We start from the raw sequence: 144,179 nt of genomic DNA, 5'->3' as shown, positions 1-144,179 counted from the left end.
AGGTATTCATGGTTGGGTAATGTATGAGAACACTGTATTATGTTATATATATTTGTTTGTAAGTTCACAACTATTCCTCTACACTTATTGTTCATGTATCTTATGTATGAGTAATATACTTCAGGAATTTTTTAAAAAGCCCAAAAATTTCTGCACAAATTAGGTATATTTCCACAATATTGCTGTAGCAGTTTGATATGGTTATAAATTCCAAAAATAGATATTGAATTATGTTTGTAATCTGATCTGTATCTGGGCATGATTGAGTTATGATTAAGGTCTTGGCAAAGATAAAAGGCATGGCAAAGGACAGAGTTGAGTGTTTTTAATGTTGAAGCTTCAATGCTGAGTTTGATGCTGAAGCCTTAAGCTGGAACCCCAGGAAGAGAGGAACCCTGAACCCAGAGAGAAGCAAGAACCCAAAAAAGGAGGAACCCAGTAAACCTGAACCCTCACAGCCACTGGCAGCCATCTTGCTCCAACATGTGAAAATAGACTTTCCTGAGGAAAGTAACTTATGCTTTATGTCCTGTTATCTTTAAGCTCCTATCCCAAATAAATACCCTTTATAAAAACCATAAACAACAACAACAACAAAAACCATAATCCAATATCTAATTTTGGAATTCATAACTATATCAAACTACTATACTCCACCCTCTGAATTCCAAAAAGACATTACAATATTCAAAAAAACCTTAAATCAGTGAAAACACAAGTACCTAATTATATCACAATCAATTTACAAAATACAGTTTCATCTTGGGACATCATCCTGTCTCATATAGACCTCTGAAACTTACAAAATAATTTTGTGTTTCCAAAATACAAATGGACAAAGGATAAACATTTTCATTACAATAAGGAGCATTTGGAAGGGAAACATGAGTCTCAGGTCCTCTAATTTTCACTAAACCTGCAGGGCATTCTCCATTTGATTTCTGTCTGTAAGTCATTCTTAAAATGATGATTTCTTCTCCTTGGTGCCTTATGGGAACCCCCCCTTTCCACATGCTTGCCCAATTGCCATTTTCTTGGTTCCACCCTCATCAAGCATCTGACTATAAACCAAGCTCCAGCCCTAACCCTCTAAGAGTGTTGAGGTGATTAACACATCTTACCCAATCTTTGGGTAAGACTCAACCTCCCAAGTACAGTGACATGAAGACAACATTCCCCCTAACATTAGGCAAACAGGCTCAACCCAGTCAGTGGAACAATTTGACCATCTGGCCTTCCCTAACCTTTAGCATGTGGGCTCAACCCTCTCAGAGAAATGAGTTGACCAACTGGCCTTCCTTAATCTATGGGGGCAGCTCAACAACTCTCAGACCTGTGGGGTGTTGAATTTAATTGCCATAAACATTGAGGAATGTGATCCACCCTGTCTGTACCCTGGGGTGGCAAAACTCTCTGAGAACATTGGGCAGGAACATACACCCTCTTCAACTGCTGGGGTAAATTCACCTGTCTGTACATTTGGGTAGGGTTCTTCTCTTGGCCCAAGGTGATATCCTAATTCCAGATCTCAGCTTCCATGGTTTTCCTCTTGACATCCTTTCCCCTTCACTCACTCCTTTCCATGTCCCTTTTATTCCAGGCTGACAGTGGTTTTGCTCATATAGCTCTCTCAAAAAGTCTGTTGGTTTAGGATGCAGGAAGCAGGTATCCAAGCCATCAGACAGTAAGACTTTCCACAAGTCTTTCTGACATAACTGCATCTTCCATCCTGATTTACAAGTTTGGAGTTTAGTTAAGTCCTCCAATGGTGCACTTTAATCAGGGAGCTTGTTTTCTAGAGGCTTGGAATTTCTGGAATCAGATTCTGGTTTCTTCGTGCCCAACAGTCCAGTCCTAATGAATGGATACAGAGAGCAGACAATGGGGGGAATGTCGTGGGGAGGGGGGTTGGGGAAGAAATCAATAAAATAAATCTTTAAAAAAAGAAGTACTGAGGGTCAGGAATGCTAAATAATCTTCCCTAGGTGGTGCAGCTGCCATCTTGTCAAGCTAGGATTCAATATGATGTCTCCTTGCTTACAAAGATCTTTAGAAAACAACTACGTGGCACCACTTCCAGGTTCTCTAAAACAAGAATAGTAATGTGCATAGATTATCCAACCTCTCTTCAGCTCTGATGGATGAAAAAGAGTGAGGGTGGCAATTGGTAACAAAATGAGAGGTTGTAAAAATAGAAAAGATAGAAAGGCTGCTATGGGGGCTAATCAGTCCTCTGCTGGTAAATGTTTAACCAAGAGCTTTTGGGAGAAAAAAAATCCTGATGCGCAGTGTTTACCAATTTCTGTGGTATAAATACTCCCATTGGCTTGCCTCAAGCTATTGTGATGCCACTGAACATGGAGTTGGAAAGAGCACATCATTATGTAGTATTTCCAGCACATAGCTACAAAAGACAGAACAACTTCAAGAACACTGATTAGGGGTTGGCAAACGATGGTCCATGGGCTGAATCTCTCTCTCCACATGCTTTTGCACAACCCATGAAGTAAGAGTAGTTTGAAAAGATCACATTTAAAACCTTGAATAAAAGGGGGAAATTGTAAGGCAAATGAGTTTATATGGCTAAGAGACTTCAAAATGAGTCAGGAGCTCAACAGATGGGTCGTACTTACGCACATCTCAGCAGCCCCCCAGAGATAGCCAAAATAGATACAACCCCATGTAGTGGTGACCCTAAGGCCTACAGAGACACACAGGTTCTGCAGTTCAGGGCCTTGCTAGTGGGCCCTACTTTGGAATTTGTGCCCCTGACTGGGAAGGAGTTGAACTCAGATGTGACCTTTGTACACATGCCTCTTCTGTCACTTTTACTAAACCTGTGTTTGGCCCTGGGGTTGGTATAAACTCACAGAAGACTTGAATCTCTGGACTGTCCATGTGCCAGCTGGGCCCTGAGCCTCAGCAGAGTTGCAGAACCTACTGTCCAGTTTGTTGAACTTACCCAGGTCAGCTAACAATGAGGTGAGGATTATCAACAACCACACCAAGGAACTGAGAGAGTCTACCACTGTAAGCAGGAGAATCCCATCCATCAGCCACATGAGATCTAAGCCCCCTTAGAATTTAGAGGTGGAATGGATATCATCATCCCGGGGTCCTCAGGATGGAGGAATAAAACATGGCTTAGAGTGGACTTACTGGTATAGAATTCTGCTATAGAATTATTGTGACTCTAGCATTGGGAGAAATGATGTCATTTGTGTGGAGACAGTGGCCACGGACATTGCTGAAGGCAGGGAGAGGGAAAAAGAAGTGTGTGTGGAATGGATGGAAACAAGGTAAATATGGGGGCAAGAGAGGAGTTTTGTGAGAGTACATGAAGATGAATATAAAACATGTAATATTACTCCAAAAACATATAGGGGATGGCAGACTAATAATGTAAACCATAAGGCAAAACATAGGATAACTAAAAAATTTAGAAAACTGTACAACCTAAAGTATGGACAACATAGTAAAGGCAGATGTCATCTTGCTTGAAAGCTATTGTCTTGGAATCTGTACATCAGTTTCAGGAAATATGATATGAACAAGTTAAGAGATTATCGCTGTGGAAGGGAAAAGGCTTTATGGTGAATCTGGGGAAGTACTGTATATTGTATATATGAATTTCGGTGATCTAAGACTCTTGTGAAGCTGATATTATGCTGGGATTGACTTTACAGGAAGTTTTGGATCACAGAGTGGTTCAACAACGGCAGCGGAGGAATACTGATATAGGATGTTATTGACAGGATATATATGGCTGACAGGGAGTTATACAGGGCATATGCCCAGGGTATATAGTAATGTCTAGAAATACTCATAGTGGAAACAATTAAAAACAATAGCTGGGGGGGGGGGTACTGGGCCCCTGACCGGGGGGTCACTGTCGTGGACCCTGGGGGAGCAGCGGCAGTCCCCCAGGTGCAACGGCAAGAACCAGGAAGGAAGGAGGGCCCAACAGTGGGCTCCTGATACTTATGGCTATGCTTTTGAGCCTATACACCTCCAATAAGAATAAGGCCTAGAGTAGCAATGTGCCTGGGAGGTTCCTCCTGACAGCCTTCATGTTACTCAAAAGTGGCCACTCTCACAGCCAAACTCAGCATGTAAATGCAGTGCAGTCCCCCCAGCGTGGGACATGACATCCGGGGATGAGCCTCCCTGGCACCGAGGGATCACTACCACATATCAGCTGAAGATGCAAATAGAAAAGGACCTTGAATTAAAAGTTCAACACGGATCAGCAGAATATCCCTGTCTACATATAATAACATGACTTCAAAATGCTGTTTGACCTAATGTAAGGGGGAAATGGAAAGGAGAAATGAGAATATAAGGCTATGAGTCTCTAAAAAAGAGTCTGGAGGTTGTCAGAAGGAATGCCCTTATGCACAAATGAGCAGAGTCTGAGAGACAGATAAAGTAGATACAACCCCAGGTATCGGTTCTTTTGAGGGATAAAGAGACCCACGGGTTCTATGATCATGGCAGATGGGGTTCACTACCATGGCAGATGGCCCTTCTTTGGAGCTGGTGTTTCTGCATGATGGAATTGGACTCCAAGGGGATCTCTTTTCACAAGACTTGCATGCTACTTTAATGGAATTGTAGTTGGTGCTGGGGTTTTAGATATATTTAGGGGATTTGAATCTCTGGACTGATAATATGACACCCAGGCCCAGAGCCTCGACAGACTTCAGCTCCTACACTTTGATTTATTGGACTTACCCCACTCAGCTAACATCGAGTTGAAGAAGGTCAACCACCACAACATGGAGCCTAGAGTGTCTACAATTGAAAGCAGGAGGAGTGCATCCAGTATCCATGTGGAATCTAAGCCCCCACTTGACATAGATGTGCAATGGACACAACCAACCCAATGTTCACAGAGAAAATGTGGAACGGGTGTGGGAAGGGTAGCCATGGTGGCTGCTGGGTTTGGGGAATGGGAGGAAGAGATGAGATGTGGAGGCGTTTTCGGGACGAGGAGATGTCCTGGGCGGTGCTTCATGGACAATTACGGGGCATTGTAGATCCCCTCAGGGCCCACTGGATGGAACGTGGGAGAGTGTGGGCTATGATGTGGACCACTGACTAGGGGTGCAGTGATACTCAGAGATGTACTTACCAGGTGCAATGGATGAGTCACAAGGATAGGAGAGAGTGTTGCTGTGGGGGGAGTGGGGGGTGGGGGCGGTGGGGTTGAATGGGACTTCATATTTTTTGAATGTAATTTTTAAAAATAAATAATCTATTAAAAAAAAAAAAAGAAGTGTGATATAGGGGCATTTTCAGGACTGGGAGTTGTCCTGAATGATATTGCAGGGACAGATGCCGGACATTATACATCCTGCCATAACCCACTGAAGGGACTGGGGGAGAGTGTAAACTGTAATGTAAACTATAATCCATGCTATGTAGCAGTGCTCCAAAATGTATTCATCAAATGTAATGAATGTACCACACTAGTGAAAGAAGATGTTGATGTGGGAGGAGTGGGGGGTATGGGGAATGGGATATATGGGAACCTCTTATACTTTTTATATAAAAAATAAATTTATTTATCAATGAAAGAAAATGAGAAACAAGGTATTGAGGCAGGTCAGAATGCGGAGCTGGACAAGGAAAAAGGAAGAGCACTAAGCATTTCATCTCAGGGACAACAGAAAGCACTGTAAGTAGCCAGACCTGAGCTATTGTGGGCATCCAGACCTGAGCTATTGCATACAAAACTCAGAAAATAAGTGATAACATCATATTCTGCCCAACCAGAGAAGACAGAACACACTGGCCCTAACCCCTTCCCTACCAACTGAAGCCACCAGGCAAGAAGACACTCCCATTTCATCCCTACTTAAACCTGGGCCCCACGGCACCGGGGTGCTTCTTTGCTAGTAAGAGCACCCACAGGCATGTCTCGTGTGTACTTTCACTTCTTTCACTTTGCAATAAACTCTTTTTCCTTAAAAAAAAAAAAAAAAAGGACAAGCCCAACATCAGATGATGGGAAAGTGAAAATGGAGAGGAAGAAATATTTGAAGAAATAATGGAGATAAATTTCATAGGACTAGAAAGGAAAAATTCTCTTAAGACCTGAAAAAGTGAGAGGTTGGAAGTTGACTTGAAGACAGACCCCTGGCTCCTGGAGATCTGAATGCCTTGCGATGAATTAAATTGAATAGTAACATTCATTAAGGTCTAAATTTGCCCCTCTCAACCATCTACCCAAAATTCACTAGAAGATGGCAATTTGACAGAAGAAACGTGTGGAAACATAAATCAGGCAGCGGATGCCTAACTCGACTAACATGACTTGGGACTTTTGTAAGGAATATGTGCTACTCCTTAGGAGGTGCTAGAAGGCTCCATGTCAGTGCCACCTCTATGCCCAATACTTATCGATCAGCTTGAAAAGGTCCAGGGCTAACAACCAGAATACCACAGGCTCTTGAAACTGCACCAGTGACTGGAGGTAGTGGGAGCAATTAGCCTAGAATAGTGGGTTTGTTTAAATGTGAATACTGAGTAAGGCAAGTGCAGTATAAAAGAAAAAGAAAACAGAGAGAACTTGGAGACAGTTGCTTTGTATACAAGTCTTGCCCCAGTATGAGAGTCAAAAGAGAGTTGTCATCACTGGGATAATATCAAAGAGAAAGAAAATAAGGGCCGTGCATGGCTCTCAGAGAAATCATTCATTCATCTATTCAGGAAAATTTCCAAAACAATAATAATGATGCAGAGTCAGGTGCTAGGGACTCAGTGGTGCATAAAGCAGATTCGGTTACTCTGTCGCCAACTTCCATGTCCAGAGGGAGAGATTGTTATCATGAAATGGTATTTTGTGATTAAGTTAACATGGGACTGCCATGGGAGGGTTCTCAAGGGGGTGCTGTGTGTTTAACACAAATGCTCACATTCAACTCACGTGAAGACAGGCGCTTCAGAGCAGAGGGGGAAGAACAAACTTCAAGGCACATGGAGCAGAATATGCAAAAGGCCTGAGTCAGGAAGAATTTGCCTTTGGAGATTCTGAAGGAGATAAACTCAAGGCAGCTAATATAACTTGCAGAGAGGAGTCAGGAGGGCCTGGGCCAGACTATTTAGGGCTTATGGACTGTTAAGTGTTCAGAAGCTTGCTGAGTGTAATGAAGGATTTCAGCAGAAGAGTGGCAGACTCAATTTGCATGCTAATTATTTTAATGGTCAATCAACAAGTAAAGGATCAGAACAGAGGCCAATATTGCCGATCATTTGCTTTTTTTTTTTTTTCTCAAAGTGATTTTTAATGTTTTTTGAAACAAAATTTCACCTTTAACCTACTACTTGCAAGTTTATTTATTTCTCATGTCTTTTCATTATTATCAGGAATGAAGATTTTCAAAATAATAAAAATAAAATCAGAATATTAATGCAATTTTTGAGTCCATATTTACTTGTATAATATTATAAATTTCAACAATTGTACTTACTGTATGTAGAACTCTCTTGATGCTATGTTCCAGCAACTTGAAACTGTACCCTACAGACTGTGGAACCTGAAAAGCCTGGACCTTAATAAATTTGCCACTGTGAGTGATTCCTTGACAACAACCTGCCCATGGTCACCTCACTTCTCCTCTCTGTGCGGAACAGTCCATTCAGGGCATCCAGTGCTTTCTTGCCCAGTCCAGAAGTGATGTGCCCTATAGAATCACACTTCCTACTGAGTTATTGCCCAATCAAAGCCTTAATCATTATTTAATCAAGTAAAAGTGAAACCTCTGAATCCAATATAATCTCATATGCCTGGAGGTACAGACCAGTTTACAAGCATTATCCAGTATCTATTTTTGGAATTCTTAAACTATACCAAACTGCCCAGTCAGGTACAGCTGTAACCCCAGCCTTTTCTGCAGAGCAATGGGAGGGATGTGCTTGTTGAGTAGGTGCCAATAGAAGATGCACACAGAGCCTCCGACAGCATCAGCCATGAGGGAGTCACTCAGGAAATGGTGGGTGTAAGGAAAGGCATCAGTCGTAAGGCATGTGGTGCCAGGTGCCTCTGAGTGGAATATAGCAGGTGGTTAGACAGGCTCAGGAGCCAGTGTAAATCCAGTTCTAACTCTTAACAGCCATGGAAGCTTGAACAAGCTCCCATGACACTGTGAGCCTCAAGTTCTTCATTGTAAATTGACTGATGGGGTCGAAGTGTGGATAAAAGGTAATTGAAGGTGAACCCCTTAGAACTGAGACTTCCACAAAGAAATGCTAATGTAGAAGAACCTTTGATACATAAAACAATATTTAAGATAAACTGCAAAGTGAAAAAATTATACATTATAAAATAATATCTCTGATATGCTTCCTTTTTAGTAAACATTTTATAATATGATTTATGAACACAGAAGAGATTAGAAGGAAATAGTCCACAATCATAGATTCACTTATCCCTGGCTGGTTGGAATGGTAAGGTTAGTCTTCTCTGAACTTTTCTAGATGTGATCTAAATGATCTAAATGATCACTTCTTGAGATTATATCATCTATCTATGTATCATCTCTCTTTCTTCTACCTATCTAAAGCTCAGTCTCTGTATCTATCTCTATAGAGAGGAGAGTGAGAGAAGAATATGTGCATTGTTCTATGTGCTTTACACATATAAACACATTTAGTCCTTTCAACAACCCTTTGAGATGAGAAATACCATTATCCCAAGCCTATAGATGAAGAAACAGAGGTACAAAGTGATTAAGTAACTTGCTCAGGGCACGTGGGTAGTAAATGTCCGAAGCAAGTATAAATATATTTGGAAGAGAATGCACTAAAAAATGTGAGCAAAACTATGTGTTTTTATTATTAGTTTGTTTTGTCATTTTTCTGAAATTACCAAATTGTCTAGGACAAAGTCCGCAAATTGCTTCTTCAAAGGACCAGACAAGATATTTTTGGTCTGAGGCCATATGTCCTCTGGTACAACCACTCAACTCTGTCACTGTGGGGTGAGGCTACTACACATCATACTGAAACAAGAGGGTACAACTGTGTTCTGATCAAGAAACTTAATTTGTGGATGCTGGAATCTGAATTTCATTTAATTTTCATTCATCGTAACATATCCTTTTCTTTTTTTTTTTTTTTAAAGATTTATTTTTATTTATTTAATTCCCCTCCCCTCCCCCGGTTGTCTGTTTTCTGTGTCTTTTGCTGCGTCTTGTTTCTTTGTCCGCTTCTGTTGTCGTCAGTGGCATGGGAAGTGTGGGCGGCGCCATTCCTCGGCAGGCTGCTCCCTCCTTCGCGCTGGGCGGCTCTCCTTATGGGTGCACTCCTTGCGAGTGGGGCTCCCCTACACGGGGGACACCCCTGTGTAGCACGGCACTCCTTGCACGCATCAGCACTGCGCATGGGCCAGCTCCACACGGGTCAAGGAGGCCCGGGGCTTGAACCGCGGACCTCCCATGTGGTAGACGGACGCCGTAACCACTGGGCCAAATCCGTTTCCCTCCTTCTCTTGATTCTACACCAACATCGACCCTGCCCAAGCATTTTAAAATGTAGAAAACACTCAACTCATGGTTGCTACAGAAAGAGGAGGTAGGTTGGATTTGGCTGGTGGGCCATAGCTTGAATCTTGATATAGGATGACAAGCATCATGCTCAGTGTGTAACTGTTGTGGAATATTCCTTTAAAGTCGAAAAGTAGGAGTCAGTGGGAAAGAAGCTTTATTCTGTTCACAGGTGGCGTGGGTTCAGCCTGGTCTCCTGCTGTCCCAGGGAGGCTGCAGGGCATGCATGGGCAGCCAGTCCTGCCACGGGCCTGGACAGATGGTGGGAAAACAGAATCCTGCTTGTCCTTGATGGAGAGCATCCTGCCCCAGCCCGGCCCTGCAATGCTGGGGCCAGAGCCTTTCCTGAAGATGTCCCTGCTGATTCTGCTTTTCCTGGGCCTGGCAGAGGCCTGCATTCCCTGAGAAGGTAGATCTCCACCCCTGCTCTCCCCTGCTTTTCTTGGATGGGGAGGCCCCTAAGGCTTGGCTCCAGACGGGACCTCCTGCAGTCTAAGGAGACTCCCTGGCTCCAGGTCTAGACATTCCCAGTTCCCTTTTGCATTGGGGGTGAAGATGGATAAGTCCTGGGGACCGAGGCTCTGCCCTTGGAGACAGACTGGTGCCCCCACCTTGGTTTTGTTGCAGATGCTCTGTTTTGGGGGTTGACAATGCCTCTGTTAGCCTTGCTGCCCTATCAGCACTGTGGGGATTGGAAGAATCCCAGTGCCGAAGGATTTGCTGTGTTGTCAGTGAGGCTGCATCTCTGCCATGGCCATGCATTAGCGGGTTCTGGTGGGTTTTGGATGTTTACCATGGAAGAGTACTGGAAAGAACACATGAATGAATGTCCCATTCAGTCCACAGGCAGTCCACAAGGACTACTGAGTCCCTGGTTTGTCCCATGTGCTTCATGCTGGGAATCCAGGGTTGGAAAAGACAGGCATTGTCCCTTCTTCATGGAATTCTCATGTTCAACAAGCACACACATCCTAGCTTGGGGGTTCAGAGAAGGGCCCTCTGGATAAGTGATATTTAAGGAGAGCCTTCAGAGGTGAGCAGGAGTTAGCCAGGTAAAGAGTCAGGGTGGGGAACTGATCCAGGCAGAGGGGACCATTTGTGCAAAGGTCCTGGGGCTGAAAGTTACTGAGCCTCTGCAAGGATATGAGAGGAACCGACATGTCCAGACCGTGGTGGATGGGTGCTGGGGATGGGAGGTGGGGATTGTAGGAGTAAGAACAGAGAGGAGCAGGAGCAGAAGAGACCATCCCTTGTTGGTGCCATTAAGAATTCTGGACGTTATCATAGCGTAAAAGGAAACTAGGAAACCGTTAAAGGTTTTCAGAAAGGACATGACATTTTAGAGGTGTGGGAGTGTGTGGTCAAACACTTAGTCTTGCCTCTGGTGAAGAATGACTAGGTAAGAGACAGAGAGGAAACCTTGCAGCCATCGAGGAGGTGGGTGACAGTGGGAGAAAGGGATATGTGGGACGGTGTGAAACATTAGGGCAAGAGTCGACAGGACTGAGAGATGGATGGGCGGTTAGGGAAGGACAGAAAGGAAGAAAAAAAACCATTCATTTTAAATCTGAGCACCTGACTGATTGCAACTGTCACCTTAACTGAAATGGGAAACTTAGTAGAGCAATTGATTTTTTTTTTTAGGAGGTACCAGGGATTGAACCCAGGACCTCATGTACAGGAATCAGACACTCAACCACTGAGCCACATCTGCTCCCCAAGTGATTTTTTTAAAACCTTTAAAAAAATACTTTTAGACTTACAGGAAAGTTGCAAACTTAGAGTTCCCAAATAGCCTTCACTTTCCCCTTATATCAACCTTTTACATATCCAGATAACTATCTGTCAAAACCAAGATAGTAACACCAGCATGAAACAATGAGCTAAGCTACAGACTTATTTTGATTTCCCATTTTTACACTGATGTTATTTTCCATTCCAGACTCCAACTCAGGGTCCCACATCTCCCTGAGCTGTCACAGTCTTCTCCAATCTGTGATAGGTCTGTTCTTTCCTTACCTTCAAGAATTTGGCATAAAGAGCACTGGTCAATTATTTTGCAGAAGGTTCTCAATTTGGGTTGGTCTGATGTTCTCTCATGATGAGTGCGAGGTCGTGCATTTTGTCAAGAATCCCACAGAAGTGGTGTCATGCCTTTCTCAGCCCATCGTATCAGGGATTATATAATACCAATATGTCTTATTTGTCACCATGACTGTCTTGATCACTCAGTTAAGGTGATATTCACCAGGTCTCTCCACTGTAAAGTTAATATTTCCCTCTGTCATTAATAAACATCCTGGAGGAGATACTTTCAGACTATGCAAATATCCTGCTTCTTTTTTAAAAATTTGCCCAATTATTTCTGCATCTATCTGTGGATCTTGACTGCAGAAAGTATCGTGGTACTGTTGGCCCAGTGGTGATTTCCCATTTCCTTTATTCTTTCTACATGTATTAATTGGAACTTTTCTGTAAGGAAGAGCTGATCTTTCTCCCAATTTCTTTATTCAATTATTTACATCAATGTGAATGCATAGATCTTTGTTTTATTGCCAGACTGTTTTTTCTTAAGAGAGTGATGACTTAATATTCTTTTTGGGGTATGTTTGAAGTGACTGTACCTCCAACACCAAGCACAGGCCAGTGTCCAGTTTGTGGACCAAGCAAATGTTGACTAGATGGATGGAAGGATGAATGGATGGATGGATGGATGGATGGATGGATGGATGGATGGATGGGTGGGTGGATGAATGAATGGATGGGTGGATGGACAGACAGATGGAAGGGTGGATGGACTTGAGCGGCTTTATCAGTGGGCTGAGAAGCTGGTCTTTAATGGTGTTTGGCTCTGGTTTCCTTGATGATTTTGGTGACTTGAGTCTAATGCTGATTCTCTGATTGTCCCCCCACTCCTGTTGGAACCTGGATGGCTGATGTCTCCAGTTGCACTTGAAGAAAAAAGTAAGAGCTGCAGATACCCCAAGTTTGATTTCCTATAACTAGCTCCTCTCAGTTCCCTTTGGATCTAGGAGTTCTGGGGAAGGGTGGGGGCCCAATCTGGGACACAGGCTGTGGCCTGGGGACAAGGCATGACTAGGACAAGTAACCCACCACCATCCTTGTTGTATGTCCACACTCACAACCAAAAGGACTTCCCTCCTTTGTTGGGAGAGGGGCAGGGCTCTTGTGAGGAAGAAAGAATGATGGCAAGACCTCCACCAGAGTGACACCCTGACTCACACATGCTCTGGCTCACAGTTCTCAAACTTTATGTTTTCAGGGACCCTTCCCACTCTCAAAATAGAGTATCTCAATGAGTTGTGTTTTTTTTTTTCTTCAAGGAGTTACCGGGGGTTAAACTTGGGACCTCGAACATGGGAAACAGGTGCTCAACCACTGAGCTATACCCACTCTCTGTTTATTTTTATTTTTTCTAATGTGGTTTATCTCTATTGATATTTACCTTTCTAGAATTTTAAAAAAATAAACTTAAATATATTTACTCATACAAATAGTCAATAAGAATATGAAAAGATGCTCAGCATCATTAACCATCAAATCAAAGTCATAATTAGATACCCAAGAGAAGCGAAAACTTATGTCCACACAGAAACTTTTATAGGAATGTTCATAGTACCATCATTCATACTAGCCAAAATGTGAAAATAATCCAAATGCCAATCAACTGATGAATGGATAAATAAAATGTAGCATGTCCATACAATGCTGTATTATTTGGCAATGAAAAAAAAAATAAAGTATTTTTTCTACTACAATAATGTGAACCTGGAAAACATGATGCCGAGTGAAAGAAGCCAGTCACAAAACACAACAAATTATATGATTCGATTTGGATGAAACGTCAAAAGTCAGCAGATCCATGGAATATAGACTAGAGGTTGCCCAGGGCTGGTGGGTGGGTGGGAGATTTGGGGGATGATGGTTAAGGGGTATGGGGTTTCTTCTGGAGGTGATGAAATGTTCTAAAATTGATTGTGGTGACTATTGCATAACTCTGCAAATATATTAAAAACCATTGCACTGAACACTTTAAATTAGGGAAGTATATGGCATGCAAATTACATCTCAATAAGACTGTTATAAAATATTAATTTGTTTAAAAATGACAGCAAGAAACATGTTACACATTAACATAAACACAGTATTTCAAAGAATGACTACACTTTCCAAACTAAAATAATTATTGTTTCATATTTTTGCAAATCTCTTAAATGTTTGGTTTAATGGAAGATGACTGTGTTCTCATTTCTGCTTCTGCATCAATCTGCTGTGGTTGCTGTTTGGTTGATGGGCGGGATGAAATCCCAGTCTTACAGGGAATTGCACAAAGCAGGAGTATGCTGACCCCTGAGAGGATCTCTGGGATCCCCAGGGGTCCAAACACTGGAATGTTATTCCAGGTCCCATGAGATGGGAAAGGGTCTCTCTTTCCCAGCTCTACTGAACCTGAAGAAACAAGAAGACAGGGATTGTATTTTATTCAGATGCTTCTTCCCAGAGCCCAGGAAAAACCTTTTGGTATGCAGAGACCTAAAGAAAGCAGAAGGGCTTTGTGAAATGTAAAGCACTTGCAAATATAGTTTAATGTTATTGTTTCAGATGGAAAAGAGAGGAAAGGAGCCAATATCAATGAAGCACCTACTGTGTCTTGGGACCTGAGGCATAATGCCAGGTTAAAGCGTTCCCAACACCCTTGCCAACAAGTGTTATCAAGTGGTTTGATCTTTGTCAAATTATACGTGGCAAACTACATAAAAACAGTCTTTCATGAAATCCCTCCCCGTATCACAGTAGACAGGTAGATGCTCCATGAAGGAATAAAGAGATGCATGTGGAAATGAACTGAGATGGATACTGCTCATTCTAATCTTCTCTTCCTTATTTTGTTTTCCTCGTGGACTCACTGACTGCTCCTTCCAGTCAAACGTAAGTCGCGTCTCCTTCTCACTCACAAGTGGGTAGAACTTCAACCCAGAGGAGGTAGGGGGCAAAAGGGAGCGCGAACCTGCTGACCCCCACGTTTAACCTGGGAGAGAGTCAGAGAGACTCAATTCAAACACTCACTCTTTAACTAGAACTTGAAGACTCTTAAATAGACTTCAGGAATTCGATGAATACTGTGATCACGTGGAAAATGGGGTGTGGGGGAGAGAGGAAGTGAGACCCTGTGTGCTCTTCCGGGAATATAGAGTCCTGTGCTTTGGTCAGATTTTCAGCAAGACCAGAGACCCAACACGAGTTAGGAAACTGCTCCAGAACGTACAACTGGGTTGGAGCTGGTATATTTGAGGGTGGATTTTAGATGAGAAAAGTAGGATGCAGAGTGGATAAACTGTCCTCTTTTTCAAAAATTAGCTGATCTGGTCTATGAATGAGAAATGGAGGTGACAATTGGTTGTTATGGAAACCCTCCTTCTGTTAATATTCCCAAACTTGGATGGACGGGGGGGTTTGGTTTCCCCAAACAACTGGCACCCCTGGGGTTTCAGTCTTATGGGAAAAAATGTGTCTGCAGAGGGCCCCTTAGACTGGGTCACAGCTTCACATCCAAGTTCTAGCCTATCCCAGGCCCTATGGGATGCAATTGGGGTACAGAGATGACTCCATTTGTTTCCTGTTCTCTCTGGACCTTTGATGGGAAAATGATCCCCACTGGCACCACCAATCCCCACCCTCCTGCTGTCTGCACACCAACAGTACTGAAAGGTAAGGTCCTTGTTCCTGCTCTCCCATTTGGTCCTGATTGTCCTACAGGGATAACTTCTGCTGACTTCAACCGACCTTTCTCCTCCTAACTGTCCCTGCCCACCAGCTTCTAGTCTAGGAACTAGAAAAATTGAGTATGAGAAAATCTCTGTTGATGGAAACAAAAAACCTTCCCCCACCTCAAAAGTCATTTTCCAGAAATCATCACTTCTTGGTAGCCCAAGAAGATCCTTTGAAGGCTAGAGGAAAGCCATGACATCAGATGGCTAACTTCAGACCTACTTGAGATCCAGTAGTTGACAGGCACATTGACGTCCCACTCTGCTTTCTGAGGTCAGGCAGGAAAAGCCACCTTTGGCGCTGTTCCAAAATCCCTATAGATGGCCATGTGGAGCAAGTTCAGTGGAATGAGACTTTTGCTTTAGAATTTAGTTTGCAAGAAGAGGCAGGAGGCTGAATCAGGAGGTGAGGTGATGATCTGCAGAAACGGGCACACATCTGTCTTCAGAGTCGATCCTGCCCCTTGCTAGCTGGACAAATTCGGAAAAGTCATTTCACCTCTTTCTGCTTGCTTGGAGGGTCAGAGGCAGTGACAGACGTGAAACACTTTTCAACTCTACCTGGTAAAGCCAGGGACCAACAGCTCTTCCTCCTTACCTCTCTCTCCTGGTAGGCTCCCCCTTCTCCACCCCCCAAGTCCACACCTATGTAAGACAACAATTTTTGTTGTCATCATACTACTACCACTATTTACACCATATTATGATTACTAGCATTTACCAAATGTCTGTCTTGGGCCAGAAGCTAGGCGAACCTCAGTACACATACTTTTCCTTCATTGTAATCCCAGCTCTACATGGGAGATGATACCTCCATTTTAAAAGGCACAGCGAGGTTTAGTTATCAGGCCAAGAGAGCGAGTTAGTGAAAATGTGTGTGGCTTGGGTAGCAGCTGTTAGAGTTTCCTGCAATGATGAGCATTTGTTACCTCGTGACTTTTTTTTTTAAGATTTATTTATTTATTTAACTCCCCCCTCCCCCGGTTGTCTGTTCTCTGTGTCTATTTGCTGCGTCTTGTTTCTTTGTCCGCTTCTGTTGTCGTCAGCGGCAGGGGAAGTGTGGGCGGCGCCATTCCTGGGCAGACTGCACTTTCTTTCGCGCTCGGTGGCTCTCCTTATGGGGCGCACTCCTTGCGCGTTAGGCTCCCCTATGCGGGGGACACCCCTGCTTGGGGGGGCACTCCTTGCGCACATCAGCACTGCACATGGGCCAGCTCCACACGGGTCAAGGAGGCCTGGGGTTTGAACCACGGACCTCCCATGTGGTAGACGGACTCCCTAACCACTGGGCCAAGTCTGTTTCTCCCTCGTGACTTTTGCTGATATGGGGAGTGGTTTGTGAGCTGTCTAAATGCAGCAGTTTCTAATAACAAACTTTACAGTATTTCTCAGAAAGTTGCAAGCCTCACCCTGATCCCATTTTGTGGATAAGAAAGTGAAGGTTTGTAGAGGACATTGCAGAGTTATGAACTTGAGTTCTTGCTCTTTCACCCACCAGGTACATAAGTCTTGGGAAATTACATAATTTATTGGAGCTTAATATCCTCATTGCCAATATGGGGTTAATACACTAAGTTCAGGGAGAAAGTGCGACATAAAAAGAAGTAAAGCCTCTGCACATCTTTCTTTTTGTTGCTGTTGCTGGGTTTTTCTTCCTTTTTAATTTTTTCCCTTTTCTTCCTTTTCTCTATTTTTCTGCACATCTTTCCAGAGTCAGTAAAGGATAGTTCCTTCTTCTCTTCCTAGCGAGTCTAAAGGATGGACCACGGCTGCCCTCCTAGCCTGTTTCCTATCGCATTTATTTATATATATTTACTTATTTTTAAGATTTATTTATTTATTAATTTCTCTCCCCTTCCCCCCCACCCAGCTGTCTGTTCTCTGTGTCTATTTGCTGCATGTTCTTCTTTGTCCTCTTCTGTTGTCAGCGGCACCAGGAATCTGTGTTTCTTTTTGTTGTGTCATCTTGTTGTTTCAGCTCTCAATGTGTGCAGTGCCATTCTTGGGCAGGCTGCACTTTCTTTTGCACTGGGCGGCTCTCCTTATGGGGCGCACTCCTTGCACATGGTACTTCCCTACATGGGGACACCCCTGCATGGCACAGCACTCCTTGCACGCATCAGCACTGCACATGGGCCAGTTCCACATGGGTCAAGGAGGCCTGGGGTTTGAACTGTGGACCTCCCATGTGGTAGATGGATGCCCTAACCACTGCGCCAAGTCTGCTGCCCCTATTGTATTTAAGCTCTCCCCTGTGTCAAATGCAGAAAGGTTCTCAGTAATCTCTCAGGGACCTTGATCTTAATCCCTAACTGCTCTCCACGACCCATTGTGGACTCTACTTCCCAACTTGTACCCAGCCCCCAGCACCCAACCTTGTTTTTGATTTTCTAATTATGGCTTCATCTCCTTGTCCTGGCCCACCATGCTGCACCACGTCCCTGATGCTGGCCATGATGCCAACTCTCCTGGATGGCCTGCCACCAGGGATCATAGGTAAGTACCACAGCACACCACAGCAGCCTTGGGACTTGGTTGACTTGGGTGGACAACTCTGAGAAAGGATACCTGAGCATCTAACATGTGGCTGGACTCATGCAGGTGATGGAAACCCAAAAGTGGAGCAGATCTTCTCACTCGTTAGAGTCTGGTGGGGAAACAGAAAAATAAACAAATTAAATTTACTAAGTTTGAGACTAATACCACCCGCTGAGATGGAGCAAGGGAAGGGGTGTGAGAGCTTTGAGGAAAGCCCACAGCGTGCTTGGGGCGTGTAGATGTGCTTCCAAAAGAAGCAACCATGTTGAGCCTGTTGACCTGAGGAAGTCCACTAATGAAGACTATTTCTTTTGTTGCATTTGTTCATGGCTTGGTGTGTCTCTCCTGAAGTAATGCTGAGCAGGCTGGCACCAGAAAGTAAGTGTGGTGATTGTACCTTTGCCCTAGGGTTTCTTTTCCCTTCTCCAAAGGTAATTATCCTTGAGTCATTTATGCTTTTATTTAGAGTTGGATGAACTTTTCAGATGTTATCCAATACCAAATTTGTTTCTTTGAGTTTTAATAGAATGGAAATTTTTATTGCTACATAAGATTACAGCTGGAAGTTTACCTAAGCTGTAGAGTTTTAAATTCTAAATGTTGTATACACACAGGGCAAAATTTTGAGGAAGCATAAAACAGAAGGCAAAATCTTCTTCAGCCCATTCCCTGTTCTATTGTTCAGCAGCAACCACTATCAACAATCACTATGTATTCTTTCAAGAAATATTCATGCATGTGAATGTACATCCTTAATTTTGATTTTCAGCACAAGCAACTTTACCTCTTTCTTTTAAATACCTGCATAATTACTATACTGTAATTTAGTGAGTCTCCTGTTGATCTATTTTGCTTTTGTTTTTTCCATTACAAACAATGCTACTATGAACATCCCTGTACAATCATTGCTTTTCTTGTTTTTGCAAATAGACATATCTATAAGATATATTCTTAAAAGTGAAATGACTGAGTCAAAGGCTGTGACCATTTTAAATTTGACAGAAGTTTAACAAATTTACACTGCTATCAAGACCCTACTTTCCCTCACCTTCACCAACACAAAGTATTTTCAATCTTTACCATTTTTGGCAAGTGATCACTGAAAAAAAAAACAACAGCCCCCATTTTTTTTAAACAGATGGACTCAAACCCCAATAGAGTTTTTCTCACATCCACACATGGTCATTACCATTATTTATATGTTTCTTCAACTTAAATCAGTTTTCTTTAAAATAGATTAACTTGGAAAGGAAACTTTACATTACTTGAGTAAGCAGAAAGACGTTTTCACTTGTCATAAAGATAAAGCAACTGTGAAAAATACAATGAAATGGAAATGTCATGAAATTACAATTAGATACTGTTTTCTGCTGAAGGTAAAAAGGAAAATTAGCAAGTGTCAGGACATTGACATCATCAGGAGACTTTCTCTTGTCTTGAAAGAGAATTGGAGAGGGAATAACCATTGCACCTGGTGACTCTAGGAGTAAAAGCTGAGCTTGTGCCCATCTGAAATCTTCTCAGCCATCACCAAAGCTTCATACCCCACTTCCAGAGCTGCCTGGCAGAACAAGGAAGCCTGTTTCTTTCAGAAACAGATATACTTGGAGTTCCATCTGAGCTCCATTGTCTACCAGTGTCTGTGTTCCAGGACAGGTCTGCTTTCTTCCCAGTAAAGCAGGGTTAGCAGCACACATCAGGCAGGTGCCTGCTCTCAGGAGCTGGCTGAAGCTGGTTCAGTCCCTCCTAGCCCCACTGCATGGCCTTCAAAGTTCAACGCCCTCCCCCCGGTTTCTGCTCCTTCTAAATTTACAGTTTCACAGTCCTTTCCACCTTGATCATCTGTGCACTCTCTCTGCTTTCACATCAACCTGGAGGCGGAACTTCTCCCCTTTGCTGTTTCCCACAATAAGTCTCCTGCTACCTCCAATTAATGAGCTTTGGTGAAGATCAGAGGGTCAGGGGAAAGGCCACAGCCTTGAGGAGTGGGTTTCCTCACCCACTGCCTCTCTAGCCCCTCCTCCTCCTCTGCTCTCTTTCCCTCCCTCCCTCCCATCCTGCCAGAGACCTCCAAATCCTCCTTCTAACAACTGGAATAACTCAGCTCTCCCAGACATCCTCTATCCCCTGAATATCAGTCCTCTCTCCTGGAAGCTTCTGGATCTACAAGAAGCAAAATGTTCTCATTTTGCAAGTGAAGTGCCTGCCATGAATCACTAGATCAGTCTAGGGGAGTGGGTGTAGGTCAGTGGTTGAGAAACTGCTTCCCATGCATGGGGTTCTGGGTTTGATCCCCACACCTCCTGGGAAGTTCACTCTAACACAGCTGAGGTTAGGTATAGCAGCATCTTGGAGTTGAGGGTGGATGAGGAAAGGTCACAGGTTGGTGGAAGAGCACAGGGCCCAGTAGAGATGGGGCCTCTGAGGCCCAGAGAGAAGCTGAGAGTCAGACAAAAGGTGGAACAAACAAGGGGATTCAACAGGCACCATAAGTGTGCAGATGGGTTTCCAGGAACACACTTACAATACTTCTTTACCCTCATAACCCCTAATGGGGGTAGCTGCTATTTTAAGTGAGGGCCCAGTTTGTCCTGGTTTGTCCAAGACATTCCTGGTTTAGCATGGAAAGTGCCACTCCTGGGGTGGCTGGTCACCCTTTTAGGGTCATACTTTCATGGTGATGAAGTAGAGGCACAAGGAGGTGGAGGAACTTGCCAAGGGTTACAAAGCCAGTGGATGTCAGAGCCAGGAGGTGGGCACAGGCCCGAGTCTTTCTTGATGCTCTTAGGACGGAGCCCAGGGCCTTTGACATGGCCCCTTGGCCCTGCCCCATGTCTGGCTCTGGGGCTGGATCTCAAGCCACATCCTCCTCTGTTACTTTAGTGCCCCTTTTGTTCCTTCCCAAGCCCCAGTCTCCTGCACTCAAGCCTGTGCCCATGCTGCCCTCTCTTCCTGGGATGTTTTAATCCTCCCTTTCCAAAATATTCCCCCTGGCTAACTGCACTCATCTTTCAGGTCTCAGACACAGTGCCACTCCCTCCCGGATGCCTTCTCCTGTACCCACACAAGGTCAGCAACCATCACCCCCTATAGGTTCCCCTGTACCCTGCAGGTACACCCAGAAACACTCATCCCACTGGACCCCTGACTTGTGATGTCTTTGTTGCCCTCCTCCACAGACCAGACAGTAAGCTCCCTGTGCAAGAGGACCTTGCCAATTTGCTTTGCAATATATCCTTGATACCTTGTCATGACCCAGCATGAAGGAGATGCCCCTAAACTTGTTAGAAAGACCAGCCACACAGTTGAGTCTGTATCTTCAACTAAGACTGAGCAAGGTGGGCTGCCTCTTTTCCAGGAGCTCCTCCACCTGCTCCCCACCTGGCCAGGAAAGCTGACTCTGAGGTGCCTGAGGATAGAGTCTAAATGTTGGTCTCTCTCTACTCTGCATGTCCATGGGGACTTGGGTGCTGTGTTCTTGCCTTCAGATAGGATGGAATAAGAGTGTAAGTACAGTGATGGTCCTGGGTCTGTAGTCTTGAAAATTAGATTCATATCACTTCCTCTGGGGTGAAACTCTGCTAAAAATTCTGGGGACAGTGGGCCCAGACCACGGCATTTTGCTTTTGTTGGCCCGGGGCCGAGAGCAGACTCATCTGAGACTCCACTGAAGAGTCTATGCAATTGTGTGCTGTGAAATGCTTAAAGTTTCAGAAGGTGATGTGTGGGGAAGGGGTCTGATTTGTAGCAATTCCCAATTTCCATGGTGTAAATTTTATAACCCTGGTTGATTTCAAGGTTCTAGCAGCCAGCCTGCAAAATTCCTGGAAATTTAACCACCACCCCTGGCAGGCAGGTCCAGGCAGGCTCCAGCTCAGCAGTGAGTCTCATTTGTTCCCCTCTCATCTTCAAGGATCAATTGCTTCAATAAAAGGGAACTTACCCCATTCATCCTTACAGCAGGAGATGTGGGGGTGCTTCGGTAAGAAAGGGGTTGTCCCTTTTAGAGAGGGCAGGAAATTTCCAGTAACAGTGATGATGGAGCAGTGTCTTGTGAAGATAGAGGTATGAGGACTCCAGTTCAGATGAGACAGTGAAGGACCCTCTTTTTCATCTCCGTTGCTCCGTGAGGGCAAAACCTTGTCCACTTTTTATATCCCTTGCTGAAAAAAGTGTCTAGCCTACAGCAGGGCTACAAAAATGCTTCTGGAATGGAAAGAGTACTCTCTACAACTACTAATTTGTGTTAGTTTTGCTAATTGGGAGGAGATGAAGGAAACATAGGTGCTGGAGCACCTATGTCTTTACTGTTCTTTACTAAATTATCACAGCCGTGTGAACCAGGTGGAATTGGGATGATAAGGCATGGTTCCCAAAACTGGCCAACCTTCAGAAACCTTTGAAAAATGTGTTCCACCCATACCTTCTGCATGAGAATTCCAAGGGGTGAGATTCAGGAATCTGTTTTTCTGGAAAGTTTCTCAGGTGTTTCTGATGATATGGCCCAGATGATTTGGGAATCACTGAGCTAGCCCATGGCTTGACAAACTATAGCCCTTTGGCTAAATCTGGCCTTCTGCCTGTTTTTGTAAATAAAGTTTTATTGGAACACAGCCGTGCCCATATGTCCTACAGCTGCTTTCACTCTCCAGGGGAAGTGAGCAGTTGTGACAGGGACCATATGACCATCAAATTTGGAAATAGGTACCAGCTGGCTCTTTTCAGAATATTTGCCAACCCCCTCAGCCTCAGTGTGTTTCAGGGTCTTTGCTTAAAATTAGGGCCTAGGATCTCTCATCAGTTCTAATGAATCAGAAGTGTACAGGTTTAGGATTGAGGTTCTGTGTTTGTAAAATGCCTCCCAGGTGATGGCCCTAACACTCACAGAACCCACACATATGCACCATCCAAATTCAGCTCAGCCATCAGATTGCCCAGGCAGGGGCTTATCATAGCTTTCTGGGCTGCAGTGGATGGAGAAGCAAGTGGTGTTTTCTCTCTGTCTCCCATCTTTGGTTTCAAGGTCTGATTTCATCCTCCTCTTGAGGAGAGAGGTATGTTAGATCCAGTGGTATCTGCCTCTTTGGGGTCATTTCTTGGACATTTCAATCCTTACTACCCTCAGCTACTGTTTGAGTCTCCCTTCTTCCTTTTATAAAGCAAGATGATGATGCTCTAATTGTTTTAATATAGCCTACCAATAACTATGGCATATTTAAGGAAGTATGAAAAAAAGACTGTGTGATAAAACTGGTGACATCTGGGTCGGGTGTGTAGTCTAGCTAATTGTATGTTGCTGTTGTTAGTTTTCTGGTTTTGATAATGTACTGTGGTTATATAAGATGCCAGCAATAGGAGAAGCTGGGTAACGGGTTCTATATTTGCAATGTCTTGAGAGTTAGTACACAATAAAAAGTTAAGAAATTTATAGAATATCTAATGAAGGAATAACGGGGTGTATTGGGGGAAGGGGTTAATATTGACCCTACTCTCACTTTTTTCCATATTGACTCACTAATTCCTCCTTTTGCTGTACCCACCAGTAAAAAGTAAGTGGTTTCTCCTTTTCTGGGGGTAGTTAGGATGATTTTGGATGCTGAGAAGGAGAGAGAATGAGAGTGGACAATCCTGATTGGGATCTGGGAGGTCCATGAAGATCTTAATCTACTGCTGCCATCTCTGAAGGAGGCTTAGGGATAAGCTGCAGGTGCCCACATGCTCCCTGAGGTTGCATAGAAAGTCCTGAGTGTGCGTCTGGGATGTGGCTGGATCAAGGGCTGCATGTATGACTGCTTATGTGAGTGTGTGCACGTAGAAGGCTGCACTGCCCCAGAATGCAAAAATGTACCACATCTGGTGTACTTGTTGGGAGGACTATTGAATGAGGAGATTCAAAGAGGATAAACTTACTCCTTCCTTAAATCATCTCTCTCTTGACTCCGAGGAGACAAATGAGAGATAAAATGGAGAGTCAAGGAGGTCCTCTTCTGATGAACTTCTCAATCTCTGGAGCTGAATTCCCCAGGAAATGGGGTAGCTGGGGATTCTGGCCACTTGGGTAAATGTGTCTCCAGAGGTATCAGATATCATGGAAGCATTTAGAGCCACCCATCCTGGACTCCCAGCCTCTCCTGTGGAATCTGGAAGAGTACTTCCCTCCACTGGGAAGTCTTTTTTGAGGACCAGCAGGGGGGTAAGAACTAGGAAAGGGTTGTTAACAGCTTTCTTTTCTTTTCTTCTCCTGTGTTCCTGTTGGTGCAAAATGACTCCTCTTGGATTTTCTCCTTGCTGGTCACATTCTGACAGTATTGAAATGTAAGATTCTTTTCTCACATTTTCCCATTCTTTTCTAAGAGCTTCACTCCTAGCCATGGATGACCTCTCAGGAACTTTTCAGCTCCCAATGGTCCATTTTTAAACCCAGGGACTAGAAAGATCAGCTATATTACTTTCACCTTTGAGAGGCGGGGTCTTTCATGGGAATCAGTCCTGTCTCAATTCAAGGATACAAAGGAGTTTGTGGTGATGATGAAGGTGAAGATGATGGTTGTGAGGATGAGTCCCTCCCCAAGCTGGCTCCCTCGACTGTTTGCTCATTGTTTTGCTCATTGTCTGCTCATTTTGTTTGTTTTTCTTTAGAAGGCACTGGGAACTGAATCCAGGACCTCCCACATGGGAGGTGGCTGCTCAACCGCATGAACCACATCACTCCCCAAAGAATGATTTTTTTTTTTTGAGCTTTCTGGATACTAGACCCTGGACATAGCATTTTTAATGTCCTGAGCATAGGGATATTTCCCACTTTGCTTTCCAATGTATCCTTAACACCTTGCTTACTACCTAACATGTAGTAGATGCTCCATAAATACTTGTTAGAAAGGTCAACTGCCCAGTTGAACCTGTGTCTTCAATTGTACCATGACAGGTGGATTGCCTCACCTCCAGTAGTGCCTCCACCTCTGCTGTCCCCTGACTGGCCAGGGAAGCCTACTTGGTATAGAGACTTAAGTCTAAACACTGACCACTCTTCTTGGTGGTCTCACCTTCCTCAGTGCCCTAGGCCCTTGCTGCTCACCACAGCCCACCCTGGGCTCTGCTTTCCTTTGCTCTGTTCTGCTCATCTTCTGATCTTGTGATTCTTTCCTCCTACTTATGGCCTCACCTCTTATGGTCCCTTGGACTCAACATTCTGGACACACTCTGCGACCCTGGCCTCATTTGTCTCTTGGGCCAAACTTTTGATGTTTCTTCTGGATGGTGGCATCAGGGATCCTAGGTAAATGTCCCACCCTGTTTATGCCCTGGGACCTGGGTGGGAATCTTATTTGGCAGGAGTGTTTTGAATCCCTGTGACATGTCAGGACACATGCAGAGTGGTGGAGACCCAGAGGAGGAGTCTGATGTGGTTATGCCCCTGCATGAGCATGCAGTCTGATGGGGTAGGCAGCAAAGTAGAGAAGGTCCTAGGGCACTATGAATGGAGGCATGAAGGAGGAGCAAGGAGGGCATCAGAGAGGGAAAAGGTAGTTGGGACCCGCAGGATTTCCCAGAGGCATGGGGACTTGGGCTGAACTTGTCTAGCCTGTTAATCTGGGGCATTTCTCATGCTGCCTTTTGAAATTCAATTGTATTCCTTCCTTAGGTTTGCTGAGCCTTCAAGTGTTAAGTGGTAAGTCTGATGACTGTGGTGAGTGGCTTTGTTGTTCCTCCTGTGCACAGAAATAGTTAATGGTTTTTAATAAATGCTGCTAGAACCTTTAGGTATCATCAGCTTTACTCTCTTTCTCATCATCATCATCAATGTTTAAAATGTATTCATTCATCCAATAAATATTAATGAGTGCTTCCTCTGTGCCTGGCCCTGTTTTAAGTGTTGGGAATATAATAGTGAATAACACAGACAAAAATCTATTCCTGAATGGAACAGAAGGGACACGAATAGGAGTAGACTAAGTCTGGAGGATGCTGGTAAGTACTGTGAAGGTGCTAGAGAAGGGGACAGGCAAAGGCAGTGTGGAAGAGGCTGGCAGTGTTTTAGAGGGTAACTACTGAGCACAGACTCAATGGAGTGAAGGAGCGAGCCATGAGGACATCTGGGGGAAGGAGCACATGTGTGAAGGCCATGAGCAGGAGCATACCTGGGGTCATGGGATGGCTAGGCAGCCGGCTGCATTCCCTTCATCCTCATCTGAGGCATTGCAGTAGTGTTGTTTAAAAAGCTGGGGGGAGCAGAGGTGGCTCAAGCAGTTGAGTGCTGGCCTATCACATGGGAGGTCCCAAGTTTACTTCTTGATACATCCTGAAAAAACAAAAAGCAAGCCATGAGTAAGACAAATGATAAAACCAACTCAGTGCAGCTGATGTGGCTCAGTAGTTGAGTGCCAGCTTCCCACATACGAGGTCCCAGGTTCAATCTCCAGCTCCAGAACCTGAAAAAAAAAAGTTTGGGCAAGCATTCTGTAATTTACTGATTATTTATTTTCTTCCTCCCTTCCTTCCTTCTCTCTCTTTCTCCTCCCCTCTCTATCTCTTTTTCTTTCTTTCATTTTCCTCGTCCTCCTCTTCTCCCCTATCCCTTCCCTTTCTTCTCCTCCTCCTCCTTCTCCTTCTCTTTCCTTTTCTTCTGCTCGTCCTCCTCCTCCTCCCTCTTCAGAAGAGACCAGTAACTGCAAAGAAGAAGGTAAGTGCATGGAATGGAGACTCTTGGGCCCTGTCTCTTCCCATTGGAAGGACATGAGTGATGTCTTCCTTCTTGTTACAATAATACTGGAGAGGAGATTCCCCCGTCAGGCTCAGAGCGTCAGCACCTGGCCTGGGGTTCCTGAAGGACAATGTCCTGCTCCTGGTGCTCAAAGGCCTTCAAAGCACCTGCCCATTTCATACAACCTCGGGTTACAGAGAGCCAACCCCTACTGAGGTCTGAGTGGAAAACGTTTTTATTTTCCCAGTTGCTGTTGCTATTGACCGTCAAACCCTCTCCCTGCCGCCCCATAACAGCAACCTCAAAGAAACCTCAAAGTTTTATATGTTTTCATTTTCTTTTGTTTTCAAAAGTGTAACCCAAGATTATCCACTTTATGATCCAATTTATTAGACAATCCTTAAAAGATAACACTATCGTGATAGAAAACAGGTCAGCAGTTCTAAGGGTTAGGGATAAGAGGGAATAAAAAGGTACCATGAAGGAGATGTTTTTGGCAGGGTGGAACTGTTCTGTGTTCTGATTGTAAGTTATTACGTAAATCTATACATGTGTTAAAATTCATAGAACTGCACACAAGGAGAAAGTCAACTTTATATTATGATCATTTAAAAAAACTAAGCAAGGGGGGAAAAAAACTGTTCTTACTGGTGAGAGTCTTTATATGTCTACCTTTCTAGAAAGCAATATGCATTAAGAGTTTTAAAAATTATCCAGTAATTCCACTCTTAAGAATAGTAAATGATCACAGGAGAAATTAGAAATTTATGGACACAGACTTTCATATCTACATTACTTATAATGGGGGAATTTGGCAATTTAAATATCTGTTCATTTGAATGGTTAGGTAGAACACAGTGAATATTTTTCCAGCCATTAAAAAGCATTGCTTTCAAAGAAAAAATGTAACCCAGTTTGGCTTAAAACACCCATCTCTCATCAGATTCAAACTTATAACTCATATTCCCCAACCCACATGTATTAATTTTCTAAGACTTCCATAACAAATCACTACAAAGTGGGTGGTTTTAAGCAGATTTTTTAATTAAAAAAAAAAAGTTTCTGCTGGAGGATCCTTCTTTGCCTCTTCTAGCTTCCTCAGCTTGAGGCAGCATAATCCAGTCTCTGCCTCTAGACACACATGGTGTCCTCCCTTTGAGTCTGATTCTCTGTGTCCAAATTTCCCTTCTCATGAGGACACCAGTCATTGGATTTATGGACCACCCCACCCCAGAAAGACCTCATCTTGATCTGATCACATCTGCAAGGACTCCATATCTATATAAGGTCACATTTGCAGGTATCAGGGATTGGATTTCCATGAATCTTTTCTGAGGGACATAATTCAACCCACAACAGCACAGTAGACTCGTGTATCTTGAGGAAGGAAATAGCATGGGGTGGCATCAAAGCCAAGAGCTGGCTCTTTAACTATGGTGTAAGACAAGGCCTCTGGGGTGAAACACGAGCTGGAACCTGAAGGATAAGAAGGAGCTGGAACTCAGAAGATCTGGGAAGAGTGTTCCAGTCAGTGGAACAGTCCAGTGAGTAGAAAGGTTTTGAGGATAGGAACAGTCTTGGCATACTGGAGGAACATAAAGAAGTTTGTTGTGTTAAATAATTCTGATTGGCTTGGGGAGGGGCACCTGATCCAGAATGGAGTGAACTTCAAGTCAGAAAGACTTCCTGGAGAGGGGGACAACTTTTCTTGAGGAATGTTTGAAAGATGGATAAGTAAAAGAGCATTCAAGGCAAAGGGCACACTCTATGGCTTACAGTTTCCTGAGCTCCCAATTTACTTTCTTGCCCTCTTGTCTCCCCAGGTAAATTGTGGACTCAGAGAACTAGAAGCAGTGAAAAAAACATGAAGGAGTCTTAGTGGCAGGTGAAGCTAGAGAGTCAGGCAGAGGCAAGATCATGAAAATCTCTAAGTCTGGATAAGGAATTAGAATTTATCCTTTGGTACTAAAATCTGCATTAGATCACTTTTGGTTTCAAGCAACAGAAACTAAACTCAAAGAAGCTTAAGTGAACAAATGAGAAAATAATTTTACTGGTTCATCTAACAGTAAAGGCCCCAAGAAGGCTTCCAGTTTGGCTGATTGTGAAACCTGAGCAATATCAACAGAAATCCAACTCTCTCCATTTCTTGCCTTTGCTTCTCTCTTCATTCTCAGGAAGGTGCTTTCCTCAGAGGGGTTGGATGATTCCAGGAACTCCAGACTTACATTCTCATCTCTGAGTAAAACTGGCAGGGAAAGAAAAAAATAGTAAAGACTTTCTCTTTCCCAGAAGTTCCAAAATAACTGCAGGAAATTTGTTCTTGTTGACTCAGTTTGGGTAGGATGTTCACCCTGAACCAAATAATGTGATCAAGGGGCAGGACCAGCCTGTTTCCTCCATGTTGTTAGCAGGGAACATATGTTCACCATTGGAGCTGGGTGTAGACTCAACTCTACTAAAAAAATTGGCTGAGAATTGGGGAGAAGCGGTTTCTCAAAGACATATTAGTGTTATCAAAAGAAGAGGGAAGGGTAACTTCCACTTCTGGGTATAATGGAGTATTAAGTCACACTCCCATAGAGAATATCTGGAAGAGCTGGATAATGTATACAAATATTTGAAGCCATTAGAGAGTTGCTGAGGCAACCAGGATGAAAGAAGAGAAATCCTGGAGAAATGGGAAATGTGCAGAGAGGTGAGATGCTTTTATTTTTCCTTAGGACTTTTGTTGATTCTGGGTATGGAGAAAGAGGCTGGGAATGCAGGAAGAGGGCTGACACTAGAAGGCCATGCTTTCAGGGTCTCACAGGGCTAGAGAGACAAAAATTAGAGACTTGAGTGAAGTGTTTCTGGGGAGAAGAAAGGCAGCAGAACTGAGCTCAAGACTCTGCTTTCAGCAATTGCATTGAGGGTAAGAGGTTAAGAAGCCAAGCAAGGGAGTAGATGTGGCTCAAGCAGTTTGGTGCCTGCCTCCCCCATGAGAGGTCCCACGTTCGGTTACCAGTGTCTCCTAAAGAGGACAAACTGATGCAATGAGGTGACGCAATGAGCAGGGAATGTATGTGACTCAAGTGGTTGGACACCCACCTCCAACACAGGAAGTCCCAGGTTTGTTCCCAGTGCCTCCTAAAGAAGAAGAGTAGACAATGAGCAGACACAAGTAGACAGACAATGGAGCCATCTGAGGGAGGGGGGTGCAGGGATTAATAAAATGTCAAGCAAAGGGAGATACCAGGAGTGACCCCAGAATCTCAGTTGGAACATCTGGAGCACTCCATTCTAGGAGCAGAAAAAAATCACATATAAATGGAGTCTTGCAAAATCTACAACTTGGTCTCAAGAGAGCACAGTCCTTGATTGGATGAAAGTGATTCCCCTCCACTCTGCCTAGAAAAGGAAAGGATGACCCCTCTTTGATGGAAGATAACATTATCCAGGGCCCATATTATTTTTTAAATACTAAATACTTAGTATTTAATTAAAACATTAACAGGCAAGCCAAATGACAGGAATGTATGATTGCAAAATGAGAAAGAAAACAAAACCAGGCTATTAAACAAGCCCAGGTAATCCAGGTATTACAGTGATCAGATAAACACTCTAAAATAGCAATGATTGATAGGCTCACAAAAATAGAAGGAAAAAAACATAAGAGAAATGATAATTTAACCAGGGATTTAGATTTAAACAGAAGAATCAAATGGGAATTTCAGAATTAAGAATATACAACTGAAATTAAGAATTCAGTAGGTGGCCCATCAAGCCACAGATTTTAAAAATTCTGAGAACCACAAGGGGGTTAAATAGATAGAAAATCACAGCTATGAAATTCATAGCAAAGTGGTTGAAAACCAAAAGCAAGAAGAAATATTTAAAAGCAAGCCCATATCCCTCCAAAAGAGATATTACCATCAAAGAATCAAAGAATGACAGCTGTCTTTTCAATAGAAGTAATGAAAGCCAGAAAATAATGGAATGACAGTTCGTAAGTGCTGGAAGAACTTAGAAGTCTATACCTAGTAAAAATCCTTTAAAAATGAAGGCTGGGAAGCAGATGTAGCTCACCTGATAGAGAGCCCACCTACCATACGGAGGGTCCAGATTTCAAAGCCAGGGCCTCCTGTGCCATGCGGTAAGTTGGCCCATGGGCAGTGCTGTCACGTGCAAGGGGTCTTGTGCCACGCACGGGTGCCTGCCACATAGAGGAGCCCCACGCACAAGGAGTGCACCCTGCAAGGAGAGCTGCCCCAAGCAAAAAAAGCACAGTCTGCCCAGTAGTGGCACCACACACATGGAGAGCTGATGCAGCAAGAGGATGCAAAAAAAAAAAAGAGATGCATTTTCCCAGGGCCGCCAGATAATGCAAGCGTATGTAGAAGCACACAGCGAATGGACACAGAGAGCAGACAATAGGGGCTAAGGGGAGAGAAATAAAGTAAATATTTTTTTAAAATGAAGGCAAAATAAGAAATTTCAGGAAAAAAATCAAAATCACAGAATTTGTTGCCAATGGACTTGCATAATGAAATACTAAAGGGAATTCTATAGGCAGAGAGGAAATGATCCCATTTCCATGTGGAAGCATGGAAATAAAGGATAGAATAAAGAACAATGGAAAAAACAAATATGTGGCTAAACAGAAATGTATATTAATTTTACTAAAATAATATCTAATGGGAATTAAATGCATAGAGAATTAAAATGCATGGCAACAAAGCACAAAAGATGGGTTGAGAAAAGGATTTAAAGGGCTCTAAATTCCCAGCATTGCCAAGGATGTGCGAAAAGAAGTAATTTATATTGAGTTCTCATAAATCAAGGACACATTATAATCTCTAGGATAACTAGTAAAGGAATGGTTAAAGAATATATAACATCATCTAAAGGAGTCAAAATGGTATAAAGAAAATATTTTATCAGCAGGGAAGAAGGCAAGAAAGGAAGAAAAAGGGATCATAATATAGGTGCATCAAATAGAAAACCAATAGTTAGGTAATATTTATAAACACAACTATATCAGCAATGTCTCTGACCTTAAATGAACTTATTATTCCAAATAAAGACTCAGATTGTTAGCCGGGGTGAAAACAAATACAACCCAAATGTTTACTGCTTTCAAGATGATACAACAAGTAGATATTTAAGAATATAGAATATTTAAACACAAGTAACAAATGTGACTTAGTTGATATATATATATATGTGTGTGTGTGTGTATGTATATGTTGGGTATATAAACACCCAACATTGAAAGAATGCAGCTTTTTCAGTGTAACATGGAATTTTACCAAAATCGGCTATATGTTGGGTCATAAAGCAAGCCCCAATTAATTTAATATTGAAATCATTTAAAACATGTTCTTTGAATACACTGGAATTAGGCTAGATATGACTCACAAAAAGATTACAAAATCAACAAAAATCTATCAATTAATAAACATACTTCTAAATGAGTCAAAGAAGAAATTGCAAAAGAACTAGGAAAAATTTTGAATTGAATGGTAGTGAGACTATCATATTTCAAATCTTGTAGTGTGCAGCCAAAGCTCTGCTTGGAAGGAAATTTGAAATCTTAAATGTTTATATTAAAAGCAACAAAGTTAGAAAGGTGGAAAATCAATGATTTGAGTAGCCATCTGAAGAATTTTGAAAAAGGAAACCAAAATAAAACTAAGTAGAAGGAATGAAATGAAGTAGAAACAAAGTGTACAATAGAGGTCAACAAAACTAATAGCTGATTCTTTAAAGTGGCTAATATAATTTTAGGCTTCTAGCATGACTGATAAGAAAAAAAAAATAGAGAAGACACAAATCGCCAATATCAGGAAGGAAAAAGAGGAACATCATGATAGATCCTGCAGGTATTAAAAAGATGGTCAGTTTGAAAAAAGCCATGCCAATAAAATTGAAAATTTAGATGAAATGGACAAATTCTAGGAAAACATAAATTACCAGAAGTGAATCAAAAAAAGAGATGGAAAAGCTGTACAGTCTTATATCTATTAAAGAGATTTATTCTGTAATTAACTTTCCCACACATATACAAAAAACCTTCCAAGATCAGATGACACTAATACTGTATTCTTCCAAACTTTAAGAAATCACACTGACCTTACACAAAATCTTCCAGACACTAGAAATCAGTCAACATTTTTCAGTTCATTATCAAAGGCCACATAAACGTGACACAATAATCTGACAAAGATGGTAAAAGAAAGGAATATTTCAGGTCAATCTGTTCCACAACATAGATGTGAAAATCCTAGACAAACTGTTAGCAAAACCAATCCAGCAAAGAGTTTAAAAAGTCAAGACCACATTGAGTTTATCCCAGGAATGCAAGGATAGTGTAATATGTAAATGTTATTCTAATTCTTACCTTATTAACATAAAAGGAAAAATCATATTATCATCTTAATAGATACAAAAAGAATATAATATTCAAGTCATTCATAATTAAAAAGAAAACTCAGAAAACCAGGAATTGAAGGAAAGGTTGTAATATTATGAAGAGTAGCTACAAAAACCTACAGAAAACAATCTGTTTAAGAGGACAATATTAAAACTTCCTCCACGATCATAAATGAGACAAAAATTCTTTCTATCACCACTTCTATTCCATATTGTACTGTCAAATGCAAGTCCTATCCAGGCCATAAAAAGAGAATTAAAAGTACAATGACTGAGAAGGAAGAAACGAAACCCTCTTTATTTTCAGACAATATGGTTGTGCATGTAATAAATACTTGTGAAGAGAGGTAGTGACAGGGAAAGGGGGTATCTAGGGGGTGCTTATGATATGCTGGTAATGTTCTATTTTTTCATTTGGGGATCTGTTTAAACATATGTTTACTTTGTTACAAACTCGAGTTTTTCTGGGTGTAATACTTTAATAAAAAGTTTAAGGTGCAAGCTTTTTTGAGTAGGCAGTAATGACACCTGTGCACTATATTAGGTTTAAAACAAAGAAGTGACATTTCAGATCTAGGTTCTGGGAAGATTCTTCTGGAACCCACATGGTCGATGGATTGAGGCAAATAAAGTATAGAGTGGGAGGCTGATGAAATTAACCACATGGGAGCTGATAAGGCTGGGAGCTGATGAAATAACCAAGAGGAGAGCTGGAGGCTGGCATCTAGGGAAGGTGAGGAGAGATGGTTTTGTGAGAGATGGTGGAAATATAAGGGTCCGACAGGGTCAGGTCAGGAATGTGAGGAGTGAGCAAGCTGAAATGATTACTGGTTGTCTGGGGTAGTGGGTGTGTGGTGGCAAAATCATCAAGAAGGGGGCACTGGGCAGGAACCCTGGGTGTAAACCAAAACTTCAGTTCAGGAGGCAGAAAGAGATGGGTTTGGAGTTGAGAAGGGAGTTCTATGCTGGAGAATGGGGTCCTATGCTGAAAATGGATATTTGGAAATGACAGAGTTTGAGAACTGGAATGGAATACCATCATCCTAAGTCATTTCCATTGGGATCTCCCCCCAGTTAAGCCTCCCCAAGCTATCACCCCCACCAAGACACCAGTTCTGAAGAGAAGGAACAACTGGAACACTTTGAAATACACCTACATGATTGCCACATTCTTGTTCGTATCCTACACAAAGTAGACTGGGTAAGACAGAGCTAACACTCCAGGGCCTTGTTCCAAGGAGGGAGGAGTGTAAGTGGATGGCAAGAGAAAGAGGAGGAGGGCACAGGGGAAGGGAGGTGAGGAGCATGAGAGTGCCAAGCAAGCAAAGGTAGGAGAGGAGACCCCTCTTGTAAAAGATTCTTCCTTCTCCTTCCCTCCTTCCATCACTCTTTCTCCTACCTCCCTCCTTTCCTCTCTCTTTCCTTCCTTCCTTCCCCCTTTCCTTCCATACAACATGTAAAGGAGGTTATTTTCTAAATTTCTTCATTTTTTTAAATTAGAGAAGTTATAAGCTTTCAACACCATCATGAATAATGTGCAGAATTCCCAAAATCACCCCTCCACCAACACTTTACATTAGTGTGGAACATTTGTTTTTTTGTTGTTTCTTTTTATTCATTTTTAAAAAAAATATTACATTCAAAAAATATGAGGTCCCCATTCACCCACACCACCCCCACCCTACCACTCCCCCCACAGTAACACTTTCCCCATCATCATGACACATCCATTGCATCTGGTGAGTACATCTCTGGGCATCGCCGCAACCCATGGCCAATGATCCACACCATAGCCCACACTCTCCCACGTTCCATCCAGTGGGCCATGGGAAGACATACAATGTCCAGCAATTGTCCCTGCAGCACCACCCAGGACAACTCCAAGTCCCGAAAATGCCCCCACATCTCATTTCTTCCCCTCATTCCCCGCACCCAGCAGCCACCATGGCCAATTTTTCCACACCAGTGCCACATTTTCTCAATTATTAACTACAATAGTTCATGAATAGAATATCATTAAGCCCACCCTAATCCTTACTGTATTCCTCCTTCCTGTGGACCTTGGCTTGGTTGTGTCCATTCCACATCTATGTCATGAGGGGTCTTAGATTCCACATGGATGCTGGATGCAATCCTCCTGCTTTCAGTTGTAGGCACTCTAGGCTCTATGATGTGGTGGTTGACATTCTTCAACTCCATCTTAGCTGAGTGGGGTAAGTCCAATAAATCAGAGTGTAGGAGTTGAAGTCTGTTGAGGCTCAGGGCCTGGCTATCATATTGTCAGTCCAGAGATTCAAATCCCCTAGATATATCTTAAACCCCAGCATCAACTACAATTCCAGTAAAGTAGCATGAAAGGCTTGTGAAAAGAGATCCCATCTGAGTCCAAGTGTGGAACATTTGTTACAGACTATGAATGAATATCATCAACCTATTACCACTAACTATGGTCCATGGCTTACACTTAGTATATGTTTCCATACAACCCCCCCCCCCACTATTAACATCATCTATTAGTATTGTATATTTGTTAGAGTTTCTGAGAGAACACTCATATATTTGTACTGTTAACCACAGTCCATCTTCCACCACATGGTTCACTGTGTTATACAGTCCCAAGCCTTGTACATTCTATCCAAAGTGTACATTCAGCAACTCTCACTTTCATTACGGAGTTATGCAACCAACAGCACAGTAAATCTCAGTCAAAAAGAAAAAAATACCATACCCACGAATTATTGACCCTTAACATTGATGTAGTACCTCCTTTCATATTCATGCAAGAATATTACAATATTATTAACTATACTCCATAAGTTACACTCATTGTATTTTTCCATGCATCACTATATTCTTACTGCATTGTAACAGTGATGACATTTGTTCATAGAAGAACTTTCTTGTATTTGTTCTGTAAACCACATCCTCATCCACCTCTGGATTCTAGTTTTCTTTCAATTGACAGTGACAACCCTAGGCTCCCCCTAAGGGAGGTTCTGAAGGACCAGGTCCTTTCAGGTTGCTGGGGACTCCAGTGAATAAGCAGCCTTCAAGTAGTCATAATTTTGTGAAGGAGACAGCCATTAAAACAACAAAATACCAAATTCCCAGTGGTAGTATTCCCTGGGAGCCTCAGGGGGTATGCTAGAGCAGAAAGCAGTGACTCCTGTTGCATAGAAGGCAAGGGTGTACTCGTGGGAGGCTTCTGGCAGGAGAGGGCATCCACCCAGTCTTAAGGACAGAAAGAACAAGTCAATTGAAGAGGGGAAGGGGCAAGTATTCTAGGATGAGGGAATGCCGTGTGCAGGGGCCAGAGTTGCAGGAAACAGGGCAAGGTGCAAAGTGGCAGGGAGTCATTCATTCATTCCTCATCTTTGTGTGTGGTAGGCTCTGTGCTAGGTGCTGGGGACTCAGAGGAGAACAAAACCCATGAGGTGCCTGAACTCAGGGAAGCACACAATAGGAACAGGAGAATAGAAAAGAAATCAAGAAGCCAGCTTCAAGAAGGAACTAAATCAGGGCATGTCAGTGTGTATAGGGCAGTGTGTGTGTGGGGTAATATTTACACTGAGAGATCAGTGCCTGGGAGTCCCTTGGGGACAGTAATGAGCAAAGCGAATATGCAGGAAAGACCCTGAGGCAGAAAGACAATGCATCCCTTTGAGGAGCCAAATGTGAACCCATGAGGGATCTCAGCTTATAGATCATGGTGGTGAGCCCTCTCTGGCTCATGTACATGGAAAGTGAGTTGGATCTGGGCAGGAGAGGAAATAGACTGAGAGAAGGAGGTCACAGGTTGAGTGAGGAGATCTGGAGATGACAGTGGAGATGAGGAGAAGTGGATGGCATTGGGACCAAACTTACAAGTAGAACTGCTGATGGAGTGGGTGCAGGGCTGGGGGAATGGGAGGGGCCAAGGGGAGAGCCCCCCGCTTTGGCTTCAGCCCTTGGATACACCAGTCATTTTCCACCAGGGCTGACTTTAACCCTCAGGGGACATTCGGCAATGTCTGGAGCATTGGAGGCTGCCACCATGCTGGGGAGGGGAGGTACTAATGGTACAGTGGGCAGAAGCCAAGGATGCTGCTAAATACTCCATATTGTAGAGGACAGGCCCCTGCAACATAGAATGGTCCAGCTCAAAACGTCAAGTGCCAAGGTTGGGGAACCCCAGGCTAGAGGATGGTGCCACCCTGGAGATGAGGGAAAAGTAGATGATTACAGATGGTGCATAGATGAAAAGCACAGGATGCTATGAGAGAGACACCTTGGAGATGGGTTGGAAGATCGGCAGAGCTGGGAGCAGTGAGCGGTAAGGTGGGATAGACATGTGAGAATTTCACAATGGGGAAGAAAATAAGGAGAAAAGGTGGGGATGGAAACCAGCCTGTCACACCTCACTGTTCCTTTCTCTGTTCCCGGTGCACTCCTTCATCATCCTCTCAAGTGTTACTGCCACTACTGTAACCCAGACTTGGATGTCAGGTATGCTTTGATGGGGATGGGCTTTGTCCTAATTGGGGAGAACTGCCTAGTGTCGAGGTAGGGATCTCAGGTGGTTTCAGAAACTCTAATTAGGACCACAGGCTTATTTATAAAATCATCACCCCCACCCTCAAACCACTGCCTGACAAGGCCAATGAAGAGAATTACAAATGCTGGGGTCATGGAGAGATGGAGGCATTCATTCATTAATTCACTCAATAAATTTTAAAAAATCTCTTTCTGTGGTTAAAGACACCTAATATAAAACTTACCATTAGTGACATTTAGTACATTCATAACGTGTAACCACCATCCCTATCTAGTTCCAGCACCTTTTCATCACCCCAGAACAGTTATTCCCCCTTCCCCTCACACTCACAGTTCCTAGAAATCACTAGTCTACTCTGTCTCCATGGATTTTCCTAATCTGGATATTTCATACAAATGGAATCATACAATATGTGATCCTTTTTTGTCTGGCTTCCTTCACATGGCATGTTTTGAAGGTTCATCTATGTCGTAGCATGAATCAGAATTTTGTTACTTTTTATGAGAAAGTGATGTTCCATTGTACGAATAGAGCACATTTTGATTATCTATACATATGCTGATGGGCATTTGCGTTGTCTCCACCTTTTGCCTGTTGTGAATAGTGGTGCTATGAATATGCCTGTACAAGTTTTTGTTTGAACACAGGTTTTCAATTCTTTGGGGTACACACCTAGGAGTGGTATTGCTGGGTCATATGGTAATTCTATATTTAACTTATTGAAGAACCCACTCAAAATTTTTTGGAGCTACTACTCTATACTGGATCCTGGATTCAGCAGTGAGCAAGGAAGGCATGCTTCCTGCCCTCATGAGGGTTGCATTCCAGTCAAGGGAGACAGAAATGAAAAAAAAATAAGTAGATGCTTACAGCTGATGCTTAAAGCTACAGAGGAAAAGCACAGGATGCTCTAAGAGAGAGAAAAGAGAAGAGCCCTAACATGGACTTGTGGGAGGTCAAGGAAACCTCCCTGGGAAAGTTACATTAGAGCAAAGATGCTTAGAACAAGGAGATGTCAGACAGACAGAAAATGGGCAAAAGAGACTTGAGGTGAAGGGCTCAACTTGCAGAAATCCCTGGGTGGAAAGTAGCAGCAAAGTGCCTGAAAGAAGGATGGTGGCTGGAGAAGAGGGAAGGGGGTGGAAACGCTGTGGCAGGAGATGGTGTGATATACACAAGCAGACCACATCATGCATTTTGGATTCGATTCCAAGAGCCATGGGAAGCCACTGAAAGGCTTTTAATGGAAGAGGGACATGGCCCTGTGATTTGCAGTAAAGCAGTGAGGGCAGTCAGGAGGCTACTTAGTCCTTGTGAGAGCTGATGGTGACTCAGACTAGCTAAGGTCTGGGTGATGGAGAGGGTGAGAAGTGGACTCATGTGAGAGCTCTCTCACCTGTTTTCGCAAGCCTGCATGCTACTATCAGCTTCCTCTCTGGCTTCCCTACACCCTCTCTTGCCCTGCCTGCATTTCATTGTCCACTCAGCAGCCAGAGTGCTCTTTTAAAAAGGCAGACCCCCTCATATGACACTCCATCCCCTCATTTAAAACCCATCAGTGGGATTTCACCAACTACAGTGATCTTCAAACTTAAAAAATAGAATAAAACCGGAACAACTTTCTACATGGAATCTGAAAATATGAAAGATTTTAAAGTAGCTTTTTATCACCATAAATACTTTTCATAAGTTCAACTGTATAACATTTACTTATTAGGAATCCAATCAATGAGATTTGCAAGCAGAGGATACAGATGATCTTTGCCATCTTATGTTAGCCTTTGCGCCCCAAATTCTATCAGTGTTTTCTTTTGATTGTCCTTTATGGAGAAAATCTTAATCTATACAGGTAAGTATTTGCAGTTGGTAAGTTATAGAACAGCTTGCCTTGTAATCTCAGGAGGCTTTTCAGTTAATAGTGGTTCTTCCAAGGTTTTCATTAATAAATAGTACAGCAGGGTAGGTGTCCAATGACTGAAAAAGTTGAGCATATGTGCTATTTTTATCACAGCTTTGAAAAATAGTCTCATTTTTGAAATGAGAATTAAGCTATGCATATGTGGAACCCATGAAGGATCCCAGAGTTCCATAGAGCATGATATGAAAGCACCTCCTCCAGTCAACTTCAACCCCTTGGCATGGGTGGCATCCAAGGGTTCTCAGGTTCTGGATCCTTCCTTCTTCTCCCACCTTTTTATTAAATTTTTAACAGCCTAAGATAGCACCATTTATTATCTCAGCTGTGTAGGTCAGGGGTTAGGTAGGCTTGGGTTCTTTGCTTCGGGTCTCACCAGGCTGAAGTCAAGGTGTCAGCCAGGCTACCTCTTACCTCTAGGATTGGGGAAGAATTCACTGACAAGCTCATTCACTCTGTTGGCAGCATCTAACACTTAAACTGTAGGTCTGAGGTTCCCATTTTCTTGTTGGTTGTTGGCTGGGGGTCACTCTTGGCTCTTCTAGACCATCCAAACTTCTACTCATGTGGTCATCTCCATCTTCAAATCCAGCACTATCAAATCCACCCTTTTCCAACATCCCTTTCCCCCTCCATCCCCACCCACATTCCATTCTCTGTCCATATTAAACTACCTGTGAGTCCCCTGAGAGCACCACTTGACCCCCTCTTCTATGCCATTGCACATGCTGGTCCCTCTGCCTTGAGTAGCCTTCAGGGCCCTTTATCAGCCTAGATGCACCCGAGTCCTCAAGACTCAGCCAGGCACAGCTTTTGTTGGGAAGCCAGAACCAGTTCTTGTTATATAGGGAGGACAGCTGAATGAAGTGAATGGCATTTCATGCTCTTCTCAGCCTCAGCTATATTTTTAAGCACAAGTTGCGCCATATTTACGTTTGGTATGAGGGTATCTGTCTGACCCATTAGGCCAGGTATAGGCAAAATTTCTCTCTAGAGAGCCAGATTGAAAATATTTTTGGCTCTCTGGACCACACTATCTCTGTCCAACTACTCAGCTCTGCAACTGTAATGGAAACAGCCATAAAGAATATATAAATAAATGGGCTGTGTACATCGCCTGATGAGTGGACAAAATGTGGCATGTCCATTCAATGGAATAATACTCAGCTATAAAAATGAATGAGATACTGATACATGCCACAACATGGATGTGCTTGTGGTGTGTGCTACAGAGAGCCTGGCAGGGTGGTATGACAGAGAGGCTGTGGAGTGATCAGGAGCACTCCTCCAACAAGGAGATGTTTGTGCTGTAAGATGAAGAGGAGCCAGCACAGTGAGCTTTGAGAATCACCTTCCTGGTGGTGGAACAGCATGGTGTGTTGGAGGCACAAGGTGGGTAGATCATAATCGATGAGGAGAGTGGTTTGAGGGGACAGTGGGTGGAGGTTGGCTTAGAGCAGGTCATGTAGGACTCTGGAGGACTGAGGCAAAGAGTGTGAGAATGAATGAATTTGTGAATAAAAGCACAAATAAATTTCTCTCTTCTTCCTCCTCTTTCTTAGAAATGACCCTTGCTGTTCCTTTTAGTGACCCTGCTCCATCTCAGCTCAATCTGTGAATGTCCTCCATCTCCCAGATATTTTCCTTCCCAAACAAACTGCTCTGTGACCTGGACTGCTAATTTATAAGGTAATGACTTGAGTCCTTTGAAGTCTAACACCTGCCTTCTCAAAGACAGGGTGGGAAAGCATCTCCTGTGCCATGAGAAGATAAGCCCAGAAAGCAGCTGATAATCATCTGTAGGGATTTCCCCACCAAATCACCCTTCCCCACTGTTTCTATAATAAACTGTATACTTGTTGAAATGACTGTATGGTCCCAGGCTGCTTTGAACAAGTAAACAATGCACAGGGACCATCTTTCACTTGTTTACATAACATGCACCAAGTGTGTGAAAGTCTTCAGCATGTCACCCAACACCAGAGAGAAACCTTAGCAATGTAAGACATGCAGGAAAACCTGCCAGAACTTAGTCCTTATCCAACAACTGACAATTCACTCTGAGAAAAACTTTAAGAGAAATGAATGTGACAAAGTCTTCAGATACAATTGAATCTCAAACTCACTCTCAGGAGTAAACTCCAGCCACTAGAAAGCTCAATACACAACGACCTCCTCTTATTTCTCTCCCACAGGTGAGTTAAGATCAGAAACAAGCATGTTTTCTTGGAGGCAACTGTTTGATGAGAAAAGCAGAGGGTGAAATTTCTAAGTGTCATTGCCCAGTCCTTGGTTCACCTTCATAACTCTATCTGCAGACTCACACAAGCTCTCTCTGTCCCTTTTTCCACTCTCCTCTCCATATCTAACTTTTTAAAATCTGTTTGTGTCCCTCTTTCTCTCCCTCTCTTTCCACCCCCGCCCCTTTCTTTGGATTAAGCTCTTTGAAGCCTGCCTCTCTGCTCTGATGTGGCTGCTCCAGGAAAAGGGGTCAAGCAGGCTGAAGTCAAGGAGACGCCAGCTGCCAAATGTTAAGGTAACGGGCAGCAATAGGGGCTCTGCTGCTTGAAAATCTACACCTTCACTATTGGAAGTGAGGAATCCTTAGATGGGGTGTCAGGCGTGGGGGATGTTAAGGATTGTCAGAAGAACTCAGAGAGCGTGGACACAGGCAGGGCTGCGAGCGGACGTTGCCTCCATCGCTGACTGGCTTTTCTACAGCGCTAGTTGGTTATGGTGAAATAAGCGAGCTTCTCCCAACCAGCACCAGACGAGCCAGTCAAGCAGGAAGCCCTCCAGTCCCCGCCACCGCCAGCAACCCACGCTTCCCACGGAAAACCACCACCTCCTCCTCCAAACCCAGGAGCGTGCGCTCACCGCCCCCTCCCATCCCAGGCGCATGCGTCCATTGCCTCTCCGCGGCAGTCGCTTGACGTCACCCCGCAAGGGGCGGAAAGATAGCGGAAGGTGTTCCCATGGTGACCAAGACGCCCACAGAAAACGTCCCCGGCCCGGAAACTTGAGAACGAGTCAGCCACCGCTGAGGGCCCCACCAGGTAGGTGCAGGGAAGGAGACACCTGGTCCAGGGACATTTCCCTCTCACACCGGCTGCCCCGTTGCTTTTTTCCGCCACTTCCGGAAACAGCCCGGTCCCAACGCATGCGCTGAACTACAACTCCCAGCAGGCTCTGCGGTCCCCTCCCTTCTCTCAGAATCCAACCATCAGTGGGCGAAAGCCTTTACAAGCACTTTTAAGCCGCTGATGTTGTACTTAATCTCCACTTTACTAATAGGTGCTCATCCCTTTTCTCTGTACTTTGGATACTACAAAGCCCGGAAGTCTCTGGGCCCCTCTGCCCAGGTTCGGAGCCCTGGGGTTGCCTTGGAGACTGAGAGACTCCGGATGTCTGAAGGATGAGGCGGGGCCTGCCTGGAGGACGGCTTCCGATTGGCTGAGCGGACACACGCCTACTTTAAAGGGCGGGGCAGGCGTGCGTGCACGCTCGCGTTGCGGGGTCCCCACACCTCTTCGCAGTGTGGGGTTCGCGGGTCTTGTGCAAGCCCCTGTCAACGTCCTGGGAGGTGGGATCTGCGCGTTCTCTGAGCGGGCGCCGCGGGAGAGGAGTGGGACCCGCTGCCTGGCGGGATGGCGAGGCACAGGACGGACCCCTGGTGGGGCTTTCCAAAAGCATTTCTGGTCTCCATGGTAACACTCCCTCCTTGTTCCTATGCAACATCATAGAGCCCCTTGGAAAGAGAGGGAGCAAATTTGGAGAGGGTAAGGGAAGCTTGAGTCCTGTCCCCCCCTCCGGGGCGCTCAACCTTTGCCCCAGCCATGGGGAAGGGTGCGCCGGTACCTTTCACCGTCTCCTGGCCTCAGTTTCCCCTTTTGTGAAATGATCTTTGGAGACCCTGCTCTGCCCTTAGTAGGTCTGGGTTTCAGGCAAGGTATAAAGGCTCTGTACCTCAGTTTCCCCTATGCAAAATGAGGATGATAATAGTGCCTGCCTGGGTTGTTGTGAGAATTAGGGCACCACAAGGACCACTCACATATTGGATGCTGTGCTTAGCATCATCACCCTCGTTTGACTGAGGCTTTGGACAAGGCACTTCTCTTCTCTGGAGTGAGTCTCAGTGTCTTGCCACACAGGGATGTCCCCCACATAGGGGAACCACATGTGCAAGGATTGCGCTCCATAAAGAGAGCCCCCCAGTGCAAAAAAAGTGCAGCCTGCCCAGTAATGGCACCGCAAACAGGGAGAGCTGTCACAGCAAGATGAGGTCACAAAACGAGGCACAGATTCCAGGTGCCACTGACAAGAATACAAGCGGACACAGAAGAACACACAGCAAATGGAAAAAGAGAGCAGATAACTAGGGGGGAGGGGCAGGAAAGGGGAATGAAAAAAAATCTTAAAAAAAAAGAGAGAAATAATACTGTTAGAAAGCTGCATCTGTAAGAAAGAGAAGCTCACCAGATTGTGGAGGAGAAAAGAATTTTATTAACTATCTTGCAAAAACGGGCGTGCAAACTGGATAAAATGGTTAGCGCATGAAACAGCAAGAAACACTGACATTTATACCCTAAACCTAACATGCAGTTCCCTCCCCTTTCCCCCATTAATTGGGTACTTCAGGGGTTACATCCTACCTGAGAGGTGTAGCTAACTTACCCACTCCTGCTCTCAGCCATCGTTCCCGTGTTCCCTACACTTGGTGGGCTCTGTGGGCTTGGGGCTGCATTCACTCCTGGTGTGTTTTTCAAATTTGGCCCCGCCCTCAGTTCTCACCATTGGCCTTTCTCGCTTTGGCCCCACCCGCAGCACTCACCTTTGCTCCCATCTCGCTTTGGCGCCACTTTTCAAATTCCTGGCGTGAAAAGCTGCTGGATCCCCTTTGCCTCCCTCCTTGATCGGCAGAGCTGGCTCCAGCTGCCCCTTTGTGAAAATTAAACTCAACCCTTTCCCACAGTTCTATGCCTGGCCACCCCTCCAGAGGCTGACTCAGTTGGTCTTGGATGGATCTGAAGGTATTGTGTTTTGTTTTTGACATCAATTTTATTGATACCTATTAATAAAGATTAAGTGCCCAAACTGTACAATCAGTGGTATTCAGTACAATCATATAATTTTGCATTCATCACTTCGATAATTTTCAGAGCATTTTTATTATTCTAGTAATAATAGTGCCAAAAAAAAACAAAAACTGAACAAACAAAACTCATCACCTCTCAATCTCTCTATGCATGTCCTGCCATACACAGCTGCTATTCAATTTCCTTCTCTCCAGTTTATTTGTATTTGTATGCAGGTATTGTGTTTTATTTTATTTTATTTATTTTTTTGCCAGCCAGGAAGACATTTATTGGAGGGCAAGGGTGAGGGCAGTGCTGGCAAAGTCCTCATGAGTGTAGGGCCCTCCACTTGTCCGAGGGGCCACGGTTGGGGATGTACTTCACCCCACAGCCATCCGGGATGAGGCACTTCTCGGCCACCGTGTCTTTGAATTCATCAGCATTGAACTCGGTGAAGCCCCACTTCTTGGAGATGAGGATTTTCTGGCAGCCAGGGAACTTGAACTTGGCCCTGTGCAGCGCCTCAATCACATGCTCCTTGTTCTGCGCTTGGTTCAGATGGCCATGACGACCTGGCCGATATGGACCTGGGCCACTGTCCCCTGAGGCTTTCCAAAGTCGCCTCGCATATCCGTCTGGAGCCTGTCAGCCCCAGCACAGGACAACATCTTGTTGATGTGGATGACATGGCAGGGGTGGAGTCACACTCGGATGTGACAGCCATCTTTGCCACAACTCTTCACCATGTACTTGTTGGCAAAAATATGGGCAGCCTCCAGGGCTTCGGAGGACAGCTGCTCATACTTGTCCGAGTATGGCCACAGAGTGGGAACTTATCTCCTTTGGCCTTCTTCTGACCCAGGTCAACAATGCGGATCTTGGCATCAGGGACACCTCTGCAGAAGCAAGACTTTGGGTAGGGCTTGTTCTTACAATACCGATAACCCCAGGCAGGGCGGTGGCCCATGGCGAAACCAGGATTGTCAGCAGCATGGAAAGGAAAGAGGGTGTTGTGTTTAAAAGGAGACTCTAATAATGTATGAAGGAGGTTCTAATAAGGTGTGAAGATCTGTTTTGCTGTAATAGTCATTGGTTCATTACTTCTTTCCTTTCTACTTCCTAAAGATATCTGGGTTTGTCCCCTCTTTGGCCACCTCCATTCTGTTAATCACCCTTCAGGTAGAAATAAACCCGTTTGACATACAATGTGAGTCATTGCAGGTGTAACTTTCAGGTAAGTATTGTAGCCTCAACCTTGGGTATAAAGTGCCGAGAATGTGAGCAGAAGGGTGATTGTGGAGATTTATTCACAGAAGAAATGGCAGCAAATGATGAGTCAGAGCAAGTTTAAACTCCCAGGTTTTAAAGAAGGGCCATTGGGAAGTTCAGAATAAGCCTCTACTACAAGGTCATCACTGGTTGATTGAATTTGTGCACCAAAAAATGCTGGCAGGAGAAGCAGCTGTGGCTCAATCAGTTGGGCTCCTGTCTGCCATATGAGAGGCCCTGAGTTCATGTCCCAGGGCCTCCTGGTGAAGGCAGGCTCACCTGCATGCTGTAGAGTGCCACCCGAATCACAAGTGCCACAGAGCTCCCCCCTGGCCTGCAAGCGCTGCGAAGTGCCACCCAGCCACAAGCGCCATGGCAAGTCGACTTAGCAAGGTTATTCAATTAAAAAAGGGGACAAATAAAAAAAACAAAGAAGAGCACACAGTGAATGGATGCAGAAAGCAAAAAACAAAAACAAAAACAAAAAACAAAAAAAAAACAAGCAAGCTGCAAGGGGAAGTGGAAATAAATAAAAATAAATACAGACACACAGAAGACTGCACAGTGAATGGATGCAGAGAGCAGACAGGAAGCAAGCCACAAGGGGAGGGGGATTTAAAAAAAAATGCTGGCAGGAACAGGAAATATATTGTGCTGCTGGGCTGTGGCCCTTGTGTAGCTTCACTGGAAAACAACTGGTATCCACAATTTTTGAGAATCTATCCAGAAACTCAAACATGAGAGGAAAAGAGACTACCAATGGAAGCAGCTATTGCAGCTCATGTGAAATTACTTTTCAACAATAAGTGGATGAGGGCTTACAGGTTTTTGTGGGTAGAGCTGCTGAAACCTTCAGTCTCACTGTGCTGCGCACTGCCAGATGAGCAAACTCTCAGGCGTACACACTTTAGGGCACACCCTAAAGATGGTGCACTGGCAGAGAGTGGAAGCGATCAAGTGCCACCATCCTGCCTCCGTCTGTTGGCATACAGTCCAATTAAAAAATTACACAAAGAGCAACACTGCACTAGTGCCAATAGCTAACACCCTGCCATTTATTCTATATAAGCTGCTGATGCTGTACAATAAAGTAGATTCGTGTCTTGAACCGGTCTCCGGAGTGCGTTTATCTCCATCGTCCTCACCCCAGCGGGTAACCGAGTTCAACAAGTGGCGCCCAAAGAGGGACCCACTGCGTCAACGCCGTGCTTTGAAATCGGGTGAGTGACCCTCACCATGAGTAATCTGCCTTCCTCTGCATGGGTCCCCCAAGCTAGGGCTCTCCATGCTCTTGGTGAGCAGACGCATAAAAATATCAGAAAAAGAACTTAATCAGTACTGGGATGTAATAGTCCACTTTAATCTCTGGTTCTCTACCGCGTCTCTATGGAATCCTCAGACCTGGGCTAAACTGTTAAAGCACCTGCGCGCTGCAAAAGTTCGTGAAAACAAAACGTTCCCTCTTGGCCTTATCCCTGCACTCCTAACTATTCATACTTGCCTTATGGGGGCTCCAGTAAATGAACCAGCCCCTATCCCTGATATAATGTCTGCACACTGCTTCCCAGCAAAGCCGGTGCTCCCACCTCTGCCGCTGGATCCCCTGCCCCATGCGCGGCGGTGCCCCCTCCCCTCCCTGGGGTTGCAGGTGGGGCTGGGGCACCCTGGTGGGTCAGGGTCCGGGGAGCAGAGTCCCCCGCAGAGTCCCGCGGGCCCAACAGGGACCCAAATACCTGAGAGGCCAGCGGCGGCAGCAACTATGGACGGGCGGCGGGCTCTTCCCGTAAATCGCCCTGGCTGCGGCGGGCGGCGTCGCAGTGGCTCCACCCCCAGACCGCGGCTCCGCCCCCAGACCGCGGCTCCGCCCCCAGGCTGCAGCTCCGCCCCCAGACCGCGGTCCTGCACAGCGCCTCGCCTCAGCCGGCGCCTAGCAGCCAACTTAAAACTAGTACAAACCAAAAAAAAATCCAACTTAAAAAAAAAAAATCACAAAAGCCCGCAACAAGTGTTAACGCAATGTAACTTCTGCCCAATGCTCTAAATATCAAAGTGAAAAAAATCCTTGTCCAACAACAGCTAAACCTTAGGCACTTAAAGCCCACTACTAGCCCCCATAAAACCCCTGTATTTGTTGTACAAAAAAAAACAAACAAAAAAAACAAGGAACAAATGGCGCTTTCTTAATGACTTACAAGCCGTCAACTCTCATATAGAAAAAATGAGCTTACCACAACCGAGTCTCCCTCATCCCTCAGTTATACATGAAAATAATTATATTTTTATAATAAACATAAAAAAGATAGTTTCTTTTCCATCCCATTGCATAAACATGACTGCCCATATTTCACCTTCACAGTTCAGGCAATTAACCATGCTCTGCCAGCTGAACAATACCAATGGAAAGTCCTCCGCCAAAGCATGGAAAACAGTCCCACTATATGTCAAAATTTCATAAGCAATGCCACATTACCATCGCAAACTTACTGCCAAATCGTCCACTACATGAATAACATTCTCATAACACACCCTAATCAAAATCATCTAACAAACTGTTTTAAAGTATTACTCCATAATCTAAAACAGTTAAGACTGTAAATCACCCCCAAAAAAGTGCAAACTAAATCGCCCTTCAGCTTTCAAAACTATCGTATCGATACAGGCATCAAGCCCTTGTCACCATCTCTAACAATACCACAAAACTGCACATTAAATAAACTACAAAAAATCTGCAGGGACATAAACTAAATCAAACCACATCCATCCCTATCATCACATAAATTAGCCCCCCTCTTTTCCCTTTTAAAGGGAGACCCCAATCCCGAGTCGTCGTGTCCTCACTTCTGAATCTGAAAACATCATAAATATATCAATTCCCAAATGCAAAACACAAAACTAGCCAAACTTAATCCTCATAAGCCTCTCATTGCCATAGTATGAGCAACCCCAGAAACACCCACTAGAGTTCTGTGTCAAAATGAGCCCCTATATTGGGTTCACCTTTCCTTCACCAGTCTAAACAAAATCACACCCCAAGTAATGGCCATCTGCCTACGGAAAAGAAAGCTACATCACACAGCAAAAGTCATTTATGGCCAGAAGCCTAACAAACTAATGCTGCCCTTTTCTAGAGAGCATATTACCCACCTCCTCCAATCCAACCTCAAAACACAAATGCTTATAGCTAAATTTCCTAAGCAAATAATCATCTACCCGCTCACAAACTTCTCTCCACCCTCGAGCAATTGCCGTGCAGTTTCCATAAAAACACTTACCCGTGGTCCAAGCCACTCCCAAATAAACCCTTGCCTTTACAAACACCAATAAATCATTCAGTGTAGTACTCATAAAACAACAAAAACAAATAAATTGAATTATAAAATGCCCCCATAATAGCTTAATAGCTTAATACAGTTTAAAAAACTCTTCCTTGTGCTATATCATTGTCAAAATATCCCTATAAATATCTTCTCCGACAGTGCTTATGCAGTACAAACCCTACATAGCCTTCCACATGCAGTCTTCCACTAAAAAAAAACCCAACTACATAACCTGTTAATCCAAACCAAAACTATCCTTAAAAAATAGAACACAGCCATAGTACAAACAGCACATTAAAGCATATAGTGGTTTGCTTGGCCCTCTAGCATGAAGAAACCAACACGCAAATGAATCCATTCAGTTAATCCTCACTACATCTACAATCAACGAAGCATGTACCCTACACGCCAAATTCCACATGTCTGCACACGCACTCAAGCAGCTTTCCCCCTCACTCTCTCATCAACAATGTAAACATCTAACTCGCACCTGCACGCAATGTGGTCCCCTATTACCACTAGAACCACTGCAACCCCAAAGAGTCAACCCAAGAGAGTTACGTCCTAACAGCTTATGGCATATAAATGTCACCCACATCCCCTCTTTTGGAACACTAAAATATGTCCATGTAATTACTAACACATATTCTAAATTTATGTTTGCCACTACTCTCTCTAGTAAGCATACCCGTCATGCTACTTCTGCCTTGTTACAAGCCATTCTACAAATAGGACTGCCATAGGCCTTAAAAACAAACAACAAGCCCTATTATACCTCCCAATCCTTCCAATCCTTCTTTTCTAAATAGCGAGTCAAACACTCTACAAACATCCCACACAACCCACAAAGCCATTGTCAAACGTGTCCATGCCACCCTGAAACAACAAATATTAAAACAAAAGAAAAAGAACCTTAAAGATATACCCAAAAACATCATAACAAAAGCCCTAATTACACTACATTACTTTTCTGAAAGTCTCTCTCCCACCAACAAGCACTGGGGAGGCCACTCTATACCCACACCGGTGCCCTTAGTGCGCTGGAAGGAGCCCCTAACACAAAAATGGAATGGGCCCATCCCCTACTAACGCAGGGGCAAGGGTTTGCTTCTGTCTTTCCAGAAAATGGAGACCAGCCCATCTGGGTCCTCAGCAAATTGATACAGCCTGCTGTGCCCACCGAAAAATGAGATGGCCAATCCTCCGCCACCGAAGATGACACCCCAAACAATCACTCAACTCGCAGGTGACATAAACAACCTGTCCCTGGAAGAAAGGTGTGAAAGAGGCAGCCCTGTGAGACAACGCCGTCAATGCCGTACTCCTGCCCATCCCACGCATTGCATCACATGGGAGACATCAAATCATTATGCACAGAAGCCCAACGTATGGCACCTGCCCTGCAACACCAGAAACCCTCTTCCTCCTCATCTGCTAGATCCTCACAGCGAACTCTGCTCACGAACAGCACCTTTGCACTGCAGTACAACACCTGCCTCTTCTTATGTCTGTGGACACGAGGGCTCCACAGTTCCCAGCCGCATTTGCCGCTGACTGTACCCTTGGCTTGCCATATCTCAATGAACCTACGATCACTGAACAGCTCTTTAAAACATGTGAAAAACATATATGCTTTAGCAACGTACTCATACCCATTTTAACCAGCGGTTCCCATCCACATGCATTACCCTAATTCCTGTTACTAATGTTTTGCTTGCTTGGCAGCAACTCAAAACACATCTACTTGGCCCCTGGAACCAACAATTCCTCAGCCTCACCCAATTATTAACATCCAAAATCTTATCTATTAACAACACCAGAGCCTCTGGAGTAGACACATCTTTACTAGCTGCAATGTTCGAACACCTTCGGTCCCTCCTATCACTTCCCAACCTTCTGATATGGCTTATAATAGGAATCTTTATAGTCATTATATGTATTATCTATCAATGTATCAACAAAAAACTTCATGCTTTATCCCAAAGAACAAAAGAACTAAAACTAGTACAATTGGCTCTAATAAATAACAGAGGGGGAAATGTGGGTAGAGCTGCTGAAACCTTCAGTCTCGCTGTGCTGTGCACTACCAGATGAGCAAACTCTCAGGCAAACATGCTTTAGGGCACACCCTAAAGATGGTGCACCGGCAGAGAGAAGTGACCAAGCGCCACCCTCCTGCCTCCGTCTGTTGGCATACAGTCCAATTAAAAAATTACACATAAAGCTACACTGCGTTAGCCCCAATATCTAACTAACACCCCACCATTTATTCTATATAAGCTGCTGATGCTGTGCAGTAAAGTAGATTCGTGTCTTGAACCGGTCTCTGGAGTGGGTTTATTTCCATCGTCCTCACCCTAGAGGGTAACCGAGTTCAACAGGTTTTCCTTTACTCCTCACAAGCAGCCATGAGGTTAGTATTTTCTCCGTTGAATGGCTGACGACAGGAGGCACATTTTTAAACAGCTTGCTGATGGGACACAGCTAGTAAGGAGCAGAACTGAGAGGCTAACCCAGGTTAGTCTGATGCTGGAGCCCCCGCACTTAGCCATCACACAGCATTCATCCACTGGTGCATCCAGGGTTTGTTTCTCATCCGAGGTGCTGCTGACACCGGATCGTTTCCTGCTGTGTGTAGGATGTTTGGTAGCATTCCCAGCCTCGGTCCGCTGATCCCAGCAGCACACACAGCTCTGACAACCTGCACTGTCTCCAGACATTGCCCAGATGTGTCCTAGCAGACAGACTGACAAATACTGCCCTAGGTTCTTAATTTTCCTTAAGCTGCTGGCACTCCATGAGCCTCCACCAGGACCTAACATGGCACTGCACAGGCATTACTGAATTTAACTTTCATAACAGCCCAATGAGGCATGTCCCATTTGCCGCTGTTCACCTTTTAGAGGTGAGGAGACCGAGGCACAGGGAGGGCCATTGTACGATGTCCCTCAGCTCATTGGAGGTGGAGGCAGGACAGAGGCAGCAGAGCTGACCCCAGCCAGGGTCCTTTCTGTCACCGAACTGGTAAAGGGTGGGGTGCTCCCTTGGATAGGGTGCCTCTTCCCTCTTTTGGAAGCATTTTCAAACTGGGAGACACCAGAGCTGGGCTGTTTCTGGAGAGTAAACTGATGGGGTGATGGAGGAGAGGTTGGCGGTCACCCAGTGCCCCAGCCCAGGGCCAGGGAGTGGGCCAGGAGCCACTCTTGGGAGATGAAGTCCAGCCAGGGAGGAAGGCCAAGCAGTCACTGGGCTAACTAACACAAGGGCATGGCATGGGCTTTAGTCCTCAATGAGTTGACTACATGGGTGGCTGGTTCCAGCTACAGCCAGCTGAGGAGCTCATGTACAGCCAGGAGTGACAATGCACCAGTCGGCTGATGGCCTGGAAAGGGGAAGTGATCTCAGCAGGGAGAATCCCATCCCACCCTCAGATGGTCAGAGTCTCCTGGGAACTCCTCAGGGCCCTCCACTGGAGACCCTGGCTGCAGCCTGCCCTCTGGAATTTGAACGTGTGTGTCCCCACAGTCATGTGACAATTCCATAAGACCTTGTAGTGTTTCCAGACCTTGTAGTGTTTCCCATTGGTCTGTTTCCCCTGACCCTGGACCCTGACCAGCGCCGACCTGGACCATCGCAGCCACCTGGGATGCAGGCTCTTTCTTTGTGTTCCTGTTACGGGGCTCCTGCATCTTCGCTAAAAGTTGGCACTCTGTGTTCTGACCTTGTCTGAGGTCAGAACTACCCTCTTGAGCTCCCTGGCTTCGTGGCTTCATGTCAGGTACCTTCTTATGGGGTTGATTCAAGCATTAATGCATGTTCAGATCTTAAAACAGTGCCTGGCATGGGGGATCAGTGACCGTTTTGTATCATTTTACTTTTTTATGGTGATAAATGTAAAGTGGCTGGCATGTAGCTGCTTCAAACATGACAGAAACGAACTTCTTAATAGAACTCTTACCAGCTGACAATAGCTACTGTGTCCTGTGCACCCCTTTGTGCCAAAGGGTGCAGTGCTCTTGCTCTTCACTCATCGCTGCACCCCAGGAGTCATTACCACAACCCCTGTTTCACCAGCAGGAAAGGCCCACCTAGAGAAGGTTTCACTCACTGGGCTGCTCACAAAGCAAGCTCGTGGGGAGCCATGTGGCAACGCCTCTGCCGTTACCTCCCAGCTTTCCTGCCTCTCACACTGTAGGCTACTTAGCAATACACATTCAGCCCCTTCTCAGGGTCCCTGAACCCCTGCCCCCCCAAGGACCCTCTTTTTTCTCAACTTGATTCAAGACCATGACAGTCCCTGAGCCTGGGCAGAAGGTGCCCTCCAAGCCTGGGGTGGCCTGGTGGTCACGTGGGCCCCACCGCTGTCCTGCCAGGGACTCTTCCCTGCAGAAGGATGGCCTCGCCCCACCGGGTGGGAGTCCCCTACGGGGCAGCCTCTTGAGCTCCAGGGACAGGGCATCTTCGGAGTCAGAGCTCTGACTCCCAGGCAAATTGAGAATAACAACTCCTCACGCTGGTGGGTCATTTGCAAGTCGTGGCCCCACCCCCAGCCTCTGCCCCCTGCACCTCCTCGAAGCCTCAGAGATTCAGCTTCCCAGGCCCCACTCCAGACCCGCTGGCCCCGGAGCTCCGGGGTGGGCCCGCGAGGAGAGGACCTCGCCCTCCAGGTGACTCAGGTGCACTCTCGAGTTTGAGGACCAGAGGGTGGAAAGTGGGGAAATGAAGATGACCAGGACACGTAGCTGAGCAGGGGCGCCCTTTCAGGGGCAGCTGTCCAGTCTCCTCCAAGCCCTTCTTGTGGGTCTGTGCACATGGCTACTTAGGGAAACGCACTCTCAGGGGAGGCGTGTGCAGGCGGGACAGGCCGGGGTGCCCGGGGTCCTCTGGCATCGCTGAGGCTCCTGACGTGGGCAGAACCACCAGAGTAAAGCTCGGTCTGTCCTTCGTGGTGAGAGGTGGGCAGCAGGGCTCCTGCCTTCACCTGCCTGCCATTTTAGGGTCTCGGGGGCTGGGAGCCCTGGGGGAGCAAAGGAACCGAAGCACGGAAACGCCTCCAGCGGGTACATCCCCTGCCCTCTCGTTTCCTTTAGGAATCATCCAGAGGATACTCATTTCAAAATAGCAATTGTGGTAAGTAAATATGTGCTGCTTCCCCTTTGTTTAGGCTTCAGAGAACATTGTTTTGCATTTGGACATAAAACAGTAACATTTTATTGATAAAGATAAATTGGAAAATGGAAGTGATCACAGTAAATAGTTGAAAAAACCTATGTCCCATCACTGTAGCGACTTATCCTCCCAATCCCTTCAACCTGTCATACTGTAGCCCTGCTTTCTGGGAGTCTGTATTTCTGTGCATTTCCCCGGGCCAGAGGAGGGTGGGGGCTGGGGGCTGGGGGTCCTCCGGCCTCCTGTCGCGGCCTCAGGGCCCCTGGCCTCTCTTTGGGGGCACCAGTGCACCTGGTGGTGGTGTGAGGCTCCGGGCATCTGCTGGCATGGGAGCCTGTCCCGAGCCTGAGCACAGGACATCAGACACAGCAAAGGGCCAGGGTCAAGGGGGGAGGAGGCACGGATTTAGGCGGGGAGGCTTTAGATAAGGATACCTTGACTTTATTGTTATTATACTCAGGGTAGAAACAAGGGCTAGATGCCATAAGCTGCTTGCTGGCCAAGCACCAGTGCCGAGACACGCACTGTGGATGGTTCCTGGAGTTTGGACCTGAGTTTGGTGCCCAAGGAAACATTGAACAGAAAGCGTAGCCAGGGTTCAGAAATCTTCATTGACTGCTGAGTAAGTGAACGGCTCCACGGAGGACCGTCTAGGGTAGGACATGGGTATAAGCGTCAGGGAGAACTTGACACACTCAGCCCTAAAAGGCAGCTCTGCGCAGACCCTGCGGCAGGGCCTGGGTTCCCGCTGACCCCGCTCGTTGGTTGTCCCGTCGCTGAGTGGAGCTCGGGGTAAATGTTCACGTAAACCGGCCTCTGTCTCAGCTGGTCCACGCTCTTTGCCCCTGGAAGGCATCCTAGAAACCGGGGCCTTTCCTGGGAAACGGTCTGTGGCTGTTTGGGGGGTGTCAGAGCCATGCAGACCACGGCCGCCCCCAGGAACCCGCGTTGTGGGGTCTGCGCTGCCTGTGGGGAGAGGAGACCCTGAATAGAAGTGGAGGAGCTTCCCCGCGGGATCCCTGCTCGGGGCTGCCCTGCGCCGCGCTGGCAGGTTGGTGCAGGTGGGTTCCACGTCCTCCCAGCCCTCCTCGGAAGGAAGCTTCCCGACAACGCAGCTCCACGTGCCGCTGCTGCAGGCAGACGAGTTACCCCGCGGTACCAGAGCTGGGACAGAGGCCGGAGATGCTGGGCCTGCGCTTACCCCGAGACTCCGCTCCCTCGGGGCCCTGCCTCAGTGGCCTCCTCTGGTCCACGCGGTGGCCTTCGTTCTTTTCCACCTTCTGCACGAGCAGGCGCCTGGCACGAAGAGTGTGGCCCTGGGCAGCTCCCTCTTCGGGGAGAGGTCGAGGACCTGGCCACGCGGGAACAGGCCACGCAGGACAGGCCGCTGAGGGCACGGGCAGGAGAGCAAGCGGGTTCAAGGACTTGAATTGACAGACTTTCCAGGAAACGATGAGTGAAAGGCAGTTTTCCTAAACTTACCTCACGAGTAACCTCCTTTGTAAGCAGAAAGTACCTGAAAACTATGTATCAAAAAATAACATCTCTGAGAAAAGGGATTGCCAGTAATATCTTCCTTCATTTTGATTTGTCATTTTTACAAATGTACTTGTTTCTTATAAAAATGATTAAAAATACTTGTACAATAACTAAGGTAAGGCTGAAATATTCAAAGGGGTCCTCATTAAAAATCAATATAAAATAAATTTAAAATGGCTGGATGACTTACAAATTTCTGGAGTTAATTATTAAGCAAATAAAGGTTAAAGACCTTTGATGTAAAGTGATTGCATAAAACTGTGCACTCCCAGCCTGGCAGTGTCATTTGACCTTGTATGAACTTGGTTACCCACTTGAACTTCAGCATTCAGGAACTCCTTCTTGGAAGGGGAGAAACTGTGCAAGTAAGTGAGATTCACATTAAAAGGTTGTTGAACATATTACCAGTTCATCAATAAGTGAACATTATGCTGTTGAGGTCATGGGTTAATATGGCTTATGCAATTTTTTCAGATCAAATATGCAAATCTAAACTAATTTTATTAGTAGAGCCACAGTTTGACATGAGCTTTCATTGTATGATTGGGTGGGACTGTTTCACAATTCAGTGAATTATAAGTTGTGTGGCCTTGGTAAAAGTTACCAGAGACTGGGGGTGGTTAGAGGGCAAGGAGTTAAGAGAATCAAGTTGATCTTAATAATTTTTAAATCCCCTTCATTTCAAAAGTACATCTGCATTTCTTTGAAATTCTGCTTGCTTATTGACTTCATAGGGTTTCCTCATCTCATGCAATTAAGTCCATGCAATCTCAGAAAGTTACCTGAGTAAGCTGCTGTTGGCTAGAGAGCCATTCCCTGTCCCCTCCTCATTTTTATAGTGATGATCTAGAAAGCACCCTCACCTGTGGACTTTTCTCCCACAATCTCTCTGCCCTTTGTGCCCAGATCTGGTTCTTGTAAAGATTGTCTCCCTTGGCCCAAGGACACAGAGCCAGCTGCCTCAAAGACTGCTGCCCCTGGAGACCCCAGACCAGCGTGGCAGGCTGTTTTTCTGGATGGATGCCGATTATGTGTGGCTTGAGGAGTTTCTTTCCCCAACATTGTACACAGTATTGAAAACCTGAGACCTCTGAGGGATGAGTTTGTAGTGAGGAATAGAGAAGCCACTGTACATTTCATTCAAAGTGAGAAAAGGCTGAAGGCTGTGAAACAATGTCACTGATCCCATGCCTGGAGGCTCTGTGTTGGTGGCATGAGTGGGGTCCAATTGAAGCCAGTGGTCAGAGAGGCAGGAGGGCGGTCAGTTACAGTTCCAAGGGAGGCAGCAAGTGGGCACTGCAGGGATGCAGAGGTCCTTAGAGGACAGACCGCTGATGAAGATTCTGGTGATTATGTGGGGCACAGTTAGAGGGGCCAGGGCGAGAGCAATTTCTATTCAGAAAGAAGCATCTGTCCTGAGGAGTGCAGAGTGAATGTGAACTCATTCAGTGTAAAAGCCCTCAGGAAACAGATGTGGCTCAACCAGTTGGGCTCCCATCTACCATAGGGAGGTCCAGGGTTTGATGCCCAGGAACTCCTGCTGAGACCATGCTGAAGTGCCAGCCCATGCAGAGTGCTGGCCCACATGGGAATGCAGCCCTGTGCAGGAGTATCCCCCTGTGTGAGAATGGCACCCACAGGAAAGCCACCCGAAACAGGAGTGCTGGTGACACTGAGAGCTGGGTCAGCAGAATGATGCAACAAAAGACACAGAGGGGAGAAAATTGAAGACTCAGCAGAATAGGGAGGTGAGGTGGTGCAAGAGAGTAATCACCTTTCTCCCACTTCAGAAGGTCCCAGGATTGGTTCCTGGAGCTGCCTACTGAGAATACAAGAAGACACAGAAGAGCACCCAGTAAATGGACACAGAGAGCAGACAATGAGGGGAGTGTGGGGTGGGGTGGGAGAAATAAAATAAATCTTTAAAAAAAGAAAAAAAGGACTCTGAGGTGTGTTTGAGAACCTGTAGAGATGGGCATCAGTGAGTGTGGTATGAAATAAGGCTGGGCATGCTTCCGAAGGAATGCACAGATTAATAGGGCAAATTAGTGTGGAACTTGCAACTCGAGCATTAGGGAAGTATCTGAAAGGCAATGGTAGCCCACAGAAAGTACTTAAATAGAGAAGGGATATGAGCGTATATTTTAAGATCCTTGGGGCCACTCTATGCTCAAGGAATTAGCAGGTTGAGGTTAAAAGGAGAAAAGATATGGTATCTAAGCAAATAGGGCAAGCAATGACGGTGGTTAGAACTTGGACTGTGAGAGAGAAGATAGCAATATTTTGACCATAGGTTCAAAGTGCTTTGGTCACTGGATGGGTAAGGCAGGGTTTCTCAACCTTGGCAGTGTTGCCATTCAGGCATGATTTTCCTTTGTTTTGTGGAGCTGTCCTGTACACAGTGGAGTGTTTGCAACAACCCCCCCTCTACCCACCCTCCACCCCAGTCACAATTATCTAAAATGACTTCAAACATGGCCAAATGGGAGACTTCCGGCAAGATGGTGGCTGAGTGAGCTTGCCTTGCCGTCTCTCCTGGGAAGAGGCAGCTGGGCACCGCTGGAGGTTCTCCGGGACCAGGCTTTTTCAGGATTTTTTCAGGGCAGGAAGTGTCTGGACATCGATTTGGTGGGAAGGTAACGGAAAGGACTGGTCTATAAGATATAATTTGGGACTTTTCAGGAGGGGGAGGCAAGATGGCGGCTGAGTGAACTTCCCGGTTACTAGCTCCTGGGGGGAATCGGCTGGGAGGCGTCGGAGACTCTTTGGGACCGGCTGTTTCGGGATTTTTCCTGGTCCGGAGGTGTCTGGACATCGATTTGGAGGGAAGGTAACAGAGAGGATCCATCTGTGAAATATACACGGAGATCCCAGCTACGTGTGGAGGACTCCCTCCTTGGGTAGGCGGAGCCGAGGCAGCTAGCACCGCGGCGGGCGGCGGGCGGGGGAGCCGAGCCGCGCTGCACCGCGGCGGCGGGCAGTGGGCGGGGAAGCTGAGTCCGGCCGAGCCCGGCTGAGCTGCAGCGGGAGGGGGGCCGAGCCCAGCCACGCCGCGCCGGGCGGCGGGCGGGAAAGCAGGGCTCAGCCGAGCCCAGCCGAGCCGCGGCGGGCGGCGGGCGGGGGACTGGAGCCCAGCTGAGCCCAGCCGAGCCTGGCGGCGGGGTTTCTGTTCTTTGTTTTTTTTTTTTTTTTATTTTTTATTTATTTTTTAATTTTTTGTTGTTGTTGTTGTTCTTGTTCTTTTTTTTTTTTTTTTTTGCAATCCTCTCTTTCTCGTCCTCAATATTCTTCTTATACTATTTTACCTTAACAATACAATAGGTCCTACAGGAAATACCTCACATTTGCTGGGTTTCCTCACCCTCCACTGCCTCATTTCTCTGTGAATAGATTTAGCCTATCTACACTATCCCCTTTCCCCTACAACTTGATATCCTCCACCATCTGCTATCTCTCCTATATTCCATCTCCCTTTCTTTTATCCACAAAGTGTCTAACTCTTAATTTCTAATACCTTTGTTTAGTTTTCCATCTGGTATTCGTCCCTGAAACTATTACCTTTCTTTTCTCTTTCCCTCTCTCACGAAAACAATAGCCTCTTAGTACGTACCACATTCCTCCCATATTCAGTCGTCTACCTCATTATAGGTACTTTCCTACTACTATAACTCTACACAATTTACATGATCTAACCTCCATCCTCCCAGAACTCATATTGTTGCTTTGTAAACATATATCACCAATACTACTTCACACTTTTTCCTTCCTTACACAATTGACTTTCCCCAGCACTAATACTTTCCTTTAAAGTGAGCTTAACTAGCAATAAGAAATTGGAATAAGAAGAACAAAGTGACAAAGAGAAGATATAACACTTACGCAAAAACAACAGCTAATTAATCTCCAAGACTAGACAAAGAAGCTAATGAACTGATTAAACCCGTCAAGAAAAAATGTTGACAAGACAGCAACAAAAATCTACAAACCAAACCAGTAATCAGGAAAACATGGCTGAATCCAATCAACAAACTGAAAATCAGGAAGGGGGGCAGGACTTCGCACAAGCAATGAAAGATCTCAGAACATTTATCACCGACAAATTTGATGAAGTAATGAAAGAGGTTAACAGCGTGAAGACAACACTTGGAGGGGAAATTGCAGACATGCGCAAAAAAATAACAGATATGATGGAAATGAACACCACAATTCAAGAAATCAAAAATACACTTGCAACAAATATCAGCAGACTAGAAGAGGCAGAGCAGAGAATTAGTGATGTGGAAGACAGTGCATTGGAAATCAAACAGATAGTAGAAGTGGTCAATAAAAAGGTAGAAAAAATCCAGATAGGACTTAGGGACCTGAATGATAATGCAAAACGCTCAAACATACGTATTATAGGCATTACAGAAGGAGAAGAGAAGGGAAAGGGGTCAGAAGGAGTGTTGCAGGAAATAATGAATGAAAACTTCCCAAATCTACTGAAAGAGACAGAAGTACATATCCAAGAAGCACAGCGCACTCCACTGGTCATAAACCCCAACAGGCCCACCCCAAGACATATACTTGTCAAATTATCCAATGCTCAAGACAAAGAAAAAATTCTAAAAGCAGCAAGAGAAAAGAAAACCATCACATACAAGGGAAACTCCATAAGATTAAGTGCTGATTTCTCATCTGAAACGATGGAGGCAAGAAGGCAGTGGTATGATATAGTCAAGGTACTAAAGGAAAAAAATCTCCAATCAAGAATACTCTATCCAGCTAAACTAGCATTCAAAAATGATGGAGAGTTCAAAATATTCACAGATAAACAGAAACTGAAAGAGTATATCAACAAGAAACCTCCCCTTCAAGAAATTCTTAAGGGAATTCTGCAGGAAGAAAGGAAAAAACAGGACAGTCAGAGATGGAGGAGAGTGTAAAAGCAACAAGAAAGACAAAAATAGAAGGGGAAAATAAAATAATACAAACAAAATATAACAAACACAAATCCAACCAAAATATGGCTACCATAAATAACTCTCTAAACGTAATAACACTGAATGTCAACGGATTAAACTCACCTATCAAAAGATTCAGACTGGGACACTGGATAAGGAAATACGACCCATCTATATGCTGCCTACAAGAGACACATCTTAGACCCAGAGACTCATGGAGGTTGAAAGTGAATGGCTGGAAAACAATCATACAAGCAAACAACAACCAAAAAAAGGCAGGAGTAGCTATATTAATATCAGACAAAATAGACTTTAAATGCGAAACAATTGTGAGAGACAAAGAAGGATACTATATTTTAGTGAAAGGGACAATTTGTCAAGAAGATCGAACAATCATAAATATTTATGCTCCTAACAAGGGCGCCTCTAAATATGTGAGGCAAATGCTGGAAAAACTAAGTGAAAGAATAGATGCATCTACAATTATAGTGGGGGATTTTAATACACCACTATCAACTCTGGACAGAACATCTCAAAAGAGAATCACTAAAGAAACAAAACATTTGAACAGTATATTAGAAGAGCTGGATCTAATAGACATATATAGATCATTACACCCAAACACAGCAGGATATACATTTTTCTCAAGCGCACATGGAACATTCTCCAAGATTGACCATATGCTAGGCCACAAAGAAAGGCTTAATGAATTCAGAAAGATCGAAATCATACAAAACAATATCTCTGACCACAGTGGAGTCAAGCTGGAAATTTGCAAGGGACAGAGACCCAGACTTCACACGACAATTTGGAAATTAAACAGCACACTCTTAGAAAAACAGTGGGTCAAAGAGGAAATCTCAAAAGAAATCAATGACTACCTTGAAACAAATGATAATGATAACAGAACATACCAAAATTTATGGGATGCAGCAAAAGCGGTACTGAGAGGGAAATTTATAGCCATAAATTCATATATCAAAAAAGAAGAAAGAGCAGAAATTGAAGAATTAACTGAACATTTGAAGGAATTAGAAAAACAACAACAAAGTAACCCAACAGGAAGAAGAAGGAAGGAAATAACAAAGATAAGAGCAGAACTAAATGAAATAGAAAATAAGAAAGCACTTGAAAAAATAAACAAGACCAAGAGCTGGTTTTTTGAGAAGATCAACAAAATTGACAAACCTTTAGCGAGACTAACAAAGAAAAAAAGAGAAAAGATGCAAATACACAAAATAAGAAATGAGAAAGGTGATATCACCACTGACCCCACAGAAATAAAGACTATCATAAGAGGATACTTTGAAAAACTATATTCCAACAAAAATGACAATTTAGAGGAAATGGACAAATTCCTAGAAATACATAAGCAGCCCATACTGACGAAAGAAGAAATTGATGATCTTAACAAACCAATCACAAGCAAAGAGATAGAATCAGTCATTAAAAATCTCCCAACTAAGAAGAGCCCAAGGCCAGACGGCTTCACAGGTGAATTCTACAAAACATTCCGGAAAGAACTAACACCAATCCTGGTGAAACTATTCCAAAAAATCGAAACAGAAGGAACACTGCCTAATTCCTTCTATGATGCCAACATTACCCTAGTACCAAAGCCAAACAAAAACACCACAAGAAAGGAAAATTACAGACCAATTTCTCTAATGAACCTAGACGCAAAAATACTTAACAAAATACTTGCTAATCGTATTCAACAACACATTAAACGAATTATACACCATGACCAAGTGGGATTTATCCCAGGTATGCAAGGATGGTTCAACATAAGAAAATCAATCAATGTAATACACCATATAAACAGATTGAGAGAAAAAAACCACATGATTATATCTATAGATGCAGAAAAGGCATTTGACAAAATACAGCACCCCTTCCTGATAAAAACACTCCAAAAGATCGGAATACAAGGAAACTTTTTGAACATGATAAAGAGTATATATGAAAAACCTAAAGCCAACATTGTTTACAATGGCGAAGTCCTGAAATCCTTCCCTCTAAAATCAGGAACAAGACAAGGATGCCCATTGTCTCCGCTCCTATTTAACATTGTCTTGGAAGTACTGGCTCGAGCACTGAGACAAGAACCAGATATAAAAGGCATTCAAATTGGAAGGGAAGAAGTCAAAATTTCATTATTTGCAGATGACATGATCCTATATATAGAAAACCCTGAGAGATCTTCAACAAAGCTCCTAGAACTCATAAATGAGTTTAGCAAAGTCGCAGGTTATAAGATCAATGCGCAAAAATCAGTAGCATTTCTATACACCAATAATGAGCAAGATCAGGAGGAAATCAAGAAACAAATACCATTCACAATAGTAAATAAAAAAATCAAATACTTAGGAATAAATTTAACTAAAGAGGTAAAAAACTTATACATCGAGAACTATACAAGATTGTTCAAGGAAATCAAAGAAGACCTAAATAAATGGAAGAATATTCCCTGTTCATGGATAGGAAGACTGAATATTATTAAGATGTCTATCCTACCAAAACTGATCTACACATTCAATGCAATCCCAATAAAAATCAACACAGCCTTCTTTAAGGAACTAGAAAAACTAACTATGAAATTTATTTGGAACAAAAAGAGGCCCCGAATAGCCAAAGACATATTGAAAAAGAAAAACGACATAGGAGGAATCACACTTCCTGACTTCAAAACATACTACAAAGCTACAGTAGTGAAAACAGCATGGTACTGGCATAAGGAGAGACACACAACCAATGGAATCGAATTGAAAGCTCAGATATAGAACCTCATGTATATAGCCATATAATATTCGATAAAGCCACCAAACCCTCTCAACTGGGAGAGAATGGCCTATTCAACAAATGGTGCCTGGAGAACTGGATAGCCATATGTAGAAGAATGAAAGAGGATTACCATCTCACACCTTATACAAAGATCAACTCAAGATGGATCAAAGACCTAAATATAAGAACCAAGACCATAAAGACCTTAGAAAGCAGTGTAGGGAAACATCTACAGGACCTTGTAATAGGAAATGGCTTCATGAATATCACACCAAAAGCACGAGCAGCAAAAGAACAAATAGATAAATGGGACTACCTCAAAATTAAAGCCTTCTGCACCTCAAAGGAGTTTGTCAAGAAAGTAAAAAGGGAACCCACACAATGGGAGAAAATATTTGGCAACCATATATCTGATAAGAGACTTAGAACTTGCATATATAAAGAACTCATATATCTCGAAAATAAAAAGATAAACAACCCATTAAAAAATGGGAAAAAGATTTAAACAGACACTTCTCCAAAGAAGAAATATAAATGGCTAAAAAGCACATGAAAAAATGCTCCAAATCCCTAGCTATCAGGGAAATGCAAATCAAAACTACAGTGAGATACCATCTTACTCCCATAAGATTGGCAGCCATGAAAAAAACAAATGCTGGAGAGGATGTGAAGAAAGGGGAACACTCATCCATTGCTGGTGGGAATGCAGAAGGATCCAACCATTCTGGAGGACAGTTTGGCAGTTTCTCAAAAAATTATCCATAGATTTGCCATATGACCCAGCAATACCACTGCTGGGTATATACCCATCAGATCTGAAAACAAGGACACAAACCGATATATGTACACCAATGTTCATAGCAGCATTGTTCACCATCGCCAAAAGTTGGAATCAATCCAAAAGTCCATCAACAGATGAGTGGATCAATAAAATGTGGTATATACACACAATGGAATACTACTCAGCTGTAAGAACCAATACACTACAATCGCACGTGATAACATGGATGAACCTTGAGAATCTTATGTTAAGTGAAGCAACCCAGGCATTGAAGGACAAATACTATATGACCTCAATGATATGAAATAAGTTAACTGCCTCAGAGAGCTAGAGTCTGGAAAAGTGGCTTACTGGAAAATGGGGGGTGGAGGAAGGATGTGAGTTAATGTCTGTAGGGGTGGAATCTGTGATGAGCTGGGGGTAAGTATGAGCACAAAGAAGGGACAAAATGGGGGCAAGGGGTTACCTTCGGGTGGGGTTTTCTGGGTTTGAGGGGTGCTGGGGATGGGAAGAGGGGTAATATGGTCCAAGAAATAGGTGGGAGGGAGGGGCAACATACAAACATGGGAGAGTGCCAGAAGTTCGTTGAGAACTAAATGTTGAGTAAAACGTATCAAAGTATAAGTAGGAGGGTCACCTGGTTAGGACGCTCAGGGGGTATGGTCTGATGCGGGACGGACTCCGGAGGGAATAGCTGAAGGCTCATTTTGCCAAGGTGGGTTCTACCATTGGGTGGGGTGGACTCATATCCTGGGGAAGACTAATGCCGTCGAATAGAGAGAACTGTATCTCTCGTGAGAAAGGACGGCTCCCAGGGCATTAGATTGGCAGGCGTTGTGGGCCCTAAGGGGAGGGGAAAATGGACGTGCAATGGATAGAACAAAGGTAAATAAGGGGGCAAAAGAGGAGTTATGTGAGAGTACACGAGGATGAATATAAAACAGCTAATATTACACCAAAAACATATAGGGGACGACAGACTAATAATGAAAACCATAAGACAAAACATAGGATAACTAAAAAATTTAGAAAACTGTACAACCTAAAGTATGGACCACATAGTAAGCACAAATGTTACCTTGTTTGAAAACTATAGTTTCGGAATCTGTACATCAGTTTCAGGAAATATGATATGAATAAGTTAAAAGATTATTGCTGTGGAAGGGAAAAGGTTTTATGGTGGCTCTGGGGAAATACTGTATATTGTATATATGAATTTTGGTGATCTAAGACTCTTCTGAAGCTGACATTATGTTGGGATTCACTTTACGGGAAGTTTTGGATCACAGAGTGGTTCAACAATGGCAGTGGAGGAATACTGATATGGGATGTTATTGACAGGATATATATGGTTGACAGGGAGTTATACAGGGCATATGCCCAGGGTATATGGTAATGTCTATATATACTCATAGTGGAAACAATTAAAAACAACAGCTGGGGGGGTACTGGGCTCCTGGCCGGGGGGTCACTGTTGTGGGCCCTGGGAGAGCAGCGGCAATCCTCCAGGTGCAACGGCAAGAACCAGGAAGGAAGGAGGGCCCAACAGTGGGCCCTTGATACTAATGGCTACACTTTGAGCCTATGCACCTGCAATAAGAACAAGGCCTAGAGTAGCATTGTGCCTGGGGGTTTCCTCCTGACAGCCTTCATGTTACTCAAATGTGGCCACTCTCACAGCCAAACTCAGCGTGTAGATGTGATGCATTCCCCCCAGCGTGGGACACGACACCCGGGGATGAGCCTCCCTGGCACCGAGGGATCACTACCACATACCAGCTGAAGAAGCAACTAGAAAATGACCTTGAATTAAAGATTCAATGCGGAACAGCAGAATATACCTGTCTACATATAATAACATGACTTCGGGAAGCGGTTTGACCTAATGTAAGGGGGAAATGGAAAGGAGAAATGAGATTATAAGGCTGTGAGTCTCTAAAAAAGAGTCTGGAGGTTGTCAGAAGGAATACCCCTATGTACAACTGAACAGAGTCTAAGAGACAGATAAGGTAGATACAACCCCAGGTATTGGTTCTTTTGAGGGATAAAGAGACCCACGGGTTCTATGGTCATGGCAGAAGGGGTTTACTGCCATGACAGATGGCCCTTCTTTGGAGCTGGTGTTTCTGCGTGATGGAAATGGACTCAGAGGGGATCTCTTTTCACAAGACTTGCATGCTACTTTATTGGAATTGTAGTTGGTGCTGGGTTTAAGATATATGTAGGGGATTTGAATCTCTGGACTGATAATATGACACCCAGGCCCAGAGCCTCAACAGACTTCAGCTCCTACACTTTGACTTACTGGACTTACTCCACTCAGCTAACATGGAGTTGAAGAAGGTCAACCACCACAACATGGAGCCTAGAGTGTCTACAACTAGAAGCGGGAAGAGTGCATCCAGTACCCATGTGCAATCTAAGCCCTCACTTGACATAGGTGTGCAATGGACACAACCAATCCAATGTCCACAGAGGAAATGTGAAATGGGTGTGGGAACGGTAGCCATGGGGGCTGCTGGGTGTGGGGAACGGGAGGAAGAGATGAGATGTGGAGGCGTTTTCGGGACGTGGAGTTGTCCTGGATAGTGCTTCACGGACAATTACGGGACACTGTAGATCCCCCCAGGGCCCACTGGATGGAACGTGAGAGAGTCTGGGCTATGATGTGGACCATTGACTATGGGGTGCAGCGATGCTCAGAGATGAACTTACCAGGTGCAATGGATGTATCACGATGATGGGAGAGAGTGTTGCTGTGGGGGGAGTGGGGGGCGGGGGCGGTGGGGTTGAATGGGACCTCATATATATTTTTTAATGTAATTAAAAAATAATAATAAATAAATATTTAAAAAAACAAACAAACAAAAAAAAAACATGGCCAAATGTCTTTTGGAATCACCTGATTAAGGATTGAGGGTGAGGGAAGCTCATGTACATTTCTGAGTTTGCAGACAAGGAAAGTGGGGTGAATGTTGGTGTGGGCCTTGAGGCTGGGAGACTGGAGAGAAGCGTAACTGGAGAGGCCGTCAGGAGGAGCAAGTGACTCCATGGCTTAGATGTCCCAGAAGCCATGTGAACGACAGGGAGATGCAAGTGGGTTTAAGCTGGCAGCCACAGCAGTGACCACCATGACAGCACACTTGCACTGTGCACCAAGGGGATGTGTGGTGTATTTGCTTAAGAAAATTATGGGCCAGGCATGTTTGGTTCTGCTGCCTGATTAGGACTAGTGTAACTGAACCAAGTATTTCAGTACAGGTGCAGCAGCTCTGGTAGCAAACACTGGGCTAATTACATCATAAACAAAGAATGAAATACCCAGAGATGGGCTCTAGAAGTTTCCCTGATGAAGTGCAATAGATTTGCAGGCACCACTGCCTGTACAGCTTCCTCCAGAAGGCTGCTAATGGCTACAGCACTTGTGTGTAGTAAGACTCTTCGCAGCTCATTCAAAGTCAGGAAGCAGGTGGCCATGTGTGACAGGGCATTGCCCTCTGGTTGACTTTTTAAAAATGAGAGCAGAATCTGTCTTTCCTTTCTGAAGCCTCCCAGGACACTTTCTCTTATAGAGCATTTCCAGGGATCAAGTTACATGGTCAACCCTGGCTTTGATAGCATAGGAAAGAAAAAGAACACTTGACTCTTGTAAAGTCAGAGATAACATATAATTCACTAAGAGTCTGTGATACAACTTTTCTTCCCTGTTCTCTCTATAGGCAGTGCTTCAATAAGGAACACTGGCCTGGAAGATGATAGAGCTCATTCTGATGGAAGTTTGAAGATATAGCAACTTTCTGCCTTGATGATTCTCCCTCTACTTTGCCGTCTAGTAACTAAGAGAGTTGTGCCATATGAAGGAGTAAGAGATATTAGTTAGGAGCTTCTTTGAACAGGAGGGAGCCAGCAGTTGAGCAGTAATAGCTAGAGAAGGAGGACAAACCAGGTGAGTGTTGCCTTATGGAAGTCAAAAGAACAGCGTGGTTCTAGAGTGAAGAGTTCATCGAACACCACTAATGAAACTGATAAGACAGTGAACATAAGTAGCCATTGGATTGGTAGTCATTACACATCACCGGTAAATAACATAATGGCTTTATGATGTAGCTGCAAAGGCAAAGGTCAGTTTGAAGTAGGTGGCACTTTTTTCCTTCCTTTTGTAGGAACCAGTTGGATGTTGGAGATCATCAGTCTGATACTCTTCAGGGGAGATTCCCAGCTGGGATCATTCACAATGGCTAGAAAATATATGTGTTGAAAATCAGAAAGTCTTTACAGGCTAAATTCCAAGTTTTTCATATGTTCTAATAATGTCCTTTTGAACCCTTTCCCCTACATTATTAGATCCAGTCCAGTATCATGTATTACATTTAATTGTCATTATCTCTTTAGCTGCCTTTGCTGTTTTTAAAATCACATTGTAGAAACATATTACAGCATTAACTTCCCCATCTCAACCACACCCAAGCATAACATTTATGGGATTTAATCACATTTACAGTATTGTGTTACCTTCATCACCATCAATTACCAGAACTTTCCATCACTCCAAACAGAAACCCTACACCCATTACTCATTAACTCCCCCAATGTTTAGAAAATAGATAAGATAGAAGACAGATGATAGATAGATAGATAGATAGATAGATAGATAGATAGATAGATAGATAGATAATAGATAGACCATATAACCAATGTGGCAAAATTTTAAAATTGGGGGACCTGAGGGTGGGGAATGTTGGAGTTCACATTATGGGTTTTGTATTGTTTTTGCAATTGTCTTGAAAGTTTGAAATTATTTCAAAATAAAACAGTTTAAAAGAAATCAGAAGAGCCCATACCTCTACACCACCCACCTCCCCATTCAACTCTTCTCTGAGTCAATCCTCAATTCCAAGTCCAAGGAGAGCCATTCTGTAATGGCCACAATAGCACTGACCATTCCCCTGAACTCCTGTGCTTTAGGCACAGATATAAAATGAATTTCATCAAAGTGATCATACTAGACAACCTTGTTCTAAACTACAGAATCATTTACTAGATGGTCTCCTTGGTGTGGCTTCAGAGAACACTGTCTTCTTTACTTAGTTAAATCCCTGCTGCATGCCATCCTGAAGTTCCTGACCTTGGATCATCTACGCAGGAAACAACAGAATTACAAATAAGCACCAACAAACAGAAGAAATTTAGGCTTGGTGCTCCTGTTTGAAACCCATTTGGGTTTCTCTAACATGATATCCTCTGTGGATAGCCTGTTCTCGATGAATAGCTCTACAGTCCTCAGATGCATAATTCCAAGAGCTCTAAAGAAAGAATGGAGCCTGGAGTATTCCTGAGGCTATTTAGCGTATTTTTATGTAATGGTTTATACTATAGCCTATCCTATCCTATCATATATTGTCATGCTATATTCATCTCTACTTGTTTATTGTCAGGTTCATTAATTTGACGTGATTGTCATGGTTATGGAGTCCATGTACAACATGCATACAAACAATACCTTTTTATGGTTTTATACAAACTTGGAAGAATTATTGGCACATAACAGAAAATTAAGAAAATACTGGCTAAATAAAATAATATGTGAAATAATAAAAAGGAAATAGCCAGAGGCCAGGCTCTGGAAAATAATTGATTGTGTCCAAGTTCTGGTTTGGATCGTGACTCTGTAGGTTTTATTTATCTGAAAATAGTGTAGTATCATTGTAGCCCGGGTACTGTGCTTAAATTGGCAGTATTCTTCCATTCCTGATTCATTTATTCATTTATGCATGCATTCACATATTTTTTTCTTCATTACATTTGAGAATTATGCACCTAATATGTGCTGGGCTTTCTATACAAGAACTGGGAAGAATATGATGATTACATTCAACTCAAGGCACTTTTTGAAGGAATGTGTGGATTAATTGGGTAAACAAATAAAAGACAGATGATTGAGTTCCATATTGATACTGTTGTTTACATACTGTGGCAGTTTGAGATTATTTATGAATTCCAAAAAGACAGATTATATTTGTAAAGTGGTCTGTTCCACTGGGCATGGTACCCTTTGATTGTAATAGATTCAGCTGTGATGTCTTTGATTAGATTGTTAAGATTAGGGCTTTCATTTGACCATGTTGTGGAGTGTCAGTATAGTTTGAGTCCTGCCCCTTTCGTGGGCTATATAAATGGGCACACAATCAAGGAGACACACAGAAGTAGATACAAATAAGAAAATACATAAGAATAGAGAGCACTCCATAGACACGGTAGAGCAGAGAACTTGATCATGGGGCCCAGAGTGAGATGTGCTATTCTCCTGATAGTTTGCAGATGGAGAGACCACAGTCCTGAGTAGTTAAGAAGGCCCAGAAAGAAACAAGCCCTCCAACCTACAGCTGAGATCAGCAGAAGCTGGCCCCATGGGCCTTAAGGGGAAGAGGAAGGCTGAACCCTCAACAGATGATGCCCACCATCTTGCTTCAACATGTGACAACAGACTTTAGTGAAGAAATACCACTTACTGTATTTTGAGTTGGATGCTTTAGGCCTTGTAAAAGTAAGCTTTTTACCCCAAATAAATGCCTTTACAAAAGCCAACAGAGTTCTGGTACTTTGCATTAGAACCCTTTGTGGCTGAGTAATACACATACTATACTACAGTATCCTTGATATTATAAGAATATAATGTATAATATAATATATGCTATAAACACATGAAGAGGATGAAGCAGGGAGAAAAATTCAGGGAAGGTTTGGGGCTTTCCCAGGAGGTCAGTGCAGGGTTTAGAGATGGGGTTAGGACACCAAAAACATGGTGACTTCATCAGCAACTGAAAGACGAGAGAAAAGGCCAAGCTAGTACCTGAGTGTGATAAGAGCTTGGGCTCTATGGGGGCAGGAACAACAGGGGAAGACAGGGGTAGGGAAGGTAACATCTGTCATATTGAAACCTATGAGATGCTAACTGATAATTAGAGGGCCAGAGACTGAGGGATAAAGGCTCATTGCAAAGGGAGAGGTGGGGATTTGGGTGAAATCACAAGGAAGTGGTGTTACAAAAAGAAGCTTAGGGAAAGGGCTAATTCCCTCCACTGAAATCAGGAGTTAGCTTTCAAAAACTGTCAAAACTTCTTTTTTTGTACTCTGATCAAAAGCTTCCAACAACCAGAGGGACCTGCAATGAAAACAAAGGCTGCTGCTCTTTGGTAAGAGAGCATGATGGCATTTGAATTACCTGCCCACTGTTCTCCAACAGCTCTGAAGTTGGCATCTCGCCTTCCTGGTGCAACTCAGTGATGCCAGAGGGAATAGTATGGGTTTGGACATGGGAGAAATGTTTTCATGTGCTCTGTCTTGCCTGGCAGCTCAGGGCTTTGCCTCTGTTAGTGCCTCTCACAGCTTCTGCAGGACAGAGGCAGCCTCCTAGGTGGCATGTTTCAAAAGAATTTGAAAGCACGTCTTCTCACCACCATCACTAGAGCAGGAGATAACTGCCAAGGAGCACAGGAGACAGACCCATCACCCAGGAAGAAAGTGTCTGGGGAAGGAGATGCTGGGAGGAATGAGGGCTTTGAAAAGGTCCTATAGACTGAAATAAATAAATAACCAAAAAATAAATTAAAATAATAAAAGGCTCCAACACATCTTGAGGGTTCTTAAGTGCCCCGGCCCACGGGATGGCAATGGAGACCCGAAACCTGCCGAGAAAGAATGGTGGGACAAGAGACACAAAGAATGACAGCAAGACAGGGTTCTGATCAAACTGCAACTTTATTAAAGGGAGCAAAGTATATATACCCTTGGGTGGGGGAGGAGCGGGGAGTGAGGTAGTAGAGGTTAAGGATTGGTTGTTGCTGTCGCCGGGGTGGGAGGCAGACCTTAGTTTCGCGCCTTGCGCCTGCACACTATCTTATCAGCCTGGGCAGTGGCGGGAAGACAGAGAACAAAGAACTGAGGGGGAAGAAGAATGAGGAAGTAACAGGGCAGATTTGAGTTCTGCCATGATTTGGGACCTGCCATGTTGTGGTGAACTAATTATAGCTTACTCAAATAGGAAAGTTGGCTCCGCTCCGGCGGCCGTGCTACTGGCTCTGCTAAATTCGGTGTGTGCTCATTTTTACTGCCCCCAACACTTAAGGCCATGTGCCTGGCCAGGCTGGCCAAAGGTTCAGAAAGACTGCGAAGACCCTTAGCATTCACTACTTGTTGAACTTTAGGCCCCACAAAGCAGGAGGTGAAGCTAAGTCAGAGCTGTAAGTGCCTGGCTAAGTGTGGAAGGGGAGTGTATTAGAGTTCTCTAGGGAAACAGAATCAACAAGACGTATCTGTCAGGAGTATGCAATTTTATGTCTTTCACATGACTGTGGGTATGCAAAAGTCCAGGTTCTGCAGGCAGGCTGCAGGCAGGGGCCCAAGGAAAGTCCAAAGAAGGTTCTTGATGAGTTCTGGGTGATGCTGGCTGTCCAAAGATGAGCTGGGAAATTCTCAATGCTGGAATCACTTCCCCTTTTAAGGGAGTCAAGTGATTGTGTTAAGCGTCACTCACTGCTGATGGCAATCTTCCTTACTGATGTAATTACAACCACCTATCTATGATTTACCACTGCAATAAAGTCAACTGTGACTAAAGTCCATAAATGCCCTTGTATTACAGTTAGCTCAGTGCTTGCTTGACCAAACAACTGAGCATAATTACCTGGCCGAGTTCACATAATAGTCTAACATCTCATATGCTGAGAGGAAAAGATCAGTTCACAAACATAATTCAATATTTCTTTTTGGAATTCATCAATAATATCAAACTGCTACAAATATCTTTTACAATTCTTGCCCTGGTCAGAAGTCACAAAGGGATTAAACCTCATTTTGGCCACTGCCACTTCAGCAATGGCCACAAAAGGGGAAAAGTTACAGTTTTAATTATTTAGAAAAATATGATGTTACACAAACAGTGAAAATCTCTTATCAGTTACATCGTTTTGCTCTGATGCTTCTCTTAAAGAACATGTAGTCACCCTATTGTAAACAAGAAGGGACTTCAAGGGAAGAGCAAGGCAAAATTTATTATATTTTGCCTGTGATGAATATAATTGTGGTAGAAAAAATAAAAGTAAAATGAAATGTAACTTCTACTATAAGTTATAGTTAATAATCTCTAGAAATAGATTCATGTAAGGAAATTAGTGCCTAGACACTAAAGCTCTTGCAGCAGTAATTTATTCTTAAGCACTAATCTCTAACAGTTATTTCTAAGTCCTACGATGCTATAAGCTTTGTGGGTAATTTATTAGCTCCCTAGATATTTTAAGTACTGGATCCACTTTTCAGTCCTAAAAGTGATGAAGAAGCAGCCCTGTGGCTACACAGAATGACTCACCTGGAGGAACTGGCACAAGGCAGTAAAACACTATTGTCATTATGGCCCGCTCCTCTGGAGGGTCCCCGTGTGTGGTGCTGTAAGTCAGTGCCCTCCAAGCAAGTGTCCTTGGCCTGTGGAGGAAGCTCCACTGTCACATCACTCACCTGAGGATGCCGGCCCCTCTCCCTCCAGCACCTGCTGAGCATCTGTGCTTGTGCCCTTAGGCTTCTCTTCCAGACTCACAGGCCTCTTCTAACTTCTTCCTTGACTGGCTGCCACTGTGGCAACAGCCATGCTCATTCAGGCTGTTAGAGGTGCAGATGCATGCCAGCACCCGGCATCTCTGGTCTTCCCTGAAGTGTCCTTCCCTTATCTTTCAGAAAAGAGCTGCCCTCTGGGCTGCAGCTCTAGTACCCATGAGCTCCTGTAATTGTTCATCTGGTTTGTTCTGTAGCTGTGGCTTCTATCACAGCACTGCTGTGTGTAATTTATGCTGGAGAAGGGCTCAGACCTGGGCTTTCTGCCCCTGGGTAGGTCTCAGGTACCAAGAACCATCATCCCCAACCTCAGGGCCACCCTGGAAGCCTCACAGCCCTGACTAGGGATACCCGATTAGCTGGAGGTAACCTGCTGGCAGAGGAGGGAGGCATCTGTGCTGTTGCCTGCACATCATGTTGCACCCGGGTCAACATCCCTGGAGAAGGTGAGACTGACAGGGAACTTTCCTGAAAAGCAAAACTGAGGGCAGAAGGTGCAGGAGGCCCCTGGGCTCTTGGCTATGGCACCTAGAAGAGTTTCAGAGCATGCCAGTTTAGTTAGGCCAGTGAAGGTTTATTGAGAAACTAGAGGAAAGTGCTCACCCAGACGCTGATGCAGGCTGCTCCAGGAAGAGGGGCACTTGGGGTCAGGAGCTGCCCTTAGTAAAGTCCTTCCCCACTCTTCCTCTGCCCTGCTGTGGGAAGGGTCCCCAATTGCCTGCTGTCCCCCTTGCTTGCCCCACATTTTAGCCCTTAGGGGACCAGGGGGGAGGCCTTTTGCTCCAGTTTCCAGGGCTTCCCCTTGGCCCCAGAAGAGTTTCACATGGGGCCTCATGGGCAGGGGCTCCATGGGGTCTTTCCATATGGGGTCTTGTGTGCAGGGGCTCTGTGGGGTCTTTTGGCTTGGTTCTTAGTAGCTGTCTCTCTGCAGGGGCTTTCAGATGGGGTCCCAGCTGTGACTGGTCTTTGCTCTTTTCTCTGTACTGACCTGCCTCAAAACTAGAAAGAAATATGTTGCTGGGTTTTGTCTAGGTCCCTGGGTAAACTGCAGGATAGGAATTTCAAAGCAAGCCTCGCTGATTAGGTGAGTGATTTATTCAGGTGGGGAGGGAAGAGAAATGGGAGGAAATAACAGATAATGGCCGTAGGTGGGAAGGAAGGGGCTGAAGAGTGATAAAGAGGCTGATTTACAGACTGCAGTTCCCCTTACAGATTATAAATGCCCAGGGCTGCTTGGGTATTGATCCAGGCTGGGATTAAGAAGCCAGAATAGGGCATGGGAACAGGGTGACAGCAGGAGAGCAGGAGGTCTTGGGGCTTGCTGTTTAACCCACTAATTACTCCACCCCTTTCCTAATGACATGGGAGAAGACTAAGCTGTTTGCAGTTTTGTTTGATTTCCCCACCTGCCAATCCCCCATGGGGCCCAATGATGAGGCCTCTGGAGAAGATCCAGGGCTTCTCCTGGTTTCAGAGGAAGGTTCAGTGTTTATGGTTGGTTTTCACAGGGGTCTTCCAGCAGCCATCATGGGGGTATCGATTCCACATGGACTTTTTGCCAGGTTCGAGTTCCATCTATTGACTCCCTATCTAGTCTGCTTCAAATAGACCAAAATGTTAATAGTGGAACATCCAGGAAATCTTGAAACAAGCCAAATGGCTTCACAGGTTGAACCAGGAAGCAACGGATGTGTGGAATCAAGGGTGGGGGTCCTGCCTAATGCCTCTTGGTATATTCCCTCATCTCACTCCTGAAGATGCTGGTCCTCATCCTTCTCCTCAACCTGTTTTCATCATCACCAGCTTCACTGCACAGCACCTCAAGGCCACCAGATTTTCTCCTGTCTCCTGTACCTTTACAGCAGGTGTTCTTAACCAGGGGTCCATGAGTTTGAACTGAAATTAAAAAAAACTCATCTTGTGGGGATGTGTTGGTGTGGGTGTGATATATTTATTACATAATACACAGTGCAGTGTGGACTTAGTAATGGGTCTGACTTTTTCACCTGACTGGCAAAGGGGTCCATGGAAAAAAAAGTTTAAGAACCCCTGCTCTAGAGAATCAGTCCACAAAAAGCCCCCAACTAGTGTTACTTGGACTTCAGGGACTCAAAGGACTCCCACAACCAAAAGGAGGGAATGTGAAGTTGGAATGATCAGTGGTTTTACTAATAATCTCGATTTGCTTGAGCTTCCATTTTATCCAGGAAATTATGAAGAAGAAACAAAGGTGAACTGAAGCAGGCTGACATACCAATGATCCTTTATGATGCTGATAAAAACCCCTACCAAGCCTAGGAGAAAGAACTATAACAAGGAGACCAATGAGAAGGGGGTATGGCTCAAGCAGTTGTGTTGCAGAATTTGAGAGAGGTTCAGTTATGTGTGTATAGAGAGGCCAGGACTCAGGAATGATTTTGAGAAGGAAAAATGGTTTATTGAGGGCCGGCCGGACTCGGGAGCTTTCTGTTTCAATCCCGAGCCCGGAACAAGATTTTTGAGTCCCTTTTATACAGAGAGGAAAAGCCAAATGGTCCTTTTGTTTCAGTTCTTAATAGGCTTGAATTAACATATATATCTTCCACATCTTAGGTAAGCTTTTAGCATGGACCTGAGGCATTCTAGATAAGCTTTTAGCATATTTTGTTTTCATCTCCCCTGAATACTTAAAGTTTATAGACCTTGCATTGTTAAACTGTTTCCTGGGACTGGAGTCCTTGCGATGGTCACCAAGGGCAGGACTGCAGCCTTTTATCATCCCACACCCACAAGTCACAGATAGTTTAGGTTATCTCTGAAGAGACAAAGAGCCTCCCACCCATAGCCCACATCAGTTGGGTACCTGCCTACCATATGAGAGATATATGGTTTGTTTCCAGTGCCTCCTAAAGAAGATGCACAAGACAGTGAGCTGGTGTAACAAGATGACACAATGAAGAGACACAAGGAGGAAAACACAATGAGAGACGCAATAAGCAGGGAGTGGTGGCTCAAGTGATTAAGTGCTTCCCTCCCACATGGAAGTTCCCAGATTTGGTTGCTGGTGACTATTTAAAGAAAGAAGATGAGCACATAAGAAGGAGACAGAGAGCAGAGAGTGAGCACATAGGGTGGGGGCAGCGGGTGGAGAGAAATAAAGAAAGAAAATAAATCTTTGAAAGAAAAGAGTTCAAGCTGACATCAGCAAAGTCTGCTGGTCTTCACCAAATGGCCACAATCTTACATAAACATCTGCCTTGCTAATAAATGATCAAGGACACCCTGCTCAAACAGTGCCTATGTCTCCAAAGGAGCCATACACCATGCCCCCTTTCTCCCACGCCATTACCTTTGTTTCAAGAAACTATATAAGCTGCTCCCCAGTTCACCCCCTTGAGCAGAAACTGGTCAGTGCTGCTTCTGAATGAATGCAACTTCACCTCAATAAACTTGTTCTGCAACACCTTTTTTGTTGTTTGCTTTATTTTCAACACAACTCATGCATCCTCTGAAACTACTTCATTAGCTAATTATTACTCAAGCTGTCATTAGAGAGTCATTTCCTGTCATGCTTGATATTCCCATGGCCTTGGCACAGTAAGGCAAACTCAGCAAGCTGCAGATTGGTCTGTGCCAATCTCCCTCCCTCAGCACCTGGAAAAGGCCAGCAGCTGCTTCCACAACTGCTGACACCTGAGCTGCTAAAAGGCTCTGCAGGAAGCATTCAGCAGGAAGCATTCAGGATGGGTGCTGATTACATGGGGGTTTCCTTTTCCTACACTCACTGTTGAAAACCTGGAGCTTTTGTAGGATGAATTTGTGGTGAAGGATGAAGATGTCATTACACTTTCTTACCCAAAGTCAGGTAAGGAAGCAGAATCCTAAACTGAAGAAGGCTGGGGGCCGATGTCACCAGTGCCTGCTCTCTGCTCCCCATTGGCTGTTGGTGATCAGACCAGCATCCTGTTGACTCCAAGGGCAGAGAGAGGTCCCCATAATCCAAAGGACCTGACATCATATGGGGCCTTGTGGAGAGAATCCTAAAGCCGATGCTTGTGATCACGAGGGGGTTTTTGGTGGGGGAGAGTGAGCGAAGTATTTCTACCCTGAGATTTCAAGAAGGAATGTGCAATTGTTAGATGAAAGAGTTAAAGGTGTGTGTAGTAAAGCCTAGAGTAAAAAGATGTATATTCAAGGAACTGTAAAGCTAGGGACCAATGTCCCAGGGAGGATGTGGAGGAGAGCAACAGGGTGAGGCTGGATGTGTTTACAGTGATAACCTGCAGCCCTAACCACCTAAGGGATAAGCAGTTTTCAAAAGGCCCCTGGTGCCATATTTACATTCTTCTAAAACACCCCAAACAAGGAACATTGAGCCTTGGAGTTCACCTGCCCAACATCTGTTTATCAGTGATAAGGTAAAACCAGCACCCCTAGGGCTGAGAGCTTCTTGCCAGCTGCTCCCCACAGGACTGTCTCCAGCACAGCAGCAGGCCCCTTCTTTTATGCTCTCCTCTAGGAGGGTGGGGGTTTCCCCTGGCTCGCATCCTCTCTGCAGTGGGGCTGGCCTCCAGGAGCTTCTGGCTGCAGGAGCTTGCCCCTTGCTTTTGTGTTACTTCCATCTAGCAGTCAATTGTTTTTCTTGGTCAACTCTGAAATCCTCAGGTTCAAATTCATTCCAGCTCTGGATATAGAATAAGATAAACTGGTTAGGGGTGAGTGTTGTGTGTCTGATGAGGAGGGAGCAAAGAAGAGGGGGCAGTGGGAGCAGGGGATGCCCAGCAAGGTGTTCAAATGGTGGAGAACTGACCAAATGCTGCTGAGGAAGGAAAATGAGGAGTGTCAATATATTTGGATTTATGGGCATGGGCATCATCAGTGGAAGAAATAAGTGCCTTTGAATGTGGTAGCATGGCCAAAAGTCAGGTTGCTGTAGATGCCACTTTTTTCTTTCTCTGCCTAGGAACAAACTGGTTGTTGGAGATCATCAGTCTGATTCATTCCAGAGGAGACCCCAGCTGGGTCCAGTCTGTGGTCACCTGGGATCGCTCACCATGGCTAGAAAATGTAGATGGGTATGAAGAAATAAGGAAGCATAGACCTGAAAAAGTCCCATGCTTCTACACCTCCCACCTGCCCATTCAGTTCTTCCCCAGGTCATTCTTCAGTTCCAAAGCCAAGGTGAGCAAACAAGGGCAACGACCATCTGACCTTCTAGGGCATCATGAATGTCCATGTTTTAGGGACCGAGTTAATATGTGGTTCATTAACGTGAGCATTTTGCACAACCTTGTTCCAAGATTTAGTATCTGACACTAAGTGATCTCTGTGGTGTGGCTCCAAAACTACTGCCTTCATTAGTAAGTTGACCACTGTCTTATGCCAACATTGAGTTACCCATTTGTAGGTTATAAATCAGAACCTATATTTCAGAGGAAATATGGCTTGCTGCTCACATCTGAAACCCAGCTGTGTTTCTCTAATCATGATATCATCTATGCATGGCATGGCTTTCCCAATCAAAACACACATGGGGAGCAGATGTAGCTCAGTGGTTGAACACCTACCTCACAAGTATGGGGTCCTGGGTTCAATCCCTGGTTCTCCCCCTGCCTCAAAAGAGCTCCACAAGCATCATTCATAATTCCAGGAGTTTTGAAGTATAACTCTAACACTAAGTGACCCTGGGGTAATACATGTGAATGCGTATTCTTCTTAGATTATTGTTGAAATCATGTGACACCAAAGATGTTGAGTAACTTGCATGAAACCCCCTCATTAAACCATCTTACATAATATGGTAGTAGAAATATTATCAAAAGATTCTAAAACCACAGTGTGCTATATTTTGTTAATATGCTGTATTTCTCTCTGGTTGTTTATTGTCAGGTTCATTTATTTCACTGCTTTTGCCAGGGTCATGGAGTTAACGTTTATTTTGTTACTATTTTTTCTTTACCATTTTACACTAATCTGGCATAATGTTTGGCATAAAATAGAGACTTGAGAACATATTGGATGAAGAAAAGAATGAAAGATAACAAAACAAAACAAAATGGCCTAAGTCCAATTTCTGGAAAACTATTGGGGTTTGGGTCAGAAAATTTTGCTTTGTATCTTGGCTTTCCAGCTTTTGTTTATTAGGAATAGTGTAATTAATGCCTTTGCAGGTCAAATTGGCAGTATTCAATCCTGAATTGATTTATTCTTTTGTGCATGCATTCTTGCACTTTTTTCTTCACGTATTTAGATATTATTTACCTAGTATGTATTAGGCTCCATAAAAGAAAAGTGAGCTAAGTGAGGTCAACTCAAGTCAGCTCCTAAAGAATTAAGTGGAAAAAGATGATGCGTAGACCTATAATTAGCTACTTCCTTCCATAGCAATAATACTGCTTAGTGATTGCCTGGCATGGTATCTAACCCTATAGCATGCTCAAGAAATAAGTCCTATTTTTAAAAAACATCATAAATATATTAAGAGGGTGAAGCAGGGAGAGAAATATAAGGAAGGTATTGGGCCTATCCAGGAGGTCAGGGGTTTGCAGGTGGAGTATGGATAGAGGCTTTGGTCCTTCAGTTAGGGTCTGAGCAAGGGAAAGCTGGGGTGTTGAACTGTGTGACTGGAGCTTGGGATCTGCTGAGGTGGGGACAACCTGGAGACAGAATGAGGTAGAGTGTAGCAACTGTGCCATCATTGTGGGAGCAGGAAGATTCTGTGATCGCGTATGGAAAGCCAGGACTCGGTAATAATTTCGGGAAGGAAAATGTATTAACGAATGGCCGGGCTCAGGAACTTTTCTGTTCAAAAACCCGAGCCCCGAATAGGATTTTTGAGTTCCTTTTATACAGAGGATATAGGAGTTGGGAGTCAAATGGTGTTTTGTTTGAGTAGTAGATAAGATTGAATTAATACATATTCCCCACATTCCCAGTAAGCTTGAATTAACATATTTACTTTGCATTCTCCCTGAATATCTAAAGTCTATAGAGCCTGTATCACTTAATTGGCTTTCCGGGACTGGATTGGTTGGCACGGTTAATGAAAGGTGGCCTGCAGTTCTTACTGTTTGACACACACAGCCCAGGTTATTCATGAAAAAACACTCAGGACCCCGCACATACTCCATATCACCATGGACACCTGAGATGGCAGATGCTAAAGACTGCTTTACTGTGCTGTTAATTTGCTGCAAACAGTTGTCTGCCTTTTATTTGAATTACAGAAGGAAAAATATTATCTTGTATATTTACTCACTTAGTTACTGTTTCTGAGGCTCTTTATTCCTTCCTATAGATGCATTACCATTTTCCCTCATCCTGAGAGACTTGGTTTAGCATTTTTTAAAATGTAAGTTTTATTTTCTTTTAAAAGATACGTAGATCACACAAAATGTTACCTTAAGGGAAACGGACTTTAGCCCAGTGGTTAGGGCATCCGTCTACCATATGGGAGGTCTGCGGTTCAAACCCCGGGCCTCCTTGACCCGTGTGGAGCTGGCCATGTTCAGTGCTGATGAGCGCAAGGAGTGCCTTGCCACGCAAGGGTGTCCCCCGCGTGGGGGAGCCCCACGCGCAAGGAGTGCGCCTGTGAGGAAAGCCGCCCAGCATGAAAAGAAAGTGCAGCCTGCCCAGGAATGGCACCGCCCACACTTCCTGTGCCGCTGACGACAACAGAAGCGGACAAAGAAACAAGACGCAGCAAAAAGACACAGAAAACAGACAACCAGGGGAGGGGGGGAAATTAAATAAATAAATAAATCTTTTAAAAAAAAATGTTACCTTAAAAAAATATAGGCAGTTCCCATGTGCCCCACTCCCCAAGCATGTTTTATGGTAGGGTAGGGCTGCTGGTAATACATTCTCAGCTTTCATGGATAAAGGATTCAGGGCTAATGGTTGTGTGTGTGTGCATGGATGTGTTTTCCATCCAGCCCTTTAAGGCCAGCTTTTAACTTTCTTTGGGCCTATTTTTTTTCTTATGAGAAGCCAGGAGGAATTCTCACCTTTTTCACACTGTACAAAACATTAGCATGTTTCTCTGGCAACCTGGGTGCCTCCCTGGGTGCAGGGGTGTTGATGAGTTAAGGGCAGCTGCCATCTTGGTGAGTCTCCAGTGACCTTGTGCCATGCCTGGAGCCCAGCTGTGTGCCTCAGTTTATGGGGTGTGCTGGCAGATGTTCCAGGCTCCATCTTTTTAGACCAGCCTCCTTTCTGGGGTCCTGTTCTGTCCATTTCAGTCACCCCAGCATCCCCAAGTCATGACTTCTGCCCCTGTGCCTCTGCATGATGAGCTCATACTGCAGCTCCCTCCACTGTGTTTGAGAAATTGTCCCCAACAGAGAAGGGGGAGACCTTGGCTCTCAATTCATTAGTTCCCTGCTCCTGTTAATCCAAGGCTTGCTCAGCCTCTCAGCAACTGCTTGAAAACTTTTGTCTGGAATATTGTAATTAGTTTTATAGTTTTCTATGACAGGAGCATTAGTTTTGTACCTACTCCTCCATCATATCAGAAGAATAAATCCTATGTCATTGCTATTTCTTGAAGGGGAAGAAGAGAGAGATTTGAGGTAGAAGATTGCTAGAAGTAAACTGATTATTTGTATAGATTTCAGGGCCTAGGTGTTATCAAAAGATAATAAAGTTGAAGGAATATTTAGGAAAGAATATTCCTTGAGGAATTTTAATGCTAGAATCTTAAATGCAAATGACTCTCCCTTATGCTTTCACAAAAATATGCAAAATGTTTCCTCCCCTCAATTATGACAAAAATCCCACCAAACTTTGAACCTCCCCTACTGTGCTTTCTATCAGCCACTCTGCTAGGTCACTTTTCTCAACTGCTCAAGGGCAAAAACCTAGTTGCAGCCCAGGTCCTCTGCATGTCAGGGTAGTTCTCTCCTGAAAACATGAGAGGGAGAGAGAGAGGGGAGAGGGGAAGAGGGAGAGGGAGAGAAAACTTCAACAAAGAAGAGAGTCTGAGAGGCCCCCTTCCTTCCCTCTTTCACCCCTTCAGCAACAACCACTCAGGGCTGCTGGCTGTCTGGTTGCAATGCCCTCTGCAAGCCCCTGGGGACTAGTTACATATCATGGTCACAGTTACTCAAATATAGAAAGGCTGCAGTGATTTTAACAATATTATACAGGTAAGTTCATGAAAATAACTAATAAATGCTATGTAACATGGGTATGAATATATGTATTGTATAAATATATGGTTATATGTACTATGTAAATATGTACTTATTGAACCTATATCTTATGTATAATCTGTAATATTACATAAAATAGTTATGTGCATATATAAATATATGAAATGCATGTAAAATTATATGTGCTATATAAAAATTTTGTATGAACATTTATATGTTTATTACATATGTGTAAATATGTACATTACAAATAAATGGTATTTCATATATTTTATGTACATAAATATATAGACATAGAGTAATGTATGTACTGCTATATTGGTTTTACTTGGTATGCATATTTACATACACATGTAATGTATACTTTAGTTCAAAGTAAACATATACTATATATTATATAGCTATATATTATACATAATTATATATTATGTAACTATTGACACATGCATATATTTTGGATGTAGAATAATATGAGTACTAAGATTTTTATAGTACATATAGTTCATATCCTAGTCATATACTATAAACAGAAAAAAACTATGTATGTCAATACAGTATATATACTATATAAATATATATTTATATATAGCAGATATAATTTATTGATATATTTATACTATAAAATAACTCACACATTTGGAAGCAATTTAAAAAAACCCACATTTCTGAGCATGGTCACACATGGGGGTGCCAAAGGGATGGGGAAAGCATGGGGCATGCAGGTAAGGTGATATCACAAATGCTCTCCTCCACAGGTTGGCCTGTTCATCATTTTATGAAACACTAAAATTGTCTTTTGTGCATTTTTTATACTTCACTAAAATATGACCGTAAAGGAAATGCTGTCATGTAAGGCACACCCTCCCATGGTAAAATCACACCTCTTCCATTTGCTAACGTGCTGATCTCAAGCAAATTTTTAACATAAAATATGCTGTTTTCCTTTTTCTCTCATAAAAATACTATTATACAGCAGATAAAGTGCTGCAATGGTTGGTTGCTGACATAGGGTACATTCTCAGCTAGTGTTATTAGATATGTAACTAATTATATTATCCTGATTATTCCTATTACCACATTGTTATCACCTTATTACAAAAGAGGAAACTGACACTCAGAGAAGGGATCTCAGTTGAACAATTCACATAACTAAGGACTCAGGACTCCGGGCATGTCCAGGTACCGCCATGGGGCAGGCAGGTGATCAGAACTGGATCCAGTACATCCTAGAGTGTTTTCAGGTTCATTGATACCATTTTTCTTTGAGGTTTCCCAATCTAAAGCAGCATAATAAAGTAGTTCATGCCACCATTTTGAATTTTATAATAAATAGAACATTTATACACTGTTAGCAATTAACATCTGTCTGATTTGTGACTGGGAAATGCTGATTTAGTAAACACTTATAGGTAAAGAAGCTGGGACCTGGAGCATGAAATGTCTCGAACAGCACTGATTAGGGAGGGAGTCAGGAACAGAGTCCCAGCAAAACTCAGGTCTCCTGATTCACAACCCAGGTCAGCTTACACAGTGGCACCAATATAGCATAACATCAATTTTCTTTCAAAGTACTGGGGGACTTTTCCTTGGCTTGTGTTGAAATGCCCTTCAGGCCAGAAACAACCCATGTCTTGTTCACTGTTCCATCTAGAGTATATACGTAATTTCTGGCACACAGTAGGTCCTCAACAAACTGCTGAATGAATCGGAGAAGACTGACATGTAGCCACATGTTTTAATGGGAAATAGCTGTTTTGCCATTTTCTAAGATCAAGGAGCGAGGGAATCAGATCCATTTATTTCCCACTTTTTTTTTCTGTTCCACTTAGGCTATTTACATCATCAGAAATCCCAGAGATATTATTACTTCTGGTTATTTTTTTGGGAAAGGAGTGAAAATTGTAAAATCTAGAGTCATTTGAACAGTTCTTTCAATGGTTCCTTCAAAGATATGGTGAGTCTCTTGAAATACGGATCTCTATGGAATAGAATTCCTGTACCTCAAATGCAAGTAACACTGTCAGTTGTGAATACCCACATTGCCCTCCAACCTTGATGTTGGTAAGCCTTTAGTACCACCCACCTTTGTCTACACACTCTGACTCTTCACAAGGTTTCCAATTATTCTTTTCAGGCATATGGATACTCATGTTCTCCCACTCCACACTCTTTGTAGATCTCTGCATTCTGAATATCAGACATTCCTTGATTTTCCCCTTATGCCTTCTCTGTCCATGATTGTTAGAATTCAATATTTGAGAGGAAGCAAGATGGTCGCTGAGTGAACTTGCCTTGTGGTCTCTCCTGGGAAGAGGCAGCTGGGTGCCGTTGGAGGTTCTCCAGGACCAGGTTTTTTCAGGATTTTTGCAGGGCAGGAAGTGTCTGGACATCGATTTGGTGGGAAGGTAATGGAGAGGATTGGTCTATAAGATAGAATTGGGGTTCTATTGCACGGAGGTGAGACCTGCACACGGGTTGCTCCCTCCTTGGGGGGGGGTGGAGCCCCGGAATTGGCGATGGGCCCGCACTTTTTAGAGGGTCTGCAGTGCGGGGGAATTCGAGAGTCCTGGGCGGGCTGTTGGGGGGTTGATGGGACGGGACGCCTTTGCGGACGGATTTGGAGAGACAGACGGTGTTTTGTTGTGAAGTGGGGAATTTTTTTGATTGCGGACACAAGTAATAGCGCTTCCACCTGGAGCTCCCCCCCCCACAAGCCCGGCTGCCGATCTGCAGCAGAATTAGATTGCTGGCAATAAAGGGACGTAATTGGGAGGTTGCTATAGGGTGCGGCAAGGGAGGGGGATACGTCTGGAAGCCGATTGGGGAATATTTTGCAAAGCTTGGGAACTCCGGTTTTAGATTCTGTTGTCGGCGTTACCGGCTGAAGCCCCACCCACGGACCTGGCTTCTGATCTGTGTCATTAAATTGGCTGCAGAGTAGAGGCACCCTCAGGTGGCCATGCTGAGGTTTCACAGGGTGGGAGCTGTCCAAAAGCTCAATTGACGATATATCCACATAAATAAACCCAGTGAGTAAGTGAATTCCAGGGTTCAGACATAACATAGAGTTTGCGGATCTGACTTCCCCCATAAGGCTGGCACCCAGCTGCAGGGATCCCTGAGGGCTGTGTTACACTGTGGTGCTCCTAGGCTCCCTGTTGACCAGGTTTGAGGTTGCCAGGTCTAAGTCCCCAAAACTCTGGTGGCCCACACCCCAGAGACTCACACCTCTTGAGTCTTCAATATCTCAGACTTTCCATCCCTCAATCCACCACGCCCTGAGGTCCATCTGAGGTCCTTGAATGCCCTAGCCTTCAAAGTTTGCGTTTTTTCTTTTTTGTTTCATTTTGTTTTGTTTTTATTTTCATTTTATCTTATTTTTTACTTTTTTAAATGTCCTGATTGCTAATATTACATTATCCCCTAGTCTTTTCTCCCAGAGTATCCCCCAAAGTCTTTTTTTTTCAGTTATTTAGGTTTTTTTTTTTAATTGTTGTAGTCGGTATTGAAATTGTGGTTTGTGTATATCTTTTTTTTTCCTTTCCCCTACCTCTTCCTCACCCTTTGCCCTCCCCCTTTTTCTTTCTTCCTTTCTTCTCATCTTTTTTTTCCTCTGTTTTTTTCTCTCTCTCTTGTCCCTCATTTCTACTTATTTTATTTTAACTTAATTATACCATGGGTGCTGCAGGGAACACCTCACATTTGCTGGGTTTTCTCATCCTCCACTGCCTCATTTCTGTGTGAACTGATTTAGGCTACCTACACTATCCCCTTTCCCCTACATCTTGATATCTGCCATCATCTACTGTCTCTCCTATATTCCACCTCCCTTTCTTTGATCCACAAAGTGTCTAACTCTTGATTTCTAATACCTTTGTTTTCAGTCTGTTATCCACTCTTGAAACTACTACCTTTCTTTTCTCTCTCCCTCTCTCACGAAAATACTAGCTTTTTAATTCACACCATATTCCTCCCATATTCAGTCAACTACTTCAATATAGGTACTATACCTACTGTTATAACTCTACTCAACTTATATGAATCTAATATCCATCTTCCCAGATTTCATATTGTTGCTCTGTTAACATTTATCACCAATACTACTATACACTGTTTCCTTGCTTACACAATTGCCTTTCCCCGGCACTAATACTTTCCTTTAAAGTGAATTCAACCAGCAATAAGAAATTAGAATAAGAAGAACAAAGTGTCAAAGAGAAGATATAACACTTATGCAAAAACAACAGCTAATTAATCCCCAAGACTAGACAAAGAAGCTAAGGAACTGATTAAACCCGTCAAGATAAAATGATGACCAGACAGCAACAAAAATCTACAAACCAAATCAGTAATCAGGAAAACATGGCTGAATCCAATCAACAAACTAAAAATCAGGAAGGGGAGCAGAACTTCGCACAAGAAATGAAAGATCTCAGAACATTTATCACCGACAAATTTAATAAAGTAAAGGAAGAGGTTAACAACATGAAGACAACACTTGGAGGGGAAATTGCAGACATACACAAAAAGATAACAGATATGATGGGAATGAGCACCACAGTGCAAGAAATCAAATATACACTTGCAGCATGTATCAGCAGACTAGAAGAGGCAGAGCAGAGAATTAGTGATGTGGAAGACAGTACCTCGGAAATCAAACAGATAGTAGAATTGGTCAATATAAAGGTAGAAAAAATCCAGCTAGGACTTAGGGACCTGAATGGTAATGCAAAATGCTCAAACATATGTATTATAGGCATTCCAGAAGGAGAAGAGAAGGGAAAGGGGTCAGAAGGAGTGATGCAGGAAATAATGGCTGAAAACTTCCCAAATCTACTGAAAGAGACAGATGTACATATCCAAGAAGCACAGTGCACTCCACTGGTTGTAAACCCCAACAGGCCCACCCCAAGACATATACTTGTCAAATTATCCAATGCTCAAGACAAAGAGAAAATTCTAAAAGCAGCAAGAGAAAAGAAAACCATCACACACAAGGGAAGCTCCATAAGATTAAGTGCTGATTTCTCATCTGAAACCATGGAGGCAAGAAGGCAGTGGTATGATATAGTCAAGGTACTAAAGGAAAAACATTTCCAACCAAGAATACTCTATCCAGCTAAATTAGCATTCAAAAATGATGGAGAGTTCAAAATATTCACAGATAGACAGAAACTGAAAGAGTATGCCAACAAGAAACCTCCCCTTCAAGAAATTCTAAAGGGAGTTCTGCAGGAAGAAAGGAAAAAACAGGACAGACAGAGTTGGAGGAGAGTGTAAGAGCAACAAAAAAGATAAAAAGAGAAGGGGAAAAAAGGAAACAAAATATGACAAACACAAGTCCAATCAAAATATGGATAACACAAATAATTCCTTGAAAGTAATAACACTGAATGTCAATGGATTAAACTCACCCATCAAAAGATTCAGACTGGGACATTGGATAAGGAAATATGACCCATCTATATGCTGTCTACAAGAGACACATCTTAGACCCAGAGACTCATAGAGGTTGAAAGTGAAAGGCTGGAAAACAATACAAGCAAACACAACCAAAAAAAGGCAGGAGTAGCCATATTAATATCAGACAAAATAGACTTTAAATGCAAAACAATTGTGAAAGACAAAGAAGGATACTACATTTTAGTGAAAGGGACAATCTGTCAAGAAGATCGAACAATCCATAAATATTTATGCTCCTAACAAGAGTGCCTCTAAATACGTGAGGCAAATGCTGGAAAAACTAAGTGAAAGAATAGATGCATCTACAATTATAGTGGGGGATTTTAATACACCACTATCAACTCTGGACAGAACATCTCAAAAGAGAATCACTAAAGAAACAAAACATTTGAACAGTATATTAGAGGAGCTGGATCTAATAGACATATATAGATCACTACACCCAAACACAGCAAGACATACATTTTTCTCAAGCGCACATGGATCATTCTCCAAGATAGACCATATGCTAGGCCACAAAGAAAGGCTTAATGAATTCAGAAAGATTGAAATCATACAAAACAATATCTCTGACCACAGTGGAGTGAAGGTGGAAATTTGCAAGGGACAGAGGCCCAGATTTCACAACACGATTTGGAAATTAAACAGCACACTCTTAGAAAAACAGTGGGTCAAAGAGGAAATCTCAAAAGAAATCAATGACTACCTTGAAAGAAATGATAATGATACCACAACATACCAAAATATATGGGATGCAGGAAAGGCAATACTGAGAGGGAAATTTATAGCCATAAATTCATATATCAAAAAAGAAGAAAGAGCAAAAATTGAAGAACAGCACATTTGAAGGAATTAGAAAAACAACAACAAAGTAACCCAACAAGAAGAAGAAGGAAGGAAATAACAAAGATAAGAGCAGAACTAAATGAAATAGAACATAAGAAAGCTAGATAAACGAGACCAAGAGCCGGTTTTTTGAGAAGATCAACAAAATTGACAAACCTTTAGTGACACTAACAAAGAAAAAAAGAGAGAAGATGCAAATACACAAAATAAGAAATGAGAAAGGTGATATCACCACTGACCCCACAGAAATAAAGACTATCATAAGAGGATACTTTGAAAAATTATATTCCAACAAAAATGACAATTCAGAGGAAATGGGCAAATTCCGAGAAACACATAAGCAGCCCATATTGATGAAAGAAGAAATTGATGATCTTAACAAACCAATCACAAGCAAAGAGATAGAATCAGTCATTAAAAATCTCCCAACTAAAAAGAGCCCAGGGCCAGATGGCTTCACAGGTGAATTCTACAAAACATTCCGGAAAGAACTAACACCAATCCTGCTGAAACTATTCCAAAAAATTGAAACAGAAGGAACATTGCTGAACTCCTTCTATGATGCCAACATTACCCTAGTACCAAAGCCAAACAAAGACACCACAAGAAAGGAAAATTAGAGACCAATTTCTCTAATGAACCTAGATGCAAAAATACTTAACAAAATACTTGCTAATCGTATGCAACAACACATTAAACGAATTATACACCATGACCGAGTGGGATTTATTCCAGGTATGCAAGGATGGTTCAACATAAGAAAATCAATCAATGTAATACACCATATATGTTGGGAGCGGTCAATAGGAGTATACACTGAGTTCAGCAATGCCGGCAACATGGTCACCAGAGCGGAGCCCACTTCCTTGTTCTTCTCCCTCCCTGCTCCTTTGTTCTCCGTTTCCCACCACTGCCCAGACTGATAAGATAGTGCGCAGGCGCAAGACATGAAACTGAAGTCTGCCTTCTACCTTAGCAACAGAAATAGCCAATCCCTAGCTTCCACCTCCACCGACCGCCCTTCCCCTTCCCAAGAGTATATATGCTCAGTCCCCTCAATAAAATGTTGCAGCTTGATCAGAACCTTGTCTTGCTGTTGTTCTTCGTGTCTCTTGTCCCACCATTCTTTCTTGGCAGGTTTCGAGCCCTTGTTGCCGTCCCACAGGCCGGGGCACATATAAACAGACTGAAGGAAAAAATCACATGATTATATCTATAGATGCAGAAAAAGCATTTGACAAAATACAGAACCCTTTCTTGATAAAAACACTCCAAAAGATTGGAATACAAGGAAATTTTTTGAACATGATAAAGAGTATATATGAAAAACCTACAGCCAACATTGTTTACAATGGAGAAATCCTAAAATCCTTCCCTCTAAACTCAGGAACAAGACAAGGATGCCCATTGTCTCTGCTCCTATTTAACATTGTCTTAGAAGTACTTGCTCGAGCACTGAGGCAAGAACCAGATATAAAAGGCATTCAAATTGGAAAAGAAGAAGTCAAAATTTCATTATTTGCAGATGACATGATCCTATACATAGAAAACCCTGAGAGATCTACAACAAAGCTTATAGAACACATAAATGAGTTTAGTAAAGTCACAGGTTATAAGATCAATGCACAAAAATCAGTAGCATTTCTGTACACCAGTAATGAGCAAGATCAGGAGGAAATCAAGAAACAAATACCATTCACAATAGTAAATAAAAAAATCAAATACTTAGGAATAAATTTGACTAAAGAGGTAAAAAACTTATACACCGAGAACTATACAAGACTGTTCAAGGAAATCAAAGAAGACCTAAATAAATGGAAGAATATTCCTTGTTCATGGATAGGAAGACTGAATATTATTAAGATGTCTATCCTACCAACACTGATCTACACATTCAATGCAATCCCAATAAAAATCAACACAGCCTTCTTTAAGGAACTAGAAAAACTAACTATGGAATTTATTTGGAAAGGAAAGAGGCCCCGAATAGCCAAAGACATATTGAAAAAGAAAAACGAAATTGGAGGAATCACACTACCTGACTTCAAAACATACTACAAAGCTACAGTAGTGAAAACAGCATGGTATTGGCATAAGGAGGGACACACAGACCAATGGAATCGAATTGAAAGTTCTGCTATAGAACCTGACATATATAGCCATATAATATTCGATAAAGCCACCAAACCCTCTCAACTGGGAGAGAATGGCCTATTCAACAAATGGTGCCTGGAGAACTGGATAGCCATATGTAGAAGAATGAAAGAGGATTACCATCTCACACCTTATACAAAGATCAACTCAAGATGGATCAAAGACCTAAATATAAGAACCAAGACCATAAAGACCTTGGAAAGCAGTGTAGGGAAACATGTACAGGACCTTGTAATAGGAAATTGCTTCATAAATATCACACCAAAAGCATGAGCAGCAAAAGAACTAATAGATAAATGGGACTTCCTTAAAATTAAAGCCTTCTGCACCTCAAAGGAGTTTGTCCAGAAAGTAAAAAGGGAACCCACACAATGGGAGAAAATATTTGACAACCATATATCTGATAAGAAACTTATAACTTGCATATAAAAAGAACTCATATATCTTGAAAATAAAAAGACAAACAACCCTTTTAAAAAATGGGAAAAAGATTTAAACAGACACTTCTCCAAAGAAGAAGTACACATGGCTAAAAAGCACATGAAAAAATGCTCCAAATCTCTAGCTATCAGGGAAATGCAAATCAAAACTACAATGAGATACCATCTTACTCCCATAAGATTGGCAGCTATGAAAAAAAAAAAAAACAGAAGAATACAAATGCTGGAGAGGATGTGAAGAAAGGGGAACACTCATCAACTGCTGGTGGGAATGCAGAAGGATCTAACCATTCTGGAGGACAGTTTGGCGGTTTCTCAAAAAACTAACCATAGATTTGCCATATGACCCAGCAATATCACTGCTGGGTATATACCCAGCAGAACTGAAAACAAGGACACAAACCAATATACCTACACCAATGTTCATAGCAGCATTGTTCACTCTCGCCAAAAGTTGGAATCAACCCAAATGCCCATCAACAGATGAGTGAATCAATAAAATGTGGTATATACATACAATGGAATACTACTCGGCTGTAAGAACAAATACACTACAAACACATGTGATAACATGGATGAATCTTGAGAACCTTATGTTGAGTGAAGCAACCCAGGCATTGAAGGACAAATACTACATTACCTCAATGATATGAAATAAGCAAGCTGCCTCAGAGAGCTAGAGACTGGAAGATAGGTTTACAGGAATTTGCAGGGTGGAGGAAGGATGTGAGCTGACATCTGCAAGGGTGGAATCTATGATGAGCTGGTGGTAAGCATTAGCATAAAGAAGAGACAAAATGGGGCAAGGGTTGCCTTTGGGTGGGGCTTTGCGGGTTTGAGGGGGCCTGGGGATGGGCGGATGGGTAATATTGCCCACAAAATTGGGGGGAGAGAGGGGCAACATATGAACATAGGAGATTGTCAGGTGTTGGTTGAGAGTAAAATGCTGAGAAAACCGTATCAAAGTATATTTAGGAGGGCTACCTGTTTAGGATGCTCGGAGGGGGTGGTCTGGTGCGGGATGGACTCCTGGGGAGTGTCTGAGTGCTCATTTTGCCAGGGTGGGTTGTACCATTGGGTAGAGACCCAAAGAGTGAGAGTGGGGTGGACCCACATCCTGGGGAGGACTAATGACATCAAATAGAGGGAACTGTATCTCTCGAGAGAAAGGGTGGCTCCCAGGGCATTAGGGCAGTTGAGCAAGTCAGGCCCTCAACACTGTTGCAAGTATCTCTGGACGTGGCTCCTTGGGAAATGGAGATTGGCTGTTGCTGTGCACCCCAAGGGGAGGGAAAAATGGATGTTGAATGGATGGAACCAAGGTAAATGTGGGGGCAAGAGGGGAGTTTCACGAGAGTACACAAGGATGGATATAAAACATGTAATATTACATCAAAAACATATACGGGATGACAGACTAATAATGTAAGCCATAATGTAAAACATAGGATAACTAAAAAATTTAGAAAACTGTATAGCCTAAAGTATGGACCACAATGTAAGCACAGATGTCACCTTGTTTGAAAGCTATTGTCTCAGAGTCTGTACATCAGTTTCAGTAAATATGATATGAATAAGTTAAAAGATTATCGCTGTGGAAGGGAAAAGGTTTTATGGTGGATGTGTGGGAGTACTGTATATTGTATATATGAATTACTCTGATCTAGGTCTCTTGCAAAGAGAAGCTCAATAATTAGGAAAAAAGAAAAGAAAAAGATAGGATGTAGAATTTTTCCAAATCAATATGTATTCTATATCTCACCTTTAAACTCATCACTATATTCCATTTTACCAGTAAGGGAACCTGACATTATATTGGACTTCATTTTTCAGGAAGTTTTGGATCACAGAGTGCTTCAACAATGGCAGCAGAGGAATACTGGTATGGGATGTTATTGACAGGCGATATATGGTTGACAGGGAGTTATACAGGGCATATGTCCAGGGTGCATGGAAATGTTTGGATATACTCATAGTGGAAACAATTAAAAACAACAGCTGGGGGTACTGGGTTACTGGCTGCGGGGGCCTCTGTCGTGGTCCCTAGGGGAGCAGCGGCAGTCCCCCAGTTGCAATGGTAAGGACCAGGAAGAAATGAGGGTCCAACAGTGAGCCCCTGATACTAATGACTATGATTGTGCACCTATACACCTGCAATAAGAACAAGGTCTAGAGCAGCACTGTGCCTAAGAGTTCCCTCCTGACAGCCTCCATGTTACTCAAATGTGGCCAGCCTCGAAGCCAAACTCAGCATGTAAATGCACTGCCTTTCCCCCAGCGTGGGACATGACACCTGGGGATGAGCCTCCCTGGCACCGAGGGATCACTACCAAGTACCAGCTGGTGACGTAACTAGAAAATGACCTTAAATTAAAGGTTCAATGCAGACCAGCAGAACATCCCTGTCTACATATAATAACAGGAGTTAAAAATGCTGTTTGACCTAAGGTAAGGGGGAAATGGAAAAGACAAATGAATTCATATGGCTATGAGTTTCTAAAAAAAGAGTCTGGAGGTTGTCAGAAGGATTGCCCTTATGCACACCTGAGCAGAGTCTCAGAGACAAATAAAGTAGATACAAACCCAGATATTGGTCCTTTTAAGGGCTAAAGAGACCCACAGGTTCTATGGTCATGGTAGAAGGGGTTCACTGCCATGTCAGGTGGCCCTTCTTTGGAGCTAGTGTTTCTGTGTGATGGAGTTGGACTCAGATGTGATCTCTTTTCACAAGACTTTCATGCTACTTTATTGGAATTGTAGTTGGTGCTGGGGCTTAAGATATATCTAGGGGATTTGAATCTCTGGAATGACAATATGATAGCCAGGTCCTGAGCCTCCACAGACTTCAGCTCCTACACTCTGATTTATTGGACTTACTCCACTCAGCTAACATGGAGTTGAAGAATGTCAACCACCATACCATGGAGCCTAGAGTGCCTACAACTGAAAGCAGGAGGATTGCATCCAATATCCATGTTGAATCTAAACCCCCTCTTGACATAGATGTGGAATGGACACAACCAAGCCAAGGCCCACAGGAAGGAGGAATACAGTAAAGATCCGAGTGGACTTAATGATATTCTATTCATGAACTATTGTGGTTAATAATCGAGAAAATGTGGCAATGATGTGGAAAAAGTGGCCATGGTGGCTGCTGGGTGTGGGGAATGGGAGGAAGAGAAGAGATGTGGAGGCATTCTTGGGACTTGGAGTTGTCCTGGGTGGTGCCCCAGGGACAATTGCCAGAGGTTGTATGTCCTCCCATGGCCCACTGGATGGAACTTGGGAAAGTGTGAGCTATGGTGTGGAACATGGGACATGGGGTGCAGCGATGCCCAGAGATGTACTCACCAGATGGAATGGATGTGAAATGATGATGGGGGAGAGTGTTGCTGTGGGGGGAGTGGTGGGGTGGTGGTGGTGGGGGCAAATGGGGACCTCATTTTTTTAATGTAATATCTTTAAAAAAAAATGAATAAGTTGCGTAGAATTTGGAGAAACAAAAAGAAAAAACAGACAAAAAAAAATAAAGTTGTTAGGATGGAAAAAAAAAAACAACTTATGTCCACAGAAAAATTTTTATAGGAATGTTCATAGCACCATCATTCACAGTAGCCAAAATGTGAAAACAACCCAAATGCCTGTCAACTGATGAATGGATGAATAAAATGGAGCATGTCCATAGAATGATAAAATGTTTGGCAATGTAGTGAAATGAAGTACCGATTTACACTACAACATGATGAACCTCGGAAACATGATGCTGAGTGAAAGAAGCCATTCATAAAACACAACAAATTATATAATTCCGTTTTGAGGAAATGTCAAAAGTCGGCAGATCCATGGAATATAGACTAGAGGTTGCCTAGGGTAGATGGGTGGGTGGTAGACTTGGGGGATGATGGTTAAAGGGTATGGGGTTTCTTCTGGAAGTTATGAAAATGTTCTAAAATTGATTGTGGTGACTACTGCAGAACTCTGCAAATATATTAAAAGCGATTGAACTGTACACTTTAAATTAGGGAAGTATATGGCATGCAAATTACATCTCAATAAGGTTATAAAATATATATTAATTTATTTAAAATGACAGCAAGAAACTTGTTACACATTAACATAAACATAATATTTTAATGAATGACTACATTTTCCAAACTTTTAGTCCCCATGCCAGAACTGGCAAATCATAAGGCCCTCAGGAAGACTTTGGAATCTTAATGTCTGAAAGGCTAACCAGTGCTAGCTTCTTCCTATTTTCAAAATGGAACATTCTAAATCTAAATAAAATGATTAAATAAATTATTTAATAATTTAAATAAACTTAAATTATTTATACTTTTTCTTTTAATTTAAAATATGATGTTATTTGGTTTTAATTTAAATGGTTGTTTTACTAAGAATGTTTACATTAACCATTTAAAACACTACATTAAAATTTAATATTTAATTGAAGACATAAATATTCAATTTAAAAAACAAAATTCCTTTAATTTTTAATATTTTGCTTTCATTTAAAATACCATTTCCAAAGTTCAGAATTCAAAAAATTCTCAAGGTTTTACAGTAAAAAATTTCCTTCCCAACCTGTCCACCCAGCTCGCTTTCTCAAAGGCATCTAGTATTACCTGCTTATTGTAAGGCTTTCCAGAAATAGTTTTTCTAAGCAAATGTGTATTTATTCATAGTATTCTTTTTTCCATTTTTGTAAAAAGACAGACTATTGTATTCACTTCCTTCATGCACCTTGCTTTTTTCACCTACTGATACATTTTGAAGATAATTCCAAGTCAGTACACAGAATGTCCTTAATAATTAATGGCTGCATAATATTTCTTGTGTGGATATCCATAATTTTTTTCTTGTTTTTATTTTATCGTCTTTATCTCTTCTTGGGACATCCATAATTCATTTAACTAGTCACTTCCTGATGGGCATTCAGTTTGTTTTCAATATTTTGCTCTTTTAAACTATACTTTAAAGAAAAAATAATCTTATATAGTAATATCACACATGCAGGAGTTACACATGTGTAGGATTTGTTTCTAATACTGTCAGGTTAAAGGGTCCCCAACACCCTTCCCAATAATTATCAAGTGGTTTGATCTTTGTGACAAACCACATAAAAGCAGTCTTTCATGAAATCCCTCCCCGTATCACAGTAGGCAGGTAGATGCTCCATGAAGGAATGAAGAGACACATGTGGAAATGAACTGAGATGGATTCTGCTCATTCTAATTTTCTCATCCTTATTTTGTTTTCCTCGTGCACTCACTGACAGCCCCTTCCAGTCAAACGTAAGTCGCGTCTCCTTCTCACTCACAAATGGGGAGATCTTCAACTCAGGTGGAAGGGGGCAAAAGGGAGAGCGAATCTGCTGATCTCCACGTTTAAACTGGGAGAGAGTTAGAGAGACTCAATTCAAACACTCTCTAACTAAAACCTGAAGTTTCCTAGGTGGACTTCAGTAATTCGATGAATACTGTGATCACGTGGAAAACGGGGTGTGGGGGAGAGAGGAAGTGAGACCCTGTGTGCTCTTCTGGGCATACAGAGTTCTGTGCTTTGGTCGGATTTTCAGGTAGACCAGAGACCCAACACGAGTTAGGAACCTCTGCTCTGGAACACACACCTGGGTTGGAGCTGGTGGATTTGAGGGTGGATTTTAGATGAGAAAAGTAGGGTGCAGAGTGGATAAACCGTCATCTTTTCCAAAAATTTGCTGTCCTGGTCTTCAGATGAGAAATGGAGTTGACCATCAGTTGTTATGGAAACCCTCCTTCTGCTAATATTCCCAAACTTGGATGGATGGTTTGGTTTCTCCAAACAACTGGCATCCCAGGGATTCAATCTTATGGGGAAAAAAAGTGTGTCCCCAGAGGGTCTCTTAGACTGGGTCAGATCTCTGCCTCCAGGTTCTAGCCTATCCCAGGCCCTATGGGATGCAATGGGGTACAGAGATGACTCCATTTGTTTCCTGTTCTCTCTGGGCCTTTGATGGGAAAACGATCTGCGCTGGGCACCACCAATCCCCATGCTCCTGCTGCCTGCCCTGCCAACAGTACTGAAAGCTAAGTTCCGTGTTCCTGCTCTTCCATTTGGTCCTGGTTGTCCTATAGGGATAACTTCTGCTGGCTTCAACCGACCTTTCTCCTCCTAACTGTCCCTGCCCACCCAGCTTCTAGTCTAGGAACTAGAAAAATTGAGTATGAGAAAATCTTTGTTGATGGAAACAAAAAACTTCTCCCACCCCAAAAGCCATTGTCCAGAAATCATCACTTCTTAGTGGCCCAAGAAGATCCATCTATGGCTAGAGGAAAGCCATGACATCGGATGGCTAACTTCAGACCTATTTGAAATCCAGTACTTGACAGGCACATTGATGTCCCTCTCTGCTTTCTGCGGCTAGGCAGGAAAAGTCACCTTCAGTGCTGTCTGTTCAACAACCTCTATAGATGGCTGTGTGGAGCAAGTTCAGTGGAATAAGACCTTTGTTTCAGAACTGAGTTTGCAAGATGAGGCAGGAGGCTGAATCAGGAGGTGAGGTGATGATCTGCAGAAAAGGGCACATGTCTGTCTTAGAGTCCATCCTGCCCCTCGCTAGTTGGATGGACTCAGAAAAGTCATTTCACCTCTTTCTGCTTGCTTGGCATTTCAAACAAGTGACAGACATGAAACATTTTTCAACTCTACCTAGGAAAGCCAGGGTCCAACGGCTCTTCCTGTTTACCTCTCTCTCCTGGTATGCTCCACCTTCTCTGTCCTCCCCCAGGCCCCCAGCCCACACCTACATAAGAAGGCAATTTTTACTTTAGCTACCACTATTTACAACATTTTACAATTACTAGCATTTATCAAGTGCCTACCTTGGGCCAGAAGCTAGGTTATCTGCAATATACATTGTTTTGCTTCATTATCATCACAGCTCTACATGGGAGGTAATACCTCCATTTTAAGAGACACAGAGAGGTTGTTCAGTGACCAGCCCAAGAGCACCCAGGTAGTGAAAATGTCTGGCTTGGGTAGCAGCTGTTAGAGTTCGCTTCAATGACAAGCATTTGCTACTTCATGACTTTTGGTGATATGGAGAGTGGTTTTGTGAGCTGCCTAAATACAGCAGTTTCTGGTAGAAACTTCACAAAATTCCTCAGAAAATTGCAGATCCTCATCCTGATCCCATTTTATGGATAAGAATGTGAAGGTTTGTACAGGACATTGGAGAGATATGAACTTGAGTTCTTCCTCTTTCACCCACCAGGTACATTAAGTCTTTGCAAAGACTTCTTGGAGCTTAATATCCTCACTGCCAATATGGGGATAAGACCCTAAGCTCAGAGGGAAGGTGTGACATAAATAGAAGCAAAGCCTCTGCACATCTTCCTTTTTATTGTTGTTTCTGGATTTTTTTTCCTTTTTAATTTTTTCCCTTTTTCTTTCTTTTCTCTATTATTCTACACATATTTCCACAGTCACTAAAGGATAGTTCCTTCTTCTCTTCCTAGCAAGACTAAAGGATGGACCATAGCTGCCCTCCCAGCTTTTTCCTATTGCATTTAAGTTCTCCCCTGTGCTAAATTCAGAAAGGTCCTCAGTAATCTCTCAGGGCACTCGGTCTTAATCCCTAACTGCTCACCACAACCCATCATAGACTCTACTTCCCAACCTGCACCCACCACCCAGCACCCGACTTTGTTTTTGGTTTTCTAATTACTAAATGTACTTGTCCTGGCCCACCACACTGCACCACGTTGTGACACTAGCAATGACACCGACTCTCCTTCTGGATGGGCTGCAATCAGGGATCATAGGTAAGTACCACAGTGCACCATTACAGCCTTGGGACTTGGTGGACATGGGTGGGAAAGTCTGAGCAAAGATTCCTGAGCATCTAATATGTGGCTCGACTCATGTAGGTGATGGAAACCCAAAGGTGAAGCAGATCTTCTCTCTTGTTAGAGTCTGGTGGGGAAACAGACAAAAGTAAACAAATTAAACTAACTAAGCTGGAGACTAATAACCCCTGCTGAGACTGAGCAAGGGAAGGGGGGTGAGAGCTTTGAGGAAAGCCCACAGTGTGCCTGGGGTGTGTAGATGTGCTTCCCAAAGAAGTGACCATATTGAGCCTGTTGACCTGAGGAAGTCCACTAATGAAGGCTATTTCTTTCTGTTGCATGTGTACATGGCTTGGTGTGTCTCTCCTGAAGGAATGCTGAGCAGGTTGGCACCAGAAAGTACGTGTGGCAATTGTACCTTTGCCCTGGGATTTCTTTTCCCTTCTCCAAAAGTAATTATTCTTGAGGTATTTATGCTTTTACTTAGAACTGGACAAAATTTTCAGATGTTATCCAATACCAAGATTGTTTCTTTGAGTTTTAATAGAATGGAAATCTCTATTACTGTATGATTGCAGCTGAAATTTTACCTAAGCTGTAGAGTTTTTAAATTCTAAGAGTTGTACACTTACAGGGGAAATTTTTGAGGAAGCATAAAATGGAAGGCAAATTTTTCTTCAGCCCATCTCCTGTTCTATTGTTCAGAAACAAGAACACCATTAGTCACTTAGGATTCTTTCAAGAAATATTCATGCATGTAGACATATATGCTTAATTTTGATTTTCAGCACATGTAATTTTACCTCTTTCTTTTAAATGCCAGCATAACATTCCATTCCTACTATACTGTAATTTAGTGAGTCTTCCCTTGATCTATTTTCCTTTGGTTTTTGCCATTACAAATAATGCTACAATGAACATTCTCTTACAATCTTTCTTTTTCTTGCTTTTGCAAGTAGACATATCTGTAAGATATATTCTTAAAAGTGAAATGGCTGAGTCAAATGCTGTGTCCATTTTAAATTTTGACAGAGGCTTAACAAATTTACAGTGCTATCAAGAGACTATTTTCCCTCACCTTCACCGACACAAAGTATTTTCAAACTTTACCATTTTGGGCAAGTGATGACTGAAAAAATAGCACCCATTTTTTTTTTCATAGAAAGAGAGAGCCAAGCCCCAATAGGGTTTTTCCCATATCCTCACAGGACTGCAACCATTATTTATATTTTTCTTCAACTTAAATCAGTTTTCTTTCAAATAGATTAACTTGGAAAGGAAGTTTTACATTACCTAAGTACTTGGAAAGCCCCTTTATCACTTGTCATAAGGTAACCGTGAAAAATACAATGAAATGGAAATGTCATGAAATTACAACTAGATACTGTTTTCTGCTGAGGGTCTTTGATGACTGCTTTTAGGTAAAAAGGAAAATTAGCAAGTGTCAGGACATTGACATCATCAGGAGACTTTCTCTTGTCTTGAAAGAGAATTGGAGAGGGAATAACCTTCACAGCTGGTGAATCTAGGAGTTAAAGTTGAGCCTGTGCCCATCTGAAATCTTCTCAACCATCACCAAAGCTTCATACCCCACTTCCAGAGCTGCCTGGCAGAGTGAGGAAGCCTGTTTCTTTCAGAAACAGATATACTTGGAGTTCCATCCGAGCTCCATCGTCTGCCAGTGTTTGCATCCCAGGATAGGTCTGTTTACTTCCCAGTAAAGCAGGGAACGAAGAAACAAACAAAAAAGAAAAAAGAAAAAAACAAAACCAAGAGCTGGTTATCTGAGAAGATCAATAAAATTGACAAATCCTTAGCTAGACTAAAGAAGAAAAAAAGAGAAGATGCAAATACACAAAATAAGAAATGAGAAAGGAGATATCACCACTGACCCCACAGAAATAAAGACTATCATAAGAGAATACTTTGAAAAACTATATTCCAACAAAAATGACAATTCAGAGGAAATGGACAAACATCTAGAAACACTTAAGCAGCCTATATTGATGAAAGAAGAAATTCATGATCTCAACAAACCAATCACAAGTAAAGAGATAGAATCAGTCATTAAAAACCTCCCAACTAAGAAGAGCCCAGGGCCAGACGGCTTCACAGGTGAATTCTACAAAACATTCCGGAAAGAACTAATGCGAATCTTGCTGAAACTCTTCCAAAAAATTGAAACAGAAGGAACGTTACCTAAATCATTCTATGATGCCAATATTACCCTAGTACCAAAGCCAAAGAAAGACACCACAAGAAAGGAAAATTACAGACCAATTTCTCTGTTGAACTTAGATGCAAAAATCCTCAACAAAATACTTGCTAATCATATTCAACAACACATTAAATGAATTATATATCATGACCAAGTGGGATTCATTCCAGGTATACAAGGATGTTTCAACATAAGAAAATCAATCAATGCAGTACACCATATGAACAGACTGAAGGAAAAAAATCACATGATCATATCGATAGATGCAGACAAAGCATTTGACAAAATACAGAATACTTTCTTGATAAAAGCATTGCAAAAGATCAGAATACAAGGAAATTTTCTGAATATGATAAAGGGTATATATGAAAAACCCACAGCCAACATCATTTTCAATGGAGAAATCCTAAAATCTTTCCCTCTAAGATCAGGAACAAGACAAGGATGCCTGCTATCACCCCTACTATATAACGTTGTCTTAGAAGTACTGGCTCAAGCACTGAGGCAAGACCTAGATATAAAAGGAATCTAAATTGGAAAGGAAGTAGTCAAAATTTTATTATTTGCAGATGACATGATCCTATACTTAAAAAAATCTGAGAAGTCTACAAGAAAATTTCTAGAACTCATAAATGAGTTCAGTACCGTCACAGGTTATAAATCAATGTGCAAATATCAGTAGCATTTCTGTTCACCAATAATGAGCAATCTCACAAGGAAATCAAGAACCAAATAACATTTACAATAGTACATAAAAAAGTCAAATACCTAGGAATATATTTAACTAAAGATGTAAAAAAACTTGTATACAGAAAACTATACAACACTGTTCAAGGAAATCAAAGAAGACCTAAATAAATGGAAGAATATTCCCTATTCATGGATAGGAAGACTAAATATTATTAAGATGTCTATCGTACCAAAACTGATCTACACATTCAATGCAATCCCCCCAAAAAATCAACACAGCATTCTTTAATGAAATAGAAAAACCAGCTATGAAATTTATTTGGAAAGGAAAGAGGCCCCGATTAGACAAAGACATATTGAAAAATAAAAATGAAAATGGAAGAATCACACTACCTGACATAGATACACTGACCAATGGAACTGAATTGGGAGTTCTGATACAGATCCTCATACATACAGTCATATGGTATTTGATGAGGCCACCAAACACTCTCAATTGGGAGAGAATGGCCTCATCAACAATGGTTCCAGGAGAACTGGATATCCATATCCAGTGGAGGTGAAGAAGGTCAACCACCACACCAGGGAGTCAAGTGTGCCTACAACTGAAAGCAGGAGAATTGCATGCAGTATCCACGTGGAATCTAAGCACCGCTTGATATAGTTGTGGAGTGGACACAACCATTCTAAGGTTCACAGGATGGAGGAATAGAGTATGAATTAGAGTTGACTTACTGATATTCTATTTGTGAACTACTGTGATTAGTAGTAATCAAAGAAAATGTGGCATTAGTGTGGAAAAAGTGACCATACTGGCTGCTGGGGGTAGGGAGTGGGAGGAAGAGATGTGGTGTGGTGGCATTTTGGGGGTTTGGAGTTGTCCTGGGTGGTACTGCAGGGAGAGCTACCGGATATTGTATGTTCTCCCATGGCCCACTGGATGGAACGTGGGAGAGTGTGGGCTATGATGTGGACCATTGACCATGAGGTGCAGCAATGCTCAGAGATGTATTCACCAAATGCAATGAATGTCTCATGATGATGGAGGAGATTATTGTTATGGGCGGAGGAGTGGTGTGAGGGGGGTGGGGGGTATGGGGACCTCATATTTTTTTTAAGTAATATTTAAAAAATAAAGACCAAAAAGTGGTAAAAAAAAAAAAAGTTTGTAAAACATCTTCCAAACTGAAAATGTTTAAATAGTTATAGTTCTAGAAGTGATTGTTAACTAAAACCTTGGATTAGTATTGGGTGTTTTGTGATGATAAAACCTGTATCTAAAGGCCACCACAAGGTACATATTTAAGTAAATGATAATAAAAAGTTACCTAAAAAAAAAAAAGGGGGAAAAATTTAAAGTCACTTCTCCAAAGAAGAAATACAAATGACTAAAAAGCACATGAAAAAATTCTCCCAATCTCTAGCACTTAGGTAAATGCAAATCAAAACTACAATGAGGTAATATCTTACCCCATAAGATTGGCAGCTATGAAAAAAAAAAGAAGACTACCAGTGCTGGGGAGGATGTGGAGGAATGGGAACATTCATCCACTACTGGTGGGAATGCAGAAGGATCAAGCAATTCTGGAAGACAGTTTGGTGGTTTCTCATAAAACTAGGATATATTTGCCAGATGACCCAGCAATTCTACTTCTGGGTATATACGCAGTAGAACTGAAAACAAGGACACAAAATGATATAGGTACACTGATGTTCATAGCAGCATTGTTCACTATAGTCAAAAGTTGGAATCAAACCAACTGCTCATGAACAGGTGAATGGATAAATAAAATGTGGTATATACATACAATGGGATACTACTCAGCTTTAAGAACAAATACACTACAAACACATGTGCTATCATGGAAGAATCTTGAGAACCTTATGTTGAGTGAAGCAACCTAGGCATTGAAGGACAAATACAACATGTCCTCAATGACATGAAATAAGTAAACCAAGCTGCCTCAGAGATATAGAGACTGGATGATAGGCTTAAAGGAACTTGGGCATAGAGGAAGGTTGCGAGCTGACACCTACATGGGTGAAATCTATGATAAGCTGTAGGCAAGTATTTGTACAGGGAAGGGATAAAATGGGACATAGGGATAACTTTGGGTGGGGCTTTGCATGCTTGAGGGGGGCTAGGGATGTGAGGATGGGTAATATGGCCCAAGAATTTGGGGGGAGGGTGGGGGAACATATGAACATAGGAGATTGTTATGTATGTTGTGGAGAGTATAATGTAGAGAAAACTTTTTCAAAAACATAAGGAAGATTACATGTTTAAGATGCTTCAAGTGGAAAATCTGACACAGAACCAGCTTCTAGGGAGTGTGTGAGAGCTCATTTTGTCATAGTGGGTGATATCATTGGATGGAGACCCATACAATGAGACTGAAGGTATAAACACACCCTAGGGAGGGCTGATGTTCTCAAACAGAGGGAATTGTATCTCTCAAGAGATATGGTGGCTCCCAATGGGTTAGGGCAGTCAAGCATGTTGAGCCCTCAACATTGTTGAAACTATCTCTGAACATAGCCCTTCAAGCAATGAAGATTTATTGTCGCTGTGGGCCCTGAGGAGAGGGGGAAAGAGATATTGAATAGATGGAATCAGTATAACTGTAGGGCAATGGAAGTGTTCCACAAGACTCTGCAAGGATGGATATAGGACATGTTAAATTACACCAAAAATGTATAGGGGCTGATAGGCTAAAGTGTAAATCATAATGTAAAACATAAGATAACTAAAAATTTAGAAAATTGTATAGTCTAAAATATAAACTATAATGTAAACCCAAGTGTAACCTTGTTGGAAAGCTATTATGCAGAAGGATCAAGCAATTCTGGAAGACAGAATTCTGTACATCAGTTGCAGTAAATATAGTGTGAACTTGTAAAAAATTATTGCTAGGGAAGGGGCAAAGTATCTGATGTTGGATATGTGGGAGTACCATATACTTATATATGAATTACTGTGATCTAAAACTTTTGTGAAGATAAACTTAATAATTAGAAAAGGAAAAGGAAAAGAAAGGATATGGACACTGAGGAAGTGATGGAAGAATTTGCCTTGCCAATGTGCATGCAGGGCAACATTTATTACAGTGATGGAAGGCAAAACATAAAAAACAAAACTTTTTAATTAAAAAAATTTTTTTAAACCACAATTTATTTTTACTTTATTTTTTGAAATTAGTATGTATTCTATATCTAACCTTTAAACCTATCACTATATTCCATTTGAGTATTAATGGAACCTAGCAATATATTAGGCTTCATTTTTGAAAAAGGTTTGGACCACAGAGAGGTTCAACAATGGCAGGGGAGGAATACTGGTGTGGGGTGTTATTGATAGGGGGCACATGTTTGGGAGGGAGTTCTGCAGGGCATATATACAGGATACATAAAAATGTTTGGATATTTTCATAGTGGTAACCATTAAAAATGACAACTGAGGGAGTGCTGCGATCCTAGTCAGGGAAGTTCTATCACATTCCCTAATGGAACAGCAACACTCCCCAAGTGCAATGGCTAAGACCAATAAAGAAGGATGGTCCAACAATCAGCCCTTGATACTAACTACTATACTTGTGAGCCTGTGCACCTGAAATAAGAACTAAGCCTAGAGCTGCAGGATGCCTAAGAGTTACCTCCTGAGAGCTTCCATGTTGCTCAAATGTGGCCAGTCTCAAAACCAAACAACATGTAAATGCATTGCCTTCCCCCCAGCATGGGACATGACTCCCAGGGATGAGCCTCACTGGTGCCAAGGGATTACTCCCAAGTACCAGCTGATGATGTACTAGAAAAAACCCTTGAATAAAAGGGTCAACTCAGACCAGCAGAATATCTCAGCCTACATGTAATATCAGGAGTTAAAAATGCTTTTTGACCTTGAATAAAAGTGGGAAATGGAAAGGACGGATGAGTTTATATGGCTATGAGGCTCCAAAAAAGAGTTGGGAGGTCATCAGAGGGGTCACCCTTATGCACACCTCAGCAGAGTCCCAGAGACAGCTAAAGTAGATACATCCACATGTATTGGTTCTTCTGAGGGCTACAGAGACTCACAGGTTCTATGGTCATGGCAGATGGATTTTGGTGCCAGGTCAGTTGGCCCCACTTTGGAGTTTGTGTTCCTGACTGTGATGGAGTTGGACTCAGATGTGATCTTTGTTCACAAGCTTCTCTTGTTACTTTTAACAGACCTGTGGTTGGTGCTGGGGTTTAGCATATACCCAAGGAACCTGAAGCTCTGGACTGTCCATGTGACAGCCAGATATGAGCCTCAACAGACTTGCAACTCCTACCCTCTGGTTTATTGGACTTACCCCAGCCAGCTAACAGGGAAGTGAAGAAGGTCAAGCACCACATGAGGGAGCCAAGAGTGCCTACAACTGCAAGCAGGTGAATTGTATCCATCATCCAAGTGGAAATGAAGCACCCTCTTGATATAGAAGTAGAGTGGACATAACCATCCCAGGGTCCACAGAATGGAGGAATAGAGTATGGATTAGAGTGGACTTAGTGATATTCTACCTGGAATTAGTGATTAGTGATGGAAGTAAATATAGCATTGATGTGGAGAAATTGGCCATAGTAACTGCTGAGGGTAGGGAGATGGAAGAAGTGATGTGATGTGGGGGAATTTTCAGGACATTGAGTTGTCCTCGGTTGTAATGCAGGGACAGTTATTGGACATTGTATGTCCTCCCATGATCCACTGGGTGGACTGGGGGAGAGTTTAAACTATAATGTGTACCATTGACCATGTGGTGCAGCAGTGCTCAGAGATGTATTCACCGAGTGCAATTAATGTCCCATGATGATGGAGGAGGTTGTTGTTATGGGAGGAGTGGGGTGAGGGGGTGGGGGTATATGGGGACCTCATATTTTTTTAATGTAACATTAAAATTTTTAAATTAAGTTAAATTAAAAGGCATAGTTGGAGAGGTAAGGAAGTAAAAAGGACAAATGAGAAGGGAATTGAAAGGAGAAATCTCAGGTAGTACATGCATCCATACTTGCTACCAGCCCAGGACCCCTGGATGATAAAAGATCATACACGCCACACCACATCTGGTTTCCTCTCAAGGGTAAGAAACTTGCTAAATTAGTGAGTATGAGCATTCTATTGAAATGCAGCTTTGTGACAAGGCTTTGTATCTTCTCTCTTGCAACATGGTTTCTGCCCCTAAGCCCAATTATGTGGAAACTGTGGAGCAAACATGGTTTCTTCCACTTATGGGCAACCCACCAGCCTTAAAGCATAAAAGGTCACCAGTTTTATCCTGTTCTAGGGGTAGTTTGCCCACAATGAACCCATTGGGAATATCCAAAACCTCTGCCTTGGCCAAGGGCAGTGACATAAGAGCAGTCAGAGGCCAGGGAATAAGTAGGATTTGGTTTTATTTGTTCCCACCCTGATGATCAGATTAGCCCAACCCAGGCTTTACTTCCAGCTAAAGGCCTCACCAAATTGTTAGAACATATCATGAAATCTCCCGACTATACGGCTAGAATCAGGGTGTTTTCCAACTCTTCCAGAGATGGTAGGTCTAGGTTGGCTTGACCAGGGTAAAAAGCATACATAAGTGCAACAGGAAAAGGCTGAGGGCTCCAGGCAGAGCTTCACTTCTAAATTATGAAAATCTGTAGATGACATTCCCTTATATATATATATATGTGTGTGTGTATGTATGTATATATATTTTGTTATTTTTGCATTTATTTTTTATTATTCATTTTTAAAAAATATTACATTCAAAAAATATGAGGTCCCATTCAACCCCACCGCCCCCACCCCACCACTCCCCCCACAGCAACACTCTCTCCCATCATAATGACACATCCTTTGCATTTGGTAAGTACATCTCGGGGCATCGCAGGACCTCATGGTCAATGGTCCACATCATAGCCCATACTCTCCCATGTTCCATCCAGTGGGCCCTGGGAGGATTTATAATGTCCAGTAATTGTCCCTGAAGCACCACCCAGGACAACTCCAAGTCCTGAAAACGCCTCCACATCTCATCTCTTCCTCCCATTCCCCGCCCCCAGCAGCGACGAAGGCCACTTTTCACACAACAATGCCACATTTTCTCTGTGGACCTTGGATTGGTTGTGTCCATTGCACATCTATGTCAAAAGGGGGCTTAGATTCCACATGGATACTGGATGCAATCCTCCTGCTTTCAGTTGTAGGCACTCTAGGCTCCATGGTGTGGTGGTTGACATTCTTCAACTCCATGTTAGCTGAATGGGGTAAGTCCAATAAATCAGAGTGTAGGAGTTGAAGTCTGTTGAGGCTCAGGGCCTGGCTATCATATTGTCAGCCTAGAGATTGAAATCCCCTAGTTATATCTTAAACCCCAGCACCAACTACAATTCCAGTAAAGTAGCATGATAGGCTTGTGAAAAGAGATCACGTCTGAGTCCAGTTCCATCATGCAGAAACACCAGCTCCAAAGAAGGGCCAACTGACATGGCAGTGAACCCCAACTGCCATGACCATAGAACGTGTGGGTCTCTTTAGCCCTCAAAAGAACCAACACCTGGGGTTGTATCTACTTTATCTGTCTCTGAGACTCTGCTCAGGTGTGCATAAGGGCAATCCTTCTGTCAACCTCCAGATTCTTTATTTTAGAGACTCGTAGACATATAAACTCATTTCTCCTTTCCATTTCCCCCTTACCTTAGGTCAAACAGCATTTTAAACTCCTGTTATTATATGTAGACAGGGATATTCTGCTGGTCCACATTGAACCTTTAATTCAAGGTCATTTTCTAGTTGCATCATCAGCTGGTACTTAGTAGTGATCCCTCAGTGCCAGGGAGGCTCATCCCTGGGTGTCATGTCCCATGCTGGGGGGAAGGCATTGCATTCACATGCTGAGTTTGGCTTTGAGACTGGCCACATTTGAGTAACATGAAGGCTGTCAGGAGGAAATTCCTAGGCACAGTGCTGCTCTAGACCTTGTTCTTATTTCAGGTGTATAGGCTCACAAGCATAGTCATGAGTATCAGGGGCTCATTGTTGGACCCTCATTCCTTCCTGGTCCTTACCGTTGCACCTGGTGGACTGCCGCTGCTCCCCTAGGGACCATGACAGAGCACCCCCAGCCAGGAACCCAGTACCCCACCAGCTGTTGTTTTTAATTGTTGCCACTATGAGTACATCCAAACATTACAATGCACCCTGGACATATGCCCTGTATAACTCCCTGTCAACCATATATCGCCTGTCAATAACATCCCATACCAGTATTCTTCCACTACCATTGTTGAACCACTCTGTGATCCAAAACTTCCTGAAAAGTGAAGCCCAATATAATGTCAGGATCCTTTACTAGTAAAATGGAATATAGTGATGAGTTTAAAGGTTAGATCTAGAATACATATTGATTTGTAAAAATTCTACATCCTATCTTTTTCTTTTCTTTTTTCCTAATTATTGAGCTTCTCTTCACAAGAGCCTTAGATCACAGTAATTCATATATACAATATATAGTACTCCCACACATCCACCATAAAACCTTTTCCCTTCCACAGCGATAATCTTATAACTTATTCATATCATATTTACTTAAACTGATGTACAGACTCTGAAACAATAGCTTTCAAACAAGGTAACATCTGTGCTTACATTGTGGTCCATACTTTAGGGCTATACAGTTTTCTAAATTTTTTAGTTATCCTATGTTTTACATTATGGTTTACATTATTAGTCTGTTGTCCCCTATATGTTTTTGGTGTAATATTACATGTTTTATATCCATCCTTGTGTACTCTCATGAAACTCCTTTTTTACCCCCACATTTACCTTGGTTCCATCCATTCAACATCCATTTTCCCCTCCCCTTGGGGCCCACAGCAACAGCCAATCTCCATTTCCCGAGGAGCCACATCCAGACATACTTGCAACAGTTTTGAGAGCCTGACTTGCTCAACTGCCCTAATGCCCTGGGAGCCACCCTTTCTCTTGAGAGATACAGTTCCCTCTTTTTTGATGGCATTAGTCCTCCCCAGAATGTGGGTCCACCCCCACTCTCACTACTTGGGTCTCTAACCAATCGTACAACCCACCCTGGCAAAATGAGCATTCAGACATTCCCCAGGAGTCCATCCCATGTCAGACCATCCCCTCTGAGCATCCTAAACAGGTAACACTCCTAATTATATTTTAATATGGTTTCCTCAGCATTTTACTCTCAACCAACACCTGACACTCTGCTATGTTCATATGTTGCCCCTCCCTCCCCCTAATTTTTTGGGCAATATTACCCATCCGCCCATCCCCAGCCCCCTCAAACTCTCAAAGCCCCACCCAAAGGCAACCCCTTGCCCCCATTTTATCACTTCTTTGTGCTTATACTTACTGCCAGCTCATCATAGATTCCACCCCTGCAGACGTTGGCTCACATCGTTCTTCCACCCTCCGAATTCCTGTAAGCCTATCTTCCAGTCTCTAGCTCTCTGAGGCAGCTTGCTTATTTCATATCATTGAGGTCATGTAGTATTTGTCCTTCAATGTGTGGGTTGCTTCACTCAACATAAGGTTCTCAAGATTCATCCATGTTATCACGTGTGTTTGTAGTGTATTTGTTCTTACAGCCGAGTAGTATTCCATTGCATGTATATACCACATTTTATTGATCTACTCATCTGTTGATGGGCATTTGGGTTGATTCCAACTTTTGGCAATAATGAACGATGCTGCTATGAACATTGGTGTAGATATATTGGTTTGTGTCCTTGTTTTCAGTTCTGCTGGGTATATACCCAGCAGTGGTATTGCTGGGTCATATGGCAAATCTATGGTTAGTTTTTTGAGAAACTGCCAAACTGTCCTCCAGAATGGTTGGATCCTTCTGTATTCCCACCAGCAGTGAATGAGTGCTCCCATTTCTTCACATCCTCTCCAGCATTTGTATTCTTCTGTTTTTTGCATAGCTGCCAACCTTATGGGAGTAAGATGGTATCTCATTGTAGTTTTGATTTGCATTTCCCTGATAGCTAGAGATTTGGAGCATTTTTTCATGTGCTTTTTAGCCATTTGTATTTCTTCTTTGGAGAAGTGTCTGTTTAAATCTTTTTCCCATTTTTTAAATGGGTTGTTTATCTTTTTATTTTCAAGATATAGGAGTTCTTTATATATGCAAGTTCTAAGTCTCTTATCAGATATATGGTTGCCAAATATTTTCTCCCATTGTGTGGGTTCCCTTTTTACTTTCTTGACAAACTCCTTTGAGGTGCAGAAGGCTTTAATTTTGAGGAAGTCCCATTTATCTATTTGTTCTTTTGCTGCTCGTGCTTTTGGTGTGATATTCATGAAGCCATTTCCTATTACAAGGTCCTGTAGATGTTTCCCTACACTGCTTTCCAAGGTCTTTATGGTCTTGGTTCTTATATTTAGGTCTTTGATCCATCTTGAGTTGATCTTTGTATAAGGTGTGAGATGGTAATCCTCTTTCATTATTCTACATATGGATATCCAGTCTCCAGGCACCATGTGTTGAATAGGCCATTCTCTCCCAGTTGAGAGGGTTTGGTGGCTTTATCCAATATTATATGGCTATATATGTGAGGTTCTATATCAGAACTTTCAATTCAATTCCATTGGTCTGTGTGACTCTCCTTATGCCCATACCATGCTGTTTTCACTACTTTGGCTTTGTAGTATGTTTTGAAGTCAGGTAGTGTGATTCCTCCAATTTCGTTTTTCTTTTTCAATATGTCTTTGGCTATTCGGGGCCTCTTTTCTTTCCAAATAAATTTCATAGTTTTTCTAGTTCCTTAAAGAAGGCTGGGTTGATTTTTATTGGGATTGCATTGAATGTGTAGATCAGTTTTGGTAGGATAGACATCTTAATAATACTTAGTCTTCCTATACATGAACAAGGAATATTCTTCCATTTATTTAGATCTTCTTTGATTTCCTTGAACAATCTTGTATAGTTCTCGGTATATAAGTTTTTTACATCTTTAGTTAAATTTATTCCTAAATATTTGATTTTTTAATTTACTATTGTGAATGGTATTTGTTTCTTGATTTCCTCCTGATCTTTCTCATTATTGGTGTACAGAAATGCTACTGATTTTTGCGCATTGATCTTATAACCTGCGACTTTACTAAACTCATTTATGAGTTCTAGAAGCTTTATTGTAGATCTCTCAGGGTTTTCTATGTATAGGATCATGTCATCTGCAAATAAGGAAATTTTGACTTCTTCCTTTCCAATTTGAATGCCTTTTATTCAAATTCCCTCAGTGCTCGAGCAAGTACTTCTAAGACAATGTTAAATAGAGGGGGAGACAATGGACATCCTTGTCTTGTTCCTAACTTTAGAGGGAAGGATTTGGGATTTCTCCATTGTAAACAATGTTGGCTGTAGGTTTTTCATATATACTCTTTATCATGTTCAAAAAATTTCCTTGTATTCCGATCTTTTGGATTGTTTTTATCAAGAAAGGGTGCTGTATTTTGTCAAATGCTTTTTCTGCATCTATAGATATAATCATGTGATTTTTTTTCCTTCAGTCTCTTTATATGGTGAATTACATTGATAGATTTTCTTATGTTGAACCATCCTTGCATACCTGGAATGAATCCCACTTGGTCGTGGTGTATAATTCTTTTAATGTGTTGTTAAATATGATTAGCAACTATTTTGTTAAGTTTTTTTGAGTGTAGGTTCATTAGAGAAATTGGTCTGTAATTTTCCTTTCTTGTGGTGTCTTTGTTTGGCTTTGGTACTAGGGTAATGTTGGCATCATAGAAGGAGTTCAGCAATGTTCCTTCTGTTTCAATTTTTTGGAATAGTTTCAGCAGGATTGGTGTTAGTTCTTTCCGGAATGTTTTGTAGAATTCACCTGTGAAGCCGTCTCGCCCTGGGCTCTTCTTATTTGGGAGGTTTTAAATGATGGATTCTATCTCTTTACTTGTGATTGGTTTGTTAAGATCATCAATTTCTTCTTTTGTCAATAGGGGTTGCTTATGTGTTTCTAGGAATTTGTCCATTTCCTCTGAATTGACATTTTTGTTGGAATATAGTTTTTCAAAGTATCCTCTTATGATAGTCTTTATTTCTGTGGGGTCAGTGGTGATATCTCCTTTCTCATTTCTTATTTTGTGTATTTGCATCTTCTCTCTTTTTTTCTTTGTTAGTCTTGCTAAAGGTTTGTCAATTTTGTTGATATTCTCAAAAAACCAGCTCTTGGTCTTGTTTATCTTTTCAAGTACTTTCTTATTTTCTATTTCATTTAGTTCTGCTCTTACCTTTGTTATTTCCTTCCTTCTTCTTCCTATTGGATTACTTTGTTTTTTTTTTTTCTAATTCCTCCAAATATGCAGTTAGTTCTTCAATTTTTGCTCTTTCTTCTTTTTTGATATATGAATTTATGGCTATAAATTTCCCTCCTAGTACTGCTTTTGCTCCATCCCATAAATTTTGGTATGTTGTGTTATCATTAGCATTTGTTTCAGGGTAGTCATTGATTTCTTTGGAGATTTCCTTTTTGACCCACTGTTTTTCTAAGAGTGTGCTGTTTAATTTTCAAATCATGGTGTGAAATCTGGGCTTCTGGCCCTTGCAAATTTCCAGCTTCACTCCACTGTGGTCTGAGATATTGTTTTGTATGATTTTGATCTTTCTGAATTCATTAAGCCTTCCTTTGTGGCCTACCATATGGTCTATCTTGGAGAATGATCCATTTGCGCTTGAGAAAAATGTATATCCTTCTGTGTTTGGGTGTAATTATCTACATATGTCTATTAGATCCAGCTCCTCTAATATACTGTTCAAATGTTTTGTTTCTTTAGTGATTCTCTTTTGAGATGTTCTGTCCAGAGTTGATAGTGGTGTATTAAAATCCCCCACTATAATTGTAAATGCATGTATTCTTTCACTTAGTTTTTCCAGTGTTTGCCTCACGTATTTAGAGGCACCCTTCTTAGGAGCAGAAATATTTATGATTGTTCCATCTTCTTGACAGATTGTTCCTTTCACTAAAATGTAGTATCCTTCTTTGTCTCTCACAATTATTTTGCATTTAAAGTCAATTTTGTCTGATATTAATATAGCTACTCCTGCCTTTTTTTGGTTATTTTTTGCTTTATGATTGTTTTCCAACCATTCACTTTCAACCTCCATGAGTCTCTGGGTCTAAGATGTGTCTCTTGTTGACAGCATATAAATGGGTCATATTTTCTTATCCAATGTCCCAGTCTGAATCTTTTGATTGGTGAGTGTAATCTGTTGACATTCAGTGTTATTACTTTCAAGGAATTATTTGTGTTATCCATATTTTGATTGGACTTGTGTTTGTCATATTGTTTCCTTTTTTTCCCCTTCTCTTTTTGTCATTTTTGTTGCTCTTACACTCTCCTCCAATTCTGCCTGTCCTGTTTTTTCCTTTCTTCCTGCAGAACTCCCTTTAAAATTTCTTGAATGGGAGGTTTCTTGTTGGCATACTCTTTCAGTTTCTGTTTATCTGTGAATATTTTGAACTCTCCATCATTTTTGAATGCTAGTTTAGCTGGATAGAGTATTCTTGGTTGGAAATTTTTTCCCTTTAGTTCCTCGACTATATCATACCACTGCTTTCTTGCTTCCATGGTTTCAGATGAGAAATCAGCACTTAATCTTATTGAGCTTTCCTTGTATGTGATGATTTTCTTTTCTCTTGCTGCTTTTAGAATTTTCACTTTGTCTTGAGCATTGGATAATTTGACATGTGTATGTCTTCGGGTGGGCCTTTTGGGGTTTATGACGATTGGGGTGCGATGTGCTTCTTGGATATGTACATGTGTCTCTTTCAGTAGATTTGGGAAGTTTTCAGTCATTATTTCCTGCCACACTCCCTTTGACCCCTTTTTCTCTTGTCCTTCTGGAATGCCTATAATACGTATGTTTGAGCATTTTGCATTATTATTCAGGTCCCTAATCCTAGCTGGATTTTTTTCCATCTTTTTATCAACCAATTCTACTATCTGTTTGATTTCTGATGTACTGTCTTCCATTATCACTAATTCTCTGTTCTGCCTCTTCTAGTCTGCTGATATTTGCTGCAAGTGTATTTTTGATTTCTTGAACTGTGGTGTTCATTCCCATCATATCTGTTATCTTTTTGCGTATGTCTGCAATTTCCCCTCCAATGTTGTCTTCATGTTGTTAACCTCTTCCTTTACTTCATTAAATTTGTCAGTGATAAATGTTCTGAGATCTTTCATTACTTGTGCGAAGTTCTGCTCCCCTTCCTGATTTTTAGTTTGTTCATTGAATTCAACCATGTTTTCCTGATTACTGGTTTGGTTTGTAGATTTTTGTTGCTGTCTGGTCATCATTTTATCTTGACGGTTTAAATCAGTTCCTTAGCTTCTTTGTCTAGTCTTGGGGATTAATTAGCTGTTGTTTTTGCATAAGTGTTTTATCTTCTCTTTGTAACTTTGTTCTTCTTATTCTATTTTCTTATTGCTGGTTGAGTTCACTTTAAAGGAAAGTATTAGGGCCAGGGAAAGGCAATTGTGTAACAAGGAAAAAGTGTAAAGTAGTATTGGTGATAAATGTTAACAGAGCAAAAATATGAGATCTGGGAGGGTGGATATTAGATTCATGTAAGTTGTGTAGAGTTATAGCAGTAGGTAGAGTACCTATAATGAGGTAGTCGACTGAATATGGGGGGAATATGGTATGAATTAAAAAGCTAGTATTTTTGTGAGAGAGAGAAAGAGAAAAGAAAGGCAATAGTTTCAAGAGTGGATAACAGACAGAAAACAAAACAAAGGTATTATTAATTAAGAGTTAGACACTTTGGGGATGAAAGAAAGGGAGGTGGAATCTAGGAGAGACAGTAGATGATGGAGGATATCAAGATGTAAGAGAAAGGGATAGTGTAGGTAGCCAAAATCAATTCACACAGAAATGAGGCAGTGGAGGATGAGGAAACCCAGCAAATGTGAGGTGTTCCTGGCAGCACCTATTGTATAATTAAGATAAAATAATAAGAAAATGAGGGACAAGAGAGAGAGAGAAAAAAAAGAGAAGAAAGGAAGAAAAAAAATGTGTGGGTAAAGGGTGGGGAACAGGTAGGGAAAAGCAAAAAAAGATATACAACAACCACAACAGGAACAACAACAACCAAAAAAACCCTAAATAACTGAAAAAAAAAAGACTTTGGGGGATATGCAGCAAAGAAAGACTAGGGGATAATGCAGTGTTAGCAATCAGGACATTAAAAAAAATAAAAAATAAAATAAAATAAAAAAACTAAACAAAACAAAAAAGAAAAATGCAAACTTTGAGGGGTAAGACATTCAAGGACCTCAGATGGACCTCAGGGCATGATGGATTCAGGGATGGAAAGTCTGAGATATTGAAGACTCAAGAGGTGTGAGTCTCTGGGGTGTGGGCCACCAGGGTTTAGGGAACTCAGACCTGGCAACCTCAATTCCAGTTAACAGGGAGCCTGGGAGCACCGCAGTGCATCACAGCCTTCAGGGATCCCCGCAGCTGGGTGCCAGCCCTATGGATGAGGTCACATCCGCAAGCTCTATCCTGTGTGTCTGAACCCCACAATTCACTCACTCACTGGGGTCTATTCTGCGGATTTATCACCAATTCAACTTCAGGACACCTCCCACCCTGTAAGCCCCCAGAACAGCCACCTGGGGGCGCCTGTACACTGCAGCCAATTTAATGACGCAGATCAATAGCCAGGCCTGGGGTGGGGCTCCAGCCAGAAAAGCTGATAACAGAGTCCAAAACCAAAATTCCCACGCTTCGCAAAATATTCCCCTAATCAGCTTCCAGACATCTCCCACCGTGCCAGACCCTGGTGGCGTCTCTTTATTGCTATCAATTTAAGTCCACTGCAGATCAGCAGCCGGGCTTGGGGGCGGGGGGTGGATCTCTAGGCGGAAGTGCTATTATTTGTGTCCACAATCAAAAATTCCCCCGCTTTGCAGTAAAAGTCCCATTTGTCTCCCCAAATCAGTCTGCAAAGGCCTCCTGTCCTATTAACCCCCCAATAGGCCACTCAGGGCTTATGAATTCCCCAGTACTGCAGAGCCTCCAAAGAATGCCACCACAGCACTCAGTGCCACAGCTCCACCCACCCCAGGAGGGAGTGGCCAAGTGCAGCCCCGACCTCCATGTAATTTTATAGATGAATTTTCTCTGTTACCTTCCCACCAAATCGATGTCCAGACACCTCCTGCCCTGCAAAAATCTTGAAACAGCCTGTTCCCGAAGAACCTCCAATGCTGCCCAGCCACTTCTTTGCAGGAGATATTATTAGGTATGCTCACTCAGCCACCATCTTGCCCCGCCCTCTGTATATATATTTTAATGGGAACGTGTATATATATTTTTTTCCAGATATTAATCCTGAAGTTAGTTCTGATTGAGCATTTAAAAAGGACAAGCAGCTTGTGGAGAATGCCAGCTTTAAATCTAGAAGAAAATACTACTTATTTGTTATATGTAAACTACAAAGAATTGAAGATTTGAAAAATAAAAATAAAATAAAATAAAATAAAGTGCTCTAAATTCCCAGCATTGCCAAGAATGTGGTAAAAGAAGTAATTTATACTGAATTCTAATAAGTCAAGCATGCATATTATAATCTCTAGGATAATTACTAAAGGAATGATTAAAGAATAGATAACATCATCTAAAGGAGTCAAAATGGTGTAAAGAAAATATTTTATCAGTAGTAAAGAAGGCAAGAAAGGAAGAAAAGGGGATTATAATACAGGTGCATCAAATAGAAAACCAGTTGGGCAGAGGCGAGACAAGACGTCATGTGTGTGAATGCACCGTATGGTCTCTCCTACAAAGAGGCAGTCAAGGGGGTTGGAGTTTTGCTGGAGCAGGCTGTCTTGGTGACTTGCAGGGTGGAAGGTGTGTGGACATTGATATGGAGAGAGATTGGCAGAGGTGGTGCTTGCTAAAGGTAGAATTGGGGCTTACAAGCATAGAGGTTGGAGCTGGGGACTGGCGAGACCCTTCACCCTCAGGCTGGCAGCCTTGGTGTTTCTTGAGATCTTTCGGTTGTGTGGTGGTGTCCCTGGGCCTCGTGGTCCCTGGATGCATGGTCCCCAGACCCGTGTCCTCTGAGCCCCCGTAGCCCATGTTCCATGGACATACTTGCCCTGGGTCTGCAGAGTCCTGGACTTTCCTTTCCCAAGTCCAGCACTCCCGGAGGTCCAGGGTCATCTTAGCCATCTGGTTTTGGATTGACTCCTTGGGTGGGAGGGATTTTGTGGGGGGTGCAGTAGAGGTGCCTGGCTAGTGTGGATTCGATTTTCTGGTGTTCCCTCCCCCTCCTTTTTTTCTTTTCTTTTTTTCTTTTTTGTGCTTGGAGGAGCTTACTGACTGGCATGGGGAGAGTCTGGGAAGAGAGGAGTGGTGAATCTGCTGAGAAGGCCTGATTCACCTAAATACCCTGGGATAGGAAACTTGACCTGGGAGAAGGTGGAGTCATAAAATCAACTAGACCTCTCATAACATACCTAAAGGAGAGGAACTGTAGGAGATGCTTTCCAAGCCTCCAATAGCATACTTGGGGTTCCTGGTGAGGTGTGGGTGCTCTCTCTCTGGAAATTAAGAGTCATTGTTTTCTTTGCAGAGCTGGTTCAACAAGGACCTGCTTAAGTCTCCTACTGGACCTCTCAGGCAGCTTTCCTGCTGCTTGGAAGAGAGGGAAGTGAGGAAGGGAGAAAAGGGGGAATGTCAGATCCATAAGCATTTTATTTAACTACAAACAGAATTCCTTGCTTGAAACTTTCCCTAGTATTTGGTTGGTTTTCCCTTGTTTTTCCATCCTCTTTATCCCCCCAAGGTCCTTTTTTTCTTTCTTTTTTCATTATTTCTCTTTTTCTTGTTTCTTACTTCCTCACTTCCTTTTGTCCCTTTTGTCCCTTTTTTCTCTTTCTTTCTTTCTCTCTATCTCTCTCTTTCTCTCTCTCTATCTCTCTCTTTCTCTCTCTCTCTTTCTTTCTTTCTTTCTTTCTTTCTTTCCTTTCTTTCTTTCTTATTCTTCTTACATTAGGTGCTGCAGGGAGAGATTCACATTTGCTATATTTCCTCATCCTCCATTTACACTTTTCTGTGTGTATTGATTTTGGCCACCAACACTATGCCCTTTCCTCTACATCTTTCTATCCTCCATCATTGAATGTTTCTCTTACATTATACCTGTCTTAGTTTGCCCCCTATTTTTTGACTTTTTATTACTAATACCTTTGTTCTCTTTTATGCCTTATATTCCCTCTTTATAATATTTTCCTCTCTTTTCTCTTTCCCTCTCTCCTGAACACACAGGCCTTTTAATTCACACTGTACTCCTCCCCATATTCAGATTTTTACGTACTCTACTTTTCTTACTGTTATAACTCTACATACCTTACATGAGTTTAATATCCATTCTCCTATATCTCACATGGTTCCTCTGTTAATATTTACTATCAATACTACTATAATTCATTTTTTTCATACTCCTTTTGCTTTCTCTGATCATAATATTTTCCTTCAAGTGAACTTAGCCAACAACAAGGAAATACAATAAGAAGAATAAAGTGACAAAGAAGAAAGACATACCATGCATGCAAAAACAACTACTAATTATACTCCAAACTAGAAAAAGAAGCTAAGCAACTGAATAAACTCATCAAGATAAAATGAGGACCAGACAGCAAAAAAACAAACAAACAAACAAACAAAAAACTACAAACCAAACCAATAATCAGGAAAACATGCCCCAATCCAATGAAAAAACTAAAAACCAGGAAGAGGAGCAAAACATCAAACAGTAATTAAAGATCTCAAAACATACAATAGGGACCAATTTGATGAGGTGAAGTAAGAGATAAAGAATATGAAGAAAACAAATGAGAGAATACAGAAGAAATAGCAATCATACTAAAAAATATAACAGATATGATGATGATGAAGAGTACAGTTCAAGAAATCAAAAATACACTCAGCATATAACAGTGGATTTGAAGAAACAGGGGAAATAATTAGTGATGTGGAAGACAGTACATTTGAAATCAAACAGTTAATAGAACTTGTCAATAAAAAGATAGAAAAAATCCAGAAGGGGCTTAGGGACAGGAATGAAAATGCAAAACATGCAAACATACATATTATAAGCATCCCAGAAGTAGAAGAGATGGGGAAGGGGACAGAAGGGGTGTTGGAGGATATAATGGCTGAAAACTTCCCAAATCTACTGAGGGAGTTGGATGCACATGTCCAGGAAGCACAACACACCCAAATAGCATAAATCCCAACAGGCCTACCCAAGACATATACTTGGCAAATTATCCAATGCTCAAGAAAAAGAGAAAATTCTAAAAGCAGCAAGAGAAAAGAGAACCATCACATACAAAGGAGTCTCCATAAGATTAACTGCTGATTTCTCATCTGAAACCATGGAGGTCAGAAGGCAGTGGTATGACATAGTCAAGGTATAAAAGAAAAAAAATTCCAACCAGGAATAGTCTATCCAGCTAAGCAAGCATTCAAAAATGATGGAGAATTCAAAATATTCACAGAGAGAATATGTGAACAAGAACCCTGCCTTTCAAGAAATACTAAAGAGAGTTCTGCTGGAAGAAAGACAAAAAACAAGAGAGACAGAGTTAGAGGAGAGTGTAAGAGCAACTAAAAAGACAAAAGAGACAGGAAAAAACAAACAAAATATGACAAACACAAATCCAAAGAAAATATGGGTAATATAAGTAATTCATTGAAAGTAATAACATTGAATATCAATAGATTATACTCACCTGTCAAGAGACTCAAACTGGAAGATTTGATAAGGAAATATGACCGCTCAATATGCTGACTGCAAGGAACACATCTTAGACCCAGGAATTCAAGGATGTTGAAAGTGAATGTCTGGAATACAATCTGAGGAGCAAACAATAACCAAGAAAGGGCAGGAGTAGCTATATTAATATCAGACAAAATAGATTTTAAATGCAAAATAATTGTGAGAGATAAAGATGGACCCTACCGAAATATACTTTCGGTATATTACCGAAAGTGATAATCTTTCAAGAAGAAAGAATAATCGTAAACATTTATGCACCTAACAAGGAAGCCTCCAAATACATGAGACAAATACTGGAAAAATTAAGTGAAATAATAGATGCCTCTGCAATTATAGTGGGGGACATTAATACACCACTATCAACTTTGGACAGAACATTTCAAAAGAGAATCAATAAAGAAAGAAAATTTTTGAACAATATATTAGAGGAGCTGGACCTAATAGACATACACAGAACATTACATCCAAATACGGCAGGATATACATTCTTCTCAAGGGCACAGGGATCATTCTACAAGATAGGTCAAATTCTAAGCCACAAAAAAGTCTCACTGAATTCAGAAAGATAGATTTCATACAAAATAATTTGTCTGACCACGTTGGAATGAAGCTGGAAACCAGGAAGGGTGAGAGACCCAGGTTTGGTACCATGATTTGGAATTGAAACAACACACTCTCAGAAAAACAGTGGGTGAAGGAGGAAATCTCAAAAGAAATTAATAACTACCTTGAAACTAATGAAAATAACACAACATATCCAAACTTATGGGATGCAGCAAATGCAGTACTGAGAGGAAAATTTATAGCCATAAATTCATAGATTAAAAAAAAAGAGCTAAAGTTGAATAACTAAACACACTTGGAGGAATTAGTTAAAAAACAACAAACTAACCACAAAGGAAGAAGAAAGAAAGAAATAACAAGTTCAGAGAAGAAGTAAATTAAATAGAATATAAGAAAGCACTTGAAAAAATAAACAAAACGATGAGCTGGTTCTTTGAGAAAATCAATAAAATTGGCAAACCCTTACCTAGATTAACAAAGAAAAAAAGAGAGGAGATGCAAATACACAAAATAAGAAATGAGATAGGTGTTATCACCATTGATCACACAGAAATAAAGACTATCATAAAAGGATACCTTGAATAACTATATTCCAACAAAATGACAATTCAGAGGAAATGGACAAATTCCCCAAAACACATAAATAGCCTACATTTACATAAGAAGAAGTTGACGATCTCAACAAACCAATCAAAAGTAAAGAGATAGAATCAGTCATTAAAAACCTCCCAACTAAAAAAAGCCCTGGGCCAGATGACTTCACAGGTGAATTCTACAAAACAGTCTGGAAAAAACTAACACCAATCTCCCTTGAACTCTTCCAAAAAATTGAAACAGAAGGAACATTGCCTTACTCATTCTATGATGCCAACATTACTCCAGTAACAAAGCCAAACAAAGACACCACAAGAAAGGAAAATTACAGACCAATCTCTCCAATGAATCTTGATGATAGAATCCTCAGCAAAATACTTGCTAATCGTATTCAACAACACATTAAACAAATTATAAACCGTGACCATGTGGGGTTCATTACTGGTATTTAAGGATGGTTCAACATAAAATCAATTAATGTAATACACCACATAAACAGATTGAAGGAAAAAATCACATGATCATATTTATAGAGGCAGAAAAAGCATGTGAGAAAATACAACAAACTTTCTTGGTATAAACAATGCAAAAGATCAGAACAGAAGGAAACTTTCCAAACATGATAAACAATGTATATGAAAAACCCACATCTAACATCATTTACAATGTCAAAATCCTAAAATCTTTCCCTCTAATATCAGGACCAAGACAATGAATGCCCAGTATCACCCCTCCTATTTAACATAGTCTTAGAAGTACTTCCTCAAGCACTGAGGCAAGAACCAGAAATAAAAGGCATCCAAATTGAAAAGGAAGAAGTCAAAATTTCACTATTTGAAGATGATATGATCCTATACATAGAAAACCCTGAGAAGTCTACAACAAAGTTTATAAAACATAAATGAGTTCAGTAAAGTTGCAGATTACAAGATAAGTGTGCAAAAATCAATAGCATATCTGCACACCAATAATGAGCAATCTGAGGAGGAAATCAGGAATCAAATCCCATTCACAATAGTAAATGCATAAAATCAAATACCTAGGGATAAATTTAAATAAAGACATAAAAGACCTATACACAGAAAACTATGCAACACTGTTCAAGGAAATCAAAGACCTAAATAAATGGAAGAATATTCCCTGTTCATGGGTAGGAAGACTAAATATTATTAAGATGTCTATCCTACAAAACTGATCTACACATTCAATACAATCCCAATAAAAATCAACACATCATTCTTTAATGAACTAGAAAACTAACTATGAAATTTATTTGAAAAGGAAAGAGGACCCAAAAAGCCAAAGACATATTCAAAAAGGAAAATGAAATTGTAGGAATCACACTATCTGACTTCAAAACATACTACAAAGCTACAGTAGTGAAAACAGCATGGTATTGGCACAAGGATAGACACACAGACCAATGGAACCAAATTGAGGTTTCTGATATAGATCCTCCTATATACAGACATGATATTTGACAAAGTCACCAAACCCTCTCAACTGGGAGAGAATGGCCTCTTCAACAAATGGTGCCTGGAGAACTGGATATCCATATGTAAAAGAATGAAAGAGGATTACCAACTTACACCTTATACAAAAATCAACTCAAGATAATCCAAAGACCTAAATAAAAGACCCACGACCATAAAGACTTTGATAAGCAAGTAAGGAAGCCTCTACAGAACCTTGTAATAGGAAACGGCTTCATGAACTTCACACCAAAACACGAGCAGCAAAAGAACAAATAGATAAATGGGACTTCCTCAAAATTAGAGCCTCTGCACCTCAAAGGAGTTTGTCAGGAAAGTGAAAAGAGAGCCTACACAATGGGAGAAAACATTTGGTAACCATATATCTGAAAGGATACTTGTATCTTGCATATATAAAGAACTCCTATATCTTGAAAATAAAAAGACAAACAGCCCATTTAAAAAATGGGAAAAATATTTGAACAGACACTTCATCAAAGAAGATGTACAAATGGCTAAAAAGCACATGAAAAAATGCTCAAAATCCCTAGCTATTAGGGAAATGCAAATTGAAACAATGGGATACCATCTTACTACCATAAGACTGGCAACTATCAAAAAAAAAAAAAAAAAAAAGACTACACATGCTGCAAAGGATGTGGAGGAATGGGAACACTCATCCACTGCTCTTGGGAATGCAGAAGGAACCAGCCATTCTGCAGGACAGTTTGGCAGTTTCTAAAAAAACTGGCTATAGATTTGCCATATGATCCAGCAATTCCACTGCTGGGTATATACCCAGAAGATCTGAGAACAAGGACACAAACTGATATATGCACACCAATGTTCATAGCAGCACTTTTCACTATACTCAAAAGTTGGAATCAACCCAAATGCCCATCAACAGATGAATGGATCAATAAAATGTGGTATATACATACAATGGAATACTACTCAGCTAGAAGAATAAATACAGTACGAACATATGTGATAACATGGATGAATCTTGAGAACCTTATGTTGAGTTAAGCAATCCAGGCTTTGAAGCACAAATACTCCTTGACCTCTCTGATATGAAATAAGTAAACTGAGCTATCTCAGAGAGCTAGAGACAGGATGATAAACTTTAAGGTAGTTGGAGGTTAGAGGGAGGTTGTGAACTGACGGTTACTTGGGTGAAATCTATGATAAGCTGGAGGTAAGTATTTATACAGTGAAGGGATAAAATTGGGCATAGGGATAACTTTGGGTGGGGCTGTGTGGGTTTTAGGGGTGCTAGGGATGGGAGGATGGGTCAGATTGTCCAAGAAATTGGGGAGAGTGTGAGAGGAACATTTGATCATGGGACATTGTCAGGTATGTGGTTGAAATTGTGGTGCAGAGAAAAGTCTTTAGAGAATATAATATGGAAGGTTGCCTGCTTGGGATGCTTAAGCGGGGGGGGGGGGTGCATCTGACACAGGACAAGCTCCTGGGGAGTGTGTGAGTGCTCATTTTGTCATAGTGGATTATATCATTGGGTGGAGACCCATACAATGGAGTGAAGGTATACCCACAACCTGGGGAGGACTGATGTTCTCAAAGAGAAGGAATTGTACCTCTTGAGAGACTCAGTGGCCCCCAATGTGTTACAGCAGTCAAATATATGAAGCCCTCAACATTTTTGCAAGTATCTCTGAATATGGTCTCTCAGGTAATGAAGATTGATTGTCATGGTGGGCCTGAGGGGAGGGGGAAAGAGGTGTTGAATACATGGAATCAGGGTAATTGTGGGACAATAGAAGCATTCCACAAGATCATGCCATGATGGATATAGGTCATGTTAAATTACACCAAAAATGTGTAAAAGTCTATAGGCTAAAATGTAAACAATAATGTAAAACATAAGATAATTAAAAATTTAGAAAATTGTATAGTCTGAAATATAAACCATAATGGAAATCCAAATGAAACCATGTTTGAAAGCTATCATTTCAATATCTGTATACTAGCTGCAGCAAATATAATATGAACATGTAAAAAGATCACTGTTGGGGAAGGGACAAGAGTTTGATGTTGGATAGTGGGAGTACCATATATTGTATATGTGAATTACTGTGATCTAAAACTTATGTCAAGAGAAACTTAAAAATCTGGAAAAAAAAAAGAAAGAAAGAAAAGATGTAGACATTGAGGAGGAAATGGAAGAAATTGCCTTGCCACTGTACATACAGGGCAATACCTGTAGCAGTAATGAAAGGCAAAATGTCAAAAACAAAGACTTTTAATTTTTTCATTTCTTTGATACCCCAACTTATTTTTCCTTTATTTGACTTTTCTAAATTTCTATGTATTCAATATCTAACCTTTCTACCCATCACTATATTCTATTTTTCTATTAAGGGAACCTGGCAATCTATTGGGCTTCCTTTTTGAAGAAGATTTGTACTACAGAGAGGTTCAACAATGGTGGGGGAGGAGCACTTGTGTGGTGTGTCATTGGTGGGCTGTACACAGTTGGGAGAGATTTCTCTAGGGCATGTATACAGGGTACATAGAAATATTTGGGTATTTTCATAGTGGTTTCAGTTGGAAATGAAAAAGAGAGAGTGCTGAATTCCTGACCAGGGGAGCTCTATCATATTCTGCAATGGAACAACAACAATCCCCCAAGTGCAATGGCAAAGGCCAATAAAGATGGATGGTGCAGCAATGAGCCCTTGATACTAATGGCTCTGATTAAAAGCCTGTGTACCTGAAATACAAACTAGGCCTATAGCTGTGGGGTGCCTAAGAGTTAACTCCTGAGAGCCTCCATGTTGCTCAAATGTGGCCACTCTCTAAGCCAAACTCAGCATATAGATGTATTGCCTTTCCCCCGGCATGGGACATGCCCACAGGGGATGAGCCTCCCTTGCACCAAGGGATTACTACTAAGCACCAGCTGATGATGTAACTACAAAAAGACCATGAACAAAGAGGTCAACGCAGACCAGCAGGATATCTCAGCCAACATGTAATATCAGGCATTAAAAACTGCTTTTTGACTTTGGATAAAAAGGGGGAAATGGAAAGGACAAGTGAGTTTATATGGCTAAGTGTCTCCAAAAAAAGAGTTGGGAAGTCATCAGGGGGTGATGTTTATGCATGCCTCAGCAGGGTACCAGAGACAGCCAAGGTGGATGGAAACCCAGGTGCTGGTTCTCCTGAGGGCTGCAGTGAACCACAGGTTCTATGGTCAAGTCAGATGGCTCTGGCGTTCAGGGTCATGTCAGTTGGCCCTACTTTGGAGTTTGTGTTCCTGAGTGTGATGGAGTTGGACTCAGGTATAACTTTTCTACATACGCCTCTTCTGTCACTTTTACCAGACCTGTGGTTGGTCTTTGGGTTGGTGTATACTCAGGAGACCTGAATCTTTGAACAGTTCATGTGATGGCCAGGCCCTGTGCCTCAGCATAGTTGCAGATCCTACCATCTGGTTTCTTGGACTTACCCTGGCCAGCTGACAGGGAGGTGAAGAGGGTCAACCACCACACCAGGAAGCCAAGAGTGCCTACAGCTGCAAGCAGAATTGCATCCATCATCCATGTGGAATCTAAACCCCCTCTTCATGTAGAGGGGGACTGGACATAGCCCAGGTCCACAAGATGGAGGACTAGAGAGGATTTATTGGTGTTCTGCCGGGGAAATATTGTGATTAGTAAGGGAAGAAATTGTAGTAGTGATGTGGAGAGGGTGGCCATGGTGGCTGGTGATGGTCGGGCGAAGAAAGAAGAGATATGGTTTTGGGGGCATTTTCAGGATTTGAAGTTGTCCTAGGTGGTGCTGCAGGGATGGATGCTGGATGTTTTGTGTCCTGTCATGTCCCACTGGGTGGACTAGAGTGTGGACTACAATGTGGACCACTGTCTATGTACTGCAGCTGTTCTCCAGACAGTATTCGTCGGGTGCAGTGGAAGTGCCACAATGATGGAGGAGTTTGTTGATGTGGGAGGGGTGTCATGGGTGAAGTGGGGGGTATATGGGGGCCTCATATTTTTTAATGTAACATTTAAAAGAAAATAAATTAAAAAAAGAAAACCAATAGTAACAATAGTTACAAACACAACTATATCAGCAATGTCACTGACTTTAAATGAACTTATTGTTCCAAATAAAGATTCTGATTGTTAGCCTGGATGAAAACAAACAACACCCAAATATTTACTGTTTACAAGGTGATAGAACAAGTAGATATTTAAGAATATAGAATATTTAAACACAAGTAACAAATGTGATTAGTTGTTATGTATGTGTGTGTGTATGTATATGTTGGATATATATACACCCAACATTGAAAGAATGCAGTTTTTCAGGGTAACAGGGAACTTTTACCAAAATTGGTTATATGTTGGGTCATAAAGGAAGCCTCAATTAATTTCACATTGAAACCATTTAAAATATGTCCTTTGAATACACTGGAATTAGGCTAGATATGACTCACATAAAGATTATAAAATCCACAACAATCTATAAATTAATAAATATATTTCTAAATGAGTCCAGGAAGAAATGGCAAAAGTATTAGGAAGAATTTTGAACTGAATGATAGTGAGAATATCACATCTCAAATCTTGTCTTATGCAGCCAAAACTCTGCTTGGAAGGAAATTTGTAATCTTAAATGTTTATATTAAAAGCAAAGAAGTTAGAAAGGCTAAAAGTAATGATTTGAGTAGCCAAAATTGAAGAATTTTGAAAAATAAAACCAAAATCAACCTAAGTAGAAGGAAGGAAATGAAGTAAAAACAAAGTGTACAATAGAGGTCAACAAAACTAACAGATGATTTTTTGAAATGGCTAATAAAACGTAAGGGTTCTAGCATGACTGATAAGAAAAAAAAAATGGAGAAGACACAAATTGCCAATATCAGGAAGGAAAAATGGGAACATCATGATAGATCATGCAGGTATTTAAAAAGATGATCAGTTTGAAAAAAAAAACCATGGCAGTAAAACTGAAAGTTTAGGTGAAATGGACAAAATTCTAGGAAAACACACATTATAGGAAGTGAATCAAAAAAAGAGATAGAAAAACTGTATAGTCCTATATCTATTAAAGAGATTTAATCTGTAATTTAAAAACTTTCCCACACATTCACAAAATACCTTCCAACATCAGATGACTTTAACACCATGTTCTTCCAAACTTTAAGAAATCACACTGACCTTACATAAAATATTCCATATACTAGAAATCAGTCTACATTTTTCAGTTCATATTAAAGGCCACATAAACTTGACACAATAATCTGACAAAGATGGTACAAGAAAGGAACATTTCAGGTCAATCTGTTCCACAGTATAGATGTGAAAATCCTAGACAAGCTGTTAGCAAATGCAATCCAGCAGTGGGTTTAAAAAATCAAGACCACGTTGAGTTTATCCCAGGAATACATGGATATTTTAATATGTAAATGTTACTCTAATTCTTACCTTATTAACATAAGTGAAAAATCATATTATCATCTTAATAGATACAAAAAGAATATAATATTCAAGTCAATCATAATTAAAAAGAAAATCCAGAAAACCAGGAATAGAAGGAAAGCTTGTAATATTATGAAGAGTAGCTACAAAAACCTACAGAAAACAACCTGTTTAAGAGCAAAATATTAAAACTTCCCCCATGATCATGAGACAAAAATTTTTCCTATCACCAATTCTATTCCATATTGTACTGTCAAATGCAAGTGCTATTCAGGCCATAAAAAGAGAATTATAGGTACAGTGATTGACAAGGAAGAAATGAAACCCTCATGATTTACAGACAATATGGTTGTGCATAATAAATACTTGTGAAGAGAGGTAGTGACTGGAAAGGGGGTATCTAGAGTTGCCTATGATATGCTGGTAATGTTCTATTTTTTCATTTGGGGGTCTCTTTAAACATGGATGTTTACTTTTTTACAAACTTGAGTTTTTCTGGGTATAATACTTTAATAAACATTTTAAGGTGCAAATCTTTGAGTAGGCAGAAATGGCACCTGTGCACTACATTAGCTTTAAAACAAAGAAGTGACATTGTCAGATCTGGGTTCTGGGAAGATCCTGATGGAACCCACATAGACGATGGATTTAGGCTGATAAAGTATGGAGTGGGAGACTGATGAAATAACCAAGAGGGGAGCTGGAGGCTGGCACCTTGGGAAGGCAAGGAGAGATGGTTTTATGAGAGATGGTGGAAATATAAGGGTATGACAGGGTCATGTCAGGGATGTGAGGAGTGAGCAAGCTGAAATGCTTACTGATTATTTGTCTGGGGTAGTGTGGTGGCAAAGTCATCAAGATGGGGGGGAACCCTGGGTGTAGACCAAAACTTCAGTTCAGGAGACAGACAGAGATGAGTATGGAGTTGAGAAGGGAGTCCTATGCTGGAAATGGAGATTTGAAAATGACAGAGTTTGAGAACTGGGATGGAATACCATCATCCTAAATCATTGGGTTCTCCCCCCAGTTAAGCCTCCCCAAGCAATCACCCCCACCAGGACACCAGCTCTGAAGAGAAGGAACAATTGGAACACATTGAAATGCACCTACATGATTGCCACCTTCTTGTTGGTGTCCTACAACAAAGGATACTGGGTAAGAAGGAGCCAGCACTCCAGGGCCTCGTTCCAAGGAGGGAGGAGGATAAATAGAAAGCAAGAGTAGAAGGCAAGAGAAAGAGGAGGATGGGACAGGGGAAGGGAGGTGAAGAGAATGAGAGTGCCTAGCAAGCAAAGTTAGGAGAGCAGACCCCTCTTGTAAAAGATTCTCCCTTTCTTTCCCTCCCTTCTTTACTCTTTCTCCTCCTACCCTCCCTCTTTCCTCCCTCTTTCCTTCCTTCCTTTCTCCCTTCCCCCTTTCCTTCTATCCAACATGTAAAGGAGGTTCTTTTCTAATTACCTTCATTTTTTAAAGTACAGAAGTTGTAAGCTTTCAAAAAAATCATGCATAAAGTGCAGAATTCCCATAATTACGCCTCCACCAACAAGTTTACATTAGTGTGGAACATTTGTTACAGACTATGAAAGAACTTCATCAGACTATTACCTCTAACTATGGTCCATAGTTTACATTTAGTATATGTTTCCATATACCGCCCCCCCCACTATTAACACCGTGTATTAGTATTGTACATTTGTTATAGCTCATGAGAGAACACTCGTATATTTGTACTGCTACACACAGTCTATCTTCCATCACATGGTTCACTGTGTTATACAGTCCCAAGCCTTGTACATTCTACCCAAAGTATACATTCAGTGGCTCTCACTTTCATTATGGAGATATGCACCCAACACCTTAGTAAATCTTTGAATATTTTCATTAGTTATAAAGAAAAAATTCCCTATTATTGATACTTTTTTGTCTTTATTTTTTTAATATTACATTCAAAAAATATGAGGTCCCCATATATTCCCCACCCCCCTCACCCCACTCCTCCCCCCATAGCAACAATCTCGTCCATCATCATGAGACATTCATTGAATTTGGTGAATACATCTCTGAGCACCGCTGCACCTCATGGTCAGTGGCCCACATCATAGCCCATACTCTCCCACGTTCCACCCAGTGGGCCATGGGAGGACATATGATGTCCGGCAGCTGTCCCTGCAGCATCACCCAGGACAACTTCAAGTCCTGAAAATGCCTCCACATCTTATCTCTTCCTCCCATTCCCCACACCCAGCAACCACCGTGGCCACTTTCTCCACACCAATGCCACATTTTCTTCGATTACTAATCATTATAGTTCATGAATAGAATATCAGTATATTATTGATCCTTAACATTGATATAGTACCTCCTTTGACATTCATGTAACAATATTACAATATTGTTAATTATACTCCATAAGTATACTCATTGTATTTTTACATGCATCACTATATTCTTACCACCTTGTAACAGTGATGACATTTGTTCATAGAAGAACTTTCTTGTATTTGTTCTGTTAACCACATCCGCATCCACCTCTGGATTCTAGTTTTCTTTCAACTGACAGTTCCAACCCTAAGCTACTCCTACGGGAGGTTCTGAAGGACCAGGTCCTTTCCAGGTTGCTAGGGACTCCAGTGAATAAGCAGCCTTCAAGTAGGTAATAATTCTGTGAAGGAGACAGCCGTCAAAACAACAACAAAAGACCAAATTCCCCAGTGGTAGTATTTCCCAGAAGCCTTGGGGCTGTACTAGGGTAGAAGGTGGTGACTCTTGCTCTAGTCTAGGACAAGGGTGAACCTGTGGGAGGCTTCATGCAGGGAACAGCCTCCACCCTGTCTTAAAGACAGGAAGAACAAATCAATTGAAGAGGGAAGGGCAACCATTCTAGGCTGAGGAAACATGTGCAGGGGCCAGAGGTGCAGGAGAGCAGGGCAAGGGGCGAAGAGGAGGGAGTCATTCACTCATTCCTCATCTATGTGCAGGGCCGGCTCTGTGCTAGGCATTGGGGACTCGGAGAACAAAACCCATGAGGGGCCTGAATTCATGGAAGCACACAATAGGAACAGGAGAACAGAAAAGAACCCAAGAAGCCAGCTACAAGAAGGAACTAAATCAGGGCATGTCAGAGTGTATAGGGTAGTGAGGGGATAATATTTGCACTGAGAGATCTGTGCCTGGGAGTCACTTGGGGACAGTTTTGAGCAAAGTGAATGTGCAGGAAAGACCCTGAGGCAGAAAAACAGTGGGTGCTTTGAGGAGCCAAATGTGAACACATGGGATTTGAGAGGAGCCTGGGGCCAAGGTGGCAAGCCCACTCTGGTTCATGTACATGGAGAATGAATCACATCAAGGCAGGAGGGGAAAGGGACTGAGAAGGAGGTCACAGGTTGAGGGAGGAGATTTGGAGATAACAGTGGAGATGAGGATAAGTGGATGGCATTGAGACCTACCTTACAAGTAGAAATGCTGATCAAGTGGGTGTAGGGCTGGGCGAAATAGAGGGGCAAAGGGGAGAGTTCCCAGCTTTGACTTCAGCTCTTGGGTAGACCAGTGGTTTTCTACCAGGGGTGAATTTACCCCTCAGGGGACATTCAGCAATATCTGGAGTGTTGGTGGCTGCCACCATACTGGGAAGGGGAGGCACTACTGGTGTACAGTGGGTAGAAGCCAAGGATGCTGCTAAATACTCTATATTGCAGAGGTCAGGCCCCTGCAACATAGAATGGCCCAGCTCAAAATGTCAACATGCTGAGGTTAGGGAACCCCAGGCTAGAGGATGGTGTCACCCTGGAGATGGGGGATAAGTAGATGATTACAGATGGTGCTTAGAGGAAAAGCGCAGGAAGCTATGAGAAAGACACCTTGGAGATGGTTTGGAAGATGGGTGGAGCATGGGAGTAGTGAGCAGTAAGATGGGATAGACATGTGAGGATTTCACAATGGAGAAGGAAAGATGGAGAAAAGGTGGGGATGGAAACCAGCCTGTCACACCTCACTGTTCCTTTCTCTGTTCCTAGTGCACTCCTTCATCATCTTCTCAAGTGTTACTGCCACTACTGTAACCCAGCCTTGGATGTCAGGTATGCTATGATGGGGAGGGGCTTTGTCCTAATTGGGGGGAGCTGCCTAGTGTTGAGGTAGGGATCTCAGGTGGTTTTGGAAACTCTAATTAGGACCAAAGCTTTGTTTACAAAGTTATCACCTCCACTCTCAAGCCACTGCCTGACAAGGACAATGAAGAGAATTACAAATGCTGGGATCATGGAGAGATGGAGGCATTCATTCATTAATTCACTCAATAAATTTTTAAAAATCTCTATTGTGGTAAAATACACATAATATAAAACTTACCATTAGTGACATTTAGTAAATTCATAATGTGCAACCACCATCCCTATCTAATTCCAGCACATTTTCATCACCCTCAAACCAATTATTTCCTCTTCCCCTTACACTCACAGTTCCTAGAAATCACTAGTCTCTTCTCTCTCTCTATGGCTTTTCCTATTCTGGATATTTTGTCCAAATGAAATCATACAATATGTGACACTTTTCTGTCTGGCTTCCTTCACATGGCATATTTTCAAGAGTCATCTATGTTATAGTATGTATCAGAATTTTTTCCACTATTATGAGAAAATGATGTTACATTGTATGGATAGAGCACATTTTGATTATCTGCACATATGATGATGGGTATTTGGATTGGTTCCACCTTTTGCCTATTGTGAATAATGCTGCTTTGAATATGCATTTACAAGTTTTTGTTTGAACACAGGTTTTCAATTCTTTGGGGTATACACCTTGTTGGGTCATATGGTAATTCTTTGTGTAACTTATTGAAGAACCCACCCAACAAAATTTTTTGGAGCTACTGCTGTATACTGGATTCTGGATTCAGCAGTGAGTAAGGAAGACATGCTTCCTGCCCTCATGAGGGTTGCATTCCAATCAAGGGAGACAGAAATGAAAAAATAAGTAGACGTTTACAGCTGATGCTTAGAGCTACAGAGGAAAAGCACAGGATGTGATGAGAGAGAAAAGAGAAGAGCCATAACAGATTGGTGGGCAGTCAAGAACACTTCCCTGGGAAAGAGATATTAAAGCAGACATATAGAACAAGGAGAAGACAGACAGAGAGAAAATGGGCAAAAGAGACTTCACGTGGAGGGTTCAACTTGCACAAAGGCCCTAGGTGGAAAGTAGCATCAAAGTGCCTGAATGAAGGATGGCGACTGGAGAAGAGGGAGGGGGGGAGAATGCTGTGGCAGGAGAAGATGTGATATGCACAAGCAGACCACATCAAGCATTTTGGAATTGATCCCTAGAGCCATGGGAAGCCACGGAAAGGCTTTTAATGGAAGAGGGACATGGCCCTGTGATTTGCAGTAAAGCAGTGAGGGCAGTCAGGAGGCTACTTAGTCCTTACAAGAGCTGATAGCGACTCAGTTTGACGTCTGGGTGATGGAGAGGATGAGATGTGCGCTCACATGAGATCTCTCTAACCTGTTTTCGCTTGCCTGGATGGTTACAATCAGCTTCCTCTCTGGCTTCCCTACACCCTCTCCTTCCCTGCCTGCATTTCATCCTCCACTCAGCAGCCAGAGTGCACTTTTAAAAAGGCGGACCCCATCATATGAAATCCCATCCCCTCATTTAAAACCCACCAGTGGGATTTCATCAACATCAGTGATGTTTAATCTTAAAAAATAAAAATAAAATAAAACCAGAACAACTTTCTAATGAAATCTTACATGGAATCTCAAAATATAAAAGATTTTAAAGTAGCTTTTTATCACCATAAATATTTTCAGTAAGTTCAACTCTATAATATTTATTTATTAGGAAGTCAATTGATGAGATTTGCAAGCTGAGGGGATGGATGATCTTTGCCATCTTTTGTTAGCCATTGCTCCCCAAATTCTGTCAGTGTTTTCTTTTGATTGTCCTATATGGGGAAAATCTTAATCTATAAAAGTAAGTATTTGCACTTGGTAACAGTTATAGAACAGCTTGACTTGTAAGCTCAGGAAGCTTTTCAGTTAATAGCGGTTCTTCCAAGGTTTTTTTTTTTTTTAAAAAAAAAACTGTACAGCAGGATGATGTAGGTCTCCAAAGACAGGAAAAGTTGAGCATATGTGGTATTTTTATCACAGCTTTGAAAAATAGTCTCATTTTTAAACAAGAATCAAAGTATGCATATGTGGAAACCCCAAAGGATCCAAGAGTTCCACGGGGTATGATTTGAGAGCACCTCCCCCAGTCAACTTCAACCCCTTGGCATGGGCAGCATCCAAAGGTTCTCAGGTTCTGGACCCTTCCTTCTTCTCCCACCTTTTTATTTATTCTTTAACAGCCTAAAATAGTACCATTTATTATCTCAGTTGTGTAGGTCAGGAGTTAGGTGGGCTTGGCTGGGTTCTTTGCTTTGGGGCTCACCGGGCTGAAGTCAAGCTGTCAGTCAGGCTACCTCTTACCTCTAGGGTTGGGGAAGCATCCACTTACAAGCTCATTCACTCAGTTGGCAGCACCTAACACTTAAACTGTAGGTCTCAGGTCTCCATTTTCTTGCTGGTTCTTGCGTGGGGGTCACTCTTGGCTCTTTTTGACAATCTAAACTTCTTCTCATGTGGTCATCTCCATCTTCAATGCCAGTGCTATGAAATCCATCCCTTTTCAACATCTCTTTCCCCCTCCATCCCCACCCACATTCCATTCTGTCCATTTTAAACTAAAAAGCATCATGTGAACCCCTCCTTTATGCTATTGCACATGCCAGTCCCTCTGTCTTGAGTAGCCTTCAGAGCCCTTTATCAGCCTAGATGCACCCCAGTCCTCAAGACTCAGCCAGACATGGCTTTATTTGGGAAACCAAAACCAGCTCTTGTTATACAGGGAGGACAGCTGAATGAAGTGAATGGGATTTCATGCTTTCCTTGGCCATGTTTTTAAGTACGAGTTGCACCATATTTTAAGTTTCATATGATGGTGTCTGTGTGACCCATTACACCAGGTGTCAGCAAAATTTCTTTCTAAAGAACCAGGTTGTAAATATTTTCAGCTTTGTGGTCCATACTATCTCTGTTGCAACTACTCATCTCTGTGATTGCAGTGGAAGCAGTCAAGAGAATGTATAAATAAATGGGCTGTGTACATGGACTGGTGAGTGGACAAAATGTGGCATGTTCATGCAATAGAATACTACTTAGCTATAAAAAGGAATGAGATACTGATACATGCCACAACATGGCATGACAGAGAGGATCTGGAAGAGTCAGGAGCACCACTCCGACAAGGAGATGTTTGTGCTATAGGATGAAGAGGAGTCAGCACAGTGAGCTCTGAGAAGCACCTTCCAGGTGGTGGAACAGCCTGACCTGTTGGATGCACAAGGTAGTGGATCATAATCGGTGAGGAAAGTAGTCTGAGGGGACAGTGGGAGGAAGTGGGATTACAGCAGGTCATGTAGGACCCTGGGGGCTCAGGCAAAGAGTTTGAGAATGAATGAATTTGTGAATAAATGCACAAATAAACTTCTCTCTTCTTTCCTTTCTTTCTTAGAAATGACCCTTGCTGTTGCTTTTAGTGACCCTGCTCCATCTTAGCTCAACCTTTGAATGTCCTCCATATCCCAGATATTTTCTTTCCCAAACAATCTGCTCTGTGCCCTGGACTGTTAATTTAGAAGGTAATGACTTGGGTCCTTTGAAGACTAACACCTGCCTGCCCAAAGGCAAGCTGGGAAAATATCTCCTGTACCATGAGAAGGTAAGCCCAGAAAGTAGCTGAGTAATCATCTGTAGGGATTTCCCCACCAAATCCCCTTGTGACCCCTTTTCAATCTTTCCCAATTGTTTCTATAATAATCTGTATACTTGTTGAAATGACTGTATGGTTCCATCCTGCTTTGAACAAGTAAACAAGGCACAGGGACCGTCTTTCACTCATTTGTATAACATGCACCAAGTGTGTGAAAGTCTTCAACATAAACCCAACACCAGAGAGAAACCTTATCAATGAAGGCATGCAGGAAAACCTTCTGCCAAAGCTTAGTACTGATTTGACACCTGAGAATTCACTCGGAGAAAAACTTTAAGGGAAATGAATGTGAGCAAGTCTTCACATACAATTGAATCTCTAAATTTTTACATTTAATGAACTTCTCGAAAAGTGCCTTGTTCAAAATAGCCCTTAAAATTTTGTTGAAGAGATCAATGAGGAATGATTGAATGAACTCAGTGCAGACAGTTGAGACATCATACTGTAAAATTACTCCAAAAATATAATGCAGGTGAGGAATACAGCCAACAACAGAGACAGTGTGGCAGAGGGTTAGAATCAGATTGAGGCCAGGCTCTGTGTGTATCTAGCTCCTCTTCAAACTCACTCTCAGGAGTAAACTCCAGCCACTAGAAAGCTCAAGACTCATTGACCTCCTCTTATTTCTCTCCCACGGATGAGTTAAGATCAGAAACAAGAATGTTTACTTGGAGGCAATTGTTTGATGAGAAAAGCAGAGGGGGAAATTTCTAAGTTCCATTGGAATGGTCTGTCCTTGGCTCACCTTCATATTTCTGTCTGCACACTCACACGACGTCTTTCTGTCCTTCTCTTTTCTTCTCTCTCCTCTCCATATCTAACTTTCTTTATCTGCCTGTGTCCCTCTCTCTCTCCCTCTCTTTCCACCCTCAGGCCCTTTCTTGGGATTAAGCTCTTTGGAGCCTGCCTCTCTGCTCTGATGTGGCTGTCCTAGGAAAAGGGGTCAAGCAGGCTGAAGTCAAGGAGAAGCCAGCTGGCAAATGTTAAGATAATGGGCAGCAGTAGGGGCTCTGCTGCTTGAGAAACTAGACCTTCACTATTGGAAGTGAGGAATATTTAGATGGGGTGTCAGGTATGAGGGATGTTAAGGATTGTCAGAAGAACTCAGCGTGGACGTCAGGCAGGGCAGCGAGCTGACGCTGCCTCCACCGCTGACTGGCTTTTCTACAGTGCTAGTTGTTTATGGTAAATTAATCGAAGCCTCTCCCAACCAACACCAGAAGAGTCAGTGAAGCAGGAAGCCCTCCAGTCCCGCCACCGCCCCCCACCTGTGCTTTCCAGGGAAGATTTCCACCGCCTCCTCCAACCCCAGACGCATGCGCTCACCGCCTCCTCCCATCCCAAGCGCATGCTCCATTGCCTCTCCGGGGGCAGTCGCTTGACGTCACTCGGCAAGGGGCGGAGAGAGAGAGAGGTAGGGAGAACACCTACCTACCCATGGTGACCGAGATGCCGATAGAAAACGTCCCAGAGCGAGAGTCTTGCTTGCTACACAGTCCGGAGACCTGGGAATGAGTCAGCCACCGCGGCGGGCCCCGCCAGGCAGGGGCGGGGAAGGGGACGCCTGTCCGGGGACATTTCCCTGTTACACCGGCTGCCCCTTCGCTTCTGCTCGCCACTTCCGGAATCAGCCTGGTTCCAACGCATGCGCTGAACTACAACTCCCAGCAGCTTCTGCGGCACCCCCCTTCTTCCGGACCCCAACCGTCATTTGGCGAAAGCATTTACTTAATCTCAACTTTACTAACAAGTGCGCCTCCCTTTTCTCTATTCTTCGGAGACTACAAAGCCCGGAAGTCTCTAGGCCCCTCTGCGCAGGCTCTGAATCCCGGGTTGCCTTGGAGACTGAGAGACGCCGAAGTGTGACGGAGGAGGCGGGGCCTGCCTGGAGGACGGCTTCCGATTGGCTGAGCTGACACACACCTATTTTTAAAGGGCGGAGCAGGCGCGCACGAGCGACTTGCGGGGTCCGCCCCCCTCCTCGCTGCGTGGGGTTCGCGGGTCTTTCGCAAACCGCTGTCAACGCTCTGGGAGGCGGGGTCTGCGCGTGCTCTGAACGGGCGCCCAGGGAGAGGAGTGGGACCCCCATCTTTGCGGGTTGTCGATGCAGACGGGACCGACCCCTGGTAGGGGTTTCAGAAAGGATTTCTGGTCTCCATGGTAACACCCCTCCTATGCGACGTCATAGCGTCCCTTGGAAAAAGAGAGAGCAGGTTTGAAGAGGATAAGGGAAGTCTGAGCCGCGCCCTCTCCTTCGGGGCGCTCAACCTTTGCCCCAGAAGCCGGGAACGGTGCGCTGGTAACTTTCACCGTCTACGGTCCTCAGTTTCCCCTTTCGTGAAATGATCTTTGACACCCTGCTCTGCCCTTACTAGCTCTGGGCCCTCCGGCAGGGTATAAATGCTCCCTATCTCAGCTTCCCATATGTAAAATGAGGATGATAATAGTGCCTGCCTCCGTTGTCGTGAGAATTAAGGTACCACAATGAGGATGATAATAATGCCTCCTTCGGTTGTCCTGAGAATTAAGGCACTAACATCTCGGCTGTCCTGCTTGGCATCATCACCCTTCTTTGACTGGGGCTTTGGACAAGGCGCTCCTCCTCTCTGGAGGGAGTCTCAGTGTCTTGATCTGCAGGTTGGATGCGCTGGATCTCATCATCTCTAAGCTTCCTTCTTATCACATAATCAGCGGCTTTCTGTCCCAGGAAGGCTACTACAAGGTTAAATGGCAGGACAACCAAACCCAGAAATCTCTGTCATGCAATTGCTGTTGTCCCTCGTCATTCCCCATTTCTGCAAGTGGAGTGATGGGAATAGACTTGGCCACCTTCTAATTGTAGCTTCTGGTCCAAGCCCTCCACCTTGATTCTGTTTCTTGACTTTGGTCAAGATCTCTGGGCCAACGTTGTGCCATCTGTAAAATAACCAGGAGGTGCACAATTGAACTTCAAGGACTAAAATCGTAGTGAATAGTAATAAAATCTGTTACTCTCATTTACTGTGTTTTCCTCTTGGTCTTAGGTGTACTTTCACCATGGCCTATAAATACTTGGGCAGTGGGGCTATGAGGAGGTATGGATTTTGCTCACTGGTTACAGTGAATCAGATTCACAAAGTGTTGCTTTTCAGTTTTCTTTCAGTCTTTCTCATTAATGAGTAAGCCTGTCCCTAAAAGCTTATCTGGTTATGTCTCTTTTCATTGTATTTATTGTCCTGACTGCTTTCTATTATGGCAAGTGATACTGGTTTTCCATTAGGGAGAATGCAATAAGTTTTTTTCCTAAAACAAAATTTTCACATTGAATTATTTCCAATGCTGGTGCATCTTAGAAGTCAGTTGGGGAGGTGTAGAAATGTATGTGCTGCCGAAGCAAGCATGTGAGTTGTAGAAATCATACTGTTAGAAAGAAAGCTGCATCTGAAAGAAACAAAAGCTCACCCGATTGTGGAGGAGAAAAGAATGAACAATGTTGCAAGAATGGGTGCAAGAGCTGGATAAAATGGCTGGCACACGAAACAGCAAGAAACACTGACATTTATACCCTAAACCTAAAACACAGGTCCCTCCCCTGTTCCCCATTGATTGGGTACTTCAGGAGTTACAGCCTATCTGAGAGGTCTAACTAACTTACCAGTTTCTGCTTTCAGTTGCCGCCTTCGCATTCCTTATGCTCAATGGGCTCTGCAGCCTCGGCACTACTTTCACTCCTGGTGTGCTTTTCAAATTTAGCACTGCACTCACTATTGGCCCTGCCCCCATTCTCACCATTGGCCCTTCTTGCTTTGGCCCCACCCCCAGCACTCAACATTGGCCCCCTTCATTTTGGCACCACTTTTCAAATTCCTGTGGCACCAACGGTGCTAGAACCCTTTCCCTCCCTCCTCCATCAGCAGAGCTGGCTCCAGCTGCTCCTTTGTGAAAGTTAAACTTCACACTTTCCCACAAATCCCCCTCTTTCTTTTAAGTTTTTCTTTAAGTTTCACAATTTAGTTTCTCAAATATGCTAATAGCCTTCTGACATTCTTCATTATAGAGATCTTCTTCCTTAAGGGGATAAAAGTTGTTTTGCTTATAATGTATGGACATCTGTTTGCTTAGGGCCGTTTCAGTGAGTTTTTGAGCTCACTGTCGGGAACATGGGATTTTGCAACATCCGGCTGCTGTGGGTTCCCCAGTCATGATGATAAGGGAGGTCAGGACAGACAGTGCCACTCCTTTCCATTTTCCAGACCAGCTCTAACCATCCTGTGAGTGGTTTGTCAATGCCAGAATTTTCTGCTAACTCTTCAGATAAAACTGTTCATCCTTGCAAGGCCTTGGTGATAGTCCTGTCTGGGGCCATGTTTTTAGGGATGAAGGTACAGCAACTACTTCCAATCATAACACAGTTGCCTCCTTTTTCTTTTAGCATCATGTCTAGGGCTATCCTATTTTTGCATGCCATTTGGCTAGTAACATCCAACTGTTCTGCTATATCCTTAACTGCATCCCTAATATAATTGATAAATCTTTGTTGATTATTATATATAAGTTAATCCAATCCACATTTTTATTAACAGTGACTTGCTGGAACAAGAATGACTTAAATCCTGCAGCTATCTGAGTTCTACCTTTAAATTTGTTAGGGATTTCCCAGGGAACTCCTTACTACCTAGATAAATTCAGTCATCAAACTAAGCAAGTGAACCCCTTTTCTTTCTCTTTCTCTGGTTTTGTGTTTCTTCCTCTTTTTCAGATGCCAGGGTAAATGAGATGGCCAATTGACCCAGAACAAAGGTTCCTCCCCACTTCTCGGGTAACACTGGTCAGAGTATGCCCTTTCCACAGTACCACCAAAGGTCTGCTCACGGTATGGCCAAACTGGAGATATTGACAGTACTATCCTCACTCACATTCCATACTCATGTGCACAAGGCCATGGTCTCAAGACCTGCAGCCCTATTCCCCATGTAAAGAGACAGTCAGAGTGACTTCCTGGACCAAGGCAGGAAAGCAGGTATGGCTTTGGTGTTTCCCTTTTTGACAAGAGGGAAGAGAGAGAACAACGTACTACAATTTTTTACCAGGAGTAGCACTCTGGAAGAGGAGTACCATACTTAAACTGCCTTTCATGCTTTTCCCTACCTAGTGGAAATGTACAATATGAGCTGTGGGTTGGCCTGTTGTACTAGTGTAAGAGTTACTTTTGTTCAGACTCTGGACTGTATATTTGACCCATTCTACCCAGGCATTTGCATCTCCATATGCAGTCTCTATTTCTATGATCTGCCTTAAATCTTCTGCCTTAAGTATCCTGACTGCTTTGAGATCATTTTGCATTGGCGAACTGGCCTTTGTCAGGTTTGCCATTGTTATCTCTGAAGGGTTAGCTGGAGAGGGCATTGTCAATGTCATATCTACAGGGTGAGGAAGGACTTGAATACTGAACCTTCCCAGAGGATCTTTTCCTGTAATGTATACCCCATTACATATCGGGGTATATCGACTACTTGGTCCCTGGTGCTACTCCCAGTTTCTAATTTGTCTGCCTTCTTAATAGTATTACTACTGGATAGCTATTACTACTAGTAATAGTTTTTACTACTAAAGACTATTGCAGTCTGGCAGGGTGTTACCTTTATAAAAGGATATTTTTACCCTTAAATGTCCTAGAACATGGTGAGACTCATCCCATATTTATGGTCCATCCCTTACATTGGTAACCCACCATACTTCATCCCAGAAGGGGCAAGGGGGGGATTGACTGTAACCATTCCCCACTGGCTCTGGGCATAGGTATTTATTTTCCCCACTCAGCCACCGCTGGTGCTTAAAATTCCCATAGTCTATTATTTTGCAGGCATCAAACTGCATGGTCTGGGCCTCCTGACCTGTGGTTATATTTACAATCAATTTAACGTTTTTGTCATAACCTGAATCTGAAACATCATAGTCAGTATAATTATTCTCATTTTCAGAATCCTTTTAAATCCTTCATCTGCTCATCTCTTTAGGCACTAGACAAGGTGCTTATAGATAATAGTCTTCCCTCTAAGTGGAGGGATATCTTCCTGCAAAGTTCACTGATATAGAGTCTGAGTAGTCCCGCTCCCTTTCTGATATGCCCTCCCAACTATAGCCTTCTCAAAGTGAGCCTTAAGGGATCAGGAGTTGCAGTTATTTCCCAGGATTCAGATGGTGATGTTGGGTACTCATTGTCTGGGTGTTTTTTACTCAAGGTCCTTTTACTCAAGAGTAGTGGGTCCAGCCTTTTCTTGCTGTCCAGACTGCAGTCTAACTTGTCAAAAAGACTTGATAGGGTACTTCCAAGGTAGGCTGACGTTTGAACTCCTTCCTTGGCTTGATTAGGACTCAACTGCCAGTTGGTGTTGATAGACAGTGAATTGAAGAGGCAGGGTGTGGGCAAGCAAACCACTATGCCTGAGGGATGACAAATTAGAGGAAAAAGCCAGTATGGAATTCTTATAGAAGAGATCCTTCTACTGTAAGGATGGGAGATATCTAGTCCTTCTAGGAAAAGGCAAGCCAAAAAGCATTTCATAAGGAGAGATTCCCAGTACTTTCCTAGGAGCAGTTCTAATCCTCAGTAGGGCTATGGGGAAGCACTTAATCCAGGGTAACTTTGTTCCTAAAACCAAATTAGAAAGATGCTTCTTTAAAGTCTGATTCAGTCTCTCCACTTTCCCTGAAGACAGTGGGTGTCAAGGTATATGGAAGTTCCATGTAACACTCAGGCTTCACATAAAATTCT

The 144,179-nt window shown here is 42.6% G+C and overlaps 1 long non-coding RNA gene and 1 pseudogene across 2 annotated transcripts; both read right to left on the bottom strand.

Annotated features, from left to right (window-relative positions):
• Positions 1–44,672: 44,672 nt before the first annotated feature.
• Positions 44,673–45,520, bottom strand: LOC101443699 (large ribosomal subunit protein uL16-like; annotated as a pseudogene).
• Positions 45,521–68,395: 22,875 nt separating this feature from the next.
• Positions 68,396–139,221, bottom strand: LOC131274420 (uncharacterized). 2 transcript variants are annotated; one of them, XR_011646412.1, is made up of 3 exons: positions 138,857–139,221; positions 73,681–73,793; positions 68,396–68,554 (listed from the first exon to the last, which is right to left on the bottom strand). It is a non-coding gene; the product is annotated as an uncharacterized lncRNA (long non-coding RNA). The 2 variants fall into 2 exon arrangements; XR_009181697.2 differs by lacking the exons at positions 68,396–68,554; positions 73,681–73,793 and adding exons at positions 96,009–99,909; positions 121,487–121,610.
• Positions 139,222–144,179: the final 4,958 nt, after the last annotated feature.

The sequence above is a fragment of the Dasypus novemcinctus genome, chromosome 18, assembly GCF_030445035.2.
Source record: "Dasypus novemcinctus isolate mDasNov1 chromosome 18, mDasNov1.1.hap2, whole genome shotgun sequence".
NCBI lineage: Eukaryota > Metazoa > Chordata > Mammalia > Cingulata > Dasypodidae > Dasypus > Dasypus novemcinctus.
This window is presented reverse-complemented; position numbering and strand designations above follow the sequence as displayed.